Here is a 143,667-nt window from a genome sequence, read left to right on the forward strand (position 1 = left end):
TGAATTCAGCCACTGATGACCTGGACTCAACAGAGATCAACAACCCTTTTAGTTTTAGCTGAGTAAAGATGAAACTCCCTCTTGGATTAAATTTCTACCTTCATTTTTAATGCCAGGAGCAGCAATAGACACACAAAGGTGTGTTCCATTCATACTTAAAATAATAAATAAGTACATAAATACATTCATAAATACATATATAAATAAACAAACCCATTCTGGAGCCCAGCAGGGACAGATTGTCCAGAGCCACCTAATCAATGGAATCACAGAATGGTTTGGAAAGGACCTTAAAGGATCATCTGATTCCATGGGCAGGGCCACCTTCCAGCAGAGCTCCATCCAGCCTGGCCCTGGACCCTTCCAGGGTCACCCCCTGCTGTCTTTGGTCCCTGCAAGGAGCCAGAGCAGCCCAGTGCAGCTCCAGCTAAAACTGAGTACAAGATGCTTTGGGAGAGAGGAAAACAGCAGCTGAAGTACAGCAGGCATTCACCTGAGTGAATTCCTGTGTGAGCCCAGTTACACCCTGTGACAGTGCTTTAATTGTGCAATGTGGAAAACAAACAATCTTGTAATTTATTTTAAATGCTGCAGGGTTTATTTTCCTGGCATGCTCCTTAGGTTTTTTGGGTTATGGCCTGGATTCTTCTCTGGCTCACTGCTTCCACTCCGTCAAGATTTAATAGGGATCTTTGAAATCTCTTTATTTTGAAATCAAGAGAGAGAAACAACTTTTCCAAAGGGGATTGTTCAGTTTGTTTTATGCATCTGGTTCAGGAGAGCATGGCTCATGTCCTGTCCCACTCCAGAGACTCTGCTGCCATCAGCTTCAGCTGAGAGAGCTGCATGCCTGTGCCTGGCAAACACAGCCTGGCTGGACAGGGCAGCACTGCTGCAGTCTCAGGCAATGGGAAAAAGGAGGAAAATTAAAAGCAAGGTGTGGTCTGGATATGAATCCTGCAGGGCAGCCAGACCAGGAGGGCTGTGAGCCCTGTGGGACAAGCACAGAAAGTTCCTGAGCTTCACCTGGGAGCAGAAGCCATCAAAAGTGAGCAGGGGGAAAGGGGAAGGTGTCTCTGCTGTCTCTAGCATGAAGCAGCACAGGACCCTGCTCCATGGGGAAGCAGAGCTGCACCATCCCCTGCATGGAGAGCCAGCCTGGGAAGGCACTGAGCAGCTCTGCTTGGCCTTGAGAGGTTTGTCTGAGAGCAGAAAGCCCTGAAATCATGAAGAAAAACTAAAATGAAACACTATTTGCTCGTTAAAAGAGCTGAGGCAGCTTTTATGTTTGTTTTCATTTCAGCGGATGCCAGGTCATTTTTAATTTTGATGTGTGTTAGCTCTCCCATCCCTACAGATGCAGGCACAGTGAGAACACACCTCAGGCTGCCTGACAGATTTCTGGTGTGGTTTTGTAAGGTTTCCTGAGAATCAGGGGACATTTCTTGTTTTGCAGCTTGACAAAAACCCACAAGTGCCTGAGTGCTTGGTGCTCTAACAAACAGGTCAGCAAGGGAAAGGTTACCCAGGGACTCAGACTGGGGCTCTCCCAGCTCCTCTGCTGGCCCCTGGCACAAACCCTGAGGTTCCTGGTGGCCCCTCAGGGACTGGCATGTGCCAGTGATGTTCTGGAGCTGCAAGGACAATGTGGTTTGTCTTTACCAGCACCTGTGGCAAATTCATCTCAGAGCCTCCCACAGGGCACCCTGTGTGCACACAGTGATGCAGAAAGAACAGGAGGAGGGAGCTGGTTGTGTCAGATGTTCCCCTGGGGCTGGTGAGTTTAGTTTTGAAAGAAAAAAAAAAGAAGAAAAAAAAAAAAGCTTTAAGGTACTTTCTGTTGTTTTTTATTTTTTTTTTTTTTCACTGAGGATATTGGGTGGAAATTATTACAGCAGGAGCCAGGCAGGCTCTGTGTGCTGGGCTCTGTTCAACCCTTTGCTTGGAGGAGTGAGGCTGTGAAGGAAGGGGATGGCAGAGCATGGTGATCCTTTGGGCTCTGGCAGTGATTTTCTCTGTTTATTGAAATGCTTTGTGTCTCTGTGCTCCGGTTTAACACAGGTGGAACACTAGGATTTGGTGTGTGTGAGGGGTTCCAATAGGAAGTGTTTTCCAGCAGGTTTCTCTGTGAGAAGAAAAAATTCATGGAAGAAGAGGAAAGATTAGAAACATTTATTTTACCTTCCTCTCCATGCCCACATGGACACCTCTACCTGGCAGTGCAATACAAGCAGAGCTGTAAGGAAAGGCTTTTTCCATAAAGAAAACCCTCTTCCCTAGCTGGAAGAGAGCAAGGAGAACGCAAAACACCAGAAAAGTGTAGAGCCAACGACACTGGGTGATTAATGAACTGCTAAATGAACCAAGCCATCTGTCCTGCCCCAGCCACAGCAGCACACAGTGCACTTTCACTTTCTCCCAGGGGCTCCCAAACATCCTCATGCTGAGGGCCAGCCTGCTTTGAGCTGCTGCTCTGCACTCACAAGGGGACTGGGCTTCCCAGCAAAGGCACTGCTGTAGAAATTCAGGAATTTCTCTGTCCTGAATGATGGTAAGCAGCTTTGAGACACTGCAGTGTCTCTTGTGAAACTACTCTTGAAAGGATGAAGATGTGAAAAATAATCTTGTGATTCTTGCAAGGACCAAGGGTGTAGCCTTCAAAATATTAAAATATGACACCAGTGCAATTTATTGCTGTCCACTTCCTAGAAGCAGTGTGAGCAGTGAAATCAGAATTGCCAAAAATTATCTGATTGTGATAACAGCTCTGTATATCCTGCTGGTTGAGGTCAAATAAATTTCATAATAATGTGCTGACTACCTTCAGCCTCATTGGCAGTCAAAGGGGAGATCCTGTATCTAAGACTGGCTGAAGAAAGAGCCCTTGGAACATCTCACCCTTGGCCAGGTGGGAATGAGGGCTCCCAAAAAGCCAGGAGTGGTCACAGAGGCTGAGTGAGAGCCCTTTGTGCCAGACTTGGGCCTCCCACATAGGTCTGTAGGCACGCAGTTTGAAATCATAAAAAAAATTGAAAGATAAATAGAATAGCAGAATAATAGAATCATAAAATCCCAGAATGGTTTGGGTTGGAAGGGACCTCAAAGCACACCCAGTGCCACCCCTGCCATGGCAGGGACCCCTCCCACTGTCCCAGGCTGCTCCAGCCCCAATGTCCAGCCTGGCCTTGGGCACTGCCAGGGATCCAGGGGCAGCCACAGCTGCTCTGGGCACCCTGTGCCAGCCCTGCCCACCCTGCCAGGGAACAATTCCTTCCAAATATCTAATTTACATTTCCCCGCTGTCAGTTTGAGCCCATTCTCCCTTGTCCCATCCTGCAGGTCCTGATGAAGGGTGTCTCTGTTTCCCAGGTGCTCTGAGGTGTCCACACCTCGTTCTCCTCTCCAGGATGAACACTCCCAGCTCTCCCAGCCTGTCCCCACAGCGCTGCTCCAGTCCCCTCACCAATGTCCTGCCCTCCTCTGCTCCAAGCCCACGAGGGAACTCGAAGAGTTTGGTGCCCACACTGCACCAACACTGTGGCTCAAAGGATGTTTGCAACAACTCCAGTAAAATAAGCAATCTGAGGGCAGGAATTTTTCTTTCTGGTGAGGCCCATTGGGCAGCTCCCCCACAAACAGCCCTTGGGGCCACGGTGCCAGCTCACAGCCCTGCTGAGGTGCAAAACTTTCGCTAGAAATAAATGGGCCAGTGGATGTTTTTTCTACTTTAAGAGTGTTTGTTTGCTGTGCTTTAATTTTTTCCAGGAAGAGATAACTGAATCTGAGAACTGATGCGCTCCCAACTCTTAGATGCTGGCACTGCTTATTAGCTGCTTGCTCAGTGGAGAATATTCTTCCTTATATAGGTCTTTCAGAAAGTAGGTCAGGGGATTAACGTGAGTTCCGGGTGCTAAAAATCCTCTTTGACAGCCTGCCTTCCTTCATTATTTTCTCACTCTGCCCTCTGCAGATGCCAACACCTGCCAGCTCCTCTGCTGTTTTCTCCTGGGGTCAGCAGGATGACCACAAAGGTTTCTCCACTCAGATCCCACAAACAACTTTGGCCCATTGGTTTTTCTGGTGTGTTTGACCCCTGACATCACTGGGCTTTGAAGATGGAGAGGTTGTTTTTCAAAGAAACATGGCAGTGCCACACCAGCCCAGGCTCTGGGGTGATTTATCAGTGGGAAAACACCTGGGCAGAGATGGCCACTGGAGGATGGAGCACTCAGAGCCTGTTCTGAGCAAAGGGGAGCTGGGCCCAGGGCCAGGCAGGCAGTGAGGAGCTCTCCCAGCCCTGCTGAGCAGCTGCATCTTCTCATGGCAAGTGCTTCTAGGAAGTTCTGCAGGGAAACAACAACAACCATCACCAAAGCCTTCTGTGAAATGTTTGCTCTCCACACCACGTTCGGTGCTGGTGCTGCTCACGTTTGTGCTGATGGGGCATTTCTTGGGCTGTTTACAGGAGATACAGAACAGCTCTGACATCCTCACAGTTACACCATGGCCTGGGGAGCAGGGACACTGAGGGTCATCCCATCCCATCCCATCCCATCCCATCCCGTCCCATCCCTTCCCACCCCATCCCCCCCTGCCATGGCAGGGACCCCTCCCACTGTCCCAGGGGACCCCTCCCACTGTCCCAGGCTGCTCCAGCCCCAATGTCCAGCCTGGCCTTGGGCACTGCCAGGGATCCAGGGGCAGCCACAGCTGCTCTGGGCACCCTGTGCCAGCCCTGCCCACCCTGCCAGGGAACAATTTTCCTAATATCTAACTTAAATTTCCCCTCTGCCAGATTAAAGCCATCCCCTTTGTCCTGTCACTACTTGTAGTCTCTTGTATATATACACAAAAATATATACCCACACATATCCATGTAGTCATGTCACCAATAAAAGATCTAAGGAACTTTTATTAGTTAGGATCTAACTAACATCTTTAGGAACTCATTTGTTTGAAATAGAAATGATTAATGAGATGAAACAAAACATTATCATATATTCACTTCATATATACTCTTAACCTGAGTCCATGCCTGTGTGGACATCTCCACATATCTCAGGAGATGTCTGAGGGACCCTCAGCCCTGGGTGTCCTTGTCTGTCCATTTCTATCCCTGTCCGTCCCTGTGTGTCCCTGGGTGTCCCTGTGTGTCTCTGTCTGTCCCTGGATTTCCCTGTCTGTCCCTATTGGTCTGTCCCTGTCTGTCCGTCCCTGTCTGTCTGTCCCTGGGTGTCCCTGTCTGTCCATCCCTGTCTATCCCTTTCTGTCCCTGTCTGTCTGTCCCTGTCTGTCCCTATCTGTCTGTTCCTGTCTGTCTCTGTCTGTCTGTCCCTGTGTGTCTATCCCTGTCTGTCCCTGTCTGTCTGTCCCTATCTGTCCCTGTCTGTGCCTGTCTGTCCCTCTCTGTCTGTCCCTGTGTGTCCCTGTCTGTCTGTCCCTGTCTGTCTGTCCCTGTGTGTCCCTGTCTGTCTGTCCCTGTCTGTCCCTGTCTGTCCCTGAGTGCCCCTGTCTGTCTGTCCCTGTCTGTGCCTGTCTGTCCCTGTCTGTCTGTCCCTGTCTGTGCCTGTCTGTCCCTGTCTGTCTGTCCCTGTCTGTCTGTCCCTGTGCTCAGGAGGGTCAGAGCAGTCCCAGGCTCTGCTCTGAGCCCAGCAGTGTCCCCAGAGCCATGGACAGGGACTGAGCCCAGGAGTTCCCCCAGCCCAGGAGGCAGAACTTGTGCCCTGGGCAGTGCCCAGCGCTGAGCAGAGCCCAGAGAGGCTGTGGGGTCTCCTCCTGGGGATACTCCAGTCCTGTGCCCTGTGCTCTGGGTGGCCCTGCTGGAGCAGGGAGGTGACACCAGGTGACCCCACTGTGGTCCCTCCCAGCCTGACCCACCCTGGCATTCTGTGGTGCTGGGGTTCTGTGAACTAACACAAAACAAGGTTCCCAGTGAGGGTTTTCACATCTCTCCATGGCCTCTTAGCAGGGTGGGCTTTGTGCAGAAATGCCCCCAGAAAAGTGCAGTACCTGGGCAGCCTGACCACCTGGGGGGGAGCAAAGCCCTGGCAGAGCTCCTGGCCTTGCAGCTGGTCATGCAGCCTTGAAATGAAAAACAGAGCAGCTCAAGTTATTTGGCCAGTGGCAGATGCAAAGCTCAGAGATTTTTTGCTACAGAAACACTGAAGTCTCCACATGTGCTCCAACTTTGCAGTTGGAATAAAAGCTCCCTGCCAGCCATTGCATCCCTGCTGCTATTTCTTCTGCAGATCCAAGGTGTGCACGGTTACCCCTCTGATGGGAGCCCCTGCTGCTTTCCTGCCCTGTTCCAACTGCAGACAGCCCAGCCCTGGCAGCTGCCTTTGCTTTTGGTGCCTTTGGGATGGAGCTGAGGGAAAATCCTCATTTTTACTGCAGATGAAAACGGTTCTTTGCCTGTCCCAGGGGTGCTGTGTGTCCCCAGGTTTGCTGCACTGCAGCATTCCCTGGGTACCCACAGAGGTACCCTGATCAGGTGGTGATTATTCAGTGTTCAGCTCACAGGAAGAAAATAGATTTTCCCAGCAGCCTGGGTGTCACAAAGCCTCCCAAATCAACGCTCTGTTGAGGTGGGAAATGTGTTGAGAAGTGCCAAACTGTAGCAAGGAAAGAAGCTCTGAGGGCACAGATTGATGAAAATTTTCTGTGGGAGATGCAGAACTTTCAAGACAGGAGCACTAAAGCTGGGAGCACACAATTACTGTTCCTTTATTCTAATTTTGTTCACCCCCTGCTCGAGCCTGAGGCACACAACACAGGCTCTGATCTGGGCTGAGTCCCTCCCAGGACACACAGACACTCTGTGGCTCTCCCTTTCTTTTCCTCTCACGTCCTTTGAAGCACAGACATCAGTGATTCTACAGAAATCAGAGGACTCCTACTCATAATGACACCTCAACAAGACAGAACACTGTGCTTTGTTCCCTCCCTAGGATGGAGTCAAGCGGGGATCCATCCCAATATTTGGGAGTGCTGGTGATCCCTGAGTGCCCCAGGCAGTGCTGTCAGCTCTGAGATCAGCACCTGCTGCCACCTGAAACCTTGGTGGTTTCCTCTTGCTTTCTAAGCTGCAGGAAACACTGACATTTCTGCTGAGCTGGCAGCCATGGGGCCTGAGTTCCAACCTGGAAATCATTATATTTTTATAATTCTTTGTATTCATAGTTAGTTTTATATTATATGTGGATATTTGTGGGCAAACACAGACATGGATAGTTTTAATGTGTCTATACACACCTCACCATATATCCTTTAGAGTTATACACTGAAGGCTTGCTAGATTACAAATATATGAAAAATAGAAAAGCTTAGGGTTTTAGGGGAAGATTAACCCCCAATATGCAAATGGACCAAACATAAAAGAATGAAAACCCATGGCCTCTGGTCTGGTTTTGAGTGTAGCCCCTGGGGGGTTCATCTGCCCTAAATGTACCTGAAGGCCCTCAATAAATAGAACTGCTTTTTATCCCTTAATTTTGTGTGGCCTCTGTTTTTAGTTGAGCCCAAAAAGGAATCATTACATCCAAGAGCTGCTTTTCCCTCCAAGGCCAAGTGAGATCAGAAGGGTTTGTCATGGGGGAGGGTTTGGGCTCAGAATTGCTGAGGGACATTGAAATTTTGATGGTTGAGAGGCTTTTCTTCATTTCAGTGAGAAGAGCTCAGAGCAGTGGCTGGAGCTGTGAGTGCTTGGAAAGCCTTGTGGAAAGCCAAGAGCAGAACCCATGAATCCAAGTATGACCAGGGCTGGGATTTATTCACACCAAGGGCTTCAGAGGAGACTCCTCAGGGCTGATGTGAGACTGCCAAAACACAGAGCTGCCACCTGTATGTACTTCTAATCATGAAAAAACTGCAATTAATTTGGCTGCTGTGCCAGTGCTGCAGTGTGTGTAATTCCCAGGTAGTCAGGTTACCACAAAGCAGAGGGTGCACACTGAAAAATAAAAATTATAATCTCAAGGGTCCAATCTAATTTTTACTATTTATTTTCTAGGGAAAAAGTTAAATGGTTCAGGGATAGATGGCAACTCAGAATATGATTTTCTTTTGTTTCCAATTTCTCTCAGCCATTTACACTTCTTTGGTTGGTCATAACAAACATACCAAATTGTCCTTTTTCTAGGGAAGACCTGGTGGGGGTTTTTTGCTGAGTACCTTCTTTGTAAGCTGCACTCTGTTTACATGAAAGCCTAGAATATCCTGATAATAAAAAAGTCCCAGCTCTTCCTAAAGCTGCTACTTTTGCAATTGGTGTGATGACAAAGTGGAAATTATCTCTCAGACTAAATCTGAGTGCTTGTGCTCTCTAGTGACACAGCCAGGCATTTTTTCTTTCACTTGGACAAAGCCCAGCCTTTTTCACATTATTTCTCCTCTCACTTTCACAGAATCACCGAAATAGAAGGACAAGGCACAAAGTAAAGTAAAAGTAAAGAGGCAGAGGAAAGGCGGGGAGGAAATGAGCACTTTGAGTCCTGAAAGTAGTTTCAGTTTAAGCAGGGGAGCAATTTTCAGGTTAGATGTTGCTTTTAACCCTCTCTGTGCTCTGAAGCAGGGGATGCCTCTGGCAGAGGGAGCCACGGAAGTGGGAGTGAAAGGGATTATCTGCACTGAAACCACGGGGTGTTGGTTTTCCCCCCACCCCAATCTCTCTATCTGTCTTGGTCTCTTTCTTTCCTCTTTGCAGCACAGAATTTACAGTAAAAACACAGGAAGCTGAATGATTTCCTCTGAGGAAAGTACCTGATGGAGAGGTGAAGGAGCAGAGTCATCACCAGCCCCTCTGAGCCATCCCTGCCCAGGCACTGATGGTGCAGGCAGCTGCTGCCTTGGAACCTCAGCGAGGTTTTTGCCAGGTCAGGCAGGCTGCTACAGGAGGATTGGTTTTTTCCCAATGGCAATCCCAGAAAAGGGAGTGAATTTGGAAGCAACAGCAGCAGTTGGTGATTTGTGAATAACAACAGGTATTTATTTATTTATTAGTGATGCTGCACCTTGTGTACCAAAACCCTCTTAGGCACAGTCACTGTGCCCTCTCTGTGCATCCAGGGAGTGTGGGGATGGCCCTGGGGAGGACAAAGAAGGCTTTTAGGGAGGGACAGGCACATTTTTAGCTGCCATTCCAAACCTGTCCCTTCTCCACAGGCTGCCAAGAATCCGAGCTGGGAAAGGCAAACAGCAGCACTAAGGAATGAGAGCTGGGCCCTCACATTGCAAGACCCCTTGGAAAAGCTCAGCCCAGACTCTTGAAATTCCAGAGGTCTTGAAAGGGGACTTTTACCCTAAAAACACCCAACCCCTAATCCTCAGTGTCAGCTGGAAGGGCACAAGTGAGTAACCCTGCAGATGCCATCTCAGAGGGACCATGAGCTCCCCACACTCCACCAGTGACTAAAAAGCTGAAGAGGATTTTTCAGCTGAGTGGGCCCAAATGTAGGAGTGGAGGGGATGCAGAGATGGTCTAGCTGGGTACAGCACCAGCCTGTTTATTTTGCAACAACTTCCCCTGTCCAATAACTCCTACCCCCTCCAGGAAACCTTCCTTTAGCTCACAGAGCTGTTGAAATGCCTGTGTGTGGTTACATTTTCCTGCTCCAGCCTCCACTCAGGATCTCATTTCCACTGCAAAATGCAACAGGCCTGATTCATTTTGCAGCAGGAACATGATTGATGCAAGCCCGGATGGAGACTCATTCTCAGCCCTGTGGAAATTCCTCACCAAGGCTGCAAGTCAAGTGAAAACCTCACTGTACAATCATCAGGTTGTGTTTCTACTCCTGAAGCTTTTGGGATGGAGCCAGGAACAGCTTGTGAGCAGGCGAGGGTGACCCAGAAAGCCAGAGGCGTTCTTACATCATCATTTATTCTGGTTTTGCCTTTTTTTTTTCTTTTCTTTTTTTTTTTCTTTTTTTCTGAGAATTGTCTTTCACCTACACCAACTCCTTCACCCCTAGATGGAAGGCCTGATTAAGATGTGTGTTTTTCCAGGGCCCTCCAAGAATAAAGATCATCCATGCAGCTCTGGCTGAGCTCTGCTCTCGGTGTCCTGCTGACAACCACACCTTGTTTATCAGGACCAGCATGTGTTGTACACACACTGAGCTGCTGGGGCTCTGCAGCTGAGATTTCTGTACCTGCTGGGGAAACCTCCCAGGGAAAGGTGGAGGAAAAAGGGCTGGAGCAGATGTTTTTAAAAGAAAATGCTAAGGCAGGGCTCCAAAGCTGCTGGGAGGTCATGTCTCCTTCTTTATTTTCATTTCACATTTTTTTCACACTTCCCATGAAATAAAAGCTATCATTTTGTCAATTCCCTGTGAAGAATTCCATTCTGCCTTCTCCTGATGGAGTGCAGAGAACCAGCAGCAGCAGCCAAGCACCACCTCAGCCCCCCCAGCTCTGTCCCAGGGCCCTGGGTCATCTTGTCCTTGTCCCTCCAAATCAGAAATAAGAAGTTGGCAAGGTACCTGAGAGACCGATGCCCCCTCCTTGCCATTTCCTGGGATCAAGCTGCTGCTTGTTGATGACACCTAAACATTTCTATTCTGCTTTCCTTCCTAATCAAGTTCTGGTAGGGAATGTTCAGTGGGTCAAGCACAAAGAGTGCTGAGAAGGAGAAGGAGAGAAAGGAGAAAAAAACAGAAAAAAAGGTACTGCCCCTTCAGAGTTTAACAGCCCCCAGGATTAACATGGCAGCTGCAAGAAGGTTTTTCAAGGCTGCAGTTTTGGACTCAGGTAGTGAGGATTGACACCAAATGAATACCAGAAGCAGCCACTGGATCACTGTGTACTCAATTTCTTGTTTTTCATGCTCTCTGACCCTCAGTTATGCTCAACTGCTCTTGAAGCAAACCAAGCCAAACTTGTAATTTGATTGAAGAGACATCCTTGGGCAGGAAAGATGGGAAATTTATGTTTTCTGTCACAAATCACTGGGTTATTTATTCACTACTGCAGGCTCAGGTGAGATTCCCTGGCTTTCTGGGGACATTTATCCCAGCACTGGGTGAGATCAGTTCCCTTGGCCGGAGTTGCATCAGGAGCTGCACCCAGAGGTGATGCAGCAGATGTGGGTGCTCCAGCTGAGCTGACACCAAGCTATTACTGTGCCAGAGGGAAGAATTTGAGGTATCTGTCATCTCCCCATCACCCTGGAGTGCTCTAATCACTGCACACTCATGCCTGGAGTCAGAAACAGCCACATCACTTAACAGTCCAAGGCTCACCAAAAAAAAATAAGAAAAGGGAACTTAATAACTTGAAAGCTGCCATCAGCTTCAGCCTCTCTCCCCCAAATTAAGCATCCAGCTGACTTTTGCCCACCTGGCTTGAAGTTTTCACCTCACCCAAACTTAAATAAGAAATCCAAGCCTGAAGTTTTATTCAGAGTGAATTTAAGGTTAGGACAGTGACACTGGAAAAGGAGTTTTCCATCCACTTGACTCATGGATACAGTCCTAAGCCCACAAACCCCTCTCATCCCCTTCAGTGCCTTTAAGACCTTAAATCTGGCTAAGGAAATATTTTTGAAGCCCTTCCTCTCCTGCCCCCTTGAGGCTCCCAAACTGATTCATCAGTTAAGGATGAACACCAGCGCTGAGGCTTGGCAGGCTCATGGACAGATTTCAAATCTGAGCGTGTTTTTAAACTCTCCTCACGAGTTACAAACAGGAAAGCCAATGAATTTCCCTTCCAGGAGCCCGTGGTGGAGCTGCTGCTCCCCAGTCAAGCTTGTGTCAGCTCTGAAGGGTGTTTTGGCAGGTCTGACTCCAAGGATTTGCCAGCTTCCCTCTCTCAGTGGGGATCACAGAGAATACCAAGCAGGGCATCTGTCAGTGAGTAATTACAGGAAATATCATCTTCCTTTTGTGCTGGGTGTTTGAGCCTTGTCTGAGGAACAAACCTGAGCCTGTCTCCAGCAGCTCTTTGGAGCTGCCAAGGTAAAAGACACCAGGCAGCTCTGGGATGTTACCAGAAATGAGGAAATCATTCCATAAATGTCACTTCTTCCTCTGACTGTCTGCAAACAGACTGCAAGAGCGTTCCAGCACCCAGAAGCACGGAGCCAGTGCCATTTCCTAATAGCTTGGAAAGCATCTGCAGAGCAGAGCATGTTTCTTCATCACTGGATTTGTTCTCCTTTATCATTTACTGTGATAAACACCAAGGATTAATTGCAGAGAATTAATTTAATATGGTGCTGCCAGTGCTCTGGAGGGTCACAGGAGATTTATGTTCCCCATGCAACACAATGATCAGAAGTGCAACTTCAGCCAGGAGGGAGGCAAGAAACATTTACAAAATGTTTGCAAAATGTTTGCAAAATGCAACCTTGAAGTAGGGCAGAGAGACTGGATTAAAACAAGAGATCTTTTATTGTCTTGAACTGCAGACTGTGATACAGAGGAACTACATGGATTTTCAGTCATATTAAAAAAAAAAAAAAAAAAAAAAAGAGAGCCCTTTATTTACAAAAGTGTTCAAAACTGCCCATGGTACCTAATGACAACTCTGGGTTCTCTTTGTTTTGCTTTGTTAGTTATTCCCACCTAGATGGAGCAAGCATTGGTCAGTAACACTTAGAAAAACATGGAAGAAGTTTTTGGGCAAGGGAAAAAAAAAATCTGTTCTAAAAGAACCCAAATCCTCACAGGCATTTCACTGTACCAAACCCACCAGAATAATTACAACCAGTCACTGACAAAAGGAACAGTTTTCAGTAGGGGTTCAACAGCCTAATTAATCTCAGCCTGTCCTTATTTCCCCATCTAAGTAAATATATCCTGGACATGCACAAACTCCACATGGATGAAAAAAAAAAAGGTAGAAATTTATTTAAAAGTAATTGTGCTTTTATTTATAAAAAAAAAAAATTTACAATCAGACACTGTCCTGCTGTGTTTCCAAAAGCATGGTTCTCTTAAAAATGACAAAATGTAGCTTATTATTATTATCATTATTATTATCATTATTATTATTATTACTTTGTATTTATATTAATAATATTAATCTTATGCTTAAGTTTAAAAACATCCTGCTTTCACTTCCCATTCCCTCCTTCTCTGTGAAACTTGATATATATATAAAAAAAGGCATTCAAACCACCAATTATTTTCACTTATAACTAATAATAATAATAATAATGATAATTAATCTTACACATTTCTGTGTGTAAAATATGGCTGGTTCTAAAACAAACTACCAATGTACAAAGCTGTTCTCCCTCCCCTCCCCTGGGCCACCCAAGAGATCCTCAGACGTTGGAAGAACTTTATCCCAGACGCTTTCTGGCAAAAATAAAAATAAAAAAAAGGATAAAACGACACAGAAGCCTTGAGATCGTTGTCTTTGGTGTGGAGGACGTTCCTGGTGGGCAGCTGGAGCTGCTCTGCTGGAAACTCTGGGATGCTTTAAGGCTGTTGTGTTTGGAATGCTGCAAGGCCTCACCGGGCGCGGCTCAGCCCTGCTTTGGCGGCAGTCCCAGGCGCTGGCAGCCCCAGGCCGGCGGTGCCCGAGGGTGTCCCCACACCCGCTGTCCCCTCCCCAGCCCTGCCCCAGCCCCGGGCTCTACGCTCGCTTCCGCCGCCCCTCCAGGTTCCGGAAGCTGGAGGGTCTCAGCTTCATCTCGGCAAACTCGATGGAATACTCGTGGCCCTTCCAGTGGAACCAGTTCACGCCCTGTGAAGGTCAGAGGTCAGAGGTCAGGGGTCAGAGGTCACACCTTCATTTGCTGCCCCTGTTTCTGGCACCCCAAGCAGAGGAGCTTTGGGAAGCACGGGGGCTGTGGAATGGCCAAGCTGTCCAAAGCCACCCATGTGAGGTCACAGAAGCACACAATGGATTGGGCTGGAAGAGTGGGAAGCCATTCCCTGTGTCCTGTCCCTCCAGACCCTGTCAATTGTCTCTCTCCATCTTTCCTGCAGCCCCTTCAGGCCCTGCAGGGCCACCCTGAGCTCACCCCAAAGCTTCTCCTCTCCAGGTGAACAATCCCAGCTGTCCCAGCCTTTCCTCCCAGCAGAGCTGCTCCATCCTCTGATCCCCCTGGTGCCTCCTCTGGACTCTCCAGCAGCTCCAGCTCCCTCCTGTGCTGGTTCCAGGGCTGGGCCAGCTCTGCAGGTGGGGTCTCACCTGAGCCCAGGGGCACAAGGACAGAATCTCCCCTGCCCTGCTGCCCACGCTGGGCTCAGCCCAGGGCAGGGGGTTCAGGGCTGGGGCAGGTCCAGCTCTGCCCCACAGCACCCCCAGGTCCCTGTCCCAGGGTTGCTCCATCTGGGCTGATCCCACAGTTTGTCCTGACCCAGGGACAGCACCTTGAGCTTGGTCTTGTTAAACCTCTGTCCCTCAGAGCTGTCCCTCTTTGCCTGGTTCTCGTGGCAGGAAAACATTTTCATTCCCCATGTTTAAAACTACAATTATTCCCTGCACACTCGGGATATCCCCTCGGATAATCAGACAAAGCCAACAAGAGTTCACCAGCTGATGTTAAATTCTTTTGTGAGCAGCTGCCCATACATTTCCCTATGTTCCTGGAGAGTGGGAGGAGGCGATGCTGTGACTTTTGGCTGGTTGAACCATCAGATAAACCCATAAATGCAATTCCCCTTCCTCTCATGCATTGGAGAAGCCCCCAGACTCACCTGACTGTGGTTGTTGTCACCATATCTGCCCATCAGGTTGACTCGGTGACAGTTCTTGTACCAGAAAGCTCCTTTGTATGACAGAGCACAGTTGGTGATGGCAGAGTCGTGGTCCTTGTCAAAGGTGGAGAAGGACCTTCCATTGTGGTAGGTCATGGAGTCACCTGGAGGGGGGACAAAAGAAAGAGCAAGGTCAGGGGGTTGCCTGGTTTAGGTGCCATGGGCGTGCCCATCCTGCAGAAAACATTTGTACTGTGCCATGCCCTGTCTGCATCTACATTTTTAAAAATTTACTAGTTTCAATACAGAAGGAAATGCACAATTTTTGTTATTGCAGGCAGGTCAAATTTTTCAGGTGGTCTCTAATCCCCAATATATGAAGTGGGTGTTTTTTGGTGTCTTTTTTTTTTTTTTAATGCAGCTCAATTTCTGCACTTCTTGCTAAAAGCTGGATTTACAGTGTGGACAAGTAAAGACCACAGAGGTGTTCACAAGAATCAAGACCAAAGGAGTTTCCACACTGAATCCTACTCATGGTAGCAGCTACTACTACTCTGCACCAGAGAATTTGCCTTAAATCACAGAATCATGGAATGGTTGGGGCTGGAAGGGACCTTAAAACTCCTCTCATCCCACCCCTGCCATGGCAGGGACACCTCCCACTGTCCCAGGCTGCTCCAGCCCCAATGTCCAACCTGGCCTTGGGCACTGCCAGGGATCCAGGGGCAGCCACAGCTGCTCTGGGCACCCTGTGCCAGCCCTGCCCACCCTGCCAGGGAAGGATTTATTCCCAGCATCCCATTTAAATTAAACAGAGATTAATTCTGCTGCTGCTGATTTCCTTTTTATCTCTGCAGTCAGGGTAAAAGCTCCTGTGCTGGGCACAGGGCAGAGCCCACACCCCACTCTGCTCTGGTTTATGCACCCAGTAGTGTGAAATTATCTCCTTTTAAGACATGTTGTTAAACTGGATTTATTTCTTAATCCTTTGAGGCCCTGAAGAGGACTCACCAAGGGCTGCAGGGTTTGCCCCAGTATGATTACAAAAGGCAGATGATTTGTTCAGCAAAATTATAAATCACATTACAGCAGGGCTTTGCTGCAAATTCTACTGACAAGAAAAGAAGCTGTGCCAGGCTATTATTGGCCGTATAAATGACAACCAAGATTGGCCAAATGAGATATATTGTGCTTTAATACACTTGTTTCAATCCTACCATAATCAGGCCATAAAATATGACACCAAAAAGCCTGGAGGATATAAAACAGAACCATAAAATATATCAATATGTTTGATTTTCAAACACCTCACAGAGGAGAGGCACCTGCTGCTCTGCAACAGCCACACAATTACCTTGAGTCAACAGGAAGGAAATCAGTGACTGGGAGGAGAATTCTTGGTGGATGCAGGAAAGGCTGTGAATGTTGTGTACCTGGATTTCAGCAAGGCCTTTGGCACTGTCTCCCACAGCATTCCCTGGAAAAGCTGCAGCCCATGGCTTGGGGAGGAGCACTCACTGCTGGGTTAGGAACTGGCTGGGCCCAGGGTGTGGTGGTGAATGGTGCTGCATCCAGCTGGGGACTTGTCACCAGTGGGTTCCCCAGGGTCTGTGCTGGGGATCTGTCACCAGTGGGGTCCCCCAGGGCTCTTTGCTGGGGCCAGTTCTGTTCAATATTTTCATTGATGACATGGATGAGGGTATCGATTCCTTCATTAGTAAATTTGCAGATGACACTGAGCTGGGAGCATGTGTCAATCTGTTGGGAGGTAGGAGGGCTCTGCAAAGGGATCTGGACAGGGTGGATACATGGGCAGAGTCCAATAGGATGAAGTTTAATGAGTCCAAGTGTTGAGTCCTGCATTTTGGCCACAATAACCCCCTGCAGCATTACAGGCTGGGGATGGTGTGGTTGGACAGTGCCCAGGCAGAAAGGAACCTGGGGGCACTGATGGACAGCAGCTGGACACGAGCCAGCAGGGTGCCCTGGTGGCCAAGAAGGCCAATGGCCCCTGGCCTGGATCAGGAATGGTGTGGCCACCAGGAGCAGGGAGGTCATTCTTCCCTTGGCACTGTGAAGCCACACCTTGGGTGCTGTGTCCAGTTCTGGGCCAGTTTAGGAAGGACTTGGAGATGTTGAACACTTGCAGAGGAGGCAACAAGGCTGGTGAGGGGTCTGGAACACAAACCCTGTGAGGAACAGCTGAGGGAGCTGGGGTTGTTCAGCCTGGAGAAAAGGAGACTCAGGGGTGACCTTATCACTCTCTATAACTCCCTGAAAGGTGGCTGTGCTCAGGTGGGGTTGGCCTCTTTCTCCAGGCAGCACTGACAGAGCCAGAGGACACAGCCTCAAGCTGTGCCAGGGGAGATACAGTTTGGATATTAGGAAAAAGCTTTTCATGGAAAGAGTGATCAAGTACTGGAATGGTCTGCCCAGGGAGGTGGTGGAGTCACCATCCCTGGATGTGTTTAAAAAAGGACAGGATGTGGCACTGAGTGCCATGGTCTAGTCGGGGTGTTAGGGCAGGGGTTGGACTTGATAATCTTGGAGGTCTCTTCCAACCCAGTGATTCTGTGATTGTGTGAATTCTGTGATTGCGTGATTCTGTGACTCTGTGATTCTGTGAATTCTATGAATTCTATGAATTCTGTGGATTCTGTGACTCTGTGAGTCTGTGAATTCTATGAATTCTATGAATTCTGTGGATTCTGTGACTCTGTGAGTCTGTGAATTCTATGAATTCTATGAATTCTGTGATTCTGTGACTCTGTGATTCCGTGAATTCTATGAATTCTATGAATTCTGTGAATTCTATGAATTCTGTGATTCTGTGACTCTGTGAATTCTATGAATTCTATGAGTTCTGTGATTTTGTGAATTCTGTGATTCTGTGAATTCTATGAGTTCTGTGATTCTGTGACCCTGTGATTCTGGGATTCTGGGTCTCTGGGACTCTGAGTCTGTGACTCTGTGACTATGTGACTGGGACTCTGTGACTGTGACTCTGTGACTCTGGGTCTCTGGGTCTGTGACACTGTGACTTTGTGACTGTGACTCTGATTATGTGACTCTGTGACTGCGACTGTGAGTCTGTGACTTTGTGACTCTGTGACTGTGACTCTGTGGCTCTGTGACTCTCTGACTCTGTGTCTCTGACTCTGTGATGGTGACCCTGTGACTGTGACTCTGTGACCCTGTGACTGTGACTCTGTGACCCTGTGACTGTGACCCTGTGACTGTGACTCTGTGACCCTGTGCCTGTGACTGTGAGTGTCTCACCTGCAGTGCCGCTGTAGCCATCCACGCGCAGGCGGTAGCGGCTCTTGGCGTCCCCCACGCTGAAGCGCTCGTACACAGCGTAGGCCGTGTCCCCCTTGTCCCTCAGGTCCACCCGCAGCTCGTACTGGCCCTGAGAGGTGATTTTGTGCAGGTTCTCCAGACCTGTGGGCAGGAAGGAATGTTTGTCTTGGTGAAGAATTATTTTTTGCCTTTTTTCTTTTCTATATGCTCTGTATTCTTCACACATCCATTTGGAGCTCTGTAGCCTGTTCTTTCATCCCCACTTCATTTTCTCAGGGCTTTTCCCTGCCCTGATAGGCAGAAAGACAAAACACATCTTGGTTTACGGATGGATCTATCCCATCTTGGTTCTCCCTGGGAACTAAGGCCAAAATCCAGCTCTTTGAGACACATTTTCATCAACAAAGTTCAGTTCCACCTGAGGGGGGAGGATTTAGAAGGCACTTGAACAAGGGGGAATTGCATCACCCTTGTGTTCCTAATTGGTGACTGTTGTCAATTATGCTAATTTGCTAAACTTAAACAACTGTGTTCATCCCATGGGGGGACTTTTGTGGACATTTTCCATACTTGCCCCTAGAATCCCCCAATAAAGGCCAACCTTTACATCACCTCCTACACTAACATTATCTCAAAAGTGTGCTGTTTTATTTCCAGGTTCCTTAAGGCATCACTCTCTCCATGGTTTTTTCTACCATGCCATTATTCCATAAATGGGGCCACACTGGACTGTACAAATAGAGCAGGACACCAGCACTGGTGAGGACACCGAGCTGGATCAGCTGTAGGGTGATGTCAGCACAAAAGCAAATAAATAATCCCAGGCTGACTGGGAGAGATCTTCCCTTCAAATCATAGAAACAGGTTGGGCAAAACAACCAAAGCTGTGCTGTGGGATCATCATCATCCTCATCTTCCATTTACAACCAGAAAAAATGCAGCACAACATTTGAAAATGTGGAGGTTCTACCTCTATTTTACCAAAATATGAGTTCTATTTGTCCTGCTTTTCCTCCCTGGATGGCAAGCCTTTCCTGCTGGGGGTGTCCCAGGAGGACAGGAAGCAGAACCTGCTTCCCAGGTCACCTCTGACTTGTCCCAGAGCCCCATGAGCACCGGGTGGGTTCATGGGGTGACCCCAGCATGGCATCCTCTGATTGCAGCTGCAGGGACAGGCTGGGTCTGGCCCCTTCAGTCTCCCTCACAGAGTGTCCCTGGCTCCTTTGCTCCTGTTCCCCTTTACAAATACTCCTGCCAGCTAAATGGAGGCCTCTAAAAGTCTCCTGGGCTGTTTTTGTGTTCCATAATTTTAAATTTTTTTTCAAAATCACAATTTCTTAGCACTTACCTATCCAGAATTCATCCTTAGGATCTCCAAACCCTGCCACATAAGTATTCCAGTTCTTGTAGAAATCTTGCTTTCCATTCTGGCGCCTCAGGAACACCTAAAAGCAGGAAATGTTATGGACAGACTGCCCTGGCCAGAGGGAAAGAGCTTTTACAACCACAGAGCTCAGCATTGCTCTGCCCTGCCTTTATCTCTGCAGCAGAGTCTCACTGCAAGCACTGAGTGGCACCCAGCCTGTTGGATGCTCCATGTATTTTTTAAATCTCCAATTTCTCTGCTGGGTTCCCAGGCTCCTCTGCATGATGTGGTCTCTCAGTTCCTGCTCTCTGCCTTTTTAAACCCATCCTGCAGTTCTGGATTTCTCAGCCAAGGTTTTCCCCATCCCCTCATCTCCCAGCCAGGCATTCCTCCAGCTCCTCCTGCCTTTCTGTGCCCTGGTCCCTTTGGCATGTTCAAATTTGGGAATATCAATGTGGAGAGGTGACATTTCACTGCCATTCCCTTGCTGTGTGGGTGGGATGTGTCCCTTGCACAGTGGCCTGGGAAGCCACTGCACCCCTGGGCTGTGCTTTACCCTCCCTCACTCCCTCTTTCATTCAGTCAGTTCACCCCCTCCTCTCCTTGCTGATTATTTAGAAAACGTGCTATCCAATTAACATTCCCTGACACTGGCAGGGAAGGATCAGGGGTGTGACCCATCCTCTGGAGACACCTCTCTCCTCCAGCTACCCAAAGAGCTGGCACTGGAGTGTGCTAGCCAGGATAAAACTCCCCAGATTTCCATCCAGGATGCTCTGCTGTGATAACAGCCTGAGGAGGGGATGGGCAGGGATGGGAGGGGCTGCCCCTGCCCCATACTCACGATCCATCCGCCCCCATCCTCGCCCATGTCACAGAACACTTGCAGAGGCTGAGCCTTGTCCCCGTTCAGGTAAATCGTGTAGAGCCCAGAGGTGGCTTCTCCATTCAGCAGGGCCTGGGAGCAGTCCTTGGGGTAGGGATAGAGGAGCCCAGCTGCACACACAGGGAAGAGAAAGCTTTCCTTAGGAAATCAGCAATTACAAGGAATGTGCTGAATGCAAATGAGTCAGGAAAATCCCCTGTGGGTCAGCTACAGATCCCAGGAACAGGTTTGGAATTGCATCCTGCATACAGAACATCCACAGCACACAGCTGATGAGGTGAATTCTTCCTTTAAATGTGTTTTTTCACACCTGTCTATGCTTCTGGGAGTGCTGGGAATGTGAGATAACTGCTCCCTGCTAGGATGGGAGTGCATCCTCCAGCTAAAGACTGAAATTCAGGAGCTGTGTTACAGCAACTTCTGGGGAAAAACAAATCTACCAATCTCTGATCATATGACAGAAAAGGGAGAGGGGATACCAGGACTTCAATCAAAACTAAATTAATTATGAGTGTTTTGCTAGCAAGGACAATATTAAATGTGTTATAAAGCTACACTTCTATTAAAGCAAACAGCAACAGTTGAAACTACAGAAAATGTTGTTAAGCTTTTCTTTCTGACAACAAGCCAATAAAATCACTGCAGTCAGAACAATTTCTAATGCCCCAAAGAAGTTTTTCTTTTTTTGTTTTTATTCATTCAGGTCATTAGCTTTTCCAGCCAATTCAGTGCTGTTCCAAGCAGTTTTTAAGTGTAGCTTCTCAGAGTGGCTGCTGGTCCTGGCCAGTGTTACACAGTGCTTCAGCTCCAGGGAATTTCACAGAATCATGGCATTGCCAGGGTTGGAAAAGACCTTTGAGATCATCAAGTCCAACCATTAACTCAGAACCACCACTAAACCATGTCCCCAAGTGTCACCTCCACAGGTTTTTTTCAATACTTCCAGGGATGGCGATTCCAACACTGCCTATTCCAATTCTTTACAACTCTTTCCATGAAGAAATTTTCTTGATACCAAATCTAAACCTCCCCTGGTGCGACTTAAGGCCAGGCAAGTTTCCATCAGTTTTGGGATTTGGACAAAGTGACTCTACAGGGGGATCCTTCAGTGATTCCCTGTCACTAAATAGGCACAAATGTGTTTTTAGAGTTAAGGCTCTGCCAGAATGAGTCTGACACTGTTCACATGGCTGGTCATGGCCAATTTGCCAAACATCACCTAAATACAGGTAGATTTAATTCCTCTCTTATCTCTGGATGTGCTGGGGGAGCCCATCCTGCTCCACCCAGGGCAGACTTGGGGCTGGGGGACTTCTGGCACTCCTTGGGCTGGAGCTGGTGCCAGCAGCAGGAGGGGGAGTGGGAATGACTGAAGGTCCTGCTGGGCCTGAAAGGCTGAAAGGTGGGAAAAGTGAGACAAATGACAGGCAAAGGGTCACAGCTAATACCGAGCAAATTCTTTTTCTAATGTCATCTGTGAAGTGACCTTCAAGAAGCCAATTTATCCTGGCAGAGCTGTCCTGTTGGGCTGGAGCTGATGTGCAGAGGGGCTTTGAGGCAGCCCATCTCAGAGAGAGGGGAAAATCCTGCCCAGAAATCCATCTCCTCAGCCCTGGCACTGATCTGCGTGTGCCTTTGTGGTTTGCTTCATTTCAGCTCCAAACTCTGATTTGTTCTCCCTCACTGGGATCGATACAGGGGGAAATCAAGGTGTCAGCTGGATTTTAAAGAATTCCTGCTGATACTTCACATGGGGAAGGGAGGATGTGTCACCAGAGAAAGGACTGTGAGGGTGATGTGGATGGATATTGGAATTTCATCCTGCCAAAGGAGAACAGATCTGGGGGAACTGAGACTTTGCACCTACAAATGGATTAAAATCTTGTGTGGGGTCTGTGTGTCCTCACAGCAGAGCTCAGCTTTGTCCTGAGAGCAGTAATTTGGATTATTCTAGCTGTGTTCTAATGTCCTTACTGGTGGTGAGAATGGTCTGGATCATTTTGCTCCTCAGGGCCCCACTCAGGGCCTGCAGTTTCACCGTGTACTGCGTGGAGGGGCTCAGGTCTGTCAGGCTGTAGGAAGTTGTCTCAGGTCCTAGGACGACTTCCTATGGAGAAAAGAAATAATACAGGGAAATCTCAGAGAAATAAACCATAATGACCAGAATGCTTACATATTTTAGTCTGCCACATTATTTTTTGTCATAATTATTGATGGTATCTTTATTTTTACCCGGCTAATCTTTCAGAGTTCAATAAAGCCTGCCTGGAAATGAGTGTTTACCATCATAATGTACAAGCTGGGAGGTTTAAAAGCAAGGCAGAATAAATTTTTACATGCCCTGAATGCACAGATTGTGAAATACATAAAAAATCTGGGAAACTCATCCTTTAGGACAAGGAAATGTTGCACTCCAGGCTTCAAAAGGCTGTTTTGCTGTGACATTGATTTTCAGTGTGCTTGGGGAATTTGCCTTCCTGAAAATCAGAATCCTCTCCAGTGATCCAGGATGGACATCTAAAATTTTCTTTTTTTCTGGGATTCACCTGATTAATATTTAAGCATTCAGTGTAATTTAATTATGTAGGAACAAAAGAAAATTATAGGAGAATAAGAGGCACTTCCACAGGCAGTTCATCCTTCCTTAGACACCCCTTTGCACAGGGATTCCCCTGAGTTTAGAAGAATGAATCACATCCTTTGGGGGTGTGAGTTCATTCCATCATACAGGTCTGGAATGAAGGAAAATGTTTGTGCTTTTATCAGGATTGTGCAGGGATGAAAGGCAACAATCGGGCTGCAATGGAACTTCTGTTTCAGGGTACAATGTGAGAAAATCCTTTAACAGATTTTAAATGCATTTGTGTTCAGTCCAGCACTGAAAGAGGCAGTTAGTATTTTTAATTAGCTGTTTAAATTAAGGCATGTGATTATGTTGCATTGCTGGACACTTCAGAGCATCTCCACTGCCCAGATTTGAGGCACAACCCCTCAGGTTTATTTACCTTGACTGTGCCATCAATGGATTCATAGATCAGGAGATACTGAGTGACTGGAGCACGGGGAGGCCTCCAGCTCATCACAGCTGCTTCTGACTGCACCTCAGTGGCACTCAAATCCCTCGGAGCATCCAGCCCTGCAGGACACACCACAGCAATTACAGTCACATCCAAAGTTAATCCCACAGGTTGTCTTGTGGTCATAAATTAAAACAAGCCAGGAAAACAAACCTCTCCAGAGAAATTTGAAATTAAAAAACACTTCAAGCTAAGTCTTGTGGTTAAGAATTAATTTTTCCACAGGTAGTTTAAAATAAAGGCGTTAACTTTATCTAAGTTAAAATATTGGCTTGTTCCAGGCACTTTATTTTATGAGCAGTTGCACTGAAATGTCTTTTGAGACAAAATTATGCATTTCATTATTTCTCACAAGAAGACAGATTGGTGTTTACATATTCCCAGGAAACAAAACTTTGGTTCCAATGATGCTTTTTTAGAATAGGAAAACTTTTTGGAATAGAAAAACTTTTTGGAATAGGAAAGCTTTTTGGAATAGGAAAACTTTTTTTAGAATAGGAAAACTTTTGGAATAGGAAAACTTTTGGAATAGGAAAACTTTTTGGAATAGGAAAACTTTTTTAGAATAGGAAAACTTTTTTAGAATAGGAAAACTTTTCCTGCTTGGCCTGGCTCCAAGCTCCAGCTTCCCTTCCCCTCTGTGATTACAGGACTGGGTTGGTGTGGCTCAGCCCTTGGCTTCCTAATTAACAGCCTGGGACAAGCCAAGCCAGGAAACTGAGAAACTTCATTGCTGCATTTGGAGAGCCACAGGTATGAAACCAACTGGGCACCTTCAGGAGCCAACACCAGCCCCCAGAGAAGAGCTCCAGCTCCAGCTCTGGGTGACAATGTGCAGCACTGGTGACAGAAACAGCCCTGACCAGCCACACCCGGCTCCCACCCCACAGAGGGAATGCAAACGCTGGTTTCCAGTGACATAGGACTGGCAGGGATGGAGCAGTGGGTGGCAGGGATGGAGCAGAGGGACTGGCAGGGATGGAGCAGTGGGTGGCAGGGATGGAGCAGTGGGTGGCAGGGATGGAGCAGTGGGACTGGCAGGGATGGAGCAGTGGGTGGCAGGGAGGGAGCAGTGGGAGTGGCAGGGATGGAGCAGTGGCTGGCAGGGATGGAGCAGAGGGAGTGGCAGGGATGGAGCAGTGGCTGGCAGGGATGGACCAGTGGGAGTGGCAGGGATGGGAGCAGTGGGAGTGGCAGGGATGGAGCAGTGGCTGGCAGGGATGGAGCAGAGGGAGTGGCAGGGATGGAGCAGTGGCTGGCAGGGATGGACCAGTGGGAGTGGCAGGGATGGGAGCAGTGGGAGTGGCAGGGATGGAGCAGTGGGACTGGCAGGGATGGAGCAGTGGGAGTGGCAGGGATGGAGCAGTGGGAGTGGCAGGGATGGAGCAGTGGGAGTGGCAGGGATGGAGCAGTAGGAGTGGCAGGGATGGAGCTGTGGGGCTGGCAGGGTTGGAGCAGTAGGAGTGGCAGGGATGGAGCAGTAGGAGTGGCAGGGATGGAGCAGTGGGAGTGGCAGGGATGAAGCAGTGGGTGGCAGGGATGGAGCAGTGGGGCTGGCAGGGATGGAGCCGTGGGGCTGTCGGGGATGGAGCCCTGGGTGGCACCTGTGGTGAAGCGGGTGGACAGGGTCTCGCTGCTCCGCTCGTCCTTCTGTGCGCGGACGCTCAGCGTGTACTCGGTGGCAGGCTGCAGCCCCTTCAGGTCGTACTCCACCGTGTTCCCCGACACCATCTGAGTCACCGCGGGCTCTGAGGACAGCAGGGCACAAAGGAGGTGTTGGTGGCGTTCACACACACGGTGATGTGCCCCGCTCCGTGCTCCACTCTCTGTTTTATCTCATTGCAAAGCGCTGGGAGCGCGGAGCCCTGTGCCTGTGCCGGCTCCTCTGCGGAGCCCTTTCTCTAAAAGTGTGAGCTCTCTCTAGTGTTCACAGCAATCATAACACCGGCCCTGCTCCCGGGGCTCTCCCTGATCTCTGGGCACGGCTCAGTCCAGAATGCTGAATTAAAACCATGGATTTTTCAATGCTTCCAGCAAAGAACAGCCCCGAGGCTGCCAGAGCTCCAGGAGCGTTTGGACAGCGCTGCCAGGGATGGACAGGCTGGGATTGTTGGTGGGGCTGGGCAGGGACAGGGGCTGGGCTGGGTGATCCTGGTGGGTCCCTCCAACTCTGGGTATTCTGTGATTTTCCTGGAGTTACAATCAGCACCCCTTTGTAATGGAATGTGCTTTGTTATCAAATCCTGCTCAGTAAGTGCTTACAGACCCTGAATGCAAAGGTTACTCGTTAGCACCTCTTCCTGTTGAATAAACAAAGAGGAGCTCCCACAAGGCTACAGAGACAGAACGATACCAGAGGATGTGCTGAGAAAGACCACACCAGACCCTTATCAATTCCCACCATGAGGTGGAAGCGACCCCCGAGCAACTCCTCACCCTTGCTAAAATCGCAGAGTACACCAGCAAATCAGAACGAGCAAGAACCGGAAAACAGACTGTATAAAAACGAACTAAAACTGCTTTTTGGTGCGAGTCATTGGCGGAGCAGTGACTCCCTGGCCGCCCAGCGCTGTTTTGCTCAGTTATCGCTTGCTAAATTTGCTTACTAATAAATTTTCTATGATTAATCTAAACTGGCTCCTCCAATTTGTCCCAAGTATCTATAACACCTTGAGAGCTTTAACCCTTCAGCTCCCCAACCCATTCCCACTCCTCTCACCTTCCTCAGAGGAGTAGGACACCACGTAGTTATCCACAGCAGCAATTGCTGGCTGCCAGGTTGCCAGAGCCTCAGAGTCCGTGATGTTCACCACCACCAGGCCTGATGGGCTGTCCAGAGCTGGGCAAAAACAGATTGAAGGAATTTGACAAACACTCTCAGCTCTGTGCAACGCTCTGCTGTAAATTCATGAAACACCCAAAACTCAGAGCAGCTTTTACGGCTCCCCTTGGGACAGTGGAGTTGTGCAGCAAAGACGTCAGTGCCTGTAGAGACACCAAAAGCCTCCAGTGGAAAGGGAACTCAGTGCTGGAAGAGATGAAAGTCTGGGAACAAACAGAACTAACCATGTTCTCAGCTCACTCTTGATACCATCGATCTCAACAGCTCTGTCAAAGCTGACAGATTTCTCCCAACACCCTTAAATTTGGGTTGTTTTTTAGAGCAAATTCAGGAGACAGAGCTGGGAAAAATAACCAAAGTGACAACAGCTGATGGTCACTGTGACCTTCCAGCAGCTTGTTCAGAGCAAAACAATCCCACAGGCAGCCAGGCATCCAAAATCCCACATGTCCTGCCTTGCCTCCTCACAGGACTCTATTTTTCACACAGGTTTATGCTCTCCCTGAATTAAGGTGGATCTTTGCCTCCAGAACAGCTGGAATGAGTTATAAATCTCCTTTATTCAATATTCATCATCTTGTTCTCTGCCTCAGCTCTCTGAATGTTTGCTAGCCCCCAAAAGAACACAAGGAGGAGTCAGCAGGAGCAGAGGGGACCCTCATTTCCTGCTGGGATATTTAAAGAAAAAATCAGGAGACAGAATACTGAGCAAAATACTGAGAGAATATTGGGGAAACAGTCAGGAGAGAGAATATTTGTATGCTTAGAACAGTCTGGAACCTGGGACATGAGAGGTCCACAACACAGACTGGTCTGAACTGCTCAGCTGAGCTGACCCTTTGCTCCCTCATCTCAAAACCAGCATTAATTAAAAAAAAAAAATCAAACAAACTTCTGTTAGTTTTGTTTTTTTTTTTCTGATGGATTAAAACTGTAAATACATGAATTGTCTCCATCTCACAGGTCTATTTAGCATTTAGCAAATGGGAGCCTGACCAAATTTACAAGTTCCATCCTCATGTAAAATGCAAAGACAAAGAAGGACTGGGGAAAAGAGCTTCCTACAGTTTGTGTGGGCAGCAAAAATGGGATCTTGGTGGGTCTGCAGCTCCAGCCCCTGGGTCTCCTGCAGCCCAGATATCCATTTCAAAAGCTGCTCTTTCCTGGCTTTAAGGTATTACCTGTTTTCAGGATGCCAGAGACGGGCTCGCTCTCTTCAAAGCCTTTCACAGAGATGATGCTGACATTGTAGTCCACACCTGGGACCAACTTCACCAGCCTGGTCCTTGTCTTGGTCCCCTCCACTGTGACAACATTGGGAGTACCTGGGATGAGGCCAGATGCCAAGGGGTGAGTGACACAGTGCTGCAGGAAATGCTCAAAGGATGTTTTTCAAGTTAAAGTTATGGCCATCATGGATGTGCTTCTATAGCAGATGAGTTTTCTCCAGATAGTTACAACCACTGGTGTCAAATCTTGTTCCCATAACACCTAAATCTAAATCACTGGTTTGTAGTCAGAAAAATTAACACTTTTAGTGGAAGGCGTCCCTGCCTGTGACAGAGTTGGAATGAAATCAGCTTTAAGGTGCCTTCTTATGCAAATCATTCTGTGATTTCTGTTCAGGAAAACACAATTTCCCAGAGAAGGTGTAAGCAGAAACCCCTGCAGTCTCTACATGGGAGTTCAAACACCTCGAGCACAGGACTTGCAGTTTAGATCTGCCTTGTTTGTGGTGAGGGCTGGAAGTCTCCTTTAGCCCCTCATTTAGAATAAAGACACAGTACATGTTATTTTAGAAGGTGCTCTGTGTGTGGCTGAGGACTTAGCACCTATATTTACTCCAAACTCTGGGTTAATTCTAGCAAAGCACTTAGACAAGTGCCTGAATTTATGACTGGATTCCTTTTCTTCTGTGGGACCACTATATTTAAAGCTGCATGCATGCTTCCAGGCTATATTGCCTAGAAATCTACATCTTTTCTTGTCAACAGCAGGACTATCTCTTCTGGTGTTGATGTCTTTAATGTTTGCTCTTTAGCTGTTTCCCTTCAGAGGTGTCCCTAAATAAGGCTAAAAATCTGTTGAAGCAGAGGAAGTTTTTGAAGTTGAAGACTAAACCAGAATGAGACAATGTTGGGGAGCACTGAGTAAATCACTGCATTGAAAAATTGTTATAGCCATGGATTAGGATTATTATTTCCAAGGGCCATCTTTTCCAGCTCATGAAGTGCCTACAAAATAATGACAGTTTGGAAACTAATCCTGGCTGAGGAGGTTCAGGCAGAGATTTATTAGGAGTACAGTCACTCCAGCATGCACCTCTGGGCTGCCCTGCAAGCCCTGCCCATGGGATGTGGACACAAAGGTTGGGTACAAACCCTCACCCTGAAGAAACAAGAGATGATCTGTGCAAGGTAACTGGGGGAGGCACTGAAAGGAGGGATGACAGCCCAGCAAACCTCCCTGAGTCCCTGCCAGCCCTGTCCCTGCTCACCTCCCGTGATGGGGACGTAGGAGATGCGGAAATTCTCCACGCGGGAGTGAGGGGGGGTCCAGCTGACTGTGGCAGCATTCTCCGTGATGTCAGAGAAAGAAATTCCCTTGGGTGAGCCAACCACTGTCAGGGGAGAACAGAGAACACACCACATGGGAAGAAAAGGTAAATCATTTGTTTATCAGTCCTTAGTGCTGGAAAACTGATTTGTTTTATCACCCTAAACCATGAGCTGGTGCTGTCAGTGTTCTGCTCTGAACAACATTAATGCAGGGGGTACAGAGCTGAAGGTTTTATTGCACCAACAACCTATTGGGTCCAAATTTTTCTTGTTTTCAGGATCATTCCAGTATTGCATAGGTTAAAGATACCCAACATATATCTACATATGGAAACAACAGAGATTTCAGTGCAGTAGAAAGGCAGGGGGGAAATGCACAGAAATTTCATTCTGCTACCCATGGGATGCTGTATTTCAGGTTTTTTCCTATCCCAGTTTCACCTGGAGGATTTTTTAGACCTTCCACTGAGTCCCAGAGCCCTCTGTGACACACAGCAGTGACAGCCATGGACAGATCTCTCTTCCTGAGCACAAAGTTCCCAATGCAGGATGCTCCTGGGAGACTCAGGTGTGGGAGTCCATCAAGGCTCCTCTCAAGGACTCACTCCTGGAACTTTTGTTGGCTTTAAACCAGCAGCAACAAGATTTTCCTCCTGGAATCTCTCTCTGATCCCATAATTTTTCTTTCAAGTGCAGCCATCACGAGGGAGGCACCTGTGGCTCCACTGCAGCTCTTTGTCATAAAACTCAGCCTTTCCCTGCCACAGCCTGAGCACTGCACTTGCCCATGTCAACGAAATCAGTAAGCTGGGCAAACAAAGCCCAAATTTTACCAAAAATAAGCCAGACTTAAACACAGCATGTGTCTGAAACATTCCAGCTGGAGGCTTAATTAAGATCCTGAAGAACAAGCATGGAAAGGGCTTTGGTGAAGAGAGCTGCCACTTCCAGGTTTACATTGAGCATCCCACTTCCAGCCTTTCCAGCTTTTTTGGCTGTAACCAAAACAACCCTGAGGTATTAAAAAGTAAACAGCACACACAGAGCAGCCATTAGAACAAAGAGGAGAGATCCAAACATCAGCCACATGAAGAGGAGTGGAGACAGGCTGAGGGCAGGGGAAGGGGGGCAAGAGGAGGGAAAAAAAAAAATAGGGACTGGGCTTGAAATAGCTTGGAAAGAACGTGCCTGCAGGAAAGGAGTCAGAGGCTGTTTCTTCCATGTGTCCCCAAAGCAGCAGGGCACTAAATCAACTGAAAGGCAAGGAAAGGAAAACAACTGAGCTCTCAAGAGAAATGTAAATTATGTCTCTGGAGCTCACCAGAAGTGTCATGCTCGTGGGGTTTGCTCACGAGGACAAGCCAAGGGAAGAAAAGAATTTCAGATAAGAAAGGAAGCAAGGTGGGGTTGGAAAAACTATGTGGCACAAAAAAAGTGCTGCTGATTTGAGTACAGGCTGAAGGAAATCAGAGAAAATAAAGAAAATGTGGGAGATAGAGACAAATAAAAATCATATTTGTTCTGCTTTACATTATAGGGGGTCTGAGTGTATGAAGGAAAAGGTCACTGGTGATTTTGGAGACCACAGAGATGGACCAGCACTTGGTTTTCACATACATGGAAAATTTCAGCCTTTCCCAGAAAATAAATCCCCAATCCATCCCACTTGGACTCTGCTGTGCACATTTCCATGGGCCTCAGGCTTGTTTTCTGCTCCAGGTGAGCTGCATGACCAAGAGCAGTAAGAAGAGCTTTGATGTGAGTTTTCCACACCCCCAAGTCCCCCAACTGCAGCTTTCCTAGGAGAGAACCTGGCAAGAAATACAATGGACTATCAGAGCATGTGTCCTGGGATGAGTCCTAGAGATGGGAGAGATTTGCACATTTGAGCACAGGGAAATGAAAAAGAAGTGAATGAAATCATCTTCTTGAGCTACCTGAAAGCCAGAATTAAGCAGGCACAGAAAGCAGCCAGCATGCTCCTGAGCTGGCACTCACACAGAGCCTCAGGTCACTGTTGGGCAGGCACAGGTAAATTATCTTCATCCCCACAGAGGTGTATGAGAGACAGGAAACTCCCCTGAGAGGCTGCTGAAACCCCCATGGTACCTCAGAGCAGCTCTTTTTTTAGGGATTTTTTTGCTAATTGTTCTTCCATTCCTAGACTGGAGGAGGACATTCCCTGGCTTTCTTCTCCCAATCAACAGGAAGCAGCAGGTTGCATTTATCACATATCAAGAGCATGTGAAGTGTTTTGCAATCATCTCAGGGAAAAAAACCTGCTCTGACAGTGTGGCAAAACAGCACTGGAAGAAGAGAAAAGGAGCAGCATGAGACTCACTTCCCACAAGGACATTAATTGGACCCTAGATGTGTTGTGGTCCCCCAGTGGGGGTTAAATTGCATCTTAACTGAGATTTTATAGATAAATTTCTAAAAGATACCAACTCTGAGAGCAGCAGTGGATAAATTCCTTCTTCAGGGACAGAAATTTCTTTGCAACCACACAGGAAATGCTATAAATATCCATATGTTTGTGCAATAATCCACTCCTAAAAAAGAAATTAGCTGGCTGCCTTGGCAGCCACCCACCCAATGTGGTGTAACCTGCAGCCCGAATTACTGAGCTGGGTTTTTGTGGCTCTATTGTCCATTATTCATGGGCTGACAAACATCTCCTGGGCTATTGGCTCCAGTAGGTGACACAGCTAAATCTCCCTGTGACGGCTGCAGGGATCTAGTCATGAGGAAATGATAACTCTTGTAAGTCTGATAACTCTTATAAATATCCTGGGAGTCAGTGAGGATGGGGACAGGCTGCTGACAACTGGAGTGGACTTTAAACATCCCTCTCCATCAGGAGTCAGCGTGCAGGAGCCTGGCCAAGGGGGGCTGATCATGTTCTGCTTCATGGAAGTGTCTGGGGGAGTGAGGTGGCCTGGCTGTTCATGGCAGGGATGGGATGGCAGGAGTGGAGCTGGGGCTGTTCTGTGCTTGCAGCTGAGCCCACGGGCAGCAGAGGGGAGGGTGGGGGCTCTGAGGCTGCTCCAGGAGAAGCTGCTCAGCACTGAGTTGATGCTGCTCTTTTCCTGGGTGCTGGCTGGCAAATGCCTCCTTTAGGCATTCCTGTTGGTTTGCTCACTCATGGAATTGAGAATCACACCCTGAGCTGGAGGAACCCACCAGGATCACCCAGCCCAGCCCCTGTCCCTGCCCAGCCCCCCCAACAATCCCAGCCTGTCCATCCCTGGCAGCGCTGTCCAAACGCTCCTGGAGCTCTGGCAGCCTCGGGGCCGTGCCCATTCCCTGGGGAGCCTGGGCAGTGCCAGCACCCTCTGGGGGAAGAACCTTTCCCTGAGCTCCACCTGAGCCTGCCCTGGCCCAGCTCCAGCCGTTCCCTGGGTTCTGTCCCTGGCCCAGAGCAGAGCCCGGAGCTGCAGCCCTGGTGAGATCTCCCTTCCCTTTCCTGTACCCGTCCTTTTCCTCTCCTCCCATAATTAATTTGATTTCAAATTACCACATTTTCATATCAGCAAGCTCAACACTTTTTAAAGACCAAATTTGGCTCACGAGACATCGCATCATATGCTTCAGGCTTGAATATGTTTCAGAATGAAACCACTATTTTGGTGTGGAAAAAAAGATTGAAACACTTCATTCCAAAGTGCCAAAATGAAAAGCTTCAATTATGACCCTGAATCAAAGCTTTGATTTTGCAAAGAAACTCAAGTCAATTTGAATTAATGAGCACATGTTGCTCCTGGTAAGATCAGTCTAAGTTAATGGTGCTTAGGCCCTTGATGGTCAAGCCATAAATAAACTTCTCAATGGCCCTGGCAAATTCATTTTGTCATAACTCTTTCCTAGGGAGGTAAATTGTTGTGCAGAGCTGAGATGTAATTAGTCACAGAAAATCACTGAAAAAGGCTGATGCACAGACAATATTTCTTGGCCTCAAAGACAGTGTTTTAATTGCCACACTCTGCTGCCTAATTCCTGATCATTAAAGTAATTCAATTAAGCCATATTAAACAGACAGTGACGAAGCTTGGGAAGCTGAGACTGATTACAAATAACCACAGCACACTGAACCAGGGACGGGCAGGACACAGCTCAGGACACCTCTGGAACAGCACGAGCTGGCTGTGAAAAGGAGCTGCTGGAAGGAGCAGGGAATGTCACCCTTGTCCCACTGCAAAGACAATACCTGTGGATGCTACTGTGTTTATGGGCTGGGAACGTTGTCCACTGCCAATTCCATAGAGCTCAATCTCATATTCAGTGCCCTCTTTCAGCCCTGTGATATCCTGGGTGCGCTCATGGCCTGGCACTGTCAGCTCCAGGGGGTCAGATTTCCTTTTGGTGTCCCTGATTTTTAGAACAAAACTGTTGAAAACCCCATCATCTGCAGTCCAGGAGAGACGGAATCCATCTGGAGTTGTGTCTGAAACCAGAAGGTTGTCGACCTCGGGTTCTGCTTCTAAAAAAGGAGAAGATAGCAGTGGGGAAAAGAAATGATTTTTTAATCAGTTGATCAGAGACCTGCCTGAGGTCTGGCTAGAGCACACTGCAAGAGTCCAACCACAGTTCAAAGCAAGGGGAACAATCTGCCAGCTATTAAAAAAAAATAAATATTAGTGTTATACAGAACAGGATAAATGAGAATGTGTGCAGGCCCATTCCAACTTTCACTCTTGGACAGCAAACCACTGCATGGACACACAGGTTTGTCTCCCACATGCAGAGTTACACATGCTAAAGGTGAGTTTCCTGGGCATTTCTCCCTCCCTACCTGTGTGACACCTTTATGGCAGTAAAAACAAGCTCTTGTTACAGAACTGCATGTCTGGAACACTGTCAGACCTCTCCCTGCTAGGAGGACAACACAGCAGCCACTGAAAATTCTTTTTCTCCAAGCAAACCCCTTATTTCATGCACTGCTGGCATCTGTGATGCCTCTGATCCGATGAATCCTTACTGTGCTCTTGAACAGCAACGGGGAATCATGAAAATTCCTCTCTTAAACAGCACCCTTCAATCTAAGTGCAAGAGCTGCTGCCTTTGGTTAATGAACCCATTCAAAAGGATCCCAAGGGCTCTAAGTTATTAATTACCTGCAAAACACCTTTAAGAATGGTCAGGCACTGTTACCTAGAGAAATGCTGCTGGAGTGGTTATGTCCTACAGCACCTCCAGTGCCACCCTTCACACAGCCATTCCTATTTATTTCCTCTCAAACCTCCCACCAAATGCAACCCTTCCTTCCACACACAGCCATTCCTATTTGTTTCCTCTCAAACCTCCCACCAGATCCCCCTCCCAGCTTCACTGCTGCCCACACAGGAATGTGCAGATGAGAACTGATGGTTCTGGGGCTGGAGAATCAGCCTGCAATGATTTCCCAAGAAGGCTCAAGTGCTGCTGGACAGCAGCAGCTCTGATGTGGTTGGAAGCCTGAGCTGTTTGAGGACAGAGGTGCCAGCTGTGGGGTGGCAATGATCCCACTGTGGGTGGAACCCACAATGAGAGGGAAGAGAGGAGGCCATGGGAAGAAGTCCAAGGCTCTTCCTGAAGCTCCTGATGGCTGGAAGGTGGGAGAATGATGCTGTTGGAGAATGCTGATGTGCCCAGCTGTTAACAGGACGAGCTCTGCATGCAGCCATTCTTCTTTCAAGACTTTGTTAGAGGTACCTGCAAGACCATGAGGAACTTCCACCCCTCAGCCCCCCACATGCTCCTCCACAGGATCCCTCAGAGGGAAAGACCAAGTTAAAGGGAACAGAATTCCACTGGTGAACCCATCAGTCACGAGGAGTTACGTGGAGCCACGATGCAGAGGAGGATGCAAAAGCCAAGGTTTGCATGAAATGTCTTCCATGTGAGAGGGAAAGCCCGAGAGAAAAGGGTGGAAGGGAACAATTTGCTCACATTGAAATACCTGTAACAGCCAGAGCGCTCAGGGGCTTTGTTTGGTGCCCCTTGGCAAACCCATAAAGCAAAACCTCATAGCCAATGCCAGTAATTAGGCCTTTAAGCTTCAGTTCTCTCTGGGCTCCCGAAAGGAGGAACTCCTGTGGGTCCAGCAGCTTGCCAGAGTCCACCACGACTACTAGAAAGTTGTCAAAGGCATTCTCCGATGCCATCCAGGACACTGTGAACCCATAGGGGTTCATGTCAGACACTGTTAGGTTTTCCAGTGGGGGCATGGCCTCTAAAAGAAGGGAAGGTGCAAAAACACACACACACACACACAAAAGAAATAAGTGAAAAACATTGCAAATTAGAAAGTGCCACAGATTCCACCAGACAAAAAATCACATTTTTCCCCCCTAGTGTGGATTTAACAGCCAGGATCCCAAGATGAGGATTTTTCAATGGAGCTCAATTTTTAATTTTCCTCAAGGATGTCTCAGCTCCTCCTCTCACAAGCTCCACTGAAACCCCTCCCAAGCTCCCTGTCTAAGCACATTGCTGCTGCTACCCTTGCACTGTAAGAAAGTTATAACCAAAACTGCTTTAGAAATGCTCACATAAAGCTTTCAGTGATCTGTACTTCTCTCCACCAGCAGTGCTTTAGGGACAAGCCTCAGCCTGGGCATTCCCAACTCCTGGATTTCACTTCTTTACCTATTTCACATGAGTATCTCCAGCTTTAGTTTTCAGTGCTGGAGGGGTCAGAGGTGCCAGAACAGGAACATTAATCACTCAGGCTCACAGCCAGTGCAAATCAGCTGGGCTCTGTTGACAACTTAAAGAAATTCCACTGAAAGAAATTCCTTTTCCACATCAGTGTGACATTTGTCAAAGTGAATAGATGTGGAAAATGCATCAAAATTTATCCACTAAGTCTCAGGGGAAAAAAAAAAAAAAAGGCCAAAGTTCCATAAGATTCTCAGTGTATTTTTCTCACTCAAAGTCTGACAAGTCAAATGTGAGGACCAGGTGGTTCTGCTAAGCCCTGGCCTTGATCCTGGATCCCAGGCATTGCTCCTATTTCTGCACAGTATTTGTCCAGCCTTGCTCTGCTGGCTCTGGAGCTGATTCAGCCAATCTTCCAGCCACTCAAAATTCCACTCACTTCAGAAAACACCAGTTAGTCAAAGGCAGAACCTTCTCCTGAAAAGGGTTTTGGGTTTGCTTTTGACATTTCACAAATGCTGAAACGGATTCTGTTAGAACTTGGCATAAAAATTCCCCCCTGAAGATTTATAATTTGGAAATTTTTATGTATTAATATTTACATATTTGAGTACTCATTTTAGAGCTAATTTTGCATCTTATTTACTTTTAATCAAGCAATCCTCAAGATGCACATTTTGGGTAGGTGTGTGGAAGGGAACATCCTGGGGCAGGAGGTGTTCCACCAGCCAGTCCTGTCTGATGGACTGCTGAACATCAGGCCAATCTCTCCCTCAAACTTCAGGAGTTCTAAAAGATTATTAGACATGGGAGAAAGGCTCCAGAGGGGTCTTAGTGACAGAATCATGGACTCACAGAATAATTTGGGTTGGAAGGCACATTAAACTCATCCAATTCCAGGGACACCCTGTGGATGATGCAATTCCTCCAAAGCCGTCTTCCTCTAGAATTTGCTATAATAGATAAGGTATCCTAGATACCAAGGCTGAGCCAAATTCCTTAAGAATTTGGTCACTCTCTAACACTTTGGAAGATAATTGGTTAGAAATTAGTCTGTGTAATTGGTCAGTTCACCTTTAGAACTTCTCACGTAGATTGGATGCTGTTCTTTGAATAAAATTTTATTGGTTGTAGTTTGAATCCTCCCTGAACCTATAAATATAACTGTCTGCCCTTTGTTCTGAGAGATCCCTGCTTGACCACCCTTCACATGAAATAAAGACTCTTGTGGAACTCGTCAAGTAAGGCCTTGGGTCTTTCTCAGCTGATGAAAATGTGAGTTTTCTGAGAGACAGCTACATGTTAGCACTCTCTGGTCCTGGTAAATACCACCAGGGACCAAAAGAGAAAAGCCACACTACCCCAGCTTGCTCAGAGCCCCAACCAACCTGACCTTTTAACTCCCTTTAAGCTAATCCTGCTCCCAGGATTTTTTTTAAGGTCAACATTCCTGTTCTGCCCCCTCCTTGCACCAGGTGTTCAACCACACCCATGGCTGCTGGCAGAGCCTTTTTGGGATCCCCATTTCCCTGAGCCAAGAAAGGGACTCCAAAGCTTGGAGCAGGTACCTGTGGTGACAAAAGCAGTGAGGGGCTCAGTGGGGACACCTGCCCTGGTGGTGCCCTGAAGGTGAATGTCATAGGCAGTGTGGTCTGTGAGCCCTGAGATGTGGGCGCTGCGGGTGCTGCCCGGCACTGTCAGCTCCTGGGGCTGCTGTGCCGCCAGGGAATCCTGGACTCTGATGACAAAGGCGGCAAAGGGCCCGGCGAGGGTGCTCCAGGACAGGTTGAAGCTGTCGGGGGTAACGTGTGTGAGGGTGAGCGTGCCCAGCTGTGGCTCAGCCTCTGGGGAGAAAGGAACACAGTGAGCAGGCAGCTGTGCTGCAGGGGCTGGGGGACGCACAGGGGAGCCTAGTGCTTAAAAATAATGCTTTAACCTTGTCTTCATGTGCTTGAATACAAAAATAAAATGAAATAATGTTGGTTTTTAAAGCAGCATTGCAAAAGCTATTTTCTTAGGTTTTGGAAAGAAGCCACCGAAATTAGTGCTGACTTTTACATTTTTTCATTACATTTTCTTAAATAAACTCAACTTGCCTAATGAAATGTGGGCCTGGTTGACAGAAGCACCAACAACATACACATCCAAATTCCACACTGGGAATTTGATGGGAATACAGACCTGCAGCAATTCCAAAACTCAGAAAGGAGGATTCAGCAGGAATCCTTGAAATCACAGTCCAGGTTCTGTTTGGTGTTTCTGTTGCCTGGAGTTGTAGATGCTCCTATTTTTGGAGCCTGAGGTTTATGAGGGATTTCAGGCCTAACAGGGATTATCTCAGCACTAATCTCAGGCCAAAACCTCCCTGGACTCCTCAGATAAGGTGTTCCTCATCCTCTGATTAGGCACAATCAGAGAATGTCTAGCAAACAATGAACCCCCAACTCTGCTCTTGCTCTCCTTCCTGGCTGTTCAGTGCTCAGGGCACCTCCTTAGGAACCAAAGACTTTCCTTTTCTGCTGGAGGAAATTCAAATTCACATCTCTGCCCTGCCAGGAGAGAAACCTGTCCTTCAGGAGAGGGAGAGCTCCTTACTAATTCTCTTTTACACCTCTTACACTTAGCACAAAAATCATTAAAGTTTCATTAAAGCCCAGAGAGAGAACAAACATGATCCAACAGTCAGAATATCCCGTGTTTGCTCCCTTTTCTACTTTTTATGTTGCCAATTGACTAGGAACCAAAAATACCTTGGGACATGCAGCCAGTGAGAGACAGAAAAATAACGATGGAGAAGTGATCCATGCTGGGAGAAAAGTCAGAGAGAGCCATCCCACCGACAGAGAGTGGTGAAAAAGTGAAATCTTTTTCTTTCTAAAGCAAGAACTGCTGCAAGATGCTCCAACTTTTAGTCTCATCCCTCATTGCAAGAATTTTAAATAACAATCCACCTCCGTCTCTGGAATTGTCAGGGAAGAGGTGAATGAAGTGGCCCCGATTAAGGACACAGATGTCACAGATGTCACAGATGTCATGCTATCAACCAGTGATCTTCATGGCCAGCAGGGAAGGTACTACCATGGTGCTCTGGAAGACAGGCAAGATGAGAAAATATCCCCAAAGCAGACAGGCTTGGGTGGAAAAGCCAAGAAAACGGAGCCCTCAGCCCCACATGCAGCTCCAAGAGGGTAAAGAGAGTTTTTCCAACCTCATCCTGGCATGGCCACATTCCTTCACATGCCACCTGCATCCGTGATCAGGCACATTCCCAGCATGACAGCCTGACTCCCAGGAATGCTGCATGCAAAATGAGCTGGAATCACATCCTCAGGCAAGTCTTAGTGATCTCCTGCCCTCCTGGAATCGCCAGCACCACGGGAAAAGCTCTGACACCCAGGGAAACAAGGCTCAAAGGGAGACTCAAAGGGAGCAATGCAGGGACACAGTGGTGGGCTGACCACCAAGAAAAGGGAGATTTGCTTTTTGAGCCTTGCTCTGTGCTGAGAACATAAAAATCCCAGGCAGGGACATATCAGAACCAGCAGAAGGTGGCCAGGCCACTCCATGCAGCTGGGGTTGGTCACTGCACATGCGGCACGAAACGCCCACCAGAGAGGAAATGCCTGGGGACACATTTGGGTTTGAGGAGGACAGAACTGACATGCAGGTGCCTCTCTAGGCTGAGAAGGACACAAAGGCCTCTCTCCCACCCCCAGCAAAGCAAGGGAGGGTGGGATGAACAACTTCATTCAAGATCAAGTGCAAAGATGCCGAGTGAAACACATCAACCATCTGGAGCAAGGCAGTTATATATACACTGAACTTGCAGGCAGGTGTGTATATATAAGGAAACCATCACGGTTTACTACTGGCTCTCTTAATGCTGGGGGCACTTTTTCAGCCTTTTCCATTGCCTCAGGTCTTTTTCCAAGCCCCCTCAGTGCATTCCAACCTCCCCTCATGGTGATCTCCCTATAATTCCCCAAGGGGACGACGATGAGTTGGAGCCACGTTTTAGAGCAGTTCGGTGGACAGCAAGAGAAAAGGAGAATAAAAAGCAAACCTGGAAGGTGAAACAGTGAAATACCTGTGGTTGCCATGGCTGTCAAGGTCTGCCCACCTTGCCCATCAATTACCCCATGGAGCTGGACTGTGTAATTAGTGGTAGCTTTGAGGTTGGTCACTACAGAGTGCCGGGAGTCCCCCGGCACTGTGAGCACCAGAGAGTCCAAGGGGAAGTCAGAGTTCCTGACCTCCAGAATAAAATGGTCAAAGGCCTTGTCCTGTGCCTCCCAGGTGAGTGACAGGCTGGCTGAGGTAGCGTTTGATACACTGAGTTTGCTAAGGAGAAGTTCCTCTACTACGGGAAGAAAAACAAATGGAAATGTATCACAGTTATTAAAAGTCAAAGCAATAAAATAAATGAATAGAGAAGTTTGAATTTGCACCACCACAGGTCACAAGGGTCACCCAGCCTTGTGTTTCCCTATGTTTCCCATACCCTGACGCTGGCACTCATCATCAAATGAGGATATTCAGTCTGCTGCTGCTGGAAACTGATGTTATATTCTGATAGCTGAGATTTGATACTTGGCTTTCACTGACCACATACTCCATTCTATCACAATCACTATGGCAACTTTTCCTAGAGGGGCAAAATTTGTTGGAGCTGTTAAACAATCACAACATGAGCCGTTATCTGCCTCCAATAACAATGTTCTGTTTCTGTAGTCCAGTCCTCACCTCCCTTTCTCATCCTGAGCATTTGAATTCCCTGTTTTTTCTGGGAAAGCTGTCAGCTGTAAAACCTTGAAATGTGCAACATGCCAACAACTCAGTGCCTGCCTATTCCATTCTCTGACATCAACTCCAATGGACTTTTCAAACTCTCACCCAACATAACCTGAATAATTGAAGCTGAATTCAAGCAGTGAATGTGCCTTGCAGGATTGTGCTGGCACAGACTGAAACGTGCCTGACATTTTTTGGGAAAATCAGGATAAATCTCTGTCTAGAAATCAGCTTATCTGAGAGAAGCTGTGTCTGCCCTGTGCTGTGGGACAGAAGCTCACACAGGCTGAAAGGTGAAGGTGAGGAATCATCTCCTGCTTGGTTATTGGGATATTTGCTTTGCTTCTCATCTCTCTCAGAGGTTGCCCCAACCTTAACGTGTGAACTCATTGTGTGAATGAGATCCCAGCTCCAACCTTCATGTATGAACTCATTGTGTGAATGAGATCCCAGCCCCAGCCTTAACGTGTGAACTCATTGTGTGAATGAGATCCCAGCCCCAACCTTCATGTGTGAACTCATTGTGTGAATGAGATCCCAGCCCCAACCTTCATGTGTGAACTCATTGTGTGAATGAAATCTCAGCCCCAACCTTAACGTGTGAACTCATTGTGTGACTGAGATCCCAGCCCCAACCTTCATGTGAGAACTCATTGTGTGACTGAGATCCCAGCACGATGTGACTGTCTGACTTTGCTGGGCAGGCTGGTGGCTCAACATTCTCGGCTCACAATGGGTGATCCTCCTTGGAAGTGCAGCAGAGGACTGGGAAGTGGGTGGGCTGTGGGGTGGCTGAGGGCAGGGAAGGGGGCACAACCTGCAAGGAAGAGCTCAGAAAAGCCGGGTTAGCACTGAGGTAGGTCTGTACCTGTGGTAGCTGCAGCACTGATTGCCTGTGTGCGGAACCCACGAGAGATCCCGGAGAGGTAGACAATGAAATCAGTGCTGGGAGAAAGCCCTGAGATATGAGCAGTCCTGGAGCTGCCTGAGAGGTTGAACTCCATGGGCTCCAGCAACCTGTTAGAATCAATAATTTCAATGGTAAAGACGTCGAAGTCCCCGTTGGAGGCTGTCCAGGAGAGGTTGAAGCTTTCGGGGGTAATGTCGGAAACCGTTAGCTCAGCAACGCCGGGCAGCTCTCCTGGGGAGGGAAACACAGGGTCAGACAGCCCCCAGCTCCTCCTGCTCCCAAAGGATCCTCTCTGCCATGCTGGCAGCTCTCCGAGCTGGGGAAGAGGGTGTGAGTAAAAGCTTGTTACAAGCACACAGTATTAAAGGGGGGAAATCAAATGAAAGCATCACAAAATGTTAGATAAGGAAAAAAAATAAAATAACACTTAAAACTATGGCTATTTCCCTTTCCCTGCAGGAACAGCCATGTCTTTGAGGTCTGAGCATGAAAGCAGATGCAAAAGGACTTTCTGGAATGCCCCTGGGGCATTTGGAAAAGACAGCTTCCAGTTTTAGGAGAAGCTAAAACCAAAGCTGTTGCTTTATCCAAAGGAAAATCTCATGTTTTGTTTACTCTTCTACTTTCCCTTTCAGCTTAAGTCTATGAAAGCTGGCTTGTAATTTTGGAGCTGGAGCCAAAATGCAAAACAGGGAGAGATGCCTTGGGGTTTTTTCCTCTCTGCAGACATCCCCGTAGCGTTACAGGAAGGTCCAGATATTTCTAACAATTGGAAGTCCCCAGAAGGGAAGATTTTGAAAAGCCTGGTGCTGAGCTTGACCCAGAAAGGGAAGGGAAAACCTCAGCAGGGCATTTTCTGCTGTTTTCATGAGGGCAAAGAAGGGAGCACATTGCATATTTAGGCAGGACACCCATGATGTGTTTCCTGCTTTGTCTCTTTGCCCAGCTCATTCTCTGCTCTCCACTGGCATCTGCTCCCAGCTCCTGGTGAGGACTCTCAAAGCCCAGCACTTCCCCTGGGACACAGCACAGACACATCCCTGCCCAAGCCAGGCTGCTTAAAGCACTACAGGAACAAGCAAGCTCTGCTGCACTCCATGCTTTAATTGTGATTCGTTCTCACAGGTATTTCCACCCCTCTCTGTGCTTGGGGGAGCCTGGCCTGAGCCAGCTCTGGCTATCTCACAGACACAGGAGGTGGCAAAGGGCTGCAGGGGAGCCCAGAGGCAGCAGAAATTGTCTGCAAGAAATTATCTGAAGGAAAGGCCCCTGGTGCCCCTTTAGTGCCAATTAACTCACACTGCTCATTAAAGTTATCACAAGAGCTGGGAGGATCAGAGAGCCACACAGCACAGATGTAAATACACATTTATCTCTCATGGTCAAAGCCTGTGATAAGCTCTTATTTTAAATTGCTGCCCTTCACATGATCAGCCAGAAAATGATTTTGGGGCCCTTGATGAGTTTCATGCAAGCTCCTGCCAGCACAGAGCTCACCTGCCTCCTTTCAGACCAGTTTCATGCTGGGGGAGTTCTGCTCAATTTGATATTTGCATTATATCTTTTTCAGACCAATCAGTTTCATGATCTTAGATGGTTTAATGTATTTTTATAGTCTTATTAGGAATGAATTTATGTCCATTCCTGTATGAGAACATATAGAAGGTGTTTGTCCTTGCCCTGAGTCAGGTACACAGAACTTTACCACACTGAGTCTGAATTCACACAGGAGTTACTGCAGAATTTCAGAGGCAGGGTAAAAACTGAACACACTCAGGCTTTGAATATCTGGGCCAATAGAAGAAAGGTTTTTATAATTTTACCAGGCAACCTGGCCTTTCCCAAGCAGGTACAACATCCAGCTGGGTTTTGCTGTTAGTATCAGCCAGGTTAAGAGAGGAAAGGGAACCAAAAAAGGGGAAAGCAGGGAGGGAAGGGCTGCAGCAGGGCACTGAAGCTCATGGAAAGCCTGACCACAGACATTTCCATGCCAGGGATGTTCAGCCAAGCTCTGGGGAGCTCAGGGCACCCCATGCAGGGCTGAGCTGGTGAGCAGGACTCGCCCAGCACTCACAAGGGCTGTGGCTCACATCTCTGTCAGAACCAGCTGGGGCTGGAGGAAAGGTACCTGTGGTGGTGTCAAGGGAAAGGGGCTTGGTCCTGTGGCCCCGAGTGAGCCCCTGCAGGGTGATGGTGTAGGGGGTGCTGGCCTTGAGGCCGGTGACATTCACAGAGCTCAGTGTCCCCGGGACTGTGACGTTCCGGGGCTCTTCGGGGCTGCCAGGCTCCTGCACCTGCAGGACAAAGCTCTCAAAGGCCCCGTCTGCTGCTGTCCAGGTGAGCTGGAAACCATCCCAGCCAGCCTCTGACACTGAGAACTGCCCCAGCTCAGGCTCCTCCTCTGGATAAGGACAGAGAGTCAAGCTGTTACTTGGGTTGCAGAGTGGTGCTGATGTGGGATTATTTAATGTGGCCCTGTGTTAATGAATTCCACATCTAATCAGGGCCACAGAGACACCCCACACACACATTGACATTATCAGCTGCCTCAGATAACTTCAATAAAGTGTCTCTGGAGACATGGCAAAACAGAGCAGTGAGAGAAGGGCTGCAATAATTAATAAATATTTGGAGGCTGCTCACAGAAAGCTCAGAGAATCTTACAGCTGTGTTTTGTCAACACCAATTACAACTCCCTATGGGATAAGTAGGTATTACAATAACTTTACTCTGTTTGCCATTCTGAAGTAACTGTGTTGTAAGGGTAGGAAAGGGTACAGTTTAGAGTAGCTGGAATTCAGATGTTTATTCTTTTAATTGCATCCCCTTGAAGGATGCTGCTTATGCTTCCCAACTATTTCTAATAAAAAAAACAATAAAGAAGAGGAAAATGCCTCCGTGCTGCATGTCTTTAACAGATTTGTCTTCTTTTGGCACATTATTCTACCCACACAACCTTCCTGAGACAGGACTTTCAGAGTTACTGATACTAATCTAAAACAAAAACATTCATTCACAAGAATTAACATTCTTGCAAACCCCCACAGGGGTGGCCAAGGAAGTTGGGAGCTATCAGGGGTAGCTCTGATGCTCTGAAATCTGAGGTAATTTGCTCAGCAAGATTGCAAAGTTCTTTGTTACTAAGGAGATACAACTGATTCCCTAACATTAACAGTCAGATGGGAAAATGAGAGTGCTGCCTGATTTTTCTACCTGGAAACTCCTGTGTGTTCTATCACTGACCTGTGGCCTCTGAGGATTTTCTAGCACCTTTCTGATTTATTTGAACTGCTGACACATGAGTGTTACAGTAAGAACAGAGTGTCTCTGAATAATCCCATTCTGCATGACTGAGAATTCACAATAGATGCTGCATGAAGGGAAATGGATCTGATTTGTCAATTGTAGACTTCAACTTTATGCATATTGTAACACAGAAGTTAAGGGAGCCCTGGAATAAATGAAATTTAGGCTCAGTAGAACCACTCCTATAAAGTTTTTCCCTGTAAAACCAGAGTGATTATTGCATGACTGCTCAAAGCACCCATAGATCATAATGTTCTTCAGTAAAATTCATTAACAAATCTGTAAATTGCTACTATTGAGAAACACAAGTTCTGTTGAGCTTTTCCCATCCTGTTAGAAGGAAAGAGATTGTTTATGACATGATGACGATGTTCAACATTAAAAGAAATGCATTAATCCAGGGCTGTCATCCCTTTTCAGGAACAGAAAGGAGATTCACTGAGGTAAAATATGAATTCTGTCAAAATGAGACTGTTATCTGGAAAAGAGAAAGCAGGACAGAAAGGAAGCTGGTTGCATCAGAGATCACAATCTGTTGGTGGCAACAGAAACAAAACCACATTTCTTTAAAATGAAAGTGAAACCAAAGTTATGGTAAGGTTAAATATTTTAAATAAACACTTGGTTATAATAAGTTATGTAGGAGCCATCACAACTTAAAAGCAATTCTGATCTCTCTGAAAATGCTCAGTTTCATTCTCCCCCAAGAGGCAGAGCCCCTTTTCCTGCCATTTGTTTCTCGTGTGTGTTTGAGACAGAAAAGCAAACAAACTCCCATGGTCTCCAGGGACAAGGGATTCTCCCTGGGAATCATGCACCTCCAAAATGCTCAGCCATCCAGCATCCAACACAGGTGACAAAGCAATCCCAGTGTCATGGTAAAGATCAAGGGATGATGTTTCTCACGTTTCTTATTTAAAAAAAAAAAAAAAAAAAAAGAAGCAGAAAGAACAAGGCATGGAAAAGTGAGACTGTTCTGGCTCTGTGAAATAATCTTTGTGTGTCTCTACATAAACAGTTTGTCTTGTGTTGGGGATTTGCTTTTGGGGGATGGACAAGTGCATCCTTAGTCTCCAGATCTGAGCTCACACATTTTGGACTTTTGGTCATTATTGAACTCAGCCCTGTCACCTCATGAAATTCATGGAATGGGGTGAGAGGTGGGAGTTTTTGGAAAGGTGAACTCCCAGTGTATCACAATAATTTTATTTTTTTATTCTGACATCACCACTTCCATGCAATGCTGCAAACGCCTCCTGTGTCCAAGCACAGTCCAGACAAGCACATGCACATCTCTCTGTTCATCCCTTAGCAGCAGCAGATGCATCAAAGTCTCTCTTTGCATGCGGTTTGAAAAGAGAGATTTGATGTGCACCACCTTCAAAACTGCCTGGGGCATTGTCCATGCTGCACTCTCATTCCAGAGCTGTAGGAGTTTCATCCCATGCAAAAGGAAGAATAAAGCAGCCAAGAGGGAAAGCATCACTCACAAAGCCTAAAATCAGTACCTAAAATGAAGTTCTGTATTTTGCAGTAGGAAAGGAACACATGGCTATGAATCCATGGGAAATACCTGTATCAGCCAGAGGTGCCAGGGACAAAGAGAGCTGCTTTGAGTACTTCCACAGAGGTTAATCTGAAATTTTGTGCCAGCTGGGACATTGGGAATTTCTGTTTCTCCAAGACTTCCCAGCAAAAATATTTCCTGGTTCTGTTTAAAATGGACAGGCCTTTCAGGGTGATGAGGAACTGATCAAACATCTCATCCTGTGCTGCCCAGGACAGGGTGAGGCTGCTGGAAGTGCTGGGGGTTGTGCTGAGGTCATGGAGAGCCCCAAGGCTCTGAGCTGGGCAGGTGAGGGGCACTAAAAGCTGAGCAGGAGGCTCAGGGCTGGGGATGTTAAATAACCGAGCTGGGGAGGGGCAGGGCTGGGAGGATCAAGGGGTTTCTCACTGATTCATTCTCCAGGTGTGCTGGCCAGAAGTGCTAAACGGAAGTAAACTGCAAGTTAAAATTTCCTGATAATAACCCCCCAAACAACAGCTAACACCTGCTCCAACAACAGCTCTGAAAACAAAGCAAACGGAGCAGTTCTGGTTTTGGAGACTGAATCCAGGCCTCGAGCACAGGAGCACCAGCACACACACCCTGGCTCTGACTGAGCCACCCTGAGCAGCAGATCCAGAGCAGCAACCCAGCAAAGAAGGGATGAGCTGGACTGCTTCCAGCAGGGAGCTGGCACTGCTTCAGCTGATGGAAATCACTTCTCTTTGATTACCTCCACAGAACTTTGCTCATTTACATCACATTGGAGCCCTAAGTATCCAAACATGCCCTTTGTCTTTCCTACAGCCATCACTGAATGCTCCTGATACAAACCATGAGGGGAATTCATGCCAAAAATCACAAACACATCCAAAGCCAGGCTGAGAAATCACAGCAGAAGCATGCTAAGGCTCCTCATATCCTACCAAAAACAGGCTGGGAGGAGTTATCCATTGTGATACATGCAGAAAAAAGTGGGAGGAAACACATTCTTGCCTAAAAACTAGGATAGAAAGATTTTACAGGAGATCCCAAGGAATGGAAAAGGGAAAGCCCTGGCTTTCAACATGCTCAGTGATCTATGGGTATGTCCTGTGGAACAGTGAGATTCTGGAAATCTGAGAGCTGGGAGATCACAGGGAACGTGTTTCTGATCCCAGCCACAAGGCCCCAGGCAGGGGATTTCTCTGACATGCAGAATTATCTCCTCATTAGTGGGAACCCACATCATTTCACACCTCGGTGACTTCCTTGCTTTCATGCTCCACTTGCATTCAATAAGAGAGAGCAAGTCATCGAGCACCATCAGCTCAGCACAAATATGTACTCAGGATTCATTACATGTCTCCAAATTCACACTTCCATCACAAAGAAATAATTTTCAGAGGAGCCAAATCAATTAGAAATGTTTTCAAAGAGATGCAGAAATGTTTTCTTGTAAATGCTGTCAGGTCAGCTACAGGTGTGAAAATGTTTCTGTTCACCTCCAGGAAGGAGAGAAACCTGTATGGCAAAGATCTCCATTTATATATAATAGAAATATTTATATTGACATATGTCATTGATATTCTTGATTGAGCTAATAAATGCCCTTAAATCATCCCAGCCATGACCTGAACAGGCTCTACCAATGCTGCAACCTGGAGAAAACCATGTTTCCATCACACCAGCACAGCTACAATGCTCACCAGTGCCACCATCCCCTCTTTCCCAGTAAAGCACTGTCAGAGCTGTTATCTGTTATCTGACTGTTATCTGACTGTTATCTGTTATTCCAGGGCTGCTGAGCTCCTGGAACCTTCCAGGAAGGTTTGGAACCATTCTGCACCTCCCAGCTCCTTGTGCATCAGCAGTGCCAAGCAGGTCTTTCCTATTCTGGGAACAGACAAAAAATTACAGCATCAACAGCACTGACACGCCTTTAGTCTAAAAGCTGTCCAGGTGACAGGCACAGAGGTGGCTGGGCTTTACTGGGAGGGTTTCTGCTGAAGACAAGAGGGGGCAGCCCAGTGGGGAGGAGAGGGCAGCAGTGCATTCCACAGGGATCCGTGCCTGGATGGTGCCCTGGGAAACAACCCCGAACTGGAACTGAGCGCAAAACCCTGCCTTGAACCCCGACCTGCAATCTGAAGACAAAATGTTCAAAAATAGAACAGGCAGCATAAAATTAGGGTGGCCTTGCACTCCTGAGGTACTGAGGGTGTGTCAGAGCACCCTGTGTAAGATAATCAAAACTGGCCTCTCATTTTCCCTGACCATCCCACATTCCTCCCTGATCCCTGGCATCTCTAGCACAGCCACACAAGGATTTGGTTACTCCAATCAGGATGGAAAGTGCAGCAGCAGTTCAATATATCATAAAAACCTGAGGGACCAACCACCTGTGTGAGATTTGATTCCAGAAAGTTGCTGGATTCACAGGTGGATTTATTTTATCGTGCCAGCTTTGGCAGCTACATGGAGGTTACCATGTACAAATTGTCCCATGGAACACAGGGAATGTAATTCTGAATATTACCTTGGACTTAATGACTCCACAAATGAATCTGTGGGTGAGAAAGGTTTCCTTCTACTACAGATATTAACACACATATATCCCACATTAAATTCATGTGTATCAGGGGAATGTGTGGCTTTGTGTACAAACAAACAGGAGATAGAAAAATGAAAATTATATGAATACATGAAAATACTCTGATACCACACGCAGTATCAGTGTTCTTTGTTTAGGCAGAATGCTGTAACAGATAATGGAAAATTTGGAAAACAATCAAACTGTAGAATAACAAGAGCAGTGGAGCTCAAACACTTGATTTAACAATGAGGGGAATAGATGGGCAGGAAAAAAAGAGCTCTGGGAGTTTTAGGTGGGTGGGTGACAGCCAGAGAATGATTCACAGTGGTGAGATGAATGAACAGAGATTAAAGCTGTGTAAAAGGGAAACTGGATGATAACAAACATACCCTCCTTCCCAGGCTGGAATACCTCTTACTGTCAGCTTAGGAAATAGCTCAATATCTCTTGGTAAAATCTCCAGGCTGAGCTTGGCCTGACTCTGTCTGTGCTGTGATGTTGGCCTTTTGAGGAATTCCACTGGAATGTTTCTCTGGTGATTTTAAAGGATGACTAAAAAGGATGCTCGTGTGCTGCCAGGACATCTCCCCAACTTCCTGGGATAGAGCAGGCAGTATTCTGTATTAATTCTCGCTCTGAATCTGGGATTTTATATTATTCCCCAAGAGGGGCTCTCAGCCACTTTCCCAATCTCATGTGTGAGACATGATGACCACCAAGGTTTTCTTTTTAATCCCCTTTGGCTAAACCACTTTCTCCTCTCTTCTTAATCAGTTGGTTAAACTGGGCTTGCAGTGCCTGTGCACCTGAATTTTGTGAAGAAACCACTGCAGCCATCACAAGGCAGAAATACTGGAGTAGCTGCCCCAAATCCCTCATGCTGGGCTCAGGCTCCAGGTGCTCTCAGAGGAGGAGTCACCTGAACAAATGGACAATCTTCCCTGCAAACCGAGTTTCCCAGTGGTCAGCACTGCGCTTTCCCATGGAACTGGCTCACCTAATCATTCTTGCTAATGTTCCTTTGAGTTTGTATAAAAAAGGTGGCGCAATCTGAGCCTTGGAGAAGCCAGGAGAGGAAGAGGGACTGACGCACAACATCGACAAGGGCCTGTGGTAAACAGCATCAATCTTCTGAAAAACATCCAGCAGGATGGAAAAGTCACTTCTCCAAGCCATGCTCTGCTGTACAAACTCAGTTCCAGAGGCAGGACAGTATCACATCCACGATCCATCAGCAGTTGCTGCACAATCTGGGTCCTTCAGCAGAGGAATTTGAGCTTGGCTCTTGGTTCCTCTAATGCTCACTCATTTATCTCCCCAGGCCTCTCATGCCTGATGCATTGCCATCCATCCTGCTCCAGGCCCCACATTGTGCTCTGCAGGCAGGGCTCCAGAAGCAGAGCAGGAGAGAACAAAGCTGCAGTCTGAGTGCTGAGCTGCTCAGGGCTGGGCTGCGTGCTCACCCTGCAGATGAGCTGCTCAAGCCAAGGTCCCTCCAAGGAGCAAAATGGCTCATTTTCTTTAACTTTCTTTAATTTTCTTTAATTTCTGAGTCAAACCTTTGTGCAGTGCTGGGAGGGAGCCTCTGATACCTTCACTAATTACAGAAAGGAGTTTCCTGTTGTAGCCACAGCTTCCAGAGGAGCTGAGTGCAGTTCTCCAGCCAATGCACACACCTTGATTTTATAGAAGTGCTGCTTTGGAGGCTGTCAGCCCCAGCTCCCAGGGGCTCTCAAAAGGGCTCTGCTGTGACACTTCCATGTACACAAAAGTGCTGCAGGCTCCCATATTCACACCCCACAAGACACTGAAGTTGGATGATCTGTTCCCCTCAGCACCACAAAGTCCCTCACAGAATTCTCCTGCATTCCTGAAGCCTCTGGGGTAAAAAAAAAAACTCATTTCAGGGAGCTCCTCTGGGTCTAGACTCAATGCTTGCATGAGGGTTGCACTACATGGAGCTACAATAGACAAACAAGCAAATGGAAATGAGAAATACTGAGTCTTTCCTTTCCAGCAAAATTTAGCACCCTTCTGTAATCTTTGCCATGCCTTGAGTGCAGGATCAGGGATATCAGTTAAAAAAGACTTTGTCACTCGAGCTGCACTTCATCCCTGTGAAGAGACAGAAGCAGCAGTGGCTTCCACCCTGTACTATGGAAGATTTTGTGCTAGATTTTGTGCTCAGAGCTTCAGGAGCTCTGAATGTTTCAGCTTTCCTCTGCAAGAGAGGGCAAAACATGGTTGTTTGTCTTTAGCCTGAGGACTTGGGACCTCCCAGGAGCTGGAACATGGATAAAGAGGCGTGTCTGGAGGGTAGATGGAAAAGCAAACTGAAGAGACCACTTGTCTTGTACAGCCCAGGCTTCCAGAGAATCCCTGCTGCCTGTGCTCTGTGTTTGCATTTGTCCGTTCCTGGCAGGAGAAAGGTCACAGAGCCAGGTTATGTCAACTGCTGCTCAAGGAGCCACTGCAGAGCCCTCTGTGTTTACTGCTGCTCTGAGTGAAGACATAAAACAAATACAGCGGCCAGATGAAGGCATTTCTAAAGAAAAAAAAAATACAAACTAGAAAAGAAGTCACCTTGTGCAGCTTTGGTGCTGGACAGACCAGGCTGTGAGATTCCACAGCACATTGTTTCTGCCTCTTCACCATCTCTGCTGACTTCTTGAAACCTCTCAGTCTTGCAGCAGAGAAAGTTGGAAAATTGAAGCCTGCTCGCTCCTGCCACACAAACCTACAGATCTTTTTTTCTGTGTGTGCCTCAAGGCTTCCCAGTTTTTCCCTGCACTGGACACTGGCCTGACTTAGGCATCAAACAATTATTTCAGGACTGATGGTCTCCAGACCATGCAACTCTCTGATGGATTGCTGTCTCTACAGAGCATTCAGAGGTTGTGCTGGTGTGAACACTGCCAGGGAATATGAACCCAGCTTTGATCATTTAAGATGTGTGGTTAGTAATTTGTAAAATCCACCATGTCTGGCAGGTGCTTACCTCACAGATGGTCTTTGGGGAGAGAAGGATAAACACTCTGGTATCTGCTAAGGACAATAACTAGCCCAGCTGATTCTGATTTCATCATCTCTGCTTGCTTAGAGCAGTTAGGGCTTTGCCTCACAGGATTCAGGCTGAGAAACTGAAACATTCAGGATTTTTTGTGCTCTATACTGAGATGTAATTCTCTATGCAGCAAACTGTGCCAACAGCATTTCACAAAGGATAAAACCTTGTTCAAACAGTCATCTGGTACTGGTCAGTGGGAGTGGTTTGCACAAATGGAGATGACAGAGACAGACAAATACAAGTCACAGTACCCAGTGGAAATGGTGGCTGGAACCAGATTGGGGCAGGAGCCTTTCCCACTTTTGGATGGGAAAACTGAAATGGGGCAACACCAGAGCCCCACTGGCCCTGCTGAGGGATGATGGCCTGCTGTGAAGAGAATCAATTAGGTAAGAAAATGTTAAACACATTCTGGTTGCTCTTCCTCTTAGTTTTTTGGCTGTAGAAAGCAAAACACGTTAGAAGACATGATGTGCAAAAATACCCAGCCTTGCCTAAAACAAAGAATGAATTCTACATCCATGCAGGACCAGTGGATGAGTTCTTTGTGAGACCTCTCAAAGGATGAGCAAGAAATCATTGGGAACATGGAGGTGAGCACAGCAGGGAGGACAGAGCTGTCCTTCACTCTCTCATGCTGGCAGAGCTGTCTGCTCTGGATTAGAAAATCAGGTGAGGTTATCCCTGGGCTAGTCCTTGCCCAGTGACCATCAAAGCTGTTACTCACCCGTGGAACCCTTGACAGTGGTGGGTTTGCTTTTGTGCCTGCCCTTCTCTGCCAGCAGGCTGATGGTGTACTCAGTGCCTGGGTCCAGCCCCCGCAGCAGGAAGGAGGTGCTGTCCACAGGGATCTCCTCCTCGCCCCTCCTCCCAGCAGGGCTGCTGTAAACCAGGCGGTAGCGGTCAAACTTGGCCACGGGCCTTCTCCAGCGAAGGGACAATGTGGTCTCAGTGGGCTCGCTGACTTCCAAGTCCTTGGGGTTGTCAAGATCTACAGGGTGAAAAAAAAACCAAAATTGAGGTCTCTGAACTGCCCTGAGACAGTTTTTTCAGGCATCTATTGAGGAGCATCTCCACTGTTGGTCTGGCAGCAGCTCAGGTCTGCCCTCCTTTGGGACCTTTAGAAATGGGTAGAGGATGGTGATGGTGTTCTCCTCTACAGACAAAACCAGAACAGTTTCCCCCACTTATCCTCGAGAGGAAGAAGTAAAGCCTTCAGATAATTCACCTGGGAAAAGGGGGTTTTGTGTGATTGGAAGGTCAGTCAGGACTACTGCAACTGCTCTTTGTCACATCAATATTTTGGCCACCACCTTTCCTGCCAGAAACCCTCACAGATGGAGGATGGCCAGAGTGATCAGTGTAAGCATAATTATCATTAAGGAGCTCACCTGGAGATGAAACTTATATTAAGAATATTAAGAGGAATAGGAAAAAGAAATCAGATTCATGACCTTTGTGGGAATTTCTTTCCTTTCCTTGAGGGGAAATGTAGCACAATGAAATTCAAAACTTTCAAAAATATCTCTTCCAACATCTCTTAGAAAGGAAAGAGTGGCTCCACCTGAGCTGCTGCCTTGTCCAGAGCTCAGATGGGATCAGGACACTCACCAGTGCCAGCATTGATGGTAGCAGGAGCACTTTCCCTGTCGTTCCTCACTGCTGTCACTCCAATGCCATATTCAGTTCCAGGCCTCAAACCTACGAGATGAGGAGAAGAAATATGAGTTTTTGTCCTGCAGGCATTTGTTGGAATAAGGAAGGCTGAATGGATGCGAAGTAAGAGATCTGCTTTCCTCTATGCAGACTTGAAATTTCAATTCAAGCTGCAGACTGGTAGCAGTGAATCCCACCCCTAGCACATGAAAATGCCTTTTGAGCTCAGGGTGTGAAACCACTCCCACAAAGCTGCTTAGAATTAGGGGAACTGACTTGTTGGATTCAGGGATGCACGTGGCTGGTTATCCCCCTGCAGGGGTATAAATCCATTTCACATGGCTTTTAATTCAATTTGCTCTACTCCATAGAATCATGGAATAGCTGAGTTGGAAGGGACACTAAAGATCATCTTGTTCATCCCTGCTGTGGGCAGGGACCCCTCCCACTGTCCCAGGCTGCTCTAACCCCAGTGTCCAACCTGGTCTTGGGCACTGCCAGGGATCCAGGGGCAGCCACAGCTGCTCTGGGCACCCTGTGCCAGGGCCTGCCCACCCTGCCAGAGAAAAATTCCTTCCTAACATATAATTTCAAATTTGTAACCTCTTGTCCCAAAAAAATGTGCTTGGGCTCACTAAAAATGTGTTTGTACCTCTAATGTGCAGTGACCACAAGGACATTTTATCTCCATGTCCGGTGCCCTGGGGTGAAGCAAACCAATGTGACATCAGTGACAATCTCTCCATTCCCCTACCTGTGAGTGTAGCTCTGGTTGTGGCCTGGCTGCCCTTGGGCACCGTGATCTCCACGTGGTCCCCACCAGAGATGGGGGCAAACTTGATTCGGTAATTATCGACATTGGCGTGGCTGTTCTTCCACTCCAGGGTGATGCTGTTGTCAGTCTGGGACACCCGCTTCAGGTTCCTTGGAGCATCCAGGTCTGGAATCAACCAAGCAATAAATAAATAATTAGGAATATTTCTCTTCTGACAGCAGTCTCTTGTGACAGCGCTTTTTAGAAGGTGAAATGACCCATAAAGTTTCCTCTCACATGATCCTGTTATGTCTTAACTACAAAAACCAGAGTTCTTCTAGCATGAAAAGCAGAGTTCACCAGCTTCAGTTCAAGAAACTTACATACTTATATACTTAATATACTTAATACTTAATACTTAATACTGGTCATCTCTAGAATTTCTGTTCAGTAACATCTTGCATTCATGGCTGGAACTCTAAGTCTCAAAAAAAAGGAGAATATTATAGAGAAATTCTATGAGCTTTCATGTTTCATGTTCACAGTAGCCTCAAATCCTGCTCCAAAATAACAACTGCATTTTAGGATGAAAAGGGTTGTATTTCACAGCTCTCTTAATGCATCAAGCCTTGATAACCTGCTAAAGGACCCACACTTCCCAAAAACATTCCCAGAATCGCTGAGGAGCACAGTAAATTTATAAAAGAATGGCAGGAAATATTTGCAGGACTGAAGAAGAAAAAAAGACAATTCTCTGCTTCTAAACTAATTAGGCAAAGAGAAATAAGATGGGGTAGGAACTGTGGAAAATATTTAGCTCATCAGACAGACAAATGATCCAGAGGAATTCGCTTTTTGAAGTAGGGATTTAGGGTAAGAGACACAATAACCTAATTCCCATTTTTAAAGTGCATTTAGATTCTTGGGGGAGGTCTAAATATTTTGGTGAACCAACAAGGCATAAAAGGCACAGGAAATTATTCTGTACACTCATGTACCCCTAAAATTGTGCAGATTTTGTGTTGATCAGTAGCTGCCAACTCCAGCAACAAGACACAAACAGCACAGGAGGATGGGTGGTCCCTGTGACCCTTACCTGTGACAAAAACTTCCTTCACAGGGTCGCTTTCCATGTCCCCTCGACGAGAGATGAGCGTCACCTCGTACTCTGTGTGCGGCCTCAGGTTGCCAATGGAGTATTGGTTCTCATCTTCAGAGAGGTCAATGGTTGTCCTGTCCCCTGGAATGTCCTTGGGGCCATAGGTGAGCTCCACGCCCTCAACTTCAGCCAAGGGCTTGGACCATGTGATGAGAGCCGTGGTGTCGGTGACGTCTTTGACATCCACCTGGCTGGGGGCATCCAGCTCTGTCACCAAGCAAAAGAGAGGGGAAAAGGGGCTTTAAAAACAAATCTTGCCGTGAAAAGCACCCATATTCTTATGCCTTTAATTGGTGATTCAGAACCAAGTTAAAATTGGTGTCCTCGTTTACGCTCCTCTTTTGGTTCCTATAGTTTAGACACCAAATGGAATCAATCCATCAAAGCAAATCCATGAAAACTCCTTCAAACCAGAAGCTGCCAAAAGAAAGACAAGCAAGAACCCTAAAAACTTCCCTACCTTCACACACTCTTCGTGCAAATATCACCAGGATGAAACAAATTCTAGTAAAAAATTCCAGTTCCTGCTAAAGTACATCTTGAAAAAGGAATAAAAGTGCATACTGCCTGCTCCCTTCTAGCTGCACATGAATTCCTTTCTGCTTCAAACAGATGATGTGGAGAGGAATTATTTTTTTCTCATGTATTCATTAGTAACTCCACTGTTTCCTTCCCCCATCTCCCAATTAACTCACAGTGTAGAACTTGACTTTCTGCTGTTTAAAAACCCCCAAACAGCACATGTTCTGTTGGTGCCCAACCAAAACCAGACCAAATACAGGTTGTGCTTACTTGTGGTGATGACTTTGGACAGCCCTGGTCCTCTGGTGTTGTTCTTCACTATATGGAGGGACACGTTGTACTGCTGCCCAGGTGCCAGACCTGGCTGCGTGTAGGATGTCTCTGGCCTTTTCAAGCTGCTGGTTATGTCACCATTATCATCCTTTTTCTGGAACACATGGGACAATCAGTGAGTACAAACATAAAATTCCAGAATTTTTCACTCTATACATGAAACTGCTTCCTCACCATATTATGGAAGACCAGCTCCCAGCCATCAAAAGAAAAGTTCAGAGGGTCCCACTCCACCTGCACGGATGTTTCCCGAACAGATTTGAATTTCAGACCTTCTGGAGCAGGCAGATCTGTGGCAGAAGAAAGGGATATTCTCACATAAGCAGCAAATTCCCATAAATAGGGCACTGGGATGGGACATCTTTCACCTCTGGAAATATCTGCCAGGTGGGGATCTGCAGCTGAGGTGGTTAAACTCTCATGGTTTAACTCTCAGATCCAGTTACTGTGCTTTGGAGAGACTCCTGGGCTGGTTTAGAAGTCACCTTAGAATAAAATGAAGTTTACCCTCGAAATCTCTTTTTTGTGCCCTCTTGAAAGAAGACTGGTGTTGACTTTGGAAGTCAGGAGAGCTGAATCCTGCCCAGTTCTCCAGAAATGAGCTCAGTGACAGAAGTCAAAGACCATCTTTTGATATTGGGATGTTTAGATATGACAGCAATGTGCACAAAACAAAAAGGAAGATGAACAACAGAAGGACAGACAGGCAGACAAAAGGTAAGATGTAGTGAAATACAGCAAAGATGCAAAACAAATATAACCTCCATTTCAGCCAAAATGGTTTGAATTCAAGTGCTTTCATATTGCTCTTTTACATGCTGCTACATTTTTTCTTTTTTCTCAGGAAGAATTGCCAAATTTTTAAAAAATTAACGTTATAATAAAGAAATGTACATTATAATAAAGAAATGTGCATTATAATAAAGAAATGTGCATTTTAGTAAAGAAGCCAAGGTTCTTAATTCACAAAGACCCCATATTGGGAGACATTGAGAGCATTGAGAGACAGTTCTTCCAACACAGTCCCTGGTATTGCAAAAAAGTAGAAAATGGAAGTGCAAAAGGCTGTTTTCTCCAGGTCAACATTTGAATTGAAAGTAGAAAATACAAAAGAAATAATATCCCAAAAAAGGAATGTCAATCAATATGTCTGAACCAAAAATAGAAAATGCAGAATAAATACTCCCAAAATAGGGATGCAATTCAACACATACAAAGTGAGAACAGAAAATACAAAATAAGCAACACCCCAAAAAAGGGATGCAAATGGAGAAGACAAAAGGATGAATACAGGGAATATTAAACTCACACGTGGCTACCCTGGCGCTGACTGGAATACTCTTCTTGTTTTTAAGGATGGCAAAGACACGGATGAAGTACTCCACGCCCGGCTCCAGCTCGTGGATGGTGGCAGCTGTGTGGTTCCCTGGCACAGTGAACTGCATGTCCAAGCCCCCACTGCTGGTGGGGACGTAGGTGATGAGGTACTCGTTGACGAGGTTCTCGTGCTTCCACTCCAGATTGACGGTTTTATCCGTCACGTTGGTCACAGTCAGCTCAGTTGGAGGGGACACTGGGAATGGGGGAGGAAAAAAAGCCAAACCAAAGTTATAAGGAGTTCTCAAGGCTCAGGAAATAATGACTTGCCCAGTTTCACATTTTCCCAGGAGCAGTTCCTACGGCTCGTCTTAGGGAATGGGGAAGGCATGTCCCACAAATTAACTGCTGAGGAAAGGAATGCTCAGCTGATGGAGACTACAGACATTTCCAGAAGCCATGGGCCAATTTCTGCTCTCACACTTGCACACAACCTCTGGCTGACTGTGTTCCAGCTGCTCCTCTTATGGCTGCAGCACAAGACTGCTATAGCCAGGTCCCAAGGGATTCAGATGTTTAATTCAACTGCCAGCAGCACGTGATTGTAGAGCTAGAAGTCCTGGGATTTGCACAGATTTTCCAAAGTAAAATAAAACATTATTGTTTGAGTAAATACTTGCAATAGATCTGCCTGTGCGAGATCACAAAGTGGGGCTTAGGCACCATCCAGAAGGAGGAGATGAAAGATGGGAATTTCTTTTAAAGGGTATTCATTGTCTTTTATGGTGTTCCCAACCCCAAAGTACTCTTTGATTACCAAAATTTAGTTTCACGATTTCTCCCCTGGGATCTACTAAAGAAAACGACCTCATTTATGGTGTATTGCCTGTGATTATCAGGCTGCCAAAATTTTCTATCAATTTCCACAGAGTCAGTGGTCCTGGGAAACCAGGCATGTGACTTTATAGCTAAGTTTCCACTCCAGCTGATCCCACGATTTTCCTCTAAGCTTCTGTGAGATCTAATATACACATATCCATATGTATATTTATATATGAATAAATACACATGTGTAGTAAGAAGACTTTGGAACATTTCCATTTTCTCCTTAGCTAGAACAGCTTCTTTCAGCTTTATTTTTTCTAGCATCAAGACAAGCTGAAGGGTCATGGTGACAAATCCCAGCCAGTGCTGGCTACAGCAATAGTGACATTGTGGTGGGAGCAAAAATGGAGGTAACAAAGGCACTGCAACATCATCAGCAGCCTGTTGTCTTGGTGGCCACCAGAAACTGCTACACTAACTAGCCCTGATATTTCAGATTGCCGAGAGCTACTCCCTATTTGGACTGTGTTGGAAAAGCAGCAACAGGGCCCAGCTCTATGGAGAAGCTCCCCAGGGTGTCCCTGGCTGCTGGATGGCCCAAGGGGAAGCAGTTCAGAGGGACGCTGCACCTACCATCGGAGCAGTCATCCCCGATGTAGCCATCCTCGCAGACGCAGCGCCCGTCCACGCAGCGCCCCGCGTTGTTGCAGTTGTTGGGGCAGGAGCGTTCCCGGCAGTCCTCACCCACGAAGCCCTCGTGGCACACGCAGCGCCCGTCGATGCAGCGCCCACGCCCGTGGCAGTCGTTGGGGCAGGCCAGCTCGCCACAGTCATCCCCAGTGAAGCCGTTGTCACACTGGCAGCGCCCTTCCACGCAGCGCCCGCGGTTGTGGCAGTCGTTGGGACACCGCAGCTCCCCGCAGTCCTCGCCCGTGTACCCCTCGTCACACACACACTGCCCATTGACACACAGCCCGCGGTTGTGGCAGTCATTGGGACAGCGCAGCTGGCCACAGTCCTCCCCAATGAAGCCCTCGTGGCACTCGCACCGCCCGTTGACACACAGCCCGCGGTTGTGGCAGTCGTTGGGACACCGCAGCTCCCCGCAGTCCTCCCCGATGAACCCCTCATGGCACACACACTGCCCGTTCTCGCAGCGCCCGCGGTCGTGGCAGTCATTGGGACACCGCAGCTCCGCGCAGTCCTCGCCCAGGTACCCCTCGTGGCACACGCAGCGCCCGCCCACGCAGCGCCCGCGGTTGTGGCAGTCGTTGGGGCACCTCCTGTCGCTGCAGTCGTCGCCCACAAAGCCCTCGTGGCACACGCACAGCCCGTTCTCGCAGCGCCCGTTGCCGTGGCAGTCGTTGGGGCAGGTGGGCTCCCCGCAGTCCTCGCCGGTGAAGCCCTCCTCGCAGAAGCACGTGCCGTTCACGCAGCGCCCACGGTCGAAGCAGTCGTTGGGGCAGATGAGCTCGCTGCAGTCCTCGCCGGTGTAGCCCTCGTCGCACACGCACTCGCTGTCCACGCAGCGCCCGCGGCCGTGGCAGTTGTGCGGGCACAGGGGCACGCTGCAGTCGTCACCCACAAAGCCCTCGTTGCACAGGCACTGCCCGCCCACGCAGCGCCCGTGGGCGCCGCAGCCCTGGGCGCAGAGCTCCTGGCTGCAGTCCGGGCCCGTGTAGCCCTCGAAGCACACGCACAGCCCGTCCACGCACTTGCCCTGGTCGTTGCAGTCGGAGGGACACGAGGCCTGGCTGCAGTTGGGGCCCTTCCAGCCGGGCTCGCAGACGCAGCCGCAGATCTCGATGCTGTAGTTGCCATGCCCGCTGCAGTAGGGTGTGGTGTCCAGGCGACCTGTGCCAACGATCCCAAAAACTTGTTACTTCCGTGGCACTAGGATGCCTTAGGCCAGCGTGGCACATATGACTCAAAAGGGCTCTGATTTTCCTAGATGCCTACAGGACATCACTTTGGAAAGTTTTTAAATTACAATCTCTCTTTGTTTCTTGTGCTAATTTTGCCATGAAAGCTTTAATTCACTCTAATGCCAGGGAAGAGTCCCTGCCAATGACTTGGTCATTGAGTATGCTGGATTCCTCTTCCCTTCTTGAAATCCTCACCCACTGACTGAGTAGCTTTCCTAGACTGCTTCATTAGGGCATGCACCATGGAACATCATTCATCCACTCACCCCAGAGCATAAAGTCAGGCAGCACATTGCGAGGCTGCTCTGAGCTCAGAAAGACACATCGCTCCAAACAAGACTTTTGTTCCTTCTCTTGTATGACCATCCCCTTCCCTCAATTTAAAAATCAACTGACAATTTAAAAATCAGACAGACGCATTTTCCCCTCTTCTATAAGTATTTGTGCTTGTCTGTTGCCTTATGTCCTGCAGTATTTTTATTGGTCTCTGCTAAAGAAAACTTGGAAGTGAAAATGGTTACATTGGCAGCTTCCTCAAGGGGACAAAAAGTGGAGCCAAGAGCTTGGACTGTGTGAGTTTTAATCTTAACTCCGACACAGATTATCACCGTGCCCAAGTGATGTCCATGCTCAATGCCACAGCGGTGAAGTGTCCCAGGCTAACTCCTGACCCACAGATCCATAAAGCCATGGAACTGTGAATGAATGTACCCTGCACACTGGCCAAACACATTCCCAGTTTTGATTAGGTTTCAAATTTAACAGGTTGACTTGTGCTCATTCTTGAAAGAGATTGGAGTATCACTCTAAACAACATCTACAGCCAGCACAAGAATTTCCCCCAAGAGCAGCTCCCCAGCCTGCCTTACCTTCTACTGCCTGGGAATTAGGACAGCATCCAGCCCCGCTGGCACACTGCTCCCGCAGGGAGGAGACCAGCCCCTCCAGCTCCTCTAGTCTGCTCAGCAGATCCTTAATGTCTGGGGCAGCTGCACAGCCACAAGCCCGGCGGGGAATGTTAATCCTGTGAGTGAAGACAATCTGGTTCCCCTCATTCACCGTGTGCTCCTCGTAATTCTTGACGGGCTCAATTTCTGCCTTCAGGTCAGCGTCGCCGCTCGCTGTGTCCAGGTCCACGGAGCAGAGGGAGCCAACGGGCAGCTTGATGTTGTAGACATGATTGAAAACCACAGGCTGGTTATCCTCTGGCAAGGTCACGTTCAGCCCAGTCTCCCTCTTCTGCCGGATCATTCTCTTGATGAGTCCCCCAGTGACGTGCTGGGACAGCAAAGTGAGGATGGCACAGGCCAAGACCCGGCTGGGGAGTCCCATTGTGGTGCCTGGTTCCTTTTTGAGGCTGAGAGAGTCTTAGGTCTGCTTGGTCTTTGTAATCTGCAGCAGAAATTGGAGAGCCAGGCCAAAGCAAGCTGGAGATCCTTTTCTTTCCTGGTGTGTTTGTTCCCTAAAAGGAGAAAGAACAATGTAAAGGATTAACAGAGCTACACCACCCAACAAAGGTGTGACACTGTTTGTGTGCTGCATCCTCAGAGAGCAGACCATCACACTTCACCCAAGCTGCTGAGATTGCTCTGATGTATAATAACAGTGGTTTTCCAGGATCTCAGTCTGATTCTGAAGGAAATGTCACCAGACATGAAGAAAGCTGCTGTTATTTCCAGGTTAGGGCAAATACAGTGGGTTGTAGAACCCACTCAAGCAGAAGACTAGGACAAAGATGCCTGCTGAGTCTCAGCTCAACTGAAAATAGAGGTAGATAAAATAAATATGTGTTCTTTTATGATTTAACCAATGTTAAATTCTGTATTTCCTCCACCCCTCTACTGCTTGAAGGCTGCTGAAGTTGGACTGTGTAAGAAACTCAAGACAATGTCAAAAGCTGCATCAACACCACCAAGCTCATTCTGTCCCTTTCCTTTATGTTTTAAATTACCCCAAGATTGCTGTGGAGTCTGAACTCCAGATTGTAGCTCCATAGTAAGTTCCATTATCTGATGATTTATCAAGAGCATGAAGATAAATGGAGCTCCCTGCAGGTGGAAGGTTCTGGTGTCAGTGCTTGTATCACAGGGATATTTTAGTATAAAAGTAGTGAGACACCAGAGAAGAGGAGACTCCAACAACAGAGACAGCAATAAAATTACATTTGTAGAAATGCCTTTTTAGCAGCCAGTATCCCTTTCCACCAGGCAGCATTTCCCACTGCCTGATCTTTCCTCAGCTATAGCACAGTAACTCGTGTACAGTTACAAGCACCTGGCTGGGCTCTAGAGCTCCTGCTGAAATTCATTCTTTTCAATTAGCGCCAATATTTCCTCTTCCTCCTCAGTCTGTGCATGTTCCTTTTCAATGGAGTGAGCCAGGGGAGTGGAAAGACATCCACTGACTTCCATGCAGGATCAGCCCCTCAGCACGTAGAGCGAGGAGCCAAAGCAGTAATGGACTGCCTGAACAAGCACACCTAATAAATGTCATCTCAGCATTTGTTTTCCTTCCCACTCCCTGAAGAGCTTGGTTTAATGGATAGATCAGTGACTGTGCTTTCAGTGGTTGCAAACTATGAAATGCCACTAATGGAGGAAACAGCAATTTATTCTCTAAAATCATAGTTTTGATGCTAATTTATTTGTCAGATGAGAGACCAGCCTCTTCCACCCTTCTGATTCCCCCAAAGTGGAGGGATTGTTTTTCCCATGCTATCCCAGCTGCTTTTGTGAGGGAATGACAATAACACATCAGACACTTCACTGAAGTTCCGTGGGTTTGTAGGGAATGTTGAGCTCACAAAGGGCAAACTTCACCCCTTTTTACTGTGGAATAAATCAGAAGTAAACAAGCAGCAGAGAAGGCTTTTTCCTTGTTACGGAAAACCATTCAGCTTTAAGGCATTTCTAACACTTACCCCATTTGCTCAAATATTTCTGCAAGCCCTGCCTGCACCAGAAGAGATCACAAGGTTGTTAATAAAGAATAACAGAGACAGACATGGGCCAGGTCTCATTTCTGACTCAATCCCTAAACTGAGCTGCCAGTTCATGAAACGTGTTCAAGACTGTATTTGAAGTGGGATTTTAGTCTTGAGCACTCCCACTTGGGCTTTGCAAAGTGCTTCCCATGCAATTCCCTGTGCTGCTATGCACTTTTTGCCCCAGGACAAGGTCATACAGCTAAAACTGGTCCCTAACCCTCAAGTAAAGGGACAGGCTGCTTGACAGATGGATCACCAATGGAAAAAGGAACAAACTGGAGGCAGCTCTGCATCTCATTCTCACTGAATTTTAGAGAAAGTTGAGCATCCATTTCCTTATGGCTTCTGTAAATCCCAACCTACAGGAATATTGCCTTGCCCAAACCAAGGAAATTGCACTTTTTCTGCTGGCCAGTATGAATTGACAAAACATTTAATCATGGTACAAACTGTGATTCCTTTAATATGCCTGGAAAATGAAAAATCTGCTCTGGCAAGAGCCACTGTCACCTCACTGCTGGTGAAAGGCACATGAACACCAGGACTCTGAGTGGACACTTGCTGCATTAGAGGCAGCCAAACCTCTCAGCACAGATGATATTGAAGAATTAAAGTGTATTGGCTGACACCCTTTTGAAGTTTCTGGAGAAACATCGTGGTGGTCTCAGAGCAGCATTCCATGCCTGCTGTGTCACCCCAGTGCTCTGACACCTCGTGTGATGTCTGAGCTAATCCACCCCCATCAGGTGCTCCCCATCCCATCTGCCAGGGGCCCAGCACGATTAGCTGAGCTCCACTCCTGGATCTGACATCCACAAAACAAGACACCTTCCTCCAGTTCTTTATACACTAGCCATGCTCTTGGCTGGGAGAACAAAGGGGATATCCTTCTCTGCAGCCCCAGTTCCTCAAACAATCCAAACAACAGCTCTGGCCTCGCTCGACCACCCGGGAGCAGGAGGGAAATGAAGCCACAGCCCCTGCCAGGCTCTGCTGTCCCTTCATTTCCCTCATCCATCCTTCAGAACAGCTCCTCTAGATTGTATTTTAAACCTGCCTCTTGAAGAAATCCTCTTGATATTTTCTTTGCAGACAAGAGCTGCTGGATTATTTAGGGGCACCTAGAAGTCTTGCAGCAAAGGTTGGTAAAAAATAACCCTTCCCAGCATGAGTTGGGTCTGTAAGAGGAGCTGGGAGATGTCTGACATCTCTCAGGTTCTTTGAGAGGTTTGTATGACCCAGAGTGTGTCCATTTTTACAAATATTTTGTCTAATAGGGAACACCTCTCATCCTAATGAGCAGTGCCCGCAGGTCATCCTGCCACCCTGAGTACAAAAACCCTGGACATGATGGTGTGGATGATCTGCACAAGGTTCTGCTTGCCATGCAGGAAAATAAATCTAGAGCTCGTGTTCTCCCCATCTGGTCACGGGCACGTTCCCACCCTCCTTGGGCAAGAGTTATCTCCTGCTCTCCTGCTCCCTGAGGCACAACCTCAATATAAATGATAAGAAAAGGTGTTGTGGTCTCTCACAAAACTTAAAAAAAAAACAACTTAAAAAATAGAGATCATTAATTGAGAAGTAAATCATAGCATCTCTGCAGTACCTCCTGGGGCCAAAGGAGATTCAGGTAAGAAGAGAATTTTCTTATATGAACATTAACTTTAAAAGTTAGATTTTAACCAAAAAGCAGAAAAAGGGCTATTTCTAGGAAACATTCCTTAAAAACCTGATCACTGCCTGGTGATACACTTAATAATATGTGGTGGAGGATGGACTGTGAATAGCACAAAGGGAAGCAATAATTTTCATTACTACTGCAGCCCTTTCATCTGAAGATCTGAAAGCACGTCACAGTCTGGCTGTCAAAAGCTGAAAAAATGTTATTAAAAAGGGTTATTTCTTTGTTTAGACATCCCCCCCTTCCCCTCGCCCTCCTGGCATCAGAACTTTTTTAGGACTTTTCCATTTAATTAGAAATTTGTTTTTTAATAGGAAATTTTCAATCAATCTTGAAAAAAAACCCCAGGAATCCTGACTCCTGGGGAATACTAAGCAAAGGTAATGCATGAATATTTCCTTTCCCCAAAGCCATATTTGCTGGAAAGCAGCAGGTGTGAGAAACTAAATTAATGTCTGCATACTTTAAAGTCCTGGTGTAGCACTCCAGTCTCTCCTGAACGTTCAGGAGTGGCAGAGTTGTGGCATGATTTGTGGGTATGTGGAATGATAAATATGCAGATGAGAGCCCTGTGCAATTTTAATCAAAACAGATTGCAGCAAAGAAGGAATGGAGGTGTTAAAAACTATCTCAGCTGTCCTTCCTAACGAAGGCAGAAGGCTGATTAGATTTGCCCAGACATCCTCTACATGTCATGACTTGGAAATTAGACATAAAAATGGCAGGGAAAAAAAGAGAGGGAAAAACTGGAATTCCTGTCAGAGCAGACACTTCCAACATTACAGCAGGAGGGGATCAAATATTGTCAGCACCATATTGGAAACAAGCACATCTTGTTAAAATCTGGGTAAAATAGCAGCAGGCTGGATTCTGACAGGGAGGAAGACTCAGCTGGAGAAGAGCCAGAGCCCTCTCCAGGGAACACAACAAGGAGCATTTTGAGGTTTGTAGATTGCTAACCCCAAAAGAGTTTCCTGTGATCTGTTGGCTGCAGGAATTTCACGTTTCCAGAGTTCCCACCAAGGCACAATCCGTGTGTTGCCTGGATCAGGGATACAGGGAGTGCCCAGCAGGGCAGTGGAGGCACTGCCAGCACATTATCCCTGTCCCCTCTGCTCAACCTCTGCCACAGAGACAGAGGAGCCACAGCAGGGATTTACCTGAGCTGCCCCAATCCCTCCCTGCAGACGTGGGGAACTGGGGCAGTGCTGCTCCACAGGGCTCAGAAACTGAGACCATCTGCCAGAGGGCATTTTCACAAGGCAGAGCCTCCAAAGATGCAGCCTCTCCAAGGCTGAGTGCTGGGCTGGTTTTGCCAAGGGCATTTGACTCTCCAGGTTGAGAATCTCCTGCAGCAGAAGTGCATTAACTCTGAAATGTTCTCACTCCAAAGGACTGGGGATCCCTGGGAGTTTTGACATGTCAGGCCAAAACATCATCTTTCACTGCTGTTTCCACACCTTCATAACTACAGAAAATAATTTTCTTTCTATTCCCAATTCCAACAGGGAGAAGGAATCAGCAGGGATACTCAGTGTAGGTCAAACTACATTAAATCACAGTGGAGAGCAGAAATTCATAACAGTCCTAAGCCATCAGCCCTGAATCTTTTCAGCAGAAATGATCAAAGCCAAATTGTCACCTTTTTTTTTTTCTTTTTTTTTTCCCTCTTCTTTATTTACATTATATCCATTCTAAGGAGAGGAATTTTAAGGCAGCCGAATTTAGAGTAATTCAGAAAATGCACTGTGCTCCCCAAGGCTCCCAGAGCACTTGTGTGCAAAGAAATGTGGGAATTGTTTCAACCTCACTTAGACCCCACAGATATGAGCAGGCTCTGAGGGTGTGAAACTCCAAAGGGAAATTTGCATAATTCAGGAATTTTCTTAGAAGTCCTAAATTGGCTGCACAAAGAGGTGAAAAGAGGGTCAGAACTTTCCAGGGGGACAGAAGGAAGCTGATTGCCTTTTTCTCAATGGTTCTAACAGATAAAGTGCAGAGGGATCAGCAGGAATCCATCCAGGTTCCAGGTTGAGGACTTACCTTTAATTTATAGTCAAACAACTTCATTTCTACCTCCATGGCCAGGTCATGCAGAATAAACATCCTGCAAATGCTCTATGTTTTTCTAGATAAGAAATCCCACATCTGGAAAACCCCCATAAAATTTTGGATCCAGGCTCAGTGACCTCCCTTTAATAAATAGCAAAATATGAAAGCACTGAGTAAAAAGCCTTTGCCATCCCACCTATGCCAGATTTTCAGACTGAAACTCTTCCTGGAAATGACAAAGGGAGATAAGCATTAATGATCTGGCTGTCTGTGGGAATGCAACGGGAGTGAAAAAGAGGGGAAAAGCAAGAAGGCATCCTCTGGAAAAAACTTTATGGAGAAAGGGGCAGAGAGGAAACAACTGGGAAGGAAGATTTAAGAGTTGTTTAACTAGAGGAGTTGAAGTGAAGGGGATACAAGTGACATCAATCCACTTTTTCTGTCACAGCAGGGATTCAGTGGTGTCCACAGCCCCACAAGAGGAGCTCATGGCATCCACATGTGCTGGGGAAGGCACAGAGCCTCTTCTCTGAAAGCTCTTGTAATTATAATGGATAAACAAAGCACACTCCTCCACTTTAAATACGGAATCTGGGGCATGGAGAGGCTGACACTGAGACTCCCAAGCCTCTGCCTTTTTGCTGAGGTATTTCACCCACTGCAAGCCACAGGAGCTGATCCAGCTCTGCTGAGTCCCACCACGGTGGTTCAAACACCAGAAGGCATTTATAGCTCTTGAAGCACATGAAAGCACATTTTCCTCTGGATGTGCCTGCCTTTGTGACTCAAATCCTTCTCCTTTCAGGGCAGAGCACAGTTTGTGTTTGATGTGGGTGAGCAGCCACAGCTCAGGGCTCTGGATGCCCCTGAGCCACCTGTGTCCCATCTGGAGCTGGCACTGCTCATCCCAGAGCAGGGGAGCTGTGGGGCTGAGGGCACACACAGTCAGGAATGCTCTGAGGGCAGGGATGGGAACTGCCCTGCAGTTAATTCAGGATTGATTCCTGAGCTGTCACACAGCAGAGTTTTCCACAATGCATCCATCCTCCATTGCCCACACCACTGGAATTAACCATAAAAACAAGGGGAATTTTAGATTATCTTAAATCCTATGAGAGGTCCTGTGGTCACATTTTTACCTCAGACTCTTTCAAAGAACTGCAGTTAAAACAATTCATGGGTGCTTTTTGCCCTGTGCAGCCCCTGCATAAGCCAGAACTCTTCAGTTCAGTTTTCACCTTTAGCTTCTAGATGATGTTCCTGCTTTGGGGAAGTTCTAGGGTCTCTGCTTCACAGATCCTGCTGTACACATTCTGAAATAAAATGGCTTGGAAGTGTTTTAGCCTCCACCCATTCTACCTTGGCTGGAAAGCAGCACTGACAGGGCTTTGCCAGGGCTGTTTTGGAAGGAATTTTAATTAATTGCTTTGTGTACACTTTAGAATTTAGCAAAGGCTCATATTTCAAAGCCATCAGCATGACAGTGCCACAAAGGGGAAGGAGAAATAATCCACTGAAGCCAACATCCATAAAAATGTGAAAGAGCTCTGGTAAATTCTGAATGATAAGCATAAAAGGAGACCCATGAGAGACTAAATCTTCTGTTGTACGGTGACTATTTTGAGGTAAATTAGCATGATTATTCCATTAGAAACTGCTTTTGTTTCAGAAGTTTTGTTCCCTTAGCCATGGAAAATCTCTCCAGGTCTATCCTTGTTCAGGATCTCAGAGAGAGAACAGAATTTTCCAAACTAAACAAAGAGTTTGGCTCTTTTTCAAAGCAGAGTAAAAATTCAGGGATCGGAGGTGGTCTTGTTCCAGTATCAGTGACACCTTTGATCAATGAAATATTGAATATATTGAGCAAATCTCATGAATTACATGAAAAATTAAATCAGCTAGCAGAGATACAGCTGGGAGAAAGTGACTGCTGAAAACATGGAATAATTAAACAGAGGTGAAAAGCAGATTATGTGACGAGGTGCCTGCAATAACAAGGTGTGAACTCAGTAACCAAGAGGTGCCTTCCAGTTTCTGGGTCCTGCAGACTGCTGATTTACATTTCTTAGGAATTACCTGGCTGATGATGAGAAAAGCAAAGAAATCCTGCCTGAACATACCATTGCTATTGCTGTTCCATCAGGACAAAAGAGCAGGAGCTCAGGGGAGAGCCAGGAATGTGGGAATGGCACTGAGCTGGCACTGGGAGAGCTGAGATCAGCCCTCAGTTCTGCCATTTCAGCCCAGGCACTTCTCACCCTGATTCCTAAGAAGTCTAAACAAAGTACAAACAACTAAACTTCCTAATTATATGTTTCCAACTGCTCTAGAAAGGTTCTTCAGTTTTCTCTCAAGAAAAGGCTTCTCAGATTTTCTGCATAAACTCAATGCTCTTCATGCTTGAATGTCTTAATTCTTTTAATATAGCACCTGGATTAGAGGAAGCCCCAAGTGCTAAATAAGAGAAGCCAAGTGACTACAGCTCCTAATAAGGTTTAATCACAATCACCTTCTCAATAGGTGACAGGTGGGGACAAGATTGATGGTGGGAAAGGCAAAGGAGAGCCTTGGAAATGGTGCAGCCTGGCTGGAGCAGAGCTGCTCTGACACCACCACCATGGTGGTTAGGGCAGAACTTTCTTTTCAGGACAATTATCTGTAGAATAAACTCAGAGCTTGAGGCTTTGCAGTGTCTGTCTCCAACAGGTATCCCAAGCACGATGAAGAATTCACATTTCCAGGAGCAGAGCCCAAGGAAGGGACATCTGCTGAGCCCTGTGATATCCCAGCTTGCCTTGGCTCGTGTCAGAGCCTTGCAGCAATTTAAGCTGGTGTTTAAATGAGAAGTATCCAACATGGCATTATGTAGTAATTATATATAGGCTACAGCCTCGGGAAGAGACCACACTAAAAACAGGAATCCAAAGCTCTTAGCTCATTTTTGGTACCACCAGATTTAATAAAATTATCTGTGTTAAAAATGAGGGAAGGTAATTGCTGAGTGACTTAGAAGTGTGGTGCAGAATTAATCAGACCACACTTGTAATGTGGTGTTTGATCTTTCATGTAAATTGCTGCTAAATGTGCATAATTAGAAACAAATCAATGCTACATCTCAGTGTGAGCCACAGATGTGCTGCCTTCCAGCATGGTTATGATCTCCTGGCTGGGGATAATGGGGCTTAAACCTGGTCACCAGCTTGGGACTTGCAGGAGTCCTTCCTGCATTTCCTTGGAGTCCTTGTCCAGCAAAAGTCTGCCAGGGTGGGCTGCTCACCATATCCTCCTCTTCATCACAGGGCAACAGGAGCTGATTCCTGACACCCAGACTGAGATCCCAAAGGCTGGAGGCTTCCCAAGCAGGGATGGGATCCTTGGGATATTGGTGCTGTCCACTATTGGGTGCTAAAGGCCTCGAGAGCACCAGGACAACACAATGGTGTCACTTCCCATCCATCAGGGAGGGATTTTGGCCCCTCTTGGCACAGGGTGAGTTTGGGGAGCGCTGTGTGTGACCCCACCGAGTTCCCAGGGCTGCCAAGGCTCCCAGCATCCAACAAAAGGAGCACACAAAGGGAGCTGGGAGTGCAAACCAGCCCTGCTCCATCCTGCAGCCCTGTGCCAGGGCTGTGCAGGCTGCTTGGGAGCAGGAAAATCTCAATTTCCATCCGTGTTCCGTCCCAGCCACTGAGGGGGACGTTGGCAAAGAGAGTGCCCAGCCAAGGGGAGGAGGATAAAGCTCTTCCCTGCAGAGGTTTATTTTGGGTGTGCTGGAGGCTGAATTCCTGTGCTGGAGTAATCCTGGGGATGAGGTCATGTGTTCCCTTTGTACCCCTGTTAGTTAGCAACGCTCTTTCTCTTATCAAGCATCTGATTAAACTCACAAAAGAAGGGTCTTTAAAAAACAGGCTCAGGCAGAAATGGGAAGTGAATAAATAAATTGAGTTTGGGTTTTTCTCTGGTTTTTGTGGGTTTTTTTTCATTTTGCTCAACAGGAAAAGGGGAGAGGAATAAGATGGGAAAGGGAGACAAGAAATGGGTTCCTTGTTCAGAAATGACAGAACAAAGAATTTTATCTATTTTCAAGATTTCTACAGAGCCAGCCTTGTGGCAGACACCAGTTGCACCCATCCATGTGGCAAATGTCTCCCTGCCAGAGTGAGCAGCACTCACCTTCTGCAGCAGTGAAACCTTCCCCAGAACGGGGCTTCTGTTCCACTATGGAGGAGGTAAACTGAAATTGGACTCAACATTTTATTTGACTTGTAGAAAGACTTGGCTGGTTTGCACTGATCTCTCTATAAACACTCAGGTATTTATAAATTATATCAACTGTATTTAACAGAATGACAGTATTTCACATCAGTTATTTGGTGGCATCAATAGTCCCCTATATTAGAAGAAAATGTTTCTCTTTGTTCCTCTCATTTTGTATAATTCATTATTTCCCTCTATTGTCCTCTGCATTGGATGTCCAAAAAAAAAACCAAAACAAAACACAGTGTAAAAGCTGTCTTTATAAAGAACTGGAGCCAAGTGATGATAAAGTAACAAGCACAACTTCTAGAAAGTTTTTCACACACATATTTGGCCATTGAAAGGTGCCATGTTTCATTTGGTTCTGAAGATTCAGCAAGAAGGAAAGTAACAGGGAGTCAGCAGCATTTCAGGAGTTCCTATTCTTGAGAAAAAAATTCCCTGACAATTTTTTTTTTGGTAAATCTTTGAAACCAGTAATGGCTTGCTTTGAACCAAATGGCCTGTTTGAAAGAATAACCACCTCAATCATTTCTTCAAAGGATTCCTGCTCTTTTTTCTAATAAAAGCCAGAGCAGCCTGGCCTTCAATTACTAAGTGAAAAATTTATGACAGTGAGCCCACAGTGCTTGTGCTCTCCTGCACCCCAGGACAGAAAAAAATAGAATTAATCTCATGTTCACTCCCACCTCTAAAAGCTCAGAGTTGTGCCCATCGGGGAGCAAAACATGTCAGTGCATTTTCAAACACCAAACTGAATTTTCAGGCAGCAAAATACTTCAAAAATACTGGTCCAGGAGCCAGAGGGTTCCTTACTGCTGCTCTGCCCAATTACCTTCAGCTTTTTTCCCTTGGATTCCCTTGAATTACCATCTCCCAAGACCAGCTCTGCTTGTTATCCACCCAAGGATTGTACCTATGGATAAATAACACTCCCCTGCCCCCCCAGGATGTTTGGCTGGGAATCAGCTTGGCTCGAGATGTAAAACAAACAGCTTGGAAGAGTGGGGAAGAGAAGAGAGCAGAGCTGGGGAGGGGCAGCAGAGGAGACAGACACGGAGATTTCTCAGCTTTGGGATTTGATGGCGCTGCTCTGGTGTCTGAGCCAGCTCCACTTCCCCTCTGCCTCCAAAACGTGTTAGACCAGCTGGTGGGTTTGACCCCTGGCACTGCAGGGATTCACAGCAGCTAAAAATATGTCTGTGTATTATGTTTTTAAAAATCCTGTTTTTGTTGGAGGCAAAAAAAGGATAAGACCATGCAAAAAGGATGCTGCTGAATGAGTTCAGGGGAATAATGCAGCCTGGAGTAGGCTGGCTGAAGTAATGTCTCACTCATGGTTTATGTTGCTCTTTCTTAGAGGTGCAAAGCCCAGGAAATGAAAGAGCTGCCTCTATAAAAAGCAAAGGGTTTTTCTTACAAATTAGGTTTATTCCCTTTAGGATGTGAGGAGGTGAAACTCTGAATGCTGAGCTGGAAAAGCCAAACAAATGCTCATTTGGGTAATCTTATATTTTAGAATATATTTCAGCTAACATTTCCAACAGTGGCACACGTGGGGGGGTGATTTTCATGCTGGTTCTCATGCAGCACAAGGAAAGAGCAAATTCCTTCTGGATTTGTCCTGCAGGGACCTGTGGAAGGTGATGGACAGGAAAGGGGGCACAGAGCTCACCTGAGCTTTACCACAGAGCCTTGGCTTGTGCTGCTGACCTTTCTGGAGAGGATAAATTCTCCTTTATGGAATCTGGAATACAAATTGCCAGAGTGGCTTACCAGGGAATCTGCTCAATGATGGGGAAATCTAAATTGGAATGAAGTTTGAGGTGAACCAATAGGGCAGCCAAGGAAGGTGTTCACCTTGGAATTGGAGGAATGGGGAGGTGCAGAATTAAGGTGTCATTGCAAAGTGGGAATGAGCAGGTGTCCCAGTGAATGGATTCCCCAGGCTTGCAAAAACACATCTCAACAATAAAGGCTGAGGTAAAACATCCCTGACTGAGGGTCTGCCATCCCCAAGTCTTCTTCTCCATAACAAGAGAAATGGAGCTAAATAGAACTGGGCCCATGGAATTGCCACAAAACCTTGTGCATTGATTCCAGAAAGTGCCACAGCCTTGGGGTTAATGGTTTATTAATGCTCAGGTTAGTCCCTGAGGATTGAAACTCAGGCATCCTGCTCTGAAATGATTTCATAAATCATCTGCTGTGCCTGTGTTTAACATCTGGTAAAACCTCACAGGGGCAATGTGTGTCCCTGGGAATTCAGTATTCCAAGGACCTCACAGGAAAGGTGCTGTCAAATCCTCATTTGCATAATTAAACATCTTCCTGAGGGGTGCTGTAAAACTGTCAGAAAATAAATCATTAAAAAGTAAAGAGCTGGAGCATTATCCCTGCAGTGTAGGAGAGAAAGGGAAATCTGCAGAGCCACCCCAGCCCTGGAACCAGCACAGGAGGGAGCTGGAGCTGCTGGAGAGTCCAGAGGAGGCACCAGGGGGATCAGAGGATGGAGCAGCTCTGCTGGGAGGAAAGGCTGGCACAGCTGGGATTGTTCACCTGGAGAGGAGAAGCTTTGGGAAATTTCAAATTTCCAGGACCTGAAGGAGCCAACAAGAAAGATGGAGAGAAACTTTTTACAAGAGTCTAGAGTGACAGGACAAGGGGGATGGGTTTAGTCTGCCAGAGGGCAGGGCTGGATGGGATTTTGGGCAGGAATTGTTCCCTGGCAGGGTGGGCAGGGCTGGCACAGGGTGCCCAGAGCAGCTGTGGCTGCCCCTGGATCCCTGGCAGTGCCCAGGGCCAGGTTGGACATTGGGGCTGGAGCAGCCTGGGACAGTGGGAGGGGTCCCTGCCATGGCAGGGGTGGTAGAATGGGATGAGTTTTAAGGACCCTTTCAAACCAAGCCATTCTGTCATTCTTTGATTCTCTGAAATCTTTTTGAAGAAGAAAGTCTGACCAGATGTGCAGCACAAATGCACAGAGCTCCAGAGCTGCCTGAAACTCTGGGGTAACAATAGAAAACTTCAGCCTTACTCTGAAGCCAAGAGGATGTGCCAGGCCAATGACCAGAATGAGAAGATGAATCCATGGAAATAAATTACAAGGTTACCAAAACCCACAGAGAAAGACAACAGAGAATTTGAGAAAAATCTGCAACTGCCCCAAAATGCACGAGTCCAGCTGATTCTCTTACATCAACTGAAGGTCCTTTCATCTCTAGACATTTTCTGGGATCAGAGGGATCATTCCCACACATGTGCATGATCCTCCTGTACCTTGGTGTGCCAATGTTTGCTGCTGTTACACAACCCAAGTGATTCACCCCTGTGGATGGGAAGTGCAGGAGAATCCTTCATCCAGCTCCGACCACAGAAGGAATTTTACACCAGCCACAAGAAACAGCCTGGTTATTTTATACAGCAGATCATTCAAATGTGTTGCATATAAACTAAAACAAAACCAGCATTACAAGAGGTAACCATGGGAGAACTCACAGCAAGCCCAGCTGGTCTAACTCACAGGGACAAGTTAACAGAGAATTCAGTCTGCCCTTGGAGCTTGGTTTTTTGTTAAGGGCTCGGACACTTGAGCATCAATTTCTGGAAATGGGAGCTCAGAAAAGAGGAACAAAACCAGCAGGTCAGTGGGGTGCTCTGGAGCTGCATTCAGGCTCCTGGCAGGGGGCACAGCAATCAGCCAAGTGGAGCAATTTGCTACAAACTCAGAAAAGGGGGGAAAAAAAGCCATCTGCTAAATACTTTTTTCTCACATCTGCAAAACAACCTCTGTTCTTGCTGTAGCTGGGGAAGAGGGGGAAGAAAAAGCCCGTGGTAGATACAGCCTAGACAAAAACTGTGGATTAGAAACAGCAGGGCACAGCAGAGATGGGAACAGTGAAGACAACAATGGATTCAGAACTGGTGCTGCTCTAAAAACAGCAGCAGAGCTGGAGAGATGGGTCACATCTGAGGGACTCGTGGTGAGCAGAGTGGGGGGGTCACAGCTTCCTTTTGCCTGAACCCCCCAGCACAGGAGTGACTTTTACCCATCACCCCTGAAGGCACGAGCAGAACTCGGGGCTGCTGAACAGGGAATTGAACGCGGGCCATGGCAGAGCTGCCACAGACACAGAAGCCTCAATTAGTGCCTTTTCCAATGTCAAAAATCCCTTTCACAGCAAAAGCAGCTCCTGTGCACAATCTCCCAGCAGAAACCACTCCTGCCTCTGAAGTACGTCCTGTACCTTTTAATAAAGCCTTTGCTAATAGCAAAAGCATTCGCTCGCTCTTGGCTTTTCCCTGCGCGCAGCAAAGACGCGGAGCTGGAAAAGATCGACGCTTTTCTAAACTTGTCTGTGGAAAGTTTCTCTGCCAAGCTACACTTTGTCAGGAGCTCATTATTTTCTGGGTAGACGCTGGAGGCTTCGCTTTGAAATACTTTGAGGGCTTTGCTGATGCAGTTTCAGACCATGAGGTTCGTGTGCGCGCTCGCATGAATCACAGCAACTCGTGTTCCTTCCACACACAAAGCTCTGCTTCATTTCCAGGCCCTTCTCCACGCTGCTGCTTCCAAAACCACCTATAAATTTTCCAGAACCCATTTCACGAAGTTCTAGGTGGTTTTGGGATAAGATGGGAAGAGCAGAAATTCAAGACTTCTGAATTTTCTTCCCACTCCTTTCATGCCAAGCAGGAGCTGCTGAGAACAAAGCAGCAGCCAGTCCTGGAGATGGGAACTTGGCCAGTGTAATTTGTCTCAAAAGTTCATGATTTAAGTATCAAACAACACCTTTTTTACTGCTAATGAGAGGTAGGAAACAAGCCATCAATACTCTTGATAAATATAATAACAATAGGTGAAGGAACAGCTGATCTGCTATAAGAAGCCAGATGCCAAATTAATACATTTACCAAAATATTGGTGAAATCCATGCAATAGAAATAAGGATAATTTATAAGAACCATAAACTACTGACATATTAAAAAAATACAGGGTGAACAGGCACTGAGACAGCACTGCTTTGTACAGCACCTCTGAGGAAGCTGTTTTTCAAATTTCTCCTGGAGGTCAGGAGCAAGAGATGAGCCAAAATTCTGCTCCACACACCCAACCCCACACTTTTCCATATTTAAAATCATTTTAGCTGAAGGAATGTCACGTACAGAGGCAAGAGAGGTGGAATTCTTCTTTGTTAATAGCTTTACTGTAACTAAGAGCACGAACAATTTACATTTATATTGGTCTGGAATAACAGAAAATATTTAATTGTATGGATTGCTGCAGATTATATTGGTCAGCAGGCAGCAGGACACTTCCAGAATTCATTATGAATATTTGCCTGTGCTTTATAATTTTGCTTTGATTGAACCATACACTTATTCAAGCACTAAAAATGACTCAGGACTCAGCCATAAAAACCTGCACTATTCCTGGGGATCAGAATTACCACTCCTTGCCTCCTGTCATTAGCAGACTTCGGGCATGGTTTTAAAAGAAGCTGAGTAAACAGAAGGGTAACCCTTCACAGGCAGTTCTTTGCTTTTAAACCGGTTATGAGCTTCCCTGGGCGGCTTTTCCTCCCTGCTGGAGCTCCTCTGTCCTTGGTACTAGCACCTCAAACACACAGGAATGTGCACATTTTTCTAACTCACAAGACCACAGAAGGAGTTCCTTGAAATCTGACTTCCAGTAATCGCCCCCGGGCTGCAGATCTGCCTGGCCTAGTTCTGTCACATGTGGTAGCATCAAGAATTTGCATCTTTGGCAACCCAGGGAAGGGTAGCAAACTCAGAGTAGAGCAAAACACATCATGAAGAGAAGATGGAATGAAATCAGCCATGGCTTGGCAAGGCAAAATGAAATATAAATGAGAGGCACAAGATATGAAACAAATTGAGTGTGAGGCGTTTGGAAAAAGAGAGGAGCTGCTTCTGAAAAGTCCAGTCTGGGGATGTTCTGAGTGCTCTGATGTAAAACAGAGGCACTTATGTAATGTAATGGAAATTACAGCCATAAACACAGCCCTGAGCAGTGATTAGTGACTGAACTCGGACAAAAATCTGCGCTGCTGCCTCAAATGTCAGCAAATTGGGCACTGGACATTAATGGGGGGAAGGAGAGACCTGCCCCAGCCCCACCCTGACCCTGCTCCCTTCACCCACAGCCACTTGAGCCCAGCCTGCAGCAATTTGAGCCGTGGGATGGTGAAAGGAGGGACGTGGAGCTCAATTATCCAGCACCAGATCGCAGTGAAATCAATGCCATTGTGTCACATGAGAATTTGGCTGGCAGCCCCTGAAGTCTGCCCAGGAGAAACCCATCCCCTCAGCAGGACCGGGGACAGGGGACAATGAAGGGTCACTCTGGGCATGGAAAATGCTCTGTGTGGCTTCTAATTTGCCCTCTGGCAGCCTGGGTTTGTCCCTGTGCTGCTCCATGTGCAGCACTCCTGACCTATATGAGCACAGACCAAACTGGAGCAGCCCAAGGCATCCTCTGCAAAAAGACACCATTAAGGCAATGTGTTATATGGACATCCAACACCCTGTACCAAAGGGAATTCAGTTTCTCCTGTCAGCAGGAAAAGTTCCCTCCTGGGTGGAACTGCACTCCACAAACTCAATTTTTAGTTAAATTAATTAATTTTAGTTAAATTAATTAATTCAATTTTATTTAAATTGAGGATCTCTTTTTTAAGTTTATTATGAGGGTATTAGGATACAGGATTACAGGATATATAGGTCAGGTGTAACAGAGAGGTTGTGGATTCCCCATCCCTGGAATTGTTCAAGGTCAGGGATCAGAACAACCAAAAGGGCATCCCTGCCACATGGCTGGTGGTGATAAACTGAATTTCCTTGTTTCTGACACCAACCCTGGCAAATCCCAATGTGCTCTTGCTAAGACAAATAAATGATACTTGAAGTAACAGCCAGAGAATGACAAATAAAACAACAAATAATGCTAGTGTGTTTGAGCATGGCACTGGGTGCTGCAGGCTTTCCATCAAGCCTGGAGCTGCAGCACTTGGAGTGCTGGCTCCCTGTGATTGACTTGCTAACCTGTAAAGTGGCTAAGTCGACATCATAATTAACACTTGGCAGTGGAAATATAAATTCCCTGGCTTGTAGGTGGTATATCCTCCTCTAAACACTCCACTTGGCCACCAAACAGCAAAAATAGATAGGACATTCATAAGGAGCACTCACCATGGGAAATGCCAGTGGGTTTTGTTTTATTTTTTTCCTGGAAACTGTTTACATGGCCAAAATCCTTCAATAAGAAAAATGATCTGAGAACTTTCCCTTCACATGTATCCTGTTCTCCCGTGCCTTGTGGCCCACAGTGTGCAGCATTCATCAGGAGTCAGCCCTGAATTACTGTGGTACAAGCAATGCAGGAGGGAAGTACAAGCCACAAGCAAAGGGAAAATATGCATTACACTGCCTCTGGCCAAGAGGAATGGGCTGCCTGCAGATCACAAGCTACCTTTATATCTTTCTTGGCATAGAGCTTTGTCCCACAGCACAGAGAAGCTATTTAGGAGGATTCAGCACATCCAAAAGAGGTTGGCCTTCCAAAGGAGCCAGGAGAGACAAAGAACCAGTGCAAAGTGGCCACTGAGCTCCTTGGAGAGGCCAACAAACAGCTCCTGACAAGATGAAATCCTGAGGAGGGAGATAACCACCAAGGGCTGCTGCTGAAGTGCTCAGCACACTCTGAGAGTGACCCTTTCCTGTCCAAATAAAGGCTTTTCAAAAACACAGCAAAGAGGCACAAAACCACAGAGTCCTCAGCCCACAGCCTCTCTCCCCTGCTGCCTGTGCCCGAGATAAACCCCAAACTGACCCACAAAATCTGCCTCTGTCCAGGTCTTCTGCTTTCTTGGCAAGGGAAAGTGAACTTATGTCTTGGAAATAAAGCTTTTTTTAGCCCTTTTCCAGCCTTTCCTTAATGGTGGAAATAACTCTTTAGCCAGTTCTGGTGGGCACACAGGGAAAGGATCTCACAGTTTAATTTTCATGTACAACAGAAGAGATTTATGTTCCCTTTTAGCTTTGTGCTGCCAGAGTGGTGGAAAAGAAGATAAATTTAAATTATGATCAAGATTTTTTCAATTAATATTCTGGTAAATATCCTAATTCCATAACAAAATTAGCATTTGCAATTTTAGGCTTATGAGCTTAGCACGTCCTGCTGCATGTTGGGCACAGCTAAAGCCAAAATCATTATAATGGAATTTCCCCAGGCTCTCACTTTCAGCCTCCTGGGAGGCTCCTGGCCAAAATCTATCCACACATAGCCAGTGCTCCAGCCTGCCATGGGAAGAGGCAGCCACTACAATAGACCTTTGTTGAGCCCAGGATTCAAGCAAGCACTTTTGGAAAAATCTGTATTTAAGGTTTCTGTCCTACCACCCTGCACTTTCTGCTCAGTTGCTGAAGAGAGTATGTTTTCTAAGCATGAAACAATATCATTTTTGTGGGGAGTTTGGAAAGTCCCTGTATGAATCGAAGAAAAGCTTCCTTTCTCAGCCTGGGCTGGGTTTGGGGTGAGCTTTCTGTGTGAGTAATCTTTCAGAGTAGGAAGCAGAGCTCCCCCATTGCTCGGGAAGAATGGAGCTCCAGTGGGCTAATATGTGATGGATGACTGAATGCAAACTTGGCAGCGCTGCCCTCCGCTCCCCAAAGAACACAAAACAAAATGCCACTGCCTGCTCGGGCACCGGGGACCCCCTTGCAAGGGCTGAAAACTTGGCACCATCCCACCTTGGTTTAATTGAAACTGCAGACAATTAAGGATGGGAGCTTGGAGAAATGTCTTGCGACGAGATCAGCTCAGGATGGATTTGTCTTGGGTGATTGGCTCATGCATAAGCCAAAAAAGAACATTAATGGGGAGTTATTTCCCATTGACTCCACAGCCTGAGCAGCAAAATCTCACATTGATTTAAGAGGGGTGTGTTAGGAGGTATAATTTATATTAATAACTATTATTCAAATTCTCCATATGGATATATACTCTCTGAAGCTGTAGGTGGAGATTTTTGAGGGTCAGCAATAGGACAGGCAGCATACAGGAGAGAGAAATGATGTATTTAGAAATTCAGGAAAATCTTACATTAAGGACAATTCTAGTTATAAGGGCACATCTATCATTCATTCAATGCTAAAAAGTGACACTGAATTATTCAAACTTTGCCCTTTTAGCAGGAGGATCCCCATCTATTCCTTCTTTCAATGCCCAGACACTTCCTGCAGGCTCCAGGGGCAGCTCTTGTCAGGCAGGATCCCACTGACTCCTCCTGCCAGTCTGCCCATTCCGCACCCTGGGCTTGCATCATGCACTGAGGGATTTCAGCAGCTGGAACAATGCCCAGCCTCTAACTTTTCCCACATGTGGAAGGCCTTTAACTCCAGCTCTGAGTGGCCAGAGGGTCAGACATGAGTGGACAGTGAGCGAGCAGAGGTTTCAAATTTGTGGAAACCCTGAGCTCGGTGGAAACTGCTCTACTCAAGATCATCCCTCAGGGTTGTTCAGTATACTGTTTTCCAGTAGTCCCCTTCCTCAAAGAACTGCCTTCTAATTTCCTTTTTCTCTTCACTGTACAAAGAACTTTTTGGGAATAATTAATAATAGGAATTGTAGGTTCTTTGTGTCAGAGATCTTCATTTATTAAACCTCTTCACTCCTAATACAGTGAGACCCTAAAACACTGGAGCAAAAATTACAACATCAACCAAAGCCATGGACAAGTCCTCTTCATCCATCAGTTTAATGAACTAAATTGCATCTTAAGAATTCATAAGCAATCTGTACACATCCCTTATTTCGAGCTCTTGACCTCAGGTTATGGTGTTTCCTGTCCAGAACTCATTAGTTACTAATCCTATAACTGCTTGCAGTTTTGAAGATTCCTGAGCCTGGTAGATGACAAAATATTAACTGCTTTCGCTTGGATTGCTGTCTTCCTTAGTTTCCCGCTTCAGCAACAATGATTTTTTCTGCAATATGACATCAGCAGCTTCCTTAAAACCACTAAGAGCAGCTATTACATTTTACAGCAGTTTCAGACTTCTGCAGTTTATAACCACAGGGTTAGATCAGAGCTCAGGCTTTGAGCAGGGTGTGCTAAACTCACACCAGTAATTAAGTCTGAGAAAGCACACAATGGTAAATCAGAGCTCAGTTTCCAAGCCCTGTATCTCTAACAGTTCAAACCAAATTCCTCTTATTATTGGAAAGCTGAGATTTCGAACTTTCCAGGGATGTAAATCATCCACTCCTAAGCCTGGAGTTTTATGAGCCACTAGACCTTAAAACTGTCAGTGGCCCTTCAGCTTAGCAGACTGAGATGGCACGAGGCCAAGGAGGAATTTATCAAGTACAGGCTTCAAATGAGAGTAATTATTTGACCACTCTGGATTTCCCATGGCACAGAGGTAGGACAGGTAAACGGAGCTGATAATGCAGACACAACCCTCTGCATTAATCTTGCTTCCAAAGGTTCCTCCAGGGATCCCAGGGCTCTCTAAGGGCTGCAGGGCTGGATGGAAATGGTTTCTCCCTCACATCCATTTCCAGCAGATACCCCTTGTCCAACCCAGGACAATTAAATGCCAATTAAATGCCATCAGCACCACTCAAACCTCTGGACACATCCTACAAGGCTGGGTGGGCTGAGGCACCGTGGTGTTAAACAGCACACAACTGGCCAGGCTGGTTTTCCAGATGGTTTATCCAGGAGGGGTGAAAGGGTTAAAGCTCTGGCTCCAAAGCAGCATCACTGTTTCACAGACACTTCTGCTTTTTAGTTGTGCCTGACTCTTGAAAAGGATGAGAAAGTCCCCAAAAGCACAGACCCTGCCATTTAATCTCATTTTCTTATCAAAAAGTGAGACAATGCTCAAGAACAAACTTTGACAGTCTCTTTATAGCAAGTCAGAACATCTTTACCCATGAATAGTCTTTGGCTTTTTTTAGATATTTTATAAAAAGCACTAATATGAAAAACAAGCTGAATGTCAAACACCTTGAGAAATGATGTTATAGCAAGCTGATAGTTAAGTTTGAGTGAATACTGAGAAGTGATCCAGTTTTAAAGAGCTGGGATAATTAAAGAGCATGGCTTTCAGAAAGTCTCCAGCTAACAGTTACTCAGAATTTGTGAAGCACGTTTTAGCCTGTGTTTAAGGATTTTCCCAGTAAGTTCTAATATCATTAAGCATCACTATTTCAACAGGAGATTTGGGTCTGCTTGTTTGTCCTGTCCATGTGCCCATGACCACCGTGCATGTGCAAGGGATTTCTTCAGCAGAATTTCTGCTTTTCCCCAGATGAGACCTGACATTCTCATCTGCAGGCTGGGGGCTTTGCAGCAGATCTTTGGCTATTCCACAGCTCTGGAAACACTGATAAAGTAACTGTAGTGAGAGGATTAAGGGCTGGGACTTGCAAAGAAATTTCTCTGGGGTGAAAGCAGCCAGAGGATAAAATTAATGAGCAAAAAATATGGGAAGTGAATGTCAATTTGGTATTTGGGAGAGTGACTGTGACCGGGTCAGTGATGGGAGGCACAGCCCTTGTCACTCCTGTCCCACTGCTCTGCTCAGCTCAGGTGCCTGTCCCTCCCTGAGCACCTGCATGGGAACACCCTGGCAGCTCTTCCAGCTGCTTCCCAAACTCCCTGCCAGGGAAGCTGAGCTGCAGACAGACCATTTATCTTCTCTTGGCTAAACACTTTCATCTGGTCAAACTTCTTCAGATTCAATTTGCCCCTGCACCCCCTGTGTCAGCAAGAAACAGCCCAAAAGACATCACATCTCTGCAAGTATCTCTAGGATTCAAAGGATGCTCCCTAATCCCCATTCCCACCTCACTTTTGGACTCCAGTACCCCCAAACTGAGCAACCTGCTCCAGTGGAAGGTGTCCCTGCCCGTGGCTGGAGCTGGATGATCTCCAAGGTCCTGTCCAGCCCAAACCATTCCATGATTTCACAGCTTTAAAAGGCAAATGCACAAAGCCAGCACAATACAACAACCCCCACATGTAACATTAATCAGGAAATGTGTAAAGTGAATTTCCAATATTTAATACGGTCTTAAAAAATTAAACCAGGAAAGAAAACCAAAGGCAACAGCTGGACAGCAAGGCTTTTACCCAGACCATAGAATCGCATTCACCTCATTGTTTTCTGTTTTTTCATGAAGAAAAACTTTAATAAATGTTTTTATTATGGTTTTTAATTTTATATCTCCACTGTGCAACACAACGCATCGCCATCCTTTCAGTCTGAACATTCTTTCCCATAGTATGAGACAGACTTTTCAGAAGTTTAGATTAACTGCCAAAAACTCTCTGTCCTGGTAGCCAGACAGAAAATCAGGCAGGGAAAACTCTGCAAAGGTGATGTAACACAAAATCTTGAGTGAGTGGGTTTAGCTCCTAAATGAATCTAAGTGTGTTCACCTTCTCCCAGCCAGATTCTCCTTTTTAAGCCAATTTGAGCCTCGCTGGTAAGTGCAGACACAGTCATGCAGAAAATCTCTGTGCACCAGGGAGCAAGGAGCTGAGGCACGGAGCAAGTGCCTCTGTTTTTCCATGAGGATGGAGAATTTCACCCTCCCGCTCCCAGAACCCACCCAGCAAAGCACTGGTAATAAAATACCAGTTGAATCTTCCTTTGTGCTTTGCTCCCCACCGCAGGCTAATATTACCGGACTTTAAAAAGAAATCGGAGCCCAGTGGGGGCAGGGAGGAAGGTGACAAAGGCTTCGGTGAAAATTAAAAATAAAAATTTAAAAAAGTGTGGGGACAGCAAGTGAGCAGCGGGAAGGGCCCGGCGCTCATCAGGTCACAGACAGGAGCACAGGAGTTGCTTGGGAAAGTTAAAACCTGCGAGTGGATTTAGTCTGGTGAGGATGGGGGAAACATTTCTATCGCTCCAGGAGCCAAGAGAAAATCCCAGCTGTGCTCTCCTGCCCCGTCTGGAGCTGTGAGGATGCCCAGCAGGCAGGCAGCTCCTGCTCCATTCATTCACCGGGTCGCAGGGATGTCAGCGGGACACTTGTGGCATTGTCACAGCAGACAGATGGGAGGCAGGCATGCCCTAATCCCGAATCACCCCGGCAGAGCCTGCCCGCTCACCTGCCGGGCACAGCCGGGTGATGCCGAAACAGGGGCACTGCACTGTGCCACAGCTCTGCCCCATCCAGGAGGAAGCAGGCTTACCTTAGAGACCCTGGTAGAGCTCAGATCCCGCTGGGAGCAGTCTCCATGGAATCAGGGCTCTGTTGAAGCCCGCTCTGCGCTCCGGACCTTGGTGCGGTCCTGTCAAAACTCTGCGGAGCTGCGGGACCGTGTGCGGCGCAAGGCTGCGAGCTTTGACAGCAAGGCAAACTGCTCCGAGCAGCCAGATTCGGCCGGGTTTATATAGCTGAGCTGCAAATCCTGAGCCTTGGCTCGTTCCGCTGTAATAGGACGCCTGAAGGCATTTTTTTTTTTTCAGTTTAGCTTTAAAGGAACAGCCTCTCTCTCTGTCTGGCGTGGCTTCTGAAAAGCGCGCACACACTCACACACGCTGTCATCCACACACACACACACAAAAAAAAAAAAAAAAAAAAGAATTTACATGCGATTTATGGCTAAAGAAGGAAACCCCCTGAACCATTCAAAAAGTAAGTCAGCTCAGGGCAAATGACTCAGAAAGCAGAATATTTTCCCTACAGCATCAGCGGAGTGCATGATCAGGAGTTTTAATCCCCTCACCCCCATTATTTTAAGCATTGTGAAATAGTAGCGAGCTTACGTGAAATCAGGGGAATCACAAGCAGGGTTTAAATTCCTGGGACTCCTACAGAAATTAATGGGTTTAACGTCGGTATAAATAGATCCCACTCCACTGGAATCAACTGCAAAATTCAGATTTACACAAGCAGAGGGTCTGGCACATTCCCATCTTTTCAAGCCTGTGATCTCTTTTGCATCCTTTTGCCCTCCTGCTCTGAAGAGCCGCAGGCAGAAGAGTGGGGAATTCTGGAGAAAAGTGAGCAGAGTCTTTGTAAAAAAAAACAAAAAACAAAAAACAAAAAACAAACTAAAATAGGAGCGATAACAGCCCGAAGGGGACAGCACAGGAGGGATTCCCTTTCTTCTCAGATCAGATAAACAGAGATTCCGTGGCTGTCTGTGTGTACAGATAACCCGTGTGAGGCTCAGGGCTTCTCTGCTCTCCATCCCGGAGCTATCAGTGACACACGGAGCGCTCAGCTCGGACCTGTCCGGGGCTCTTTGTTGTCTCTGAGACCCTTGAACCTGAGGCTGGTGGAGAAAAAGAGAAGATCACAGTTGAAGGATTCTCATTAGCACCGATTTCCCTCCTCCTGACATTAAAATCTTGGCTCTCCCTGCCTGTATCCCAGCCCTCTGTGTTCTGGGTTTGGTTCCTTTGGGTTCTGCTCTTGGGGAGGTGGTGGCAGAGGAGGAAAGAGGAAGATTACTCTTGAACTTTCAGGTCTGACTTCCAGGAAAAAAAATGAAATCACTCTTCTGTTGGATGGTTTAGAAAGCAAGACTCACCCAAACACCTCTGAGGGCCATGAAAACACAAACCTCTGCTGCTGGGATCCTCCTCAGGAGCAAAGATGCTCACAAGGACAAAAATGGATTGCCTGGGGATTTGGGGTCATTTTCCTCTCTGAACACATCTCCTCCCAGCTGCCTTTCCCTGGCACCACGGGCACTGCATGAGGGGAGGATGTGAATCTGTGTCAGGCTCAGGTGGAGCTCAGGGAAAGGCTCTTCCCTTCCCCAGAGGGTGCTGGCACTGCCCAGGCTCCCCAGGGAATGGGCACGGCCCCGAGGCTGCCAGAGCTCCAGGAGCGTTTGGACAGCGCTGCCAGGGATGGACAGGCTGGGATTGGGGGGGCTGGGTGATCCTGTGAGTCCCTTCCAGCTCAGGGTATTCCATTATTGTGATGTTCAGGATTTTGTTCGTTTTGCTCCTCCACAGCACTACCAATCCTACACATTTAGAAAAGGATGGGTGAATCCCTGACCCTGAAATTCTCACTATTTTAGAAGGCCATAAAATGCAGAGTTCTTTTGCCCACTGACCTACTTAAATTTTCCTTGCTGTGGCTTTCCAGTATAACATTGACCCCCTTTATGCCTTTTCTTATGTCTGATTCTACCACTGAGCTCACCCCAGCACAAATTTTAATATTTTCCAAATATGAACACCCATTTCCAATTTCTGCATTAATTTTGTGAAATGCTGTGTTTCATAACAGTCCTGCCCTCAGAGAAGAAATGAGCCTGTGCTGGAAAGAGGGTCAGAAATTATATTAAATTCCTGGATTTGGACTCTCTTTGAGTGCTGATTTCTTAGAACAGCTTGTTCTGGGCATCTCCACCATCCTCAAAGGCACTGGGGTTGTTGAATACAGTCATGAGCAGGTCTCCAGTTTTTGTGTGTAATTCTCAGAATCTTCTCCAGCTGGTCCTGCAGCCAGCCTGTGCCAGCTCTGCTCCAGCTCAGGGTGTGAAATGTCCCTGAGGGTGTTTGATCCTTCACTTAGTTGGACTCAATCCTTGTGTGTCCCCTCCAGCTCAGAATATTCTGTGATTTAAGGATGATTTATAATTCAATGAAGTGTGTGCTCAAGACCAAAACCTGCATGGGAGATGTAACACAATTTTTCCAATAAAATCAGAATGGGGCTCAGGAAATGACACTTCTCCATACAATGAACCATTCCCTGTCTCTTATTTCATTAGTTCTTTCACAAACATTTACAAAACACTTAATTTCCCTGTCCATGCACACAAGTCTACACAAGATAAAGTCAAACTCTGAGAAGCAGCTTGTGGGATTTCTGGGAGCATTTGCTAATGCCATTTTTTCCAACAACAGTTGGAAATTAGTTAAACTAATTCTTTCTTCAATAATTCACCACCCACTTACCTGACTTAAAAAAAAAAATGCCACGGGAGATAAGTTCCAGGTAAGAGTTCAGGCTTGTTCTTGTTTTATCTTTTTTGGGCTCACCCATCCTTAATCACAGTCTGTGGCAAACATTGAACCATTGACTGAGTCAGAAACAAATGATAACATGAAAGAACAGGGAAAATGTATTTTAATCAGAAAGTTAGCTCCAGGTTGTGATCTCTAACAAGCAGCACCAGCACTGGATTCTGTGCCCTGTGGTGCCCTCTTTCATTAGATGAATGTGGATAGAAATTGATTTTTTTTTTTTTTAATGAAAGGAGCAGGGAGAAATTAAATGAACACTGAGCTGAATATGCTGGAGTTTGTTGCTGTGGTTTTATGTGCTTGCAAGTCAGTGTTAGGGATGAAATTCAAAGATCAATGGAAAGTCATAAATTATAAACAAATTTAGGAATAGATTGATATTTATGAGAGCCTAAAAGAGACCCTCTAATTGTTTGGGGAAATATTAGTGAAATGCAAAAAACCTTCTCATTATTACCTTGGGGCAAAATTGTTACAACACAAGTAATTAAATTTAGCTCCAATTTAATACCTGTGCTGGTTCACCCAGCCCTAGGAATAATCTGCTTTGTAGCAGCAAATTTGAGAGTGAAAACTGCTCAGAATGTGAATTAACAGGACCCTTAGTGGAGCCTGAGAATCTTTTGCCATGCACAGAGTGCAGCCAAGTTCAGGAGCACAGAGAAGGGAATGCAATGAGCCACTGGAACACAGCTGAAACATAAATGACAAGATTGCAACGATATGGCTGGAAGAAAATGAAAACTCATGTTAGGATAGAATCACACAACCACAGAATATCCAGAGCTGGAAAGGACCCACCAGGATCATCAATCCTGCCCAGAACCCCCAACAATCCCAGCCTGGGCATCCCTGGCGGTGCTGATCCTTAAGGAGATTTAGGATCTTTTCTATGCTCCATTCTTAAGATTGATGATTTTAGGTCAATGCCTTTGATCCTTTTTTACTGAGTATCCTTTCCCTAAATTTTCTGTCTTTCCAGACCATGTTCACAAGATTTCCCTGGCATAGAACCAAGATCAAAATGGTTTTGTCTTTCCACCTGCATTGCCTTCATTCCTTTACCACTGTAGCCAAATACAGCCCAGTTGATTGTGGCTCATACTGAGCAATATTCTGGTAATCCTGCTGAAACTCTGCCTCTGCACCTTATCTGCTACTTTTCTGTTGATTTCCCAGGAATTTGCAGAAAAGCATTTGCTGCTTTTTCTTGGACAATTATTTGCAAACAAACTGATTTTTATGAGGGCATTTCCTTAGAACTACTCAACACAATTAAACAAGACTCTCAGGTTACTTCCCCAGAAAACATCTCAATGATTGCTTTAAATATCTATTTATAATAATTCACATTATTGCTACACTAGTATTTCCCTTTCCCTGATGTGATGACTCAGAAGGGCTTCGAAACCCTGCAGACTTTTGGCCACTTTTCCAGTGAAAATACTCATTTATACAATTATATAATTATAATTTATATCATTATATATTGATAAACTTTCCCAAAAAAAAAAGTTTATCTACTTTTTTACTTACTACTTTTCACTTATCTACTTTTTTACTTTATCTACTTTTTTTACTTATTACTGCTCTTATGGAGTAGTGGTCAGACTACCATGCTGAAGACAAAATTAATTTGGGGAGGGACTGATCCTGACAATAGCAACCCATGATAGAAGGTGGCCACTGGTTTGGATCAGAGAATGCAGAAGCTCATTCTTCACCCTGGGGAAGTCTGAGCTAAATAAAATCCAGAGACTGGAGGTGCAAGTTTACAACTGCTGCAGAAATAAAAACTGTAAAGACAAGGCCCCATAATGTTCACTGATATAGTAAATATTACACCAAACACTAAAAAAACACAAAGAAAAAATTCTCAACAATCTTGGAATTTTTAGGAGATGATCTCCAAAAAGGAGAAGGAAATTTCCTCTATTATTTGTATTTGTTGTTTGCATCAGGGCATTTGCCAAGGGCTGCATTTGTTCCCTGGATGAAGAAATAGGAAGCAGCTGCTGGGGAGCAGATCCATGGGGGCTGTGCAGTGCCTGGGCTTGAGACAGACCCCTCATCTCTCAGAGAGCTGGGAATGTCCTGGCTGTGTTTGCCAACCAGGAAAGGTCACAGGCTTAGTGATAAACAAACAGGGATTGAGCAAATATTGGTGTTTAATAAAGTTATTTCCATCTCTCTGACCACATCAGTGTCCCAAGGCTGTGGGACACCTGAGAGTGGGACCTGGGTGCCAGCTGAGCTTGATCCTCTCCTCCCCTGATCCATAAAATAAAATTCCTTTGCAAGAGAGGCATCAGCACACTGATAATCACCAGACAAAAAATGTGTTGTTAGTGATATCACAAACATTTACAAAGATAATCTCTGTGCAAAACTCCCTGGAGAAAAATTAAAATAAAAAGAATAAATAGACAATGACGATGATGCCGGTACATAAATATTTTCCATGCAAGCTGCTGGTGTGAGACAGAGTGACTTCTTTGGCTTTGATCACATTTGCAGAAGATTTATTAGAAGTTTATGAGACAGAATATGGCTTTGGCTATGCACCAAGGTATGAAAACTGACAAGGAAGAGAACATCAAATCCCTGAGGACAGAGGCAGAAAGTGAAGCTCTGTGGGCTGGTGTAAGACTTTACCAGCTCGTTAGCATCACTCCTAAATGCTTAATCCAGAGATGGCACAGGGAAAACAACTCAGCTGCTGGAAAGGTTTCATCCTGTGCCACAGCAATTTGTACTCTAAGTGCTTGGGTTCATGAAAGTGCTTCCACACATCCCAAAATACTTACATGCACTTTACTGCAATCATGTTCTTAAGATTGTTGGTGTCAAAATTGCAGCTAATCATGTTTAATGTATCCCTAAATATCTTGCAGGCAGTTTCCCTAGTGAAGCTTAAACAGCAAGGCAAAAATCCCTACTTCTTACCCATTCCAGAAGAAACATGTTCCAAAATGATGAAAAGCAGCACGTGCCCCACAGGGAAGAGGATCCCTGATCTCCACCAAAGAGTGGAGAATTACCCAGCACAAACAGGCATGAGCACACCTGAGCACCCACTGGATGGAAAACCTGATGGAAATCCACAGAATAACAGAGGGGTTGGGTTGGAAGGGACCTTAAAGCTCATTTCATTCCTGCCTGCCCCCAGAGCACAGCTCCTCCAGCCTGGTCCCTTCCAACCCACACCAGTCTGGGATCTCAGGGTTTCTGTTCATTCACTCCAACAAGAGCAGAAGGGACCTGTCTGTCTGTCTGTCTGTCCTTTGAGCAAAAAGAAAAATCTCCCCCAGAAGGAAGCTGTCTGTGCAAGTGCTGAGAATTTCTAGGTGTGCTTGAGAAGACAAGAAAAATCCCAAAATACCTAAAAACCTGTTTGTGTTGGCCTTAGACACTGAAGCTCTGCTCTTCAAAGCATATCCTAAAAATTTTAAAGGTATTAAATCATGGTCATAGATTAGAAAACAAATGGATTATTTAACCTGGTCATCCAGCAGATAAAGTCATCAGGGAAGTCAGGAATGTGGCTGGTGGAGAACTGAGCATTTGCTGTGCAGTTCTCAGCCTCTGCAGGCAGCAGAAGGTGAAGGGGTCCCAGAAAGAGCAGAGGAGGAGCCAGCAGAGCTGTGTGAGCACAGCACTGGCACCGGAGTTCTGTGTGAGACTTGGAACTGATCTGCAATTTTCCAAGGAAGGACTAAACCTTGGACGTAGAACCTCATGTTCAAGAACAAAATCTCAGGAGCAGGGGGAGGGGGCTGCTGGGGCAATAGATGCAAATAATTAAAATTAAATTTTGTCTTCCTCAGTTATTAACAAGGAGGTTTTTTCAGCTACATTGTCCTGATTATTTCCTGACTGCTCGATAATACAACAAAAAACATGGTCCAGGAAAAGCAGACTTGTGGGAATTTCCACTGGATTTCCTAGATTAATCTTGATTTTGAATGTTCAAAGTAGTTTCTCTCTCTCCTCTGATTTTTATCTGAATTTTCCCCTGCCCATCTGGGATATGACATCCAAGTTGTTAAATTCAGCTCATGATTACCCCCCTCACTGACAGGAGCTCATTCCAGGTGTGAGGAGAGGGGAGCACAGCCCAGGTCCCGCTGCTGCCCCACTGATGTGGGATTCAGCACAGGGAGAGGAGCCCCCAGAGCTCTGACCCATCTCCCTGGCAGGGAGGGGAGCTGCAACTCCTTCTGCTCTCCCCTCTCTGCTCACTGCTGAGGTCACCAGGCAGAGCAGAGGAGCAGAGGGAGCCCCTTTTCCTTTTTTTTTTTTTTTTTCCCCTTTTTTGCCTTTTTCCGCAGCATTTCCGGAAGGAGCCCGGACACCTCTGCTCATATCCTGCATTTGGCTGCTTCTGGGACCAAAGGGAAACCTCAAAGCAGATGGGATTTAGCTTACTTACATTCTCTATAGCTAGCTCAGATTTTATTAAACACAGCTGTAATCCCAGACTTGTTCAGATGTGTGAGCTCACTGCTGACGTCACTCCCGCGCCTTTGGAAATCCAGGCCTAGCAAGAATTTTGAGGGGGAAGGAAAAAAAGAATAATGAGACAGAGAATTTGTCATCAATTTGTCATTAATTGAGCAAAAGGCTGTCAGCCTGTAACTGAGCCCAGAACAATCCTTTTGTTCTTCACATCCAGCTTCGACTGACAGCAGAGTCCATCAAATAGCACAGAAAAAGAAAAATATCCACCAGACTAAACCAGGATAAGGCTTGGCTGACTTCTCCTTTTACCAGCTGCCTTCACTGCCTTCTCCAGACCCCAGCAGCACCCTGTGGCCCCCTCACAAATTTGGGGCTCTCTCAACATCAACAGCTCAAAAGCAAGTTTAGTTTAAACTTTCTCTCTTGCTCATAATCACCTTTCTCATCCCAGATTTAAGTTTAGCTTTGTTTCAGAGCCAGCTAATCAAGCAAACCTCCAGGAGAGAATAATCCAAATCATTGCACATTAAAACAAGGTTGGTTTTATGACAGTGCCACAATAGGCAGCATGTAATCTGCTTTGATTCTCAACACAATCCTTTTATCCCCAGATTGTTTGAGTGCCAGTGGTATGATAGTATTGTACAAATACTGCTCCTAAACTTCATTTACAGCATTTCAGTTAACTGAATGCACAAGTTCTGTCACTAAAGAACTGACATTTCCCTTTTTTAATTTCCCTGCTGATATTGCACATCAGTATTAATAATGTAACAATACCTTTGTTTCCAAAATGACCAAGACAGAGTAGAAAAGTCTTGTTGTTGTAAAGGGGTGAAATCAAAGGGGTTTTTGTCCTAAACAAATGATAAACATGCAACTAAAATGTGGATTTAAAAAAAAAAAAGTTCCTGCTGCTGTAAATAAGATCTCTAATTTAATTTTTCCTCTCCAGAACAGCCCTGATTTATGAGAGTGAAGTTAAGTTTTATAATCTAAAATTATTTTTAGGACAAATGTCTGCACATGAGGGTTTTTAGTACTGCAGTTGTTTTAAACTGCATTTATTCTGGCTAAGGCAGTGCCTCCCACCAGGCTGAAACTGATGTCTGGAGAACAGACAGAACTCCATAGGTATCGAATTCCAAATATTTTATTTCTCTCCTAAAAGCTTTTTACAGAGCCCGTTGTGCAAGGAGCTTTAGAAGCTCTGGTGTCACAGCCAGGGCTTTACTATCCCAAAATGATCCTGTCCAAGATTGCTCATTACAGCTAGGAAGTGATTCCATTCTGTAAAGCCAACAAAAGATACTCCCATGTCATGAATTCCAGTCAATTATAGCCAAATTCAGCCCATGGCCTCCTACTGTAGTTTTCCACAAGCTCAACATGGCAACAGAGGGGTTTGTATCTCACTGTGTTTTGCTAAATAAAAATAAAACACAGAAAAGGAGCAGTGGGGTGGGGAACTTGAAATTCAGCACACCAGGAGTCTGGGATTTCAAACTGGCTTTTGGCCAAGCTTCAGGAGCACTCGGGGACTTCACACATATTTCTCTGATAGTATTATGACTTCTGTTTGTGTTTTATTTTCATTTCCCCCCTCTCCTCTCTCCATGAGCAGAGTCTGTTCCCAATTTGCTGTGTAATGCAGTGACCCAGGGTTTAGCAATCCCTTGGAGCAGAGTCCCCGCTGGCAGTGCTGCTGGGGACTCTGAGTTTGGGGAGCAGCCCCAGGGCAGCCCTGGCAGGGACAAAGCCCAAGCACAGTCTGGACAGGTCTGGGGGAAGTGAGTGAGGACACATTTTCCACACCATAGCCAGAGGCCCATCTTACGGGAAATTTCAGTCAGTAAAAGCAAAATGTTACTGGAATGTTGCCTTCTTTGAGCTCCCATGGAATTTTTTATTATGATTGAATTTGGAGAAACAGGTGTGAAAAATCCATCCCGACCCCAATGGGGCGGGCTCGGATGTTGGAGCTTGTGTGGACTCTGCACAAGAGCTCCTGCCTGGCCCAGTGACCTGCAGAAAATCCCTGTTCCAGTTATCCTCTGCTGTGTTCCCCTGCCTGCCCATCCCAAGGCAGGCCAGGAGGAAAACATTTGGCAATTATGATATCGTGTACTCAAAGAACTGCCAAGTGGGGTTGGGGCTTCCTTCTCCAAGGGAAGGCACTTCCCCCCTCTTTAGGGCCCACCTGGAAATCTGATATTGTAGGGAAGTGAGCTGGAGCATCTCAGATCCTGGGAGCTGCCACAATGGAATTCATTTCCCTGTGAAGCAGAGGATGCTCGGCCCCACCGAGTGACCACAGACCTGTTCAGTCCCTGGGTGAAAGGATCCCCTGGAGCCAGGAGGGACCTTCCCTGCCTGCTCCCCATCCCATCCCATCCCTTTATCCCATCCCATCCCATCCCATCCCATCCCATCCCATCCCATCCCATCCCATCCCATCCCATCCCATCCCATCCCATCCCTTTATCCCATCCCATCCCTTTATCCCATCCCATCCCATCCCTTTATCCCATCCCATCCCATCCCTTTATCCCATCCCATCCCATCCCATCCCATCCCATCCCATCCCATCCCACTATCCCATCCCACCCCAGAGGCAATTAACCCTTGCTGTACTCTTGTTCCTCTAGCACAGAGCCAGCAGTGTGAGTACAACATTACTCACCCCAACACTCCCATTAGGAAGTTTAATCAAGGTTTTTAATGAGTCAAGAGTGTGAGCAGGTATAAGCAAACTCACATCCTGTTCAGTGGATGTGCCACAATCCTAAAACACTGAATAAAACCAAGGTAAGAAGATCCTCAAGGAGGCAGCCAGACAAGGAATTGGGAAAAATATGGTTTTTTTATTCCCTCGGGCTCTCAGTTGTGAGCTCTGTATGTTTAAAGACATTACAATTGAGGAAGGACAGCATAATAGAATTTACTCCTTTCAGCAGTTGGCTCAGGTAGCAGAAATTTGGGTTCAGGGGGTCTCAGATCCAGAAATGAGATTTAATAAGTACAGGGAGAGTAACAAGCAGTGCCTCAGTGAAGCAATTTGCATCTGCAGGCTAATGGACACTTGAGGAAGTTGTTAAAATATAATCTTGGAAGTGACTCTTGGCACCTGTGCCTGTTCCAGTGCTGTGGTACAGATGAATAAAATAACCCACAGTAAAAGAGGAAAAAATTATTTTACATTCTTTACATTGACTGACAGACAAAAGCAAACAGCCCAGTAATGAGAGCAGGGAACATACAGAACGTTCTGGGTTTTCCAGCTTAACTCATGTCCTGTCCAGGAGCTGGCTGCAAGGGATGCAGTTGTAAGAGCTATACTGAGAGGAACAACAGGAGTCTTTCAGGATTCCTCTTCCAAAATCAATCCAGGGAATTCATATTTTCTGTTCTATGTATAAAAAATAAAAGAAAATATAAAAAACCCCCTCAAAAAAGAGAAAAAAAACCAACAAAACTTTCCCTTTCTGGTTCCAGTCCTTTCACCTTGGTTTTTTTTAATGCACTTTTCCAATGTGAGAATGAATAGGATGCACTTACTACAACAGGAATTTTCTCTCCAGACCCTGGACTGAGGGAGCTCTCTCAAGGCAGCACTCAAAGTGAGCTATTTGTTCCATAATTAACCATTTCAGAGACACTGCCTGTGCTGCTGTCTAGACCTGCTCTGGCAATTCCCATTTCCTTGCGGGGTCTAATGGAGTTGCTCACATATCACATGTCCTTTATTTCATTTTACTTTTTTCACCGTGAAATCAAATCTCTTACCTCATTAAAGAAGAATCTGATGAAAGGCAGATCTATTTCAGGGTGAGTTGATACATTTACCACAATGGTCTAGGACTGCCTGACCTCCAGCTTGCTGGGATTTAATGTGGGAGCTACAATAACTCCAATGTTTTAACTGGGCAGGAAGAGGCTGAGAGGAAGGAGAGCACTCAGGAGCAAATTCTGCTCTTAAGGGGGTGTAAATCAAAAATAGCCTCGCTGAAAAAACATGTCATTACTCAGGTTTTGATTGGTGTAAATGAGTTTTGCCCCTAAATGACAGGTCAAGAGTTTGGGAGGAGGAGAGGAAGTGGTTAATGTTTCACCGCACCATAAAAACCCAACTGTGTCAATAGACTGAATTCCACCTGGAGACAGAAACTCTCTGGATGTGGTCAAATTTGACATCAGAAACGCAGAGGTGCAGCCTCCTGTACAGAAGGAGGAAACACAAGGCCAGACAGAATTCCTTGCTGGGGTATTTTTTCACCTCTGGAATATGAATAATGCGATCATTGAAAATGTGGCTCGGGGACCCTCAGGACTCAGGGTGTGCGATTCTCAAATTCCTCCACAGGCTAGCAGGTCTGTTTGGAGAAATGTCAACAATCTGGCCCCTTCTACAAAGCTTTCTCCAAATGCCCCCTGTCAGTTTGGCTTGGAAAGCTGGCTGGGCACAGCAGGACCCCAGCTCTCCTCGGAGACTGGCTGGGCATAATTTGAACGTTTCTTGTCCTCGCTAAATGCAAATTGCACCGGAGGTTTTGAGGATTGCATAAACATGACGATGACTTATTTTTCTAGGGATGAAATTTCCTGATCACAGACCCATCCTGAAATCAATTCTTGGGAAAAAAAAGAATGATTTCTATTCTGCAGACAGGGTGGGCAAAGGATTTGAGGGGACACCCCAAGGTCATGCAAGTCTGAGTGCACACCACCACGTTAGAAACACTGGGCTCTTAGTTGTTGGATCCCAGAACCATGGGATTTTTGAGCTTTCTGTGCTTTCTGGCACTCACCCCCTGGAGAACACTGCTTTTGACCTGAGGCCTTGGAGAAGGCTCCAAATTTGAGTGATGGAGTTAAAATCACAAGTGTGTAGTGAATTAGAAGTGTGTGATTTCACATGGTAAAGGGTTTTAAATTTGAGGTTTTTATAATACAGTAATAAGTATGGGACAAAATGGACGATTTTGGGTGGTGTCTCTTTTTGGTGTTCATCTTCTTTCTTCTTCATGGTTTCAGGCAGCAGTTTGTGGTTGCTCAGTCAGTGTCACACTGAGGGTCATGGGAATTTGGTTATTGGGTTAAAAGTATAAATAATATAGGTGTTAATTCTCTATTGAACTGTTTAGAGACTTTGGAGCAGCTGGATCTGTCTCCATTTTCCTCACTTCTAGCAGGTAACTAGAAGTGCTGTTGTACCCTCTGTACTTTCAGATAAGATTTAATAAACAACCAAGCCCAAACATGAGAAAATCCATTTCCTTTGTGTATTTGTTAATCCTGGCTCTGAGTGAAGGCAGAAGAGAATGAGACAAATCATGAATTAAGTGGTGCAAACTCCCACCACTGTTACACTTAGTGTCACTTCCCAATATAGGGAATTATAGGACTTAACTGTCCCTCTCACCAGATCCTGGCATCATTATCCACAGAAATAATGTTTTCCCAGGAGCAAAGGCCTACATGCAGACCAGCAGAGTTAAGGAGGGAAGGAGGTTTTAGAAACCAACTCAACATCTGTCATCCTCAGGATCAACAGCTCTCCCAGAGGTGTCTGGACCCTCATGGTCTGGATGAGCCTGTCCAGGATGTGCAGCTGGCACCAGACTGCTGCCCAAATCTGGCAGGAGAAGCATCCTTCCTCATTTTACACTCTTTGTGCAGCCCAGCCCCTCTGATTCCTCCTGCCTGCAGTGGAAATGAGAGGTAGAGGAGCAGCTCCTTGGTACCTTCTGTCCCCCCAGCCATTTGGCTCCTCATTAACCTGAATTTGGGATCCAGGGGAAAGGTTACAAACAGCTTGTTCAGGTGTTCATAAACCACCATGATCACACAGAGCTTTTGCAATCAGCTGCAGCCTTTAAAAGATGCAACATGGTTTGATGTCCAGGCAAAATGTAATTTAAAAATTATGAGAGCAGCTGATGCCAACTGGTTTCAGTCTGGATGTGAATGGGTGTGAAGGCATAGAAAGTCAAGTTCCTATCCAGACTATTTGCTAACATTTGCCTCATGTCACAGGTGTGTTTCAGAACCCCTCTTTGAGCAGCACAGAGCTGGGGAGTTTATTTGTCTGCACTTGAGCCAAGGTTTAACTTCTCTCCCAGCACTGACCTGCAGTGCAGACATCCCCCAAGGCTCCATAGAAGTGTCTGGCTCTTTCAAATAAAAAGAGAAAATAAAAGCTAAAGGTACTTGCCAAATACCAGAGACTCCCAGCAAGTGAAATATTTTGGGGAGTGACTTTTGGGCTGTGCTTTCCCCTTCTGCCAGGGGCTCAGGCTGCACCTCAAGCTCTGTGTGCAGAGCAGGCAGGACAGCTCTGCACTGGGCACAGTCCTGTCTGACTTCCAGGGATTTTCCACTTCTCATGAGCATCCCTGCCTGGCTGGGGTGACTTCCCTCGAGCTGTTGAGCACTTCCAAACACACTTGAAGCACAAAAGAAAGGAATGTGACAGCTCAATTGGGGACTGCTAATAAAATAAATAAACATGGGTTTTTTTAAAGCTCTGAACAGATTGTAAAACTCATCCCTTTTTATCAACTAAGAGAAGAACATAAATAACAGAGTAGCAGAAATTTTCTGTGGAAAAACTTGCAGCAACATGGAAACCCTCTATATGGTCAGTGAGTTCTTCTGAGATCTGTAACATCAACTCCTTTATAGAAGCTCCCAGGTGAGCCCTGCCCTGGAACAACAGGGATCTTTGGCCTTGCAGCTGTGGGATCTCTGCTGAAAGGGCTCCTGTTCACACACCCCAACACATTTTTGGGATGCAGTTGCACAGCAAAGTGAAGATAAAACTTCCTATGCTGCAGTCAGAGCAGTGACACTGATAAAGGGATAAAGGCTGTGTAAGGTGGTGCTGGGGATTTGGCTGAAAGTACCTCTGAGGGTCTACTGGAGTCTGTGCTAAAATTTGATCTTATTTTAATGGTCTTTACTATTCAAACCACCCATTTTGAAGCTTACTTGGAAATCCTGCCCTTTGATGGTTTTTGGCTTTGCTGGCCAGTGTGAGGACAGAGGACAGGTGGGGTCTCAATGAGTTCAGTGCAGGCTCCTTCTAAAGCAGTTGAAGATCTCCAAAGTTATGGCACAAATAACATCCACAGGCACTCTGCCTCCATTGTTTAAGTGGGTAATGAATCACAAAATAACAGAATGGCTCAGGTTGGAAGGGACCCTTAAGATCACCCAGTTCCACCCCTGCCATGGCAGGGACACCTTCCACTAAATCAGCTCCTGTCCAGCCTGGCCTTGGGCACTGCCAGGGATCCAGGGGCAGCCACAGCTGCTCTGGGCACCCTGTGCCAGGGTCTCAGCACCCACCCAGGGAAGGATTTCTTCCATATATTTAATCCAAACTTATTCTCTGTCCGTTTGAAGCCATTCCTCCTTGTCCTGGCACTCCAGGCTCTTGTAAATCTTCTCTCTCCATCTTCCCTGCAGCCCCTTCAGCCCTGCAGGGCCACCCTGAGCTCACCCCAAAGCTTCTCCTCTCCAGGTGAACAATCCCAGCTGTCCCAGCCTTTCCTCCCAGCAGAGCTGCTCCATCCTCTGATCCCCCTGGTGCCTCCTCTGGACTCTCCAGCAGCTCCAGCTCCCTCCTGTGCTGGTTCCAGGGCTGGGGCAGCTCTGCAGGTGGGGTCTCACCTGAGCCCAGGGGCACAGGGACAGAATCCCCCCTGCCCTGCTGCCCACGCTGGGCTCAGCCCAGGGCAGGGGGTTCAGGGCTGGGGCAGGTCCAGCTCTGCCCCACAGCACCCCCAGGTCCCTGTCCCAGGGCTGCTCTCAATCCCCTCCTCTCCCAATTATTCCCCTTCCATAACTCTCTAACTCACTCCAATTTCAGATGTGTTGATAAATATTACTTTGCTCCTGCTCACATTTCCTGTAAACCAGTGTGTTGCAGACAATCTTGTGCCATCTTCAGTTCAGAGTTCCCTTGCAGTAAGGGAACAGGATGTAGGATGCAATTGTTCTTACACCTTGTGAGCTCCAAAGTTGGATGAATGCTGGCAGGACGTTGCTCAATGTCATGGGGTCAAGCAGCAGCAAGCAAAGTGATCTCATCAAAGGCATCAAGTCGAGTTCTTGGAGACGTTTGGGTGCACAGGCTACATGGGGGACTGATTTCATTTTGCAGGAATCCCAGCTATAAACAGATTAGCAAATTATTGTGACAGACAGCGAGCCTTTCGTGAGAATGTTTACCACCAACTTCCACAGGCCAGGCTCTGGCCAAACCCTTCCTCCAGCAGGTCCAGACTTCCAGGAATCAGCTGCTGCTCAGGAAGGTGCTGCAGGACAGGCTGGGAGCTGAAGGGTGGCTGTGGAAAAGGTGGCAGGGTAATGGGGGGTGACATTCTTTCCAGGCTCTCATTGCAAGAATCAGTTCTGGAAGAGAGGGGACACTGAGCCAAGGAGCTGAACACATCTGGAACTGCAGGGGTGACAGTCAGGAGAGCCTGACAAATGGAGCTGTGCCCACAGACCTGCCCCAAAGGTGCCAGGCTGGAGCTGTGTGAGGGGAAATGTTTGGTTTGGGCTTGATCTGCTTCAGGCTATTGTGGCAGCTTTTCCTGCAGAAAGGCATCAAAGTGTTGGAGTCGTGCAGTGAAGGATGGAAATATTTGTAGAGTAGTTTTCTAAAAGAGACAGAATAATTCTGGATTACAGTAATTTCACGAATACAAGCCGCACCAATTTGACCAAAATTTTGGTGGAAACCCGGAAGTGCGGCCAATATTCCGGGGCGGCTAATACATTAACAAAATTCTAAAAGCTGCCAACACGGAAGTGAGAGCCCGCGGCAGCCCCAAGCCAAGCTGGAGCCCGGCCGGCCCCGGCAGAGGTGGGAAAGCCTGGCAGAGGCGGGGCCAGCAGTGTGGGGGGCGGGCGGCAGAGCCCGGGCCAGCAGGGCGGGGGAGCCCGGGAGAACTGGGGCTAGCAGTGCAGGGGAGCATGGCAGAAGCAGGAAGGCCGGCGGGTGGGGCTGCCTGGCAGCGGGGGAAGCCCAGCAGAATCGGGGCCAGCAGCGTGGGGGAGCCCGGCGGTGCGGGGGCCTGCAGTGCCGGCCAGGGCGAGGAAACGCGGCGGCGGTGCAGATGGGAGGGGGCGGTCGGCGAGCCTGGCAGCGGCGGCAGCGGCTGGCCCGCCGGCAGGGCGAGTACGTAAACGCAGCGGCGGGGCGGTGCTGACAGGAGAGGGGGGCCAGTGAGCCCGGCGGCGGCTGCAGCACCACCCGGCCAGCCCCGTCAGCAACCATGAGCGGGCCGAGCCTGCCTGGCCCCGCCCCGAGCCAGTAAAGCCCGCTATGCCGCGATCCTGTTACTAATTGGCCAATTTGTGAAAGCTGCGCACGGATTCTCGCTATGAACGAAAGTGCGGCTAATATTCAGGGTGCGGCTTATCTATTGACAAAGACAGCAACATTGTCGAGGCACCGGGGGTGCGGCTTATAATCCGTGCGGCTTGTATTCGTGAAACTACTGTACAAATCTTGCTCTTCTTGGTGTAGCAAACAGCGTAAAATCCTTCCTGCCATAAGTCAGGGCTAAGTTTGAAAGTTGTACCTGAAAAACAATGAATTGTGCATAAATCTATTCCTTGTCTTTCCAAAATCCCCTGCCTGGTGCCCACCCTGTGACCCAGAAAAGGCTGCACAGGGTGACAGAGCCAGGAGAGCAGATCTCCCTGCACCCAGGAAGATCCTCAGCCAAACCAAACCGAACCAAACCAAACCGAACCAAACCAAACCAAACCAAACCGAACCAAACCAAACCAAACCCAACCCAACCAAACCAAACCAAACCAAACCAAACCGAACCCATCCAAACCAAACAAACCAAACCAAACCGAACCAAACCAAACCAAACCAAACCAAACCAAACCAAATCAAACCAAATCAAACTGAACCGAACCGAACCAAACCGAACCGAACCAAACCCAACCAAACACAACCAAACCCAACTAAACCAAACCCAACCAAACCAAAACAAACCCAAACCAAACCAAACCAAATCAAACCCAAACCAAACCAAACCCAACCAAACCCAAACCAAACCCAACCAAACCAAACCAAACCAAATCCAACCCAATCCAACCAAACCCAACCCAACCCAACCCAACCAAAGCAAAGCAAAGCAAAGCAAAGCAAACCAAACCAAACCAAACCAAACCAAACCAAACCAAACCAAACCCAACTCTTCATCACTTCCCAAGCCTGCACTGGGCTCCTTCAGGCATAACCAGAAGGAAACTTTTTTTGGAATGGACACATCTGGGAAAAAAACATTTCAGCTTTTCAAAAAGGCAAAAAACCAACCCAACAATCCTTTCCCATATTTTAAGTTAAAAGTTACTTTTTCCTAATGACTCATGATGTCTGTCAGAGCCTGAGCTTGCAGACATGCATTCAGCTACAACCACATCACAAAATCTGCTGCCCTGGTGTCACATTGGCTCACTGGGGCCACAAACACAAGACTGAACAAAGCTTATGGGTTATTAGAGCCAGCAGGGAACAAACACATCACTGAAATCAAACTTCTGCCCTCAACAAACCCAAACACTTCCTCTATTTCTTCAGTTCACTCATATCAACACAGGAGTAATCCTCAGCCTGAAGTGAGCATCTACATCACTGCAAAGCTGCTCACCTGTCTAGAGCTTCAGAAAGGTATCAGGAATCTGGGGAAGTCTATAAATGTCACTGGCCCCAGATGTGCCTCACGAGCCCCAGCCATGCTTGCCCTTTCCATTATTATTAATGCCAAGTAACAGCGCATTCCCCACCAATGATGGCTGTGTTCATAAATATTTACAAGTGGCTGAATGAAATCATACTTTGTTCCATCCACCCATCTACACTTAAGTGTGTCAGAGAGCCTAAACTATTGCCCTGCCAAAATGCAGAGAACTCCATGAAATATAAAGCAAAGAGATTCAACAGTGCACAAAGAGAGTTCAGCCAATTTTCCTCAGCTGCAGAGCAGGGTTTGTGTATATTTTACGTTTAGGACCTCCCCACATCACTTGTTTCTTTGGTGTCCTGTGAGAGCTCCAGAACCTGCTGTGCCTGGTGCAGTTGCTGAGGTTTTCTCATGGTTCAGTTCAAAAGCCCCTCCTGGATTCAGGGGGTCTTACCCAGCCTGTCACCCATTCTGAGTGGCACACCTGGAGCTCTCTCCAAAGGCACAGCTCAAACTCACCTCTGCACTCACTTTCTAGCCCAGATTTAGGTTTTTTTCCCCAGATTATTTCTTCCATTACAAATGGAAGAGAACTTTGGGATGGGAAGAGGAAGGCTCTGAATCCACTCTCATTTCAGCTTCTTCACAGAAAATTAAACAGACCTGAGGTCTCATCTCTGAATCCACTGCAGGAGCAGCAGCCAGGTTTTTTCTCACAGTATCTATTTAGAGACAATGAGACTCTACTCTTCTCAGTTTGTGTTTCTAATTACTGATAAGACTGAATAATTTTTTTTTTTTTAATACAGCTATTAAATCTAAATAGAGTCATGTAATTTCAGCAGCTCCTCCAGTTGCTGGTTCTTTGTGTTTCTGCCCACTGGACACTGAAATTGCCATTTAATGAAGGTTTTGGCTCACTGCATTTATTCTCATTGATCCTGAATGTAAATAAAGTTTCAGCTTGTTGGATTCCAGTTGAAAGTGCAACACAATGTTCTGTTTCACAATATTCAGAGAGGGAAAAAATTAGAGAAAGCAAGGAAAGAGTGAGTTCTCAAAAAGACAAAGACAAGAGTAGTGCTGGAATTCTCTAAACCAAATCTGCTGCATTCCCAAGAAAAAGCTTTGCCCTAAAAAGGGTCACTTATTTTTATGTGTATCTATCCCTTGCCTTGACTTTCAGATAAAAGCATTTCTTTGTTATTCCCTGTAGAGGTAATCCAGCTTCTCAGGATTTAGATGAAAGGTCCTTCAGAGGATGGCATGCTATGTCTTCAGTGTACAGATTTTATGCATTTCAGGTTTACGTGTACTTTCTTTGTTCCTTTTCCTTGTTAAATCAAAAGGCAAAACAGATCAATAAAACAGAATATATTAAATATGATCAAAGTTCAGAAAGATGTGGAAAGGCAGTCTTGCAATAAATGCCCTGATAACCTCCAAGACCCAAAAAATAATTTCATATTCTCTGTGCCTGAGTTTCCTCAGCCACTGATATCTGTCCTTTGTTTCTTCCAACTTTTCAGGTCCTCTCCCCATAACACACCAGATTAAAGCATGGCCTGTAGTAAGACAAGCAATGAGTAAAACCAGTGGATCTGAGGACAAAATTTGACCAAGGCTGTTCAGTAAATGTTCTCCATCCCAGTTCTTATATACAAGGGATCAAATCAGAATTAAGCTCAGTGTCAAAAAGAAAGAATCTACTCCATAAACCCCATTTTGCACAGCCCTGGGATCCAGTGACACATTCACACGTGGGTTTGAAGGCAGGGCTGCACAGAGCACACCATGGGCGTGCTGAGCAGCTCCATGCCCAGCTCCTGGGAGTGTTCCTAGGGCTGAGGAGGAGGAGGCAGCTCCCTGGCACAGCCTCCCCATCACTTTCCTCTCCCTGTTTGAAGGAGTTGGAACTTTCCAGACATCTGCAGGCAGGAGAGGCCACAGGTCCCAAAGCCCCTGAGTGGCTCCTGCTCCCTCCCCACGCCAGCCCTGCCCTGGGAGCTGGGAGCTGGGTTTCTGCAGGACCTGCAGGGTTGGTTATTTGCCCTGCAGTGTTTAAATCTGCTGTGAGGAAGCCCAGGGGATGTTAAGCAGAGCTGTTCCTTTCCTGTCACAATATGTAAACATGGACAAATATGGGGCCTGTCTGGAGAACATCAAAGTCAAGTCACACTTAGCCCGGCACAGCAGCCCAGAGCTGGGGACTGAAGTGTGAAAGAGTTCTTGTTGTACATTGCTGCTGGGAAACGTCACCAGCCTGGGCTTAGAGCATGTGCTGGCTGGGATTCCTCAGCCTCAGGCTCAGTTCTTCTCCTTCGAGCTGCCTGGAGCCTGATTGTTTCACCCTTTTGTTTGCTGTACAGTGTCCTGTGCTGCTCTTCTCGAATCATCCCACGCCCTGCCAGATGCTGCTCGTCCTGCTCTGCTGGCCCAGGCACATCCTCTGGGGAGGGGAGCTCTCTCTGCTTTAATGTCACACAGGACAGAGACAAACGAAGGGGCCACACCATGATCCCAAACCGTGTGGGGATGCACACAGAAACATCTGCTGCTGTCCCAGCCATGGACACTCCAAACACTTCAGTACCCATTAGTATTCGCCCTGCCCAGGTCTCAGAGCCCTGCTGTGAACTGATCACACTGGGAAATGTGGGGCAAATACAGATCTGTACTTATGTGAAGAATCAAATTGAGAAGTGTTTATAGACTATTTATGTTTGCAGGAAAAAGCTCTGCTTGGATTTAAACTTTACAAGGATAAGACATCCTCTAATCTAAATACACCGGGCACTTCAGGGGTTCTGTGCTGATACAGCACAGCAGATTTTGGGGAAGCCATGCTGAGTAACAAGCTGATCTTCCCTCATTATTTCATCATTTTGAGTTGCCTTTGCTGTTTTAAAAGACCTGCCTGGGGTTTCCCATACCAGAGCTGACCTCCAGGCTGCCCTTCTGCTGTGGTGGCACAATAACTGCAAGCCCTTGAGAAAGTCTTGCAAGAACATTATGGATCATTCTCGATCAGCCTTCCCTCACCCAGTTGAAAACACTTGGCTCAGTGATTCAGCTGCAAAAATCAGCTAGAACCCTCCACAACTTGTTTTTACAACAGTAAACCTGAATCCACACACCACATCTTCCCTCCAGATGGGGAATTCCTTCTCTCCAAAGGCCTCTTTAAAGTGTAAATTGGCTGTTACATTGTAAGAAAAAAGAACAAATTGCTTCCCTTTAATCCTGTCTAAAAACAAATTATTTTCCCCCACACTGCTGGTGGGCTGCTGCATCCAGCAGGTTTATCTGACCATCAGTAACATTATTAATTCTTCACAGGAATCCACACCCCTCTGACAGAAAAGTCAAGCTCTCTACAAAACCTCAATGGACAGGATGGACAGAAAAATCCCCTCTGGCAATTTTGTCAAAGCTGTCTTAGAAGACCTGGATCTCTTCCCACACAAATACGTGCTTCCTTTACCACTGACTCTCCCAGAAATGAGGAACACTTTCATCAGGGCACGGAGATGAAGGCTGCCCTCACACCTTTTGTGTATCTTTCACTGGAGAAGTCAAACCACCAAAATAAACTCACTGAGTGGCAGCTAATGAGCCGTAACTCCATGTACAAACCCATTTTCCTGGCCAGCTCCAGCACCTCCTTCTCCATCCAGTGCCACGTGTCCCCTCCAGAGGCTGTGTGCTGTCACTGTCCCACTCCTGGTACCACCAGTCACTGACAAGTGAAGGGAAATCCCTTGTCAAAAGCACTTCCTTAAATAAAAGAGCTGTAGCAGAGGGATCATACGTTCAGTAGAGTTCTCACTCTTGGACAATAGAGCTGCAACACTTTCAGTTGAGGGCTGGGGTAAGGTTTTGTCCTATTTTGTTCTTTAGTCTCTCTCCATCTTTCCTGCAGCCTCCTTAAGGTACTGGAAGGCCACAGTTTGGTCACCCCAAAGCTTCTCTTCTCCAGGCTGAGCAATCCCAGCTCTCCCACCTTTCCTCAAAGCAGAGGTGCTAGAGCAGTGATTCCCAAGGGATGGAAGGACAGGACACAGGGAATGGCTTTTCCAGGGTTAGATGGGATATTGGGCAGGAATTGTTCCCTGGCAGGGTGGGCAGGGCTGGCACAGGGTGCCCAGAGCAGCTGTGGCTGCCCCTGGATCCCTGGCAGTGCCCAAGGCCAGGCTGGACATTGGGGCTGGAGCAGCCTGGGACAGTGGGAGGGGTCCCTGCCATGGCTGGGGTGGCACTGGATGAGCCTTAATGTCCCTTCCAGCCCAAAGCATTCCATGATTGTAACCATTTACCTCCAAAGGCCAGCCTAGCTGTCAGGTTGCTGCCCAGCAGATGCCCAGTGGGACAGTGTGACACTGAACCCGAGCTGATAAACCCTGCCCTGCACGCCCTGGATGGCAGTGCCAGCTCAGGGCTCACCCTGCCCAGGTCTGTGTTTGCCTCCTCCTGCCTGCACAGCCATCACCAGTTTTCCCTCAGCCCAGTCTGGAAGCTGAGCTGAGACTCATGGAAGCACTCAGCAGAATGTCCACATTTATTTCCTCACTGGAATAAAGGGAAAATGAACAGCAGTAGTTTTACCCTGATTGACCAGTCCTGGACTCCTCTGTCCCTTTCTCTGCCCCAGCAGCCAGGCAACCACAAACTCCTCTTCCCTGGGCAGGCTCTGCCTCTCTGGACAAGGTCACACTACAAAACCACTTTCAGAAAATCCTTATGAAGGCATCAAGCCCCAGCTACACTCAACTCGAATTTTTTTCTGCTCTACACAGCAAATTCCACCCCCCCTACAGATCCATGACCTAATTCAGTCTCAAAGGCTCCATGAGAAGCAAACAGAGACAAACCAAGGAATGATGGCCCTGCATCCCTCAGCCAGGACTTGAGCCATTCCATCCTGGCTGTGTTTGTGCTCTCCCTGTGGGTGATTTGTGGCACGAGGCGGTGGCACAGGGCACGGCCGCCGCGAGTGTCGAGCAACAGCCTCACAAATTGCTGCTCAGGGGATCAAGGCAAAGTGACATTTGCAGAGAGCAGGATTAAGCTGCTTTTGTGTGATGCTCCAGAAGGCTTAGGAGCTCTTGACAATTGTTTGGAAAAGAGTGACTTTTTTTATCCCCTCCCGAGGAACAGATTCTTGGGGAGTAAAGTGTGTTATCGATTTGTACAAAAAGCAGGCAGGCAGAGATTCAGATGGGAGAGCAGGCAGTGATGGGGAGGGGATGGAAGAGGCCAATCCAAACCATCAAAGTGGCTGCACTTAGCTGGAAAGGGAGTGGGAACATCTCCCAAAAACACTCTGCTGATTTGACTTTGCATGTGCTGGTGGAACTGCTGAAATCTTCAATGGTTTAAAGAGAGAGCCTTGAGATTTCATGGAGACAACTGTGCTTGACTGTGAGATAAAAACTGCTTCTCTACACTCACTACTGCTAAAAAAAAAATCTAATTAATTTTTTCCATCTTGCTGTGCAGATTCAGCTTTTGAATATTCTTCAACACTCAACATCTTGATTTGGAAGACAGAACAGACTGAATGGAAGGCTGCTGTTCATATGTATTTTAGGAATCCCTTTCCTGCACTGACAGCTCCCAAGAAAGTAAACTCCCAACATTCCTCATGGAAAGAGGCAACTTGGCTTCACTGAGGACACAAGACAAAGGAAAACTGAGGTCCAGGTATGCTGAAGTGGCATGCTGACTGAATTGGGCATGTCAAACATCTTCCAAAGCCCGTTTCACTTTGTTGTTATTGACAATTTCCCCACCAAAACTCATTTGATATCTAAAATCCCATTTCTTTATGTCATAGGAGAGCTCATATAGCTCATGTGCTGGGAAGGGCTTCTCTCAGCTTGGGCACTGATGGGAACCATCCCTATAAGAAGAGAACCAAACAGTTGTTGACAGAGGAAGGGTGGGCATCACTTACGCCCTTTTTATTAAACTGAACAAAATTCCAAATTTTAAAATAAAAGACTGGGACAATTCTATCAAACTAAATAGGACTGCACCTGTATAAGGAGTTGCCCATTTCTGAGGCCATCAGCACATATAAATCCTCTGTATTTCATGGAAAAAGCACCAATTAAAGCTGTTGAAGGAAAATGACCAAAACAAAATTTTAAAAAAAATGAAATGAAAAGAATAAACACAATGGAAGACAGTCTTCTACCTTGGGTCTCTCTTTTGCTGAGTAAGGTGCTAAGCAATAACTCTGCTGAGGCTATAAAAATAAAGAATTTATCCTTGTCTCAACCTCAGAAGTCACATCCTGGCAACAACTCCACATCCCCTGAACAGAGGAGCTGTAAGAGATAACTCTAAACTGACCAAAAACCATGTCAAATCGAGCCTATATGTCCTGAATTTCCTTCTTTCTTCTTTCTTTTCCCAATTGATTCCCCAATTAAAATCTGAATGTTCTTCCAAGAGTTTAGTGCAAGTCAGGCATCCTTTATATAGAGATTAATATATTCCTGCAGCAGGAGGAGGAAGAAGAGGAAGAAGAGGAAGAAGAGGAAGAGGAAGAGGAAGAGGAAGCGGAAGAGGAAGAGGAAGAAGGAGAAGAAGAAGAAGAAGAAGAAGAAGGAGGAGAAGAAGAAGAAGAAGAAGAAGAAGAAGAAGAAGAAGAAGAAGAAGAAGAAGAAGAAGAAGGAGAAGCAAACAATCAAGCATTAAAAGACACTTGTAACTACCAGCAGAATCAACTCCCCAGTAGATCTGAAATAAGAAAGTGAAACCTGTCCCAGCCCTCAGAGCCAAAACAGTCAGACACTAAGGCAGAGAGAAGCAGAGATTCATCACTTCTGAAAGTTTCAGCCACATTATTTCACCTGAGAATTGCAATAGTTTCTGAACACACAAATTGTGTTTTGCTTGCAGTCTCTCTGCTAAAATGGTTGTGTAGATCACTGAGACAAAACCAACAGGTTTCCACAGAAATTACATGGGATAGCACAACACTCTAATAGCTCTAACAACCAGCCCAGCCTTACAGAATTCCGACTTCATGGAGAGCTCCGAGTACCACGAACCAATTTATGAATCCCATAGCAAAGCCCTTTCTGTGGAGTTGCTTTTCCTGCCTGCAAGGCGAAGGAGTTGGTGAGCCAGCACGTCCAGGAGGGCAGTGCCAGACCACCTACTGCCCTGTTCAGCGCGTGCCAGCAGCTGCAGGGCGCCAAGTGGGCCAGTGGGTTTCTCTCCCCAGATGAACTGCTTGTGTCCTGGCAAGGGCACCGAGTTCAGCCCCAGCACAAAGGCCCATTTCATTTCTCCTGCTTTCCTGCTCCGCTTTTGTGGCTGCCTCTGAGTCGCTGTTGTTAAAAGCAAATGATTAATTGAGCCTTGGGGAGCTGTCAGGATTATTTTTTTTAACCAACAGACTTAACTCAGAGGTGAAGTACTTGGAGGTATTTGTTGGTTTTTGGGTTTTTTTTCCTGGAAATTTTATGCTCCTAAGTGCATGGTTTACTCTGGGTTTAGTTGGTTTTTTAGGATTAATTTTGTAGGTTTTGTTTTGTTTTGGTTTGGTTTTTTTCTTAAAGGTTTTTTTTTTATCAGAACTTGATTGAGCACACAGTGGGCCATTACAATGTGTTAATAAGGCTACAGCCAAGTCTCTCTCCCTAACTAGTGTAAAATCCAAAGTAATTCTTTTCACTTCTGAAGAGAAGAAGTAAAATTAGGTACTGCAGCATAAATTAGAGTCTCATTAAATCTGCTGAAATGGATCCCTGTTCATTGTGGAGGGGTTGCAATTAGAGGATCATTCAGGTCCTTTCCAACCCAAACCACTCTGTGATTCTGTGCTGGACAGGTTTCACCACCAAGGGGCTGGTTTAGCTCCGGGGGAACCATCAAAATTGTGGTTTGGGCCTGGTGGGACAGGTGGGCAAAAGCTCCATCCCATCCTTGTTACTGAACTCTGGGTGTTTCCAAAAGCTGAACAACACCTGGACAAGTCCCTTTATCCCCTGCTCGGGCCTGGCCTGAGGGACAACTTCAAACAAACCCAGAGTCTGAGTGTGTGGAAAAAACCTTTGCTGTGCCCTCCCTCGAATGTGCCTCGGTTCAGAAGCCACAAAGCCTCCAGGATGCAAACAGATGCTTCTTGTGCACAGGGGCTGTGTTTGGAAGTGCCACTGCAGCTCAGCATCACTCTGGGCAACAGAGCCTTTTCAAACGTCCCTTTAGCCCCGAGCCAGCAATGGTAAAGAACAACCAAAAGCACAAAAGTGGAGTTCTGTGCCCACAGACATCAATGGGAATTTTGTCCTTGACTCCTCTGGAGCCAGGCTCCCATCCAGTGCATTTGCACTTTAGGCTTCCCATGGTGAATAAATAGAAATGAGGAGTGCTGGCACCGGGGCTGTGAGTCAGACAATCAGGAATGTGCAGAATGCATTTCCCTAAAAGAATCAGGCTCTGAGGGCACTGCTGTGGAGATCCCCAGGGCTGTGGAAGTGCCCAGCACAGAGCAGCACCTGGAGAGCAGGAGAAGAACGTGCTGCAGGGATTGCAGGCTGGAAGGCACAGGGTTAACAGACCCCAGGAGCTCTGCAGGGCCAGAGCTGCTCTGGGAAGCTCACAGAGAAATTGGGAATGCTGGGGAAAAGAAGATTATCCAAGCTGGTGCAGCCCTTGTTGAAACCCATGGTGGAAACACAACTCTCAGTGAAAGGAGAGTTTACTATTTTATTACTCAGTTTGCTATTTTATAACCCAGAGTTTACTGTTTTATAACCCAAAGCAACATCTGATGCCAAGTGAGAATTTTCCCCCATGACCCAGCTGAAAGATTCTGTCCTTCAGAGGAGCTTGCAGCACTAGGCCAAAAAGTAATAAAAAAAGTATTTCCACAATTTTTACAGTTGTTAATCGTTACCACACTTTACCAACATGTGTTTGTCACCTCAGAATTACTTCTCACATTCATTTACTCTGAGCTGTTTGATGCTACATTGTGACTTTCCATTAGGAACATCTGACTGGAAAAAAATAATCAAAGCTATGTGAGGCTGGTATTAAAATCATATCTGCAAAGCTTTTATGCTGTTGTTTTTTGTTGTTTCGTCTATCTTTTATCTTTATGTATTGGAAAAATTACACCATCCCTATTATGTATAAAAATCCCTGTTTTGTTGTTTTCTTTCCTTCTCTGATTTAAACACATCCACAGAATGCTTTCTTTTGTATAGGCCTATACCTGTACCAACTGCACCAGTTTGGGACATCGTTTTGGAATAAAAAAATCAGTGAAATATTATAATCAATGCTCAGAGCAGGATTTTTGGCATCTGTATAATCAGAAACATTCTTCTAATTACTTTTTATACCTCATATCTTCTCCCATGCAAAATAACCCCCATCTGCTTTGTGAGATGGATGGAGGAGACATCATTAAAACCAGGCAAAACTGGCATCCAACAGTTCTAAAGACAGGGTTTTCCTCTTTTCTCTCTGTTTTTGTTGGGTTTGGTGTTATTTTTCTTTTTCTTTCATGAGCCACAGGTCTGTGACAATTGTCCTTGCCATGTGTGTTTGAAAGCCACCAGTGACTGGGAGCCAGCAGAGCCATTCCAACACTGCATCCAGAGCCAGCACAGCTCATGGGTACCAGCAGGAGGGCTGCAGGAGCAAGACCTGACCCAGCTGATGTCACCAGGAGGTCCCAAATTCTCCAGGTGAAGCAACCTGAGCAGCTGCTTTGGGAGCTGAGTCAGAAATCCCAGAGGTTTTCCTTCTTTGGGCCATCCTCACCTCCCTCCTCTTCTTTGTTTCTCCACAGGGAGCTCTGGTCTGTGCTTCACAGACTTTCCATGTCTGCAGTTGCTCAGATTCCCTTGTTGTGGTTTCTCGGGAGCATTCCTGAACTGTGAACTCGTTAATTCTTGCAGACCCTTCCAGCAGTGAAAGCAGTCCAAGGGCCTGGTATTCCCCCCTGGATGGGACAGACAGAGCTCAGCTGCTTTACATGTGAAGCCCGAGCTCCCAGCAGCTGCTCCTATCCCAGCAGGATCTAACTGCACATTTTCTGCAGAAACATCAGCACTCCAGAGCTCCCCAAAACAATCCCAGCAGCTGCTTTCCTGGCTTTGTTGATGCACATACCACTGAGTGAGATATATGGGTGCCTGTGCCCTTTTCCTTCCTCCAGACTCTTTTTAATTCCCATTTAATCCTGTTTACTTTTTTCCTCTTTAAGCCAAATGATTCTTTCAAGCAGCTCAGTCAGCTGCCTGCATGAGTTTTGGGGAAAAGTATGTATACACACAGTTAGGGAGCTGCTCCCTGCCCAGCATCCACTGGGCAATGAGGACAGCAGGGAGGCTCAGGGGCTGGTGATCCATGGCCAGCCCAGCTTCTGATCCAGTGTGGATGTGCTGTACAGTGACAGGAGTTTGTTCTGTTTGTGTTCAGATCTTCTGCAGGTGGGATTTTCATGGAAGGGTTGGAAGGGACCTTAAAGCTCATCCCATTCCACCCCTGCCATGGCAGGGACCCCTCCCACTGTCCCAGGCTGCTCCAGCCCCAATGTCCAGCCTGGCCTTGGGCACTGCCAGGGATCCAGGGGCAGCCACAGCTGCTCTGGACACCCTGTGCCAGCCCTGCCCACCCTACCAGGGAGCAATTCCTGCCCAGTATCCCATCCAGCCCTGCCCTCTGTCAGTTTGAAGCCATTCCCTGTGTCCTGTCCCTCCAGGCTGCTGTCAATGGTCTCTCTCTCTCTCTCTTTTGGCTCCCTTAAGGCACGGGAAGGCCACAATTAGGTCACCCCTGGTCTCTTCTCCAGGCTGAACAATCCCAATTATCTCAGCCTCTTCCCGCAGGAGAGGTTCTCCATGTCTCTGATCATCTTGATATCCCTGCTCCTTTTGTCCAAACTAATGAGGTCTGCAGAGATTTGGCGTGTGCTGGTTCAGGCACAGAGCCCTACACAGTTCTGTGTCTTTTGGTCACTTCAGCGCTGAACAAGCTCGTGTTTAACCACATCAGCATGATCTTAAACACGCTCCAAAGCTGCAGCCCAGCTCCTCATTTTCCTCAGGCTGATCATTTTAAGGTTTCTGTTTGTTTGGATGTCACCATGGTGATTACCTGGGCAGGTGTCTGATTAGGATGAGGTGGTTGCAAACTATTAGCCCAAGGTAACAATATATTCTCCTCCAGAGTTAGTGTTTGTAATGGTGCTCCCCAGCCTTCCAGCTGTGCTCCCCACAGACCTCCCAGGCTCTCAGGGAGCTGCAGCAGCTGCCAGGGCCCTGGGCAGGGCTGGCTCTTCTGGGGAAAATGCTGATGCATCAGTTCTTCCTCAAGAAATCCTGGTTACATGGCAGGAGACTGGAAAAAAAATCTCCCCCTCCCCAACAGAGCAGGGGAAGAACACAAGATGGAAAATGTGTAGGTTGAGATAAAGGCAGGGAGATCTCTTAGCAACTGCAGCCATTGGCAAAACAGATTTAAAAAAAAATAAATAAGGTATTGCTGATTAAAATAGGTTGAGAAAGAGGAATTAAGAGATCTTTTCCAACCCCACCCCTGTACTTGCAGGCTCAGCTTCACTCCTGGCTGCCCCTGAGCCCTGCACAGCACAGGCAGCCAGGGAATGGAGGGTGATGGTCACTCCTCAACTCCTCCCTGACATCTTCCTCCTTCCCTTTTACACCTGTTCCAGTGTGGGTGCTCCAGGGGCCACAATTCCTGTGAGGAAACACCAAATTTTTCCCTGTTGTAGCCTGGGGTCCCCACAGTGTCCCTGCTCTGCTGTGCTCCTCTCCCCAGGCTGCTGTAAAATCTGTGTTTCTCCTCCTCTCCTGACCTGGGTGTTTGCAGGGCTGCTTCCTCACCCTTTTCTCCTCATCCTCATTGCCTGGCTGACATTTTGGCTCTTTTTCACTCCTGTTTTTCACTGAGGCACCCCAATGTAACTCCCAGGCCCTGCTCTGAGGAGGCTGGAAAGGCTTTGCCTGGCATGGGGCAGCCCTGCCTGTCCCCATAGAGACCTCCACACCCTCCCCATACATAAATCAGAACTTAAACCATGCCCTAAACACCCAGCACATACTTTGAGAAGCTTTATTTAAAATGTGAGCTGTTTATTTTAGTTTTGGCTCTTTCCCCCAATGAAACTCCCATGTTAAAATGCCCATGAAGCTCCCTTGTTAAAATTCTTCATTCATTTTTCACTCCTAGATATGAGAATTTTATTCAAGTGTCCTTGAGCTCTGAGAGCAGAGATAAGCCCACAAATATTAATGATTTTCTAATGATTTAGTGAGTTTTGATGCAGTCCTCACCCTCTCTTCTGATGACCCCTGTAGGGTCAGGCCTGGTGCTGCTGGAGATGCTTCTGGCATCTGTCTCATCCAGTGGCAAACCCAAGTGCTGCTCTCTATTGGAATAATTACTGCAGGAATCCATAACTAGCTCCAGTTTTGGCTGAGCCACATTAAAACTGGATTATTTTCTTTCCTCTCTTTCTTTCTCCTCCTGTGGGTTACAGGACCCTCCTCGCCGCCGCTCACACACCGAGCACACCTCCTGAGCCCGATGGAGATTCCAGCTGAATGTGCCCTGTGCCGAGGTTCCAGCTGCACAGAAACTCCAGCCCTGGCACTGGAGGACGTGTGGGTGCCTGCAGGAGAGCACGGACACGCCGTGCCAGCCCGGCCTGGCCGTGATGGATAACCCAACATCCCCCTTCCTTCCCCACGCAGCTCCCGGTGAGTCAGCACCCCGAGCCTCCCGCTGCCGTTCCAGCAGCACATGCTAAACACACTTCCACTGCTTTTTAAGGTCATCCCGAGCTGCTGCGTGGCCAGAGGCCAAATCACATCTGCAGGGTTAAGCCAAGCCCTGCTCTGAGATGATCCCTGAGCTCTGCTGGCTTCCTCCTCCTCCGCCACCTCCGCGTGGCACTCCTGGGGCGGCACAGACAGCTCTGTCCCAGAAATGCAGCTGCAGCTCGGCTCTCTGGGCTGGCAAGGCAAAGAAATCGCTCCTCAGCACAGCTGGGGCTCCAGCCAGGCCGTAGCTGGGGACTTTGGGCCCGTGACAAGGTTTGGTTGGGAGTTTGAACAATGTTTTTGCGTGACTGTGCATCCGGTGAGCGCGCCGTGGCACACAGCGTTCGGATGCTGCAATCTCCATCAATCACCCACCCGGGATTCTGACTAATCCTGCCTGGGCCAGCCCAGCAGCCCCGAGCCAGGAATGCTGTGGGATGCACAGGATGGAGGTTTTCCCTCAAGGTCACCTCAGAATCTCTCCCTTCTGAAGACACAAGGAGACTTTTCCCACTCTTCTTTCTCAAGGACAGAAATAAAAGGGATTTTAATGTCAGCCTTGGTCACATCTTTCTTGCTGAGCACACTTTGTATTTGTCATCAGTTCAGTGATACTCCCATTGCTAACAAAATATTAAAGAGCAAAAACCCAACCCTAAACCCAGTAACAACTTGAAATATCAATAGATGACTCCAAGAGAGATGGAAAACTTTAGCTGAAGAGGACAATTAACAGTGTAGGACAATTAACCTTCACTTATTTCTCTGCTCCCAGAGACCTCACTGCAGAAATGAAGGGGTTATAAATAAAGATACTTAGCTAAAAATGTGTATTCAACCCCAGAAACCCCGTGTGGTTTCCTGCCACCCTTTCTCACCTGGAAACCCCCAACCTCCATCCTGCCTTACAGGGGTGCCACAAAGCAAAATACCTTCACCATCAGGAGATGCTCTTTTAATTTCAAACCTAGTGAGATTTATATCCTGATTTCAGAGTAAGAAAAGCAGACAAACTTCTGGACAAGCTGAAAAACATCCCGTTAAATTCCACTTCTGTCTCAATTATAGTTTTTCAATTCCACTTATGTCAACACCTCATTTACCCCTAATCTATTCATGTCTCGAGCTGCAGCTGAGGTGAGAACCTGCACATTTAGAATAAAAGCCCTCAAAGAACTGAGTAAATAAGGACAGGTTCTTGATCCTATGCCCAGCCATTTGGGATTACTGAGTAATGCAAACACTCCATTAATTATCACCGTAACAAAGGAGGCCTCTCATAAGGTTTTGCAGGAAGACACCAACTCTATCAAGCAGCAGATCAGTGAGACATTAAAACAACAAGAGAGGTGGAGCATGAAGAAAATCTAGTGTTTAATTCTGGACTGAAACAATTTTTTTTTTTTTTGTTTTTAATTTCTGGACTGAAAGGAGATGTTTATTTTTCAGAGGCCATCAGTGCAGGTGAACCCCATCTCCCACAAATCTGAGGAGACAAGTTGTGCTGTCCTCTTCCACCCGAGGCCAACAGCCAGAGCCATTCAGGGTGAAGGAGACTCAGGACCAAGGCCCAGAGTTGCTGGATTTGGAGCAAGGATGGGAACCCTGGAGCCCAAGCTCCCACAGCAGCCACTAATTATCAGCTGGCAGTCTCTCAGCTTCTCCTCATGAACTTGCTCTGCTTTGTGTCACTGGCTAAATATTTATTGGAGCAAGGACAGGAAGCTGTTCCCATATTTTTATCATATTTCATATCGAGTGGAGCATTTGGAATGGGAGGACAGCTCACCCCAGATGAGCTGCTAGTCCAGACTCTCTCCAAGTCTTTAAGCCAGGCAGGATTTGCCACAGAGGCACTGGGTAAAACACGGAATAATTTCATCTGAACCTTTTTCCCAGCAGGTCAAAGCACTCTCTAAGCTCGGCTGTTGAATCAGACACACAAGAGAAGGCAAAACCTGTGATATGGAAAGAACCAGAACTTACCTGGCAAAGAGCTGCCAGCTTCATTAGTGTAGTCATGGAGGAGCAGAAATGAGCAGACATTTAACCACTGTTGATTTTAGGAGTTAGAAATAAAGTTCAGAGATTTGAGGTACATCAGGGCAAGCTGGCAGCTGAGTGAGAGCATAAAGAATAACTGTAGTAGATTTCTGTGTTCAGAGGGGCACACAAGGTCCTGCAGAAAACCTTCCTCTCCTGCCTGGAATTGGAAAATCAAGTTCTCCTAGGTGTGCAAAATCAGCTTTCTCAAGATTTCCCATTACAGTATAGTGACAGCAGAGGAATCACCTGTCCCAATTTCAACCATATCAGGATTCTAAGAAATACTGTGTACACATTTTTAATTCTCATTTTAGATAAGAATCTTAATGTGAAAAGTGTGACCTTGACACCAGCCAAGACTGAGCAGGTAAAAAAAGAGCAGAAAATTTCTCTTGTCATGGAGATCCCACTTTTATGTTGCTGCTCAAATCTAGAATAGGGCAGTGAACTTCTCTGGAGTTCCCAGTCTGGGCACTTCTTCAGTAGCAGCAAAGCAACAAGAAAAGCTGGTGGATAACAATATGTTGGCTGGATTTTGTGAGGTTTATTTCTTAAAAATATGTTGATTCATTTGTAAATTAAGAACAAGTTTTATTGCATAACCTCCTTTTACACATCAGTCAAACTTCAAATGGAGAAAATTAAATAGTGGCTCATTTAGCAAGGAGAGGAGATCCTCTTTCAGTTAGAAAAACTTGTTTTGTCTGAGGGTTGGGATTTTTTTTGGTCCCAGCATATCACAAGTGTGCCAAGAACATAAAAATAAAATACAAACAATATGTATTTCAGCACAATAAAAAGCCAAGGTTTGGTCTGAATTTAGGACAGCAAAGAGGTGATTCTTTCCATGGCAGTTGTGTTACTCATACAGGTTCCACACCAACCACAAAACTCTCCTGCTTTCTGCTGGACAGAGTTCATTTTCTTCCTAGAAGCTGGTACAGCAGTCTGGTTTGTGTTTAGGATGGGGTATGTTGATAAGTCACTGATGTTTCAGTTGTTGCTCAGCAGTGCTTACAGCAAGTCAAGCACTTCTCAGCTCCCCTCGCTGCCACACCAGCACGGGGGTGGGAGGGGGACCAGTGAGCACAGCTGAGCCTGAGCCCCCTGACCCCACTGACCCCACTGACCCCAGCTGACCCCAGGGATGTTCCATCACCTGCCATGCCCAGCATCTAGAGCATGGGCAGCTGCTGGGGGTGCCAACCTGCTCCCTGGGGACTGCCCGGGCACCCCTCAGTGGAGCAGGGAGCAATTGCAGAGCATCGCTTGCTTTGTGAACTCTTTTATTGCTTGATTTTCCCTTCCTTTCCTGGCCAGTTAAACTGTCCTTATGTCACCCTGGAAGTTTTACTCTTTTCCCCAATTCTCTCCCCCATCCTGCCAAGGGGGAGGCAGTGAATGTCTGTGTGGTGTTCATTGACTGATGGGTTAACCCACACATCCTCAGACCCCAAAAATCTGCACAGACTTAGGTTTAGACAACCACATCAGGCACATTCCCTGGGGTCAGCTACCAATCCTTATTTCCCAGAGAAAACAGCCTCATGCTTCAGGCAGCAGAAGTGACTTATCCAGAACCTGCTGCAGGCTTTTCTCCCTGGGCTCTGGCCCAGCTGCAAGGCTGAGCTGCAGCAGGGCTGTAAAACTGCTCAAAGATGCAAAATGGTTTTAATCTGAAAGAGAAGCAGTTTAGATCAGATGTCAAGAAGAAATTCTTTACTCAGAGAGTGGGCAGGGCTGGCACAGGGTGCCCAGAGCAGCTGTGGCTGCCCCTGGATCCCTGGCAGTGCCCAAGGCCAGGTTGGACATTGGGGCTGGAGCAGCCTGGGACAGTGGGAGGGGTCCCTGCCATGGCAGGGGTGGAATGAGATGAATTTTAAGGTCCCTTCCACCCCAAACCAGCCTGGCATTCCATGATTTTAAGACAGGAAAGGTTAAAACTATGAAGGTTTATAATGAAATGTAAACATGCACCTGCCTTCAGCAGCTGAGTGCACCAAACCAAGTCATTTATAATGTAAAGATGAAAATCTGCAAATTGCACAAAATGCCTCAACAAAACTTCTGGAAGGGCTGTGAAAACTGGGTTGAGTTTCCTGCGAGATGCTATTACACTTGAAGGGCTGACAGAAAGAAAAATCAGCATTTTGGGGAGAAAATGTTAGCTCTGAAAGAATGAGCACATTGCAAAGCAAGCCTTGTGGAAATCTTAATGACACCAGAAGTGGCTCCTGGTTAGGGAAATGGATAGCACAGCTCTGTGCAGCACTCAGCACCTGCTCCTGCTCTGACACTCGGGGTAATTAGGCAGAACAAACTGCTGGAGGGAATGGAGCAAAGACATGCAGGAAAACATGGATTTCAGGAAACAGAGAGACAAAGTGATCTTTAGCACTCCTAAATGAAACCCTGAGCCCAAGGGGTACAGCAGTGTGCACATTCAGCCTGATTTCTCTTCTCATTGAAACAGAAAACATTACTTCCAGTAAGGTTTTCCATTAAAAGGCTGGTTGTCAAAGTCACTTTGGTGGGGATTACTCAAGGGCTGCCCCTACTATGATTTTTTGTCATTTCAGGAGCCTGAGGTTTGTCTGCTGTTGGTTGAGCCCATTAGAGTGGCCCCATTAGAGCTCAGGAAAGCAGAACTCATCTTCCTTCTCTGCTGATCCCACTCAGGAGCTCACAGACAATGACATTTAGAGTGACTGTAACCAATCCAGTGTTTTGCTATGAGGGAGACAATCCTAAAACTTTTCTGAAATAAGATTTTTGTCTCTGTACTTTTACAACAGTTCCATTTTTCTCATATTATCCCATGTGGCTGCTCATCTTTCTCCCAGTTTTGATTTTACAGAGGAGTGAAAATGCAGGGAAGCTCTGGTGTGCCTATGCAACAGATCTTTTTCTCCTAAATGGAATATTCTAGGTTGTTAAAACAAAGAAGTCTTGCCTTAATCATTCACCCTCATTCTCATTGTTAGTCAGGTGTGTGCAACTTTCCAGCAAGTCCATCATGATTTTAATTGGATCCACACAATTGAAAAGATCCTTTTTTCCCCCAAACCATGAACCAGACCTGATTATTTTTGCCTTCTGGAGGAATCTTGCTCCTTCTGAATTTCCTTCTCCTTACAGCCTGTTTCTTCTTTGTTCACTGGGGTAGTCTAGAAGCAAAGTTTTGAGCAGAAAAACTCAATTTCTTTTGACTTCCTTTCTGTAAGGAAATTTTTTCCTATTTCATAAAAATGGTGCTAAACCCAACTAGGCTGTTGCAACACTCAGAAAATATTGTGCCAAATACCTCAGAACTTACAAATCTCTAAACCAAATTAGTCCAGCATTAACTCTCCAGAATGCTCTGCTCCCTTCCAGCACCGAGCAGAGCTGTGGCCCAGTTTCCCATACGAGGCAGACAGGAATGATTTGCAGGGGCAATGAACGTCACTGCAAATTTCTCAGAGTCCGACTCAGTGTGAAACCCAGGCCAAGACCAGGATGTTTAACACATGAGAGCATCGAGGCTAAACCAAGTCAGGGCTGCATCTGCACAGGGCAGGGATCCCACCAGCATGGAAACTTCTCTGGGACTGCAAGAGGGGTGTTGGGAGGAGGGAAATTCAGTTCTGCCATCCATGCTCAAACCAGTAATGGGAGACAATCCTGATACAGATGAAAGTGAAATCAAGGTTTGGTGTTCCAGTGACTGAATCAGGGGAACATCTCACCGTGGTCTTCACCTTCCTCCCGAGGGGCAGCTAGAGCTGGGCCAGGGCAGGCTCAGGGGGAGCTCAGGGAAAGGTTCTTCCTTCCCCCAGAGGGTGCTGGCACTGCCCAGGCTCCCCAGGGAATGGGCACGGCCCCGAGGCTGCCAGAGCTCCAGGAGCGTTTGGACAGCGCTGCCAGGGATGGACAGGCTGGGATTGTTGGGGGGGCTGGGCTGGGTGATCCTCTCAGTCCCTTCCAGCTCAGGATATCCTGAGATTGTCTGAGAATGACCCTGCATCAGTGCAGTGGTTGTCAGAGCTGTTATTTTGGACAGTGGAAGTGGCTGGCAGCAGATCCCCGAGGGTTGCAGTCAGTGGCACAGGGTCACGTTGGAGGTGTGTCACTGGTGCTGTCTCCCAGGGTTCAATACTGGGCCCAGTATTGTTTAATTAATTTATCAGTGGCTTGGATGAGAGGTCGGTGCCTCCTCAGCAGCTCAGTGATGACACAAATCTGGGAGGTGTGGTCAATACCTCCAGGTCCCTCCCTTCAGAGGGACTCAGCAGGGTGAGAGGGACAGAGGAAAACTGTCTGAACTTCCACGAGGACAAATGCAGGGTCCTGCACCTGGGGAGGAACAACCCCACTCACCAGTACAGGCTGGGAGCTGAGCTGCATCAATCACCACATTCACCACACCTCACACCTCACATCTCACCTGTGCTCTGCAGCATGTTCTGGAACTTGCAGCTTCACCAGAACATTCCATTACAAAAAAACCCCAACCAACCAAACAAAAAAACCTCCCCAAAAACCCTAAAAAACCCAAAAAAATCTTGATCCATCTTAGAGAGAAGGTAAAACTATGCAGAGATTTTTTTTCATGCCCCATCAGGATGAAATCAAACTAAAAGCCCAAGACATCACTAAGAAATGAATGGCCATTGCTGCCAGGAATTGTGCTGAAGTGGGGTTGAGTCACTGCTCAAACTGTCCCATGTCAGGGGAGCATTTTAATCAGCAAGACAGTAAATCTTTCTTATCAGAGCTGCACCACTTTTAGATAAGCAGCTGAACCTGACCTGGTCACCCTCCTAAATGGGACTGAGTGACCACAGTTCACCTCTCCAAGAAGTGATGGCTTGAATGTGACTTCATCCAGTCTAGCTGGGACACTTCCCTGCCCTTGACTTCCACCACTGCTTCTGGTTAAGGACAAAGAACTCTTCCAGATATGCTTAATAGAAATTCCTCCATTTCCAAGAACAGCTTTGGAACTCTACCAGGGTTTTAAAAAGCTCCCAATCATCCCCTCAGCCTTGTTCTGTTGGTAAAATGACTCTCTGCATCAAAGTGAGCTTTATGTTTATTAGAGAATCCCAGCAGTGTTTGCAGCTTGACTCTGGGAAATTGAGCACTGACACTTCCTGCTGACACCAGCAGCAGGGGATGGATTTGAAGGGGAATTTTTGAAGATGTTTCTGCCAACAGGAAGAAACCATCAAGCAAACCAAACCACTTGGAAAATCCCATTGCAGGAGGCCAAAGAACAACTGTGGCTATTTCCACATCTGCACATTAATAGAAGTTTTTCTTATAATGTCCCTTTGGGGCTGGGTTTTCTTTGCTTGTTTGTTTGGAGGTGTGTTGGTGTTGTGTGGGTCGGATGGTTTGTTTGGTTTTGAAGCACCTTTTCAAATTCAAAAATCAGCTCTCTTTCCTCTGAAGCTCTCCAGAGTGTGCCTGCAGCAAGGGCACCTCTCACACCACCAGTGCAGGTCACACTGCCCAGCAAATCCCTGCACTTGGACAAATCTGGGTTCAGCAGGCCAAAAAGTGATTGCTGCAAGCTTCCCCTCTGAACACTATCAAGCTGCTTTATTTTGATTTCAGGTTTACTTTATTTTACCATCTTTAAAAGAACCAAGTCTCATTTGTCACATAATAAATACATTAAAGTCTCTGGGAAACAGCTCATTACCAAAACAAAAAAGATATCAAAAAGCAATCAGAAGCCATTTGTACAGCATCTCCCCTGGCAATTCTGTGCTCATTAATTGCTGTGTTACACTGATCATTTTTCTTCGTTAGCAGGAAAGGAGTCCCATTTGTACCCAAGAGCAAAGTCAGTCCCAATGTCTAAAACCAGCTACCAGCTCTCATTTGATCTCTCTCTGACCAGAGCTGTTTCATTTTCTTCTTTTCCATTGAAAAAGGAAGCTGAAAACCATGGTTATTTATCACTGCCTGGATTTAGAGTGTCTCCCCAGGAATGTTTTCCCTCTAAACATTGTGGTTTGTAAATAAACAAGTTCTGACTGCAGTTGTTTGCACCACAGTAAAATAAATGAATGCTTCAGTGCATCATCATCTGCTGCACAAAGAAAACCTCACTGAAAATATAAACAGATCCACACTCACACCTCAGGCTATTGATCCCTCTGTCAGCAAACACCTGAGGCAGAGATGTTACTGGAGAAGGTTCATGTTTTAGAATTTGGTTGTTACCCCAACAAGAACTGCTAAGCCCAGCCTAAAGTGGACTTTAACAGAGGATTTTTCTCAAAAATCCGCTGTTTCAGCCTACTAAGTTGAAAAATACCCTGGCAGATGGTTGAGCACTATCTGTCCCCAAATCTCGCTCATCACTAACGCTGCTGGGTTTCTGCCACTTCTGTTGAAGACAGCCTCAAGTGACAATCCAAAGCACAATTTTGTTTGGCCAACTGTGCTCACACAGCCTCCCTGGGAACACCACGGGCTCACTGCTGCTCTAAGGGCTTCCCCAAAGGTCACAGCAGCTCCTTCTTGAAGAGTTTTGGGGAAGAGAGAGGAATTCATTCCCCCCCAAGTGTTTCTGTTACTATTTCTCAGCTCTTTTCCCGTTGGAGTGACTGAGGGGATGTGGGACAGGCTCTGAGGTAGATGAGGGTGTAGGTGGTGACTGATTTCAGGAGAACCAGCTGGAGTTTTGGGTTTGGGTGGGCATGAACTGGCAGAGCAGAGAAGACATGAACTTGCATGGTCTCAGCACTGTCTCCTCCCCAGCTGGTTATTTAGCATTAGAGAGCAGGAACCAGCCCAGGCAAGCCAGGACAGCTTTTGAGGAACACAGCTCTGAACTGCACACTGAGCCTTGGAGCAGGCAGAGAAACCAAAGCTTTCCTGCTAAACCCAGAAATCCAAGAGGTGCTAAGCATAAGAGAGTTTTTGCCAAGGAAACTCAGAGAGCAATTACCTTTACAGTGTCTTCTACCTCCTTGGGACAGATTGTGAAGCCTTTTGGTTGTCTGGTTTTTGGGTTGGTCCACAGCTGTGTTTGGTGAAAAGGCCAGAGGCAGCAGCTCCTCAAATTCCTGGTCAGAAAAAACTGGGAGGACTCAAACACAGGTACCACTGACATCCCTCACATCAGGAGGGTGGGCAGGGCTGGCACAGGGTGCCCAGAGCAGCTGTGGCTGCCCCTGGATTCCTGGCAGTGTCCCAGGCCAGGCTGGACATTGGGGCTGGAGCAGCCTGGGACAGTGGGAGGGGTCCCTGCCTTGGATGAGCTTTGAGGTCCCTTTTGACCCAAATCATCCTGTGACTCTCTGATTCACTTGGATTTGGCAGGGATGGGTTGATGGTTGCACTCAGTGACCTCAGAGCTCTTTTCCAGCCTAAATGATTGTGCAGCTCTAACCCGGGGGCTGCCCTTCCCCTTTGCCATGCCATGCCCTGGCTTTTTGCTACAATTACATTCCCTGCAAATCTGTTTAGGCTTTCCCACCTTTTGTCACATCTGGAAGTAAAATGTTTCCCTCCCCTTTAGAGAAAATTACCCAGGAGTTTCTGGAAGTGGTCAGCATTGTTGCACCCATAATTATTTTCTACACAACACACAATTTCAACAATTAAATTATTTTTCCAAGGAAGACTCTGTGGTGCTTGCATTAATAACACGAATCCCTGCAAAAGCTATCAAGTATCTGCAGTGATCCTGCTCCCTCCTGAGATGTTTTGCTGTTAAAGACATTACTGTCTCACAGGAAATCATAACCTTTCATGCAGACAGTACCTACCTCATACTTTTTGGTCACATTACTATCAAAAGCTAAACTCAAAATTATGCCTAAGCTGGGATGGTCATTACCTGTTAGTACAGGCAAGGTACCCTATTCATGCACTGACCACACAAAGACATCCCCCTGGAAAATGCAAACACACTGCAAGTTCCTTATTTCCTTTAAAAATAGCCTGGAATAAAGGGCTCCTTCATTCGAGGGAAATGCCGAGGAAATCGGAGCATTCTGTGCCCCTTTCCTCTGGATTACCTGCTCACATCTCCATTTCATCCCAAAGGCTGCTGCAGGTCTGGGCAGCAAGGGATGAAATTCCCCTTTCCCAGCAGGAAAAGCAGCAGGGGTATCCAGGGATAAACCTGGGGCTGTGAGCACACCTGGAACCTGCACACAGAGCAGCTTCACCTGCACTCCTGACTGCTCTGCTTTCCCTCCTTACCTGCAGCACTTTTGTGGCAGGGGAGAGGTGAATAAAGTGCTGAGAGCAAACTGCAGCTCCCTGCATGGCAGCACCACAGTCTGTAACCAGCTCAGTGCTTTCCTACACAAAAACAAGGTGGGGGTGAGGGGAGGGTCTGAAAACCAGACAGAGCTTGGTGGATCACAAATGTGTCAATAAATAAATACTATCTGATTGATTCATTCATTCATTCATATGTGTAAATGTTATGTATTTTGTCATATATACTTAGAATCACAGAATGGTTTGGGTTGGAAGAAACCTCAAAGCTCATCCCATGGCAGGGACCCCTCCCACTGTCCCAGGGTTCTCCAGCCCCAGTGTCCAGCCTGGCCTTGGGCACTGCCAGGGATCCAGGGGCAGCCACAGCTGCTCTGGGCACCCTGTGCCAGGGCCTCACCTCCTCCTGAGTAAAGAATTTCTTCTTACCATCCAATCCAAACCTGTCCTCTTTCAGTTTCATCTTGTGTCTTTGAGCAGTTTGAGAGCTGAGGGGCAGAGTCATCATTGCTCACCAGACAGAATTAAAATGTTCAAGGTGAGGCACAGAATTGGCAGAAAGGCCAACAGCAAATCTTCACTCTTGAATCTGTTCTTATGTCATTTACAAATGAGAAAGGCTGAGTGGGAGCAAGCAGTGAAGTGTATGGGAACAAGCAGTGGAGGGTAAAGTGAGATTCTGTGTTCACTTTTTAGTGTTTCCATTCATGTTCACCATCCTTTGGTAGAACTGGGCTGCAGGAGAGCTGCTCCTCCCTACAACACCCAAACTCCCCTCCAGCCCTGGAGCTGCAGCACTCATCCAGCAAGAAACAAAACCTTTGAGATAAATCACACCAATGCCAACACCAGTGACCAGCTTGTAATTCAAAACACTTCATCATGTAACAGAAGTCAGACTGCAAGGTTTGGCCAGATCTTGAAGTCCAAAGCAGCCTGAGGACAGATACAGAAAGAGAATAAACCACACTTTTTAAAGGTCTCCACTAGAGAAGCAACACTGCAGATCACTGCCTGCCTTCATTAAGAACTAAACCAAAGACTTTCTGCCGCCTTGCTGTCCCTGCAAATCTGTTCCATCAACAAAATCCCTTCCCAAAGCCCTGGTGGCCCTGGCTGAAATACATTCACCCATTTTTTCCTATCTATGCAAGTGAGCCAGAGGAGCAGCATCTCATTTCTCAGCTTGAGAATCGCCTCTATCAAGAAAAAAAAAATATTGATTTCTGCTAAACAGAAACCAGTAAAGCTCCTAAATCCCCGCCTTTACAGTTTCTAGGAGACAGAACAGGAACTGGAAATGAAAAAGTTTCTTATAAAGATCACAAGTCAACGACATTAATTACTGAAGTGCAACACCAATGGCTCATTAAGACAAACATTTGTTCTCATCCAGGACACATCTAGCACCCCCTGTATCAATCTCTAGGAAACAGAGAGAAACCCCCAAATGGATCTCACTGCTCCCCTGCTCTAGCCCTCCCTCCCCTCTCTCGTGTTCATTTGTGTCTCGTTCCATCTCCTTTAGGGCAGACACCGAGCTCCTCTGTAGGTTTGCGGCTGGAATGAGAATTGTGAATCCTCCCAGGAGCAGGAGCCGCATCCCAGGGTGCTGAGCCCCTGCGGCAGCCCTGGCTGGGGCAGGTGGAATTTCTGCTGTGGGAGCAGGGGCACACACAGCTCACATGCTGGTCTCAGATGTTTGCCCAGGGCTCCAGTGAGTCATTCCAGAGCCGGAGGTTGGGCTGGGAGCCCCGGGCCTTGTTCCCCTGCTCTAATCAATGAACCACTTCTCTCCAGGATTTATTGGGGCTCTCCTGGCCGATGGCTCAGTGCTGTGTAAGGAGGGCTTTATGTCCTGCTCTGATGGGGGTAATTCCTCCTTGACACTCTGGTGGCTATGACATGACCCAGTGCTACCGAGATAATCAGGCCATTGTCTCAGCGTGTTAATTGAGACAAATGGCAGTAATGAGTCACGTTTAGGTGCCCGTTTGAGTTTCCTCTTTGTTTTCTGCTCCCAGATTAATGCCTCCATTCCTCGGAGGTGACTGCTGATGTTCCTCCTCTCTGAGGCTCTTGCTGAGATCGTGCGTGTGCTATCTCACTTGCAAAATATTCTGCTTATTCAGATTTGCTATTTTCAGAGCCCTTGGGGAATTGGTTTTCCATGCCAAGTGGTTTTGAGGTTAAAAGCAGACGAGAAGAGCAGAACAAGAACAACAGCTCCTCTTCCGCCCCCACTCTTTACACGTGAATCAAAAATGTGAACCCATCATTTACAAGCTTTGTCATTTGAGATTCTGTTTAAATGAATTTATCAGCCAAACATTAGGCAGCTGTTGGCCAGTGGCATTCCTGCCTGAGCTTGCAGTGTGGGAGCCAGGAACACTCACTGACAGTGGATGACCAGTACAGGACCAGAGGGCAAACAGCAAAATCAGTGGTACCTGAGCTGTCTACAGCAGAGTCTGATATTTGGGATTTGACACCTTTGTAGGGGAATCAGCTCCTCACAAGCAGCTGCCTGAAAAAAACATCATCTAAATCACCCCCAGAGCAACCCTGGAGCTGACAGGGCAGGCAGTTAAAACTCAGCTAAAACCCTAAGCCTGAAGGATGTGGCACTTCCTCACTGATGGGTTGCTGAAACCTGGGATCCACTTTCCTTCCTCTCTCAGTCCCAGCCGGCTGCAATCGAGGGATTGCTTGGAGCCCTTTGGCTGTGGCATCTCTCAGTGCTGGGGCTCAGCACAGACACCCAGAGCACCTCTGGGATTTTATCCCACACGGGACCAGCACTCACCCTCTGCACCCTCTGCAGGCTCATTTAACCCTTTGCACACAGCCACAGGCCGTTCTGAACCTGGAATTTGGATGGGGCTTGGTGGAAAATGTCCCTACTCATGGCAGGGAATGAATCTTTAAGGTCCCTTCCAACCCAAACAGTTTTATAATTCTAAGTTTAAGGTTGGCTAGACCTGAGCCTACCCCAGGCTAATATATCCATGCCCCTCCAAGCCCCAGGCTTGTTGCCACCTCAGCAGGGCTGCTCAGCTCCCAGACAGAGGCCAATTCATACTCAGGTGGTTTAAGCAGGCACTTAAAACCAGCCATAAAGCCATAGACACAGACCCTGCTTCTCTTCAGACAGATCTATTTCTCTGTTTCACCAGGGGGCAGAAAGGAAATAGCCCTTCTAGAGACCCCTGCCATTTTTCTCTTTAAGGGCTCTATAATCCCACATATCATTTGAACATACTCAGCAAATGTGGCTGAGTTCAGCAGTTGCACATTTTCCCCTCAGAGGTCAACAAGTTGTCCCAAATCAAAATATTGTTTAGTGTTAAAAGCAGAAGCTAAACATGATATTAACGCTCGAGGATTTTTAGCACAGTGAAAGGCATTGAGAGAATGCCTCCTATTCAGTGGAAATTAAAATCTTCCCCAAGACATGGCCTGTGAATTAAGCCAAAGAATGCACAGAAGAAAAATCTCCCACAGAGCTGCACTGTAACCATCCATGGTCATGCTCAGCATCAGTAAATTACAGCACATCAGACACAGCCTCGAGGGAGTTCAGCAGAAGTTGTTTAAGGATTTAACAAAAGGGCACAAATCTGTGTTTAGACAGAGCTCAAAACCAGGCTCAAAGCTGTCAGTAGGGTGGAATTTATTCCCAAAGGGAGTAGCAGAGATGGTAAAAACCTGTCCCTTTTGGCAGCTTCTAAAAAATTATCACAATAACCTTTGCATGGTCACAAATGTCATCAGACACTTCTGTGTCCCTACAAACCACCTGCACTGGGGTTTCTATGGGGCCCCTCAAATGACAGGAGTCACACATAGGTGAGAGATTTGCTTATAGGGAATGGCTTCAAACTGCCAGAGGGCAGGGCTGGATGGGATTTTGGGCAGGAATTGTTCCCTGGCAGGGTGGGCAGGGCTGGCACAGGGTGCCCAGAGCAGCTGTGGCTGCCCCTGGATCCCTGGCAGTGCCCAAGGCCAGGTTGGACATTGGGGCTGGGAGGGGACAGTGGGAGGTGTCCCTGCCATGGCAGGGTGGGGTGGGATGAGCTTTAAGGTCCCTTCCAGCCCAAACCTGGGATTCTGGGATTCAAGGCAGGATCAGTGTGGAGGCTGCCACAGGTACAGCTGAGGAAGAGGCAGCAGCAGAGGGGAGCAGAGCACTCCTGCACTGGGGTGTGAGCAGGAGTTAACCATGAGTAGCACGTCAGGAGTGACCCCTTTCACACAACTTTATTCACCAGCATTGTAAAGAGGTGTTCAAAGCCGTTTGTAAGGACAAATCATGGTCCCAAAATTCTTTAGGAAGGTGCTGGCCCTGCCCTCACTTCCACCAGACAGAACCCCCCTGATCTGGGGAAAGTCAGCAGCTGCCACATGGGTGTCTCTTTGCTGGCCCCAAGCTCCTGGTTTGTCATGCCCTTTATAACTGATTAAACCCCAGCCCCTTTTGGATTTCCCAGCCCTTTATAACTGATTAAACCCCATCCCCATTTGGATTTCCCAGCCCTTTATAACTGATTAAACCCCAGCCCCATTTGGATTTCCCAGCCTGGAAATACAACACATAAACACAATACAATCACATTGGAAAACGTTCTGATGAAAGAAGTTGTTTCTTGATATGTGGTTAAACTGTCACTAAAATATTTGTCTGCCACTGTAAAGAAAGGGGATTCCCCTCTATGCTGGGCTGCTAAAATGGACACACAGCTCTGTGGGGTCCTTTCTAAATAAGGATGCAGCAGGATGTTAGTCTGAAACCTGTAGGAAACACTTTCTTCCCCTCTTCATTGCAGCTTTCTGTAATTTCCATCTGACTGTTCCAGGCTGGTCCTCTCTCAGGACATAAATTCCCAGGGGAAGCTCTAAATATCCAGACATTGCAAATAAAATATCTTTGTAAGCTATTATTGAGCTGTTTTTACATTGCAGAGACTAACCCAGGCGTTTTACTGCCTCCACAACCCAACTCTTTCAGTTTTGTCCCTACAACCACACTTCTCTTGCTCTACAAAGCTAAAAGGCTGAATTGTTTCAACACATCAAACTGAGACTTACTGCAGCTGGGGAAGAGCAAACATCAGAAGAATTGAACTTGAACTTTATAAAGAGCAAGTTAAAGGTCACAGCTGCTATTTGACACCTGGAGTTTATTCAGGGGGATGAGGAAAAGCCAGACACCCCCAAACCCTCTCCTTCCTTCAGCCATTCCCTCATGATGGGCACAGGCAGCAAGCAGGGCTTGGGTACAGAATATTCCAATTCAATTCCCAAAGTCTTGAGTGGAGATAAAAACCATCTAACATCTATGTGCACAAGGATTTTTCTTTCTGAATTTGTGGCCAAGTGTGCTCATTGAAGACCTTTCCTTCTTGTTGCCAGAACAAACACAATTCCTGTTTATTGTTTGAAGAACAATCAAATTGTGCATTATTCAGTTTTCACTGGATTTCTCTGACCCTACACAATGGCTTTTGAAAAAAGAAACAGCTAAAGCAAATGAAACCAAAGGATTCAGAGTGAAGAGATGAATCAGAAGCTGGGCAGATGAAATGAGAGTTTGAAAGCTGAGACCAACATTATTTAGAGAAGCGAAGTAAAAGTCTAATTTGTCTTCTTTTAACTGCTGCCCACCCCTCTCTTGCCTCCTTCCCTGCCCATCACAAATCTTCCTGTGGCATTCCCAGACACAATCCCGAGTCTTTCACTGAACTTGGAATACTGCAAAACCTCTGCAAGGACCACTGAACATCCAAGCTGAGACCTACAGCTACGAGGAAGAGAGTTTTTTTTTCTCTTAGAAACCCTTCAGAACCCCTAATCTGCTCCTTTTATTTTCTTTGTCTGCTTTCAATGCAGAAACAGTTTTCAAAAAACAAAGGGTCCAGTGAATGATTTAATAAATTCTGGATTAACTAAGAACTAAACTATGCCATAGACTTAATTTAAACAGCTGGAATACATATATATATATAAATATATATATATATATCTTTTCAATGGGCTCTAAGAGGAGAGGAAGGAATTTAGAAAGGGAAGAGAGAGTGTTTAAAGACAGCAAAGCTCTGCTGCAGTTTTCCAGAGCCTCCATGGGGAAATACATATTCTCTAGAGGAAGGTGAATGAATGGGGACTACACAGAGAATAATTTTATGGTGTGTGGCAGGGGAGGTGGAGGAAAAAGTGTTGAGTAACAGTGGCAGAAAGGGAAGGAAGGCTCCAGGGAAGGAGAGATCCCCGGGCAGGCGCTGACCTTGGCTCTGCAGAGCAGATGCAGCAATTCCTGCAGGGACAGCAGCGCTGGGTTTGTAATTGGGCATTGCCCCAGGGCTCCGCACACTGGGCTCTTTGTAGTCGGGCCTTTAATGGTCTGCTGTTCTTCCCGGGGCTGGAAGGGATGCAAAGGGCAGGGAAAGATGGGAGAAACATTTCGGAGGGCTGAGAGACAGAAGGGAATCACAGCAAAACAGATTTCCCCATGGGCTGCAGTGCAGAAACGCAGCAGAGGTCTGAGGGAAAGTTGAATTGCGAGATTTCAACTCAAGGCAAGATAACATTTTCTTTTAGGGCTCAGCCTATTTACATTCCAGCTGCAGCTGTGAATGGGCCTGGATAACCCCCTGCCCCAGAGCCCCTCCATCTTCTGGGGCTGGCAGCTCAGCCTGTGCCAGGCAGGAAGTTAAAGTGCCATTTATTTTCTGCCCCGTCACCTCTGTCCCCAGAGAGGCTGAGTGCAGGTAACCACTCTGCCAAGCTCTCCAAAGAAATGCTTCATCTTCCCAGAACTTGAGAGCCAAATTTCCTAAAATACAGCTGTACTTCTACACTGGCTCAATTCCTTGTGCTTTTTATCCCAGATCTGATTTCAGTGAAATTGGAGGGTAACAGGAGCCTGAGGTCTCTATTAGGGGTGCTCACCTTTAATGAGAGGTTGATAAAATGGATAATCCTGCTGCAGACTGCTGGGAGTTGGTTCAGGAAATCACACCTTGCTGTGTTTAGGCTTTTCAGCTGTTCACATCCCATTATTTTCATCCTTGGTAATTCTGTGAGACATTTTGATAACAGATGAACTCTGCTTCTTGCTCCCTTTAAGGCACCTGTGCTCTCTGCTGCCTTCTCCCAAACCATTATCTTGAAGAAAAGCATTCAGAACAGCCCAAAGAAGAAAATGTGGCAATAGAAGCTTGGTTTCCATCCCAATCAGCAATAAATCACGATCAAACCTGGGAGCTGTTGGACCTAAGGGTACATAAAATTCCTGGAGGAGCTGATCTGGTACTGTGGCTTCTCATGAATCAATTTGCACCATCAGGTGCCAACAGCAAAATTTCATGATCTGACTAAAGACACACCTGCTATAGCTGGAGTCAGGTCCTGTCATGCCAAGTCCCAAATTCTTACAGGAATTCTTTCTTTGACTTTCTCCTGTTTGGACACCACCTTTCCTTTCTGAGAGAAAAAACAGCAAATTGTGCTCCTAGGGAGCAGTGAAAACTTCAGCCTAAGGATCCCAGGATTTAGTGAACTTCAAATTCCCTCCTGGACTTCCTAAAGGTTGTTCCCCTTTTGTATTTGTCCACAGACAGCTCAAGGGAAAGCAAACACACAAAGGCTTGGGGGTTCAACACCCTTCTCTGCCCAGCACCTTCACCTGCTCAGCAGCTCTTGGGGACCTTCCCTGTTCCAGCAGAAACTGCTTGGAATGCCAGAGGTACAGCTTTGACACTTTTCTGGAAAGAGGAAACTGAGCCAGAATCTTACACCTGACTGAACATCCCAACTTCTAAATAAAAACGTAGGAGCACCATCCTTATGACTTTGTTTTGCTTTACTTGGACTAAATCACTACAAGTACTTGCAGTGAAATAATTTTTAAAGGATGGTTTCATCCCAGAGAGAAATGGAAAATACTGAAAACATAATTTGATTCAAATAGGTCTCTAAATTCAAAGAATAAAGAGGAAAATACTTGCTCAGACAATTCTTATATTTAATCCATCCTGTTCCTGATTATAGTGTCTTGGTTTTTTCTTCTACTTCCAACCCAATTTCTTTCTCCACACCCCTCTCCCAGCTCCCTCTTGGTGTTCTCTCATTCTTTCAGCTTCCTCCAGGGAGCTGGGCCAGGCCCTTGCAGCTGAAAATGATGGGTTATACCCTGCAATGATGCAGTTTGCTGTCCTGGAACAACCCAGGGCACCCTCATGCATCTGCTGGACTCAGGCACAGCCTTGACCTCCTGATTTCCTGAAGCTCTGCAGAATTTGAGCAGCAGGACCCTCCCACCTCACTGGACAGCTCAGTATTTTATTTACAGGGACTGATGTCAGCTCGAACATGTGGCAATTGGAGAGACAACATTTTTACTCTGGGAACAGCAAAAGCTGTTTCCTTTGCTTTGAAATGAGATCTCCAAGCTGGCCTCAGCCTTGTGCTGCAGAAGAAGCATTTTGCTTAACTTCCATCTCCTCAGTGGAGATCAGGCTCTGTCAAACTGCTCTAAAACCAATCCTTAGGCCCATTTTGGGCACAAATCCCAAGATTTACCAACAAGTGGATCACAAAGGATTCCAGCAGGGTTAAACATGACATGAGAATGGGACAGCACTGCAGTGGGAATGTAGTGAAAGGTTTGGAATGCACAAGCAGAGATCAGCTGCACCTTTGCCCACAGTCAGAGTCACAACACCAGGGTGTTCTGGCTCTTTCCCCTGTGCTTTGCCCACCAAGAGGTCCAAGCTCCCTCCACTCTCCAAGTCCTGGCTTCCCAGCAGCCTGTGGAAGAGTCTGTGAAAGAGCCTGGACATGGCACTCAGTGCCAGGGTTAGCTGGTGAGGAGGGGTTGGGCCATAGGTTGGACTCAATGATCTCAAAGGTCTTTTCCAGCCTGGTTCATTCTGGGATTCTGTGGAGGGACACAAACAAGTCCAGAGTTCCTTGGGTGGAATGGTTTGAAAGCAAAACCAGTGAGAGATTCCAAGTCAGAAATACTATTTAATAGGAAAAAATGGAGAAAAATAAAATCCATCAATAGTACAAAAGAAAAACAAAATCAACAAAAAACACTGACAGAATACAACCTGACACCCTGCTGGTTAGGGTGGTGGTAGCAGTCCAGATGAAGTGGTCTTGTTGAAGTAGAGATCCTGTAGGAAGGTCTGGTAGCTCTTGTCCTCTGGAAACCAGTGGGTAAGGGCTGCCTTGGTGCTCCAAATCTCAGTTTTTGTCTAGGTAGGAAATGTTTGGCTCCTCCCCTGGCTGGAGCATCTCCCAATGGGATGATGGAATTTTATCAGTCATGCCCTGGGACTCAGTAGCCATTAACAGGAAAGATCTCCTGGAGGGAGGATGGGTTGTGGAAAAGATAAAGAACACTGCCCCACCTGGTTTAACAGCTGGTGATAGAATACACTCTTTTGGGCACATCTTTACATTGTAAGCTTGGACATTGGGTGTATCCTGTGAAAAGTGTGAGAGCTACAATGGACACAAGGACAGCCCTACAAGGGGTAAAAATATTCTGCTAGCTCTGGCCTGAAAATGCTTTTTAATTCCAAGTTTGCTGTGAAATATTGAAAGAGCATTGCCTGAGCCAATTCTCCCATTTTGTAAAAATAAATCTCAGTAGGAAATCCACATGGAATCTATTTCCTCCTGGGCCATTTTTCCCGTACTGGGAGCTAAAACAGATTTCTGAAATTCTCCCAGCAGGAAACATTCTGTGATGTTTCTGGTCTAGCACGGCACCATCACATCACAAACCCCACAGTCCTCACGCCTAATTTTGTTCTACCAAAGTTTATTCATAGAACAACATATGTTCATCAAGGAAATCCTTGAGAGCAGCTCAACATTGGGAAATTCAGTGTGAGACTATTCCCCTTAATAAATTGGTTTTAACATCCAGGACAGAGTTGTATTTTAGAGGTTTTTTTACCGTCAGTGGCAACACAATTCTTCATCAGCCTGCACTTCAAACTGGGTCTGTGAAGTGATCTGCAATTAACTGACCTAATATATGTACCAGGGCTAAATCCATACTGCTCCTCTTTGTGATCCCCCCTCCCCACACACATCCCTGCTTTGTTTTCCTGACCTAGTTTGGGAAATCTCTGCCACCAAAAAGTTGTTCAGCACCAGCAAAGACAAATTTAGCAGATTGGCAGCATGTGGAGCAGGAAAGTGATTTTATCATGGGCTTTCCTCTGAGAGGAATCTTAGCAGCAGATCAATACATTATCCTGAAATTTTGATATACTTTGAGAGGTTTGAGTGTATAATTTGTGGGCACACAAAATAAGCAATTACTTATTCCTTGTTAATAAAGCAAGAAATAAGAATGAGCAATTGTGCTTTGACTGTTTAGCAGAAACATTTTGAGAAACACAACAATTACTCAAACCTCAGAGTGCCAAATGCTCACAGTTTTTCCTAAAATAAGGTTTCTGTTTTCCTGAGAAAAGCTGAGATTTCAATTAGAAAGCTGAAATCTTCCAACAAAAATTTTAAATTTTAAGTTCCATTTAAAAACACCTGCTTCTTATGAGAGAATTTTATCAGGGCCTTTGAATCATGTGAGGAAAAATCTTAGATGGAAAAATATCTGAGCAGTAATGACACAATTTGTCATTAGAAAAATGCCACACCTGCCACCCAACCCCCCCAAACACCCAGAAGGTGACCAATCCCAGTTTCTGATGGATGATAAACCTACAGCAGCACTTGTGCTGATTGGGCACAGGAGGAGATCTCTCTGAAGCCCCTTTTTGCCTCTATCAGGAGGTTTTATAAACAGCTGCTCATTGTTGATCACCCATCCCCATTCTGAAAATAAACTTGTTAGGGATGAGCACTGAAAAATTAGTTTATTGTTTTATTTCCTAATTCAAAAGGAAAAAAAACAAACATAAGCAGTCAAGGGAACTTCTCCCAGCCACCTCATTGTGAAGACAGGGCTTGATTTTGACTGCACCATTTATTCTTTACTTGATTTCATGTGAAGTCAAGTAAAATAAAGCTGAGAACACCCAAACCTGTTGGGTGTCACAATAAATGAATATACACCCTACAGCATTGGCTGAGCAGCAGCTTTGAAATCAGAAGACAGGAACTTTGCTCTGAAGAAATGGGATAAAAACCATTAATAATCACCCAGGACAAGTCAGTCTTGGGAATCTGTTTTGATTTTAGAAGTCACCATGCAATTATTGCTTCAGATCTCTGGAAATCAGAGCAGGAGGACATGAGGAGAAGCTCTGATTTCAGTTCCCTCCCAGGGGTTTATGAGGAACATTCCCTTGGCCCAGCTTGTCCTGGGGCCAAATCTCATTATCTTGTGGGAGCACAGAGAGGAGCAGAGGTGGCTTCAGAAATGGCCCAGAATGTTGTAAGGACCTGAGCAAACCAGCACAGACAGGGCAGGACAGCAATCCCTGAGCTCTTGTCCCTGATTTGGGGCGGCAGGCGGAGAGCAGGGGGTGTTGGCACAGGGTGTCACAGGGGGACATTAGCTCATCGAGCAGTGACAGACAGAGCCTGGCCCGTGTTTTCTCCCAAACATCACCTTTCCCAAGGCAGAGAGCACTGACACCCTGGCAGTAAGTGCCACTTGTCACACAGAGCCTGCTGGCAGCACCTCCCTGGAATGCCAAGCAGCTGGAGGGCAGCAGCACAATGGCCCATTGAGGAGGGAAAGGAGAAAGCTTTTTGGACAGGGCACTGTGGCAGTTCTTTCTGGAGCTGAAGGAAAGGTAATTAGAGGTCTTGGATAATCCATTCCCCTCACGTCACTGAAATGGAAAAAGGACTTCCACAGCTTTTCCATGGAATTTCACATCCTCCCTTTGCTTTAACCATATGGAATTCCAGTGTAGTCCCCGAGTGTGAGCACTGTGTGAAATAATTGCAGCACTGGAGAACTTTTGCTGCACAATGGCTTCACAGATTTTTTTTTGGTATTTCAAGTCCATCTTACCCAATTTAATGTCTTTTGCCCCAAAAAAGCTGAACAGCCAGGTCAAACTTGGAGTGTAAGGCATCAAGAACACCTTCCTGCTCTTGTGATAGGGAATTAAATATTCCTAATCTGATTATGAATATTTTGATAAAGGTACTGACACAACAAAACCCCAACCCACACAAATAAACCTGTTTCAGCATTTCAGTCTGGATCTTTTGGAGTAACCATCAAAAATAAAGTTGTAAATTGAAGTGGGGAAAAAAAAAAAAAGCAAACAACAAAACAGACAAAAGGCAGTTTCACCTCAAAAATCCCTGCTGTGATTAAAGTTTGCAAAAACTATCATAAAGAGAAGAGTTTTCCTGAAATGGAGGATATCAATCATGGTGGGAAAGGCAGTTGTCCTGGGATGAAAACACTTTAAAAAAAGAAGAAGTGCCAAATTGATGAGTGAAGGAAAGCTAAGGAAGAAGTGGCTGATGGTTTGCTGAAAGTGTCTGATATCTGCCAGGCACAACAGGTGTGTGTGGGAAGAATAATGTGTTCCCTTAAATATGAAGGAGAAGGGAAGAGGAACAAAAGGAAAAAAAAAGGACAGAAAACACGGAGCTGGTGGCTTTCAGTGTTTCCTGCAGAAGCAGCAGCAAGCTGAAGTGACAGATCCCTCTCAAGAACTTTTAAACGTGTTGGAAGTGACTCCATTCCCAGCAACTCAAAGTCTGAGCAGACAAGGCACACAAAGGAGGGGGTGGAAAGGGGAATAATTATCCAGAATTCGTGATGGGAACAAAGGGACTAAGTTACTTGTCACACAATACCTCGTGTTTCAAACACCTCATCTCACAGGCTGAGCAATAAGACCACCCTTTCTCCTGACAGGGTATTTTTAATTGCACTCATTCACAGGGAAGGAAAGCTCTGTCACTGAGAAGTATTAATCCTCCTAATTAAGTGGAGTGCTTGAAAAGCAGTCAAGAAAACAAGTGAAGTAGTGAAAGGAGCTGATCCCATCAGAAATAAACACTAGAACTTCTTGCTAAATATGACACTGCCATCAGGCAGAGCCCCCAGGGAGGGCAGTGCTGGAGACAGACCCGTGTTTCTTGAGGGTCATTAGAAGCCTGAGGAGCATTTTAATTTTAAGGGTATAAAAGCAGCATGGAGTGGTGCACAAACACCTCTGGAGTGGGGCACAGCAAGTGGGAGGTCTGAATGGAACCCTTCAGCTCCTGCTGCCTGAAGTCATTTCAGGCTCTTTTCTTGGCTCAGCATTCACAGGAGAAACAACCAAAATGGAAAACTCACCTTGACATAACAATCAAAACTCAAGACATGGAAAAATCAGCAAACATTTTGGAAATGCATCCCAACCCATAAATGAAGAGTGTGGAAACCAGCACGTCCATGAAGTGTTGGAGAGCTGATGGCAGCACAGCAGAGGGGTGGTGCCTGGGCATTCAGACACTTTCAAGCTCCAGTGTCAGTGTCCTTGCAGATCAGCAGCTGTGTCAGAACATCACAAATCAGAACCATGATTTACCCAAGTGGAATGGGAATAAACATTTCCAAAAAGTGTTCTCTTGATGGTCTTTGGGACTCTTCCTCTACAGCTCCAAAGCACCTGGGATTGTCTCCTTTGTAATAAATAACCATGGTACCTATGGTACAAATAATTTGGGTCTAATCTTCCAGTTAAGTAAATTAAGTTCACATCTTCGAGTCACATTTTTAGTCTTCATTGTGTAGTTATCAGACTTTCTGTTCTCATATTTTGGGGGTTTTGTCCTCCAGCTTTTCAAGCTTGGTTCAAGCCTTACTTTTTACATTTTTCCTTTTATTTTTTGCATTTTTCCTTTTACTCCTCAGTGTCTGCAGCAGCTTTTCCCCAGCTCTTGGGTTCTGCCATTGAAGATGGCTCAATCACAACCACTCCAAATCTGGATTCTCCTTGTTTTACCAGTTCCATTTATTTACTTATCCCTTTACCTTCTCTGTTTTTTTGTTTGTTTTTGTGGGGTTTTTTTTGTTGTTGTTGTTTGTTTTTTTAATGATACATATTCTGATATCTTTAACATTATTGACTGTAAATAAATTCCTGTCCTCTCCCATACTCAAGTCTGACCCCCACTTCCCTTCAAATATCTATTTCTTCTTTTAAACCCAGTCCAGACTCACTTTTGCTTCTTGTATTATATCCCAAGTGCCTGAGAAAATGGAATTGCTCAGAAACTTTTCTGCAGAAGGCATAAAAGCCTTTAAGTCCTCCATTCCCCAGTTCAAACAATGGAATAAGGAAAGCCCTGTTGCCTCAGCACTGTAAAGGCAGCAATTCACAAAATTACAGCAGGGTATGAAGGTCAGCAATGCAGCCAGTCCTCCTCAGCTGGAATTCCTGACACACAGGAGTCATTGTCCATCAGAAAGGAGCAAAGGAGAATTTCTGAGGATTTCTTCCTCTCTCTGGATAAACAAGGTCAGACACGACATCCAAGAAAACTCCTAAGTCAGCAAAACAAAAAGGGATTTTGTTCTTCCAGGACAAATATGGTCAAAAGGAAAGGAGGAAAAGGCCTTTGGGCCATGTGAAGAGAGAGTTGTCAAAGGCAACTTTCATTTCATTGTGATGCTATTTCAGCACAACTGTAAGCCTGGCTTTTCTGGAGGAAAAAAAATTGAAAAGTCAAATAATTGCTAAAGAACTGAAGTTAAACAAACAAAATACTGATCCACATTCCCCAAAATGGATTTCAGTAAACTTTTTATTTGATCCTCTGAACTTAGAGCAAGAAAAAGTAGAAAAAAGTCCTCGAATAACACATTCTGGACTTTTGAGTCCAGTGGTCCAAAGATACAGAATATATTTAACTGCAATAATTCATTTAACCTCAAAAACTTGGTTTCATCAGCGCCTCATAAGAGTTTTCTTTCAGAATGTGTGGATTTATATTTGAAACTCTATTACAAAATGAAGTCTTAAAACATTGTTTGGAAAGCAACAACTCATTTCTGTGTTGGTTCTCCCCATCTGAACAGATAATCAGGGAAAGGTTCTGTGCTCATTAAAACAACTCAGCATCAGAAGGAGGAGTTGAGATTATAAAAACCTACATTTTCCACACACTCAGAGAAAAATCTGTAGCTGAAAAACAGCATGACACCACTGAAAAACTCCACAGCCTTCAATTGCCGGTATTTAGGTTGGATTATTTTTGTATTATCTTTAAATGCTGTTAGAAAAACCTTTGGGAGATGTGGGCTGAATTTCTATTTTTCATACAGAAAGTCAATTTAATCAGTGAGGCAGAAAAAGATCAAATTAGAGTACAGCATTAGCAAAAATTTAAATATTATCTTTCTAGCATAACCCCATTTCAGAAAGCAGCACTGCTCTCCTCCCAGGAGGGCTGACATTTAAATATTTATAGGATCAAATGTTAATGACAGAAGATTTGCTCAGCCTTCTTTCCTCAACAAAAAGTGACACAGTTCAAGAATGTCTCTCCCAATATTTTAATTGTGCTTCTTAAGTGGCAACAATCAGGGATTTCTCCTGTTTTGCCTTTAGTGGAGGTCAGCAGGCTCAGCTCCATCAGGTCATGGCAGGGACCTTGTCCACATCCTCAGTGTGGCTTCAGTGCCCAGCTGGATGAGGGATTTTACATGAAAATATATCAATGAATCAACAGCTCATTATATCAGCTCCAACTGCTCCTTTGGATCACATCCTCACTGACATCAACATCTCAGCTAATCTTGGAGCACTGACACTTAAGCTGATTTTACAGTGATTTAACACAAATCTGAACAAATCTGGGATTGCTAAAACTTCAAATGGGAGCTCAAGGTTGCTGTAGGTACATCAACTAAATACATTCTTTAGTTATCAAGCACTGGAATGTTAATTTAAAGACAAAATGTTTTAGGAACACATTTTCACAGAATTATGGAGGGGATCATAAAGTTCACCCCTTGCTGTGGGCAGGGACACCTTCCACTGTCCCAGGGAGTTCCAAACCTCATCCAGCCTGGCCTTGGGCACTGCCAGGGATGGGACCAAGGAAGTTGATTTGTCTGAGGAAAACACAACCTTATCCTAAGTTTGAGATGAAGTGTTGCACATATTCAACAGGCAGGCCACAGCAGATGTTGAACTTGCAGTTCTTCTGAGCTGGAAAAAATTTGGGATTGTCACTCTACGAAAAGTGAGTTCACCACACAGGAGAGGTGTTGCTGTTTGAGGTGATGGTGTTCAGTGTACAGGCAGGGGTTGGTGTCTCAGGGCATGCTGGACAAACAGCTCCTTGGAAAATGAAGCTTTGCCTACATGGCACAGTTGAGGTGACACAACCCTCCCGTGAATCAATGCATTAACCCTTTCCTCCCCCATGGGAGAGGCATAGAAACTGTCAGCTCCCTGCTGATGTCAATAAACATAACCATAATTCAAGTTTCTCTTTAAAACAGTGATTTCATACAGTAATTTTGACTTTTCTCTGGTTGTCTCTGCAGGAATTAGGAATCTACTGCTACTCAAGTCCTCTTTGGATAGAGTTATGTTATATATGGCAAAAAGGGCATCAAATATTTGCAAAAAGCACTGAGTGGGTTAAAATAAGCAGGTAAAAACCTGATGGAGTGATCCCCTCTCTGATGACAACTGATCCCTTCTTGCTTTCTCTTCTGAGTTCTTCAGCAGCACAGCTAAGATTTCCCCCAAAGCAAGAACTTGAGTTGAAACAGTTCTCAATCACCTTTTCACCATTCAAAGCAGCAAATTCAGCCCCTAAATATCTCCAGGGCCCTGGGCTGGCATTCAGAGGCATGCCCAGAACACCTTATTCAACTGAGACCACTCCTGCCTGGCAGTTTTTATGGGTCAAGTCACAGCTCTGGGTAGAAAACTTGCTCATTTATTCATCTTGAGCATTGTGATCTTACAGGCTCTAAGTATGTTCCTCATTAGAAGTGACATTTGAATTTCAGGGGGTGGTGGATGTTGCTGCTTTGTTTTCTGCTCTATTTTTATTGCCATTTCAAATGAGTTGTTTTTAAAGTGATTTTAGTGTTTGATGTGTTTAAGCAGGACAGGATGTACAGTAGAATTTATGAATATAAATGTGTATATAATTTCATCTTCTGAAAGCAAGTCACATATCCCTATCCACTCTTCATTCTAAGCAGAAATATAATTTATTAGTCAAGAGAAGAGGCAAAAGAACCCAACAGAATCTACCTGGCTGCATTATGGAGTAAATAATTGCTTCTCAACACCTTGCACAAAAGATGAGCATTTCCTCCTCCTGGCACACCTCAAAGGAGGCCTTTTATCATGAGACAGAAAATCAAAGGGTTTCAAATGATTAAAGGCAAGAACAAATCACAGTTCTTCCTCCTTCCCCCCTCCACCCCCCATAAAAAGATTAATGTAAAGCACCTTGGGATTTGTCTGCATAAAAAGCTTGGTACAAAATAATTGTTGTAAAAACGCCTGACAGCATTTGTCAAACACTGTCCTTTGAATAGGTGACATCTCTATTAAAACCCCTCTCCATCAGGATTCCATTCAGCTTCAGTAAAGGGGAAGTGTCAGGCAGTCACAATATATTCCCAGCTGATGCAACTCAAAAAGAATCTAATGCAAATTCCAGCAGGCTGATTCCAGCAGGCTTCAGACACACTTTGAAAACACTTTCCTTAGAGCCTGGTTTTTTATTTGCTGACAGATGCTTTCATGGACCTGCTAAGTTCTGAAGCTGACAAAGAGTAATCACCCAGGCAGAGGCTGCACGGGCAGAAGAAGCACCAGTGAATAAAACCCTGTATTTTGAATGAAACTTGAGCACTTCTGCCAATATCAACAGGTACCACAGCATTGTTTCCTGGGGATTCATCTGCTTGTGTAAGCTGTCCCAGTTCTCCCTGGCAGGAAAGGGAAAGCTGCTTTCAAATTTCACCTACATCAGCATCAATAAGGAGCAACACCACAAAAACAGAATTAGTTCCAGTTTATATCAAGATTACAGAGGTTGAAGCCCTTGAAATTTCAATTTTCCACTGAATGAAATGAAGACAGCAAGTAATACTTGCCTACCTTAGGAGGGATTTGGGCTGACACATTAACATTTGCTCAGCATTCACAAACTTCCAGCTCAAATAATTCACATATTCTAAATTTGCTTTGAGTTCATCCTGTGCCTAATGTCAGTGATTTCAATCACCTCGCACCAGAAGATGTTTGGTCAGCTTTTTTTCCTGCTGGAACACACTATTTTCTGCTGCTGTGGCCAAATACAACACAGCCAGCTCCCATGGCACCCGGCCAGACCCAGGGCTTCTTACCTGGCAGCAAAACCCAGTGCCAGCTCAGCGGCCTCAGTGCATCTCCCT

General features: G+C 46.4%; 1 protein-coding gene across 3 annotated transcripts; it reads right to left on the reverse strand.

The window, feature by feature from the left end:
- Positions 1-12,370: 12,370 nt before the first annotated feature.
- TNC (tenascin C) lies at positions 12,371-84,476 on the reverse strand. Of its 3 annotated transcripts, XM_033077807.1 has the most exons (24): positions 84,220-84,476; positions 60,875-61,467; positions 58,714-59,934; positions 57,248-57,511; positions 56,113-56,228; positions 55,876-56,032; positions 55,021-55,290; positions 53,925-54,110; positions 53,126-53,215; positions 52,242-52,505; positions 43,149-43,421; positions 40,979-41,251; positions 32,888-33,160; positions 28,620-28,742; positions 27,304-27,447; positions 26,000-26,119; positions 24,885-25,028; positions 23,209-23,339; positions 22,178-22,310; positions 20,162-20,313; positions 19,300-19,396; positions 17,931-18,092; positions 14,652-14,815; positions 12,371-13,692 (listed from the first exon to the last, which is right to left on the reverse strand). In XM_033077807.1, the coding sequence occupies exons 2-24, from the start codon at positions 61,335-61,337 to the stop codon at positions 13,582-13,584; spliced, it is 5,331 nt and encodes a 1,776-aa protein (XP_032933698.1). In that variant the 5' UTR covers positions 61,338-61,467; positions 84,220-84,476; the 3' UTR covers positions 12,371-13,581. The 3 variants fall into 3 exon arrangements, with proteins under 3 accessions (XP_032933698.1, XP_032933699.1, XP_032933700.1); XM_033077808.2 differs by lacking the exons at positions 40,979-41,251; positions 43,149-43,421 and having other exon boundaries at positions 84,220-84,472; XM_033077809.1 differs by lacking the exons at positions 32,888-33,160; positions 40,979-41,251; positions 43,149-43,421 and having other exon boundaries at positions 84,220-84,470.
- Positions 84,477-143,667: the final 59,191 nt, after the last annotated feature.

Source organism: Catharus ustulatus, chromosome 21, assembly GCF_009819885.2.
Source record: "Catharus ustulatus isolate bCatUst1 chromosome 21, bCatUst1.pri.v2, whole genome shotgun sequence".
NCBI classification, from domain to species: Eukaryota; Metazoa; Chordata; class Aves; order Passeriformes; family Turdidae; genus Catharus; species Catharus ustulatus.

Excerpts from the sequence above, each read along its gene's own strand:
- TNC (XM_033077807.1), bottom strand. The coding sequence starts at position 61,337 with ATGGGACTCCCCAGCCGGGTCTTGGCCTGTGCCATCCTCACTTTGCTG. Across the intron at positions 27,448-28,619 it reads CTACGTCCCCATCACGGGAG|GTACTCCCAATGTTGTCACA; the intron begins GTGAGCAGGGAC and ends GCCTCATCCCAG. Across the intron at positions 19,397-20,161 it reads AGGATGGGGGCGGATGGATC|GTGTTCCTGAGGCGCCAGAA; the intron begins GTGAGTATGGGG and ends TCCTGCTTTTAG.